This window comes from Electrophorus electricus, chromosome 7, assembly GCF_041902795.1.
Source record: "Electrophorus electricus isolate QZ-2024a chromosome 7, ASM4190279v1, whole genome shotgun sequence".
NCBI classification, from domain to species: domain Eukaryota; kingdom Metazoa; phylum Chordata; class Actinopteri; order Gymnotiformes; family Gymnotidae; genus Electrophorus; species Electrophorus electricus.
In genome coordinates, this window is record NC_137503.1 from 8,659,148 (window position 1) to 8,797,442 (window position 138,295).

Consider the following 138,295-nt stretch of genomic DNA (forward strand, 5'->3'; position numbering starts at 1 on the left):
ACTGTACCGCTAACACAACCCATAAACAATTTGCTTCAGAATAGTATGCGACGTAACGTGATTGCTGAGAAGGTTTACAAGCCTTTGTGAAAGCAACCTGCTAGGCCTTTTAATATACTTTGATGTTAACACTTACCGAAGCTATATTCGCTTTGATATTTCACCTAGGCCTACAACGATACTTCAGTTTGTGACTCTGCACAACCCGGGAGGGATGAGTGTCATCGAGAAAACGTGGAGATTTGCCAGACGTCAGAAGGGATTTTTGGGTAGATTTTTTAAATAGTACATTCAAGTATCACTTCATAGCCTGTAACGTGTGACAAGATATGTACTGTGAATAAATAAGTGAACCGATCTCGTTTTTAGCTCCTTTGGTGGGATTGCTGATGCTCTTAGGGCAATTGCAAACGCAGAGTCGTGGAGTCTCCAAGGCGTTTTCTTACAGACTCCACCATACGTTTCTGAAGAGGCCCAGAAGACTGTGCCCGATGAATTAGATTCTCCTTCTCAAGATTGTGCACAAGACCAGGACAAACGGTAGGGCCTTTGAAAAAGACCTTAGGCAGGGGGAGCTGTATTTCAAATGGTAAACACAAAGCAATTTTTCCTGGTTGAAGGAATATATGTTAACTGTAGACTTAAGATAATGATTCTTGTGACCTTTGATTTTATATGTTAAGACCTTGCGGGTTTACTTTACTACTCTTTGTGGGAACCATTTTCATTCAGAAACATATGGTTGATGAATAGTAGTGAAATTTGCTTTAATGCAAATTAATATATCCGGTGGTCAAGCATGTTTGTTCCTTTGCTCATGCTTACAGAGCAAGAGTTGGTGAAAATTTCTCAGCATGAGTAATAGAACTTCCAACTGACCCTTTTCGGTGATTTTTGGAAGCTACACCAAATTTGAACTTAACTTTTGCTTGCTTTAAGTTTTTTTCCTTCAAGTGGCTTTTCTGCTTAATAATTGTGAATTACTTATGTATGCAATTGGAAGGAGCAAAAGGCCTATGGCAATTTCATCTTTTATCAGTAAAGTGGTTAAAACCATAGCTTTAAATGACTGTGTTAATTTTACACTGAGGGCACTGAAACGCTATGCTCTTTTTTTTTTTAAGATACAAAGATCATACACAAGAAGAAACATTTGAAGTGAAGCTTAAATCAAAATATATTAATAGTTGTAAGTTAAAGTGTAATATTAATAAATTTTTAACACATTTTTCGTTGTTTGTTGAATTACACAGCCAATATTTCTCTTATTTCTCCTATGTAGCGGTGCCTCTGTATCAGGAGTACTGGCTGAAATGTGTGAAAGAAGACTTACACAAGGTGAAACAAAAAAAGCAGGCAGACTGTGTGGTGGCACATCGGCTTGCTGGCACACGCTCTCCCTCTGCATCCAGGTCAGCTTCTGTGCCAAGCCCTCCAGGGCTACATGTGACACCATATGCCCTGTGGCAGGAGCTGCCAGAAGTTAAGCGGCAGAGCTTGGTGAACATACTTGCAGCCAAAGACATTCGGCTGCAGGAGGTGGGATTTGAATAGTCAGTTGACAGATATTTCCATCAAACCTCATATCAAGGGTATGCTTCCTAATGATTCCTTGTACTCTTGCATAGGCCATGTTTGAACTTATTGTATCAGAAGCCTCATATCAGAAGAGTTTGCGTGTAGCAGTTGGTCTCTTTCAGTGCTGTTCAGAGCTGAAGCGTTCAATATCTCCTGTCCAGAATCATGTTCTGTTTTCGAATCTAAAGGACGTCTGCCAAGTCAGTGAGCGGTAAGGACCACGTACATTAAATTATGAAAACCACTAAGGCAGTTACTAATTTTAGCTCTGTCTTTTTGTCCTGTTAGATTTCTTCTAGATCTGGAGACCCGACTTGGGCAGAATGTGGTGATGTCCAAGGTCGGGGATGTTGTGCTGAGTCACCAATCAGCATTTCGTCAAGTCTTTGTGCCTTATGTCACCAACATGATGTACCAGGAGGCCCTTATTGTAAAACTTTTGTTAGTTTTGTTCATTCTCATATAAATTTCATGAATCCCATTTCATCTAAACCTTTGTCAACTATCATCACTTTGAAATTTGCAATTGCTGTTTAGACGGGAAAACAGGAAATTTGCAATGACTGTGAAGAAGTTGGAGAAAGATCCACTTTGCCAGAGACAGACACTCAAGTCTTTCTTGGTGCTTCCCTTTCAAAGGATCACAAGATTAAGGCTTATTTTAGAGGTGGGCTTTTACAAATATAATAATTGGACAGATTTTATAACCACTTACAAAATCTGCACAAAATAGGATGGGTACCTTTTTGTACCCACAACTTGCTTGAATGGATGTTCTTTATCACCACTTCAGAACATTCTTAAGAGAACTGATGACACAACAGATGTCACTAACCTACAGGAAGCAATTGAAGCTGTGCGAGAGGTAAGCCTGGGGTCCTTTTGGTAACATTTTTGATTTGCGCCCACATAGCTCTGTACCATTAAAAAAAAAAAAAAAATACTGCAAATTGTTAAATACTTTCATCAAAGTTCATCCTTATTCTAACCTCACTGGCAAAAAAAAACAAGTAGATTGGAGCATTGAGAAATGGTAATGCACATGACACAGGTGTTGTGTGGTGTGTTTTTTATTTTTTTATTTTTTTTAGGTTGTTTGGATCACACATTAACACTAACTTGGAAATGTATACCAGAATTGTAGTTACATGAGGCAAAAAAAAAAAATTACTTTTATTCTATGCAATATAGATAGTAGTAGAATGTGACCGCAACGTCCAACGAATGAAACAGACAGAAGAACTGGTTTGCTTGGAGAAGCTAGTGGACTTTGGCAATGTCAAGGTCTGAATACTCATTCTATTTTTTCCCTAAAGATTTTTATTTATTTATTTATTCTTTTACACAGTGGTTAATGTTTTCTTTTTTGTTTACATTAAGTCAATACCGTTAATCATAAGTGGGCGACATCTAATTCGAGCGGGACCCTTGAAAAAGTTGACAGTCAAGAGTCATTCCACTTCAGGCTCCGTGGTCTCTCACACAGAGATCCACCTGCACCTCTTCAATGACCTCTTGCTCTTGTCCATCAAGAGGCATGAGTATTTTGTACATAAAATATTCAAATAGCTTTTGATGCTAGATATCCTTTGCTTTATTGAATATTTAGAAATTCTGAGCATTTCTTTAAAGATAGAACCTCATCTAAAACTTTGTATGCATCTTCTACGTGTACATTATATCAGTGGACATAGGTTCAGGGTGCAAGACCATGCAGTGTTTCCAGCTCATGTTCGTGTAGAGGAGTTAAAGACTACAATGTTGGGTCTGCCTCCAGATGTCTTCCTCCTTCATCTCACTCAAAACCACTCACAAGCTGCAACTGCTTTTGTACTTGCTGCACAAACACGGTAAGTAGTGTTTTTGTTTTGCTTTTTTGTATCCTGATTTTTGCTTGTAACTCCCACAGCAAATGTCTTGGCTGCAACTTATTTTGGTCTACATATTTTAGTGGGGTTGCACATTAGTCATTTTCAGTTGCTAAATGTTCAAAGTCTAAGACTAACTTTAGTTTGATTTAACTCTAAATGTTTGTCTTCAGGTTGGAAAGAGAGACCTGGATCCAGCTTTTATCTAAACAGAAAGGCACAGGTAATGCAACTACCATGTCTTACTGAAGGGCACTGCTTCAGAGATCAAAATGGAAGTACATGAATATTTTATTGAGTATCATACATAACTTGTGTATCTCCTCCTTCCAGGTGTGTGACTAAGCATGTTCAAATAGTCTTGCTCCAGAGAGAATCTTTCATATCATGTAATCCTTAAATGCATTATTGAAATCTAAATAAAGACTTAAAAAAAAAAAAGTTAGTTTAACTGCAATAAAAAGTCATCAGCACATTTACAATCCTCCATTAGCTGTTACTCCCAATGTGTGTTCACTGGTCTGTTTCCTTCAGTCCCCATGGTGTGAAGCTCAATTCATTTTCAGAAGTGTCATCCTCCTGCAGGAAAAAAAGATAAATATATATATATATATATATATATATATATATATATATATATATATATATATATATATATATATATATATATTTTTTTTTTTTTTTTTGACACACACACACACACACACACACACACCACCGAGTGGAAATTTGTTGCAATTAGAATAAGAAAGCTGTATTTCCTTAGATAAATTTATAATCTTTGTGCAATGATGTGACTCCAATATGCACTAATTTTTTCAGGGTTACTTAAGACATCCAAACCATGGCTTTATGAGCAATAATAATAAAATGTAATGCACTAATGGTTCATCAACATGCTGAGTACAAAATTTGGGCATGGACAGTGATATTTAATCTGTGTGAGTAATGTAGATTTAGTTCTTGCTTACCTGTAAAACCCGATAATTTAATTGGAACTATGTAACTGGCTGAGGAGACATAAGGTCAAAGTCTGACAGGTTTCTTGCTACCCAAACTCCTGCTGCAAACAGACCTAGATTCACGAGGAGATTCCTATAACAAGACGAAATTGGCTTTAAAAAGGCGTTTATCTAAAGACGGTGTTATGGTTGCATCTCGGGTTCATACCGTTTACTTTGACATTCCACAAATGCTACATAAATATTCCTATACAGGGCTGTGTGAGACCGTTGAAGAGTTAGCTAGCGTTAACCGACTGCTTGGTATACTTATCCAACCTACAAGTGATAATCGGTTAAGGTTAGCTAACTCGTTATCCGTGACTAGATAGCTAGCCAGCATCAAATATAACAAATAATGTTTTGGTTTAAAATGATCGGCTAGAGGTTAGACGACGTGTAACGCGTCCATTATCTAGCCATCATTTACCACAGAACACTTCCGAGTATTTTGGTATTTATATAGCCATTTAGCCACCCACCGGATATATTAATTTGCAATAAATAGCCTAATACAAATAAACTAGCTAGCTGTTAGCCTTAGCTATGATAACTTTGGCTAACAAAGCTATTAAATTAGCTAATGCTAGCTAGCCTTAAAGTGGACTGGTTTCATTATTCAGATGTTGGCCACAGTAATTAGTTAGTTTATCCATCTACCTATACGCATAAATAAAACACAAACCCATTGAAACAGAAGTTAAACTGTTATCCATAACTATCCATTAGCTAGCTAACTAGCGTTAGCTAACCTAATTATCCTAGCTAAGTGACGTTAACTGACCTTCTGAAATCATTTCTATCCGTTGCAAATCGATAAACGGTGCTAATCCACCCAACAACGCCAGGTGTACCTTCATTTTTCTTTCCAGCACCGGTCATATTTTTCACTAATATGTACAATTACAATAGCATGAACGGCAAATGAGAGGGACAGCTATGCAGCTAAACCTTAGGCGATATAGCAAGCCACGCGCGTATAAAAACCCATTTGGAACTGCGCACGTTGCTGTTTCATCGTTCACGTCAACGACAGGAACGCCGTTCGATTTGTCCCCACGCGGCATCCTGACTTTAACCCTTCCTTTTCTGACAAGCCAAAAATGTCTGTCACTAGATATCGCCGATTCCTCAAGTTATGTGAGGAATGGCCAAAAGACGAATCAAAAAAAGGTCGAGATTTGGGCACATTCTTAAGACAAAGAATAGCCAGTGCATTCCGAGAGGGCGAAAACACACAGGTAACATTAGCTAGCTATCATTTCTTTAAAAATTAATAGCGAACACTGGCGTTAGTTATGTGTTAGCTAGCTAGCGTTAACTAACGCTATCTTGTTAGTAATCATGAAATGCATGCTTTTAAACTGGTCTCCATCGCGTCTTTTAAAAAACTGTTGTTGGTTAATATGATGTATCTTTTGTTTTGCCTGAACTTTCTTCAAACGTCCAGTTAACCTCATCATAGCTACCTATTGCTTTGTTTGTCCTTGGATGTATTGTTCACCATGTGACCGTAGAGCTTGCCTTGTAAAACTACCGAAGAGTAGCTACCTGTGATAGCAGAGGTCAGTTAGTTAGTCCCTATAGTTAGTTGGCTATAGGTTGTGAAACGTTTTGATACTTTTAGTAGTCAACAATTTGGCTTGAAGGTTTCTGTAATCCAAAATTTTCATAACAATTTAACGATGAACATTTTGAATATCATTAGTTAAGTCATGCATTTTGAAGTTGGAGTTGAGTCACGACTAAGTCTTTTATCCCTTGACACATACGTATTGCCTCGCACAGTGTGGTGTGCATATTTTTGTAAAAAAAAAAAAAAAAAAAAAAAGTTAGACATGCAGAGCATAGGACTATCGTATGTACGTTTACTATTCAGCAGAAGGTACTGCTCGAGTCTAACTGCAGGTTTCGTGAAACAATGGCATTATGTAAGTCTTAACCGGTAGCCTAAATGAGATATTTGCTGTAAGATCTGTAGTGTTCTGATTTTTATAAGAAATATGCAGTAATTGAGGAAAATCCCAATTAAGGTGTTGGCTTTGCATTACACAAGTCAGCATGCCTTTTGGCAAGATTATTTTAAAAAGTTGTTTGACTTAAGTATATTTTTATTTTTGTAGATTTCAGATCCAGAAAAATGTGATCAGATTTATGAAAGTCTGGCCCGCATCAACAGCAACGTTTACAAAGAAAAGGTGTGTGAATTGAGAACATCAGAACTGTGATTTTAATGAACCTTTCAGATGTGGTAGTTTCTTGTTAAAAATAATATTTTAAATAATATTGCAGCACACTTATTAAATTGAATGTAACTTTTTATTTATTTATTTTTTAAAGTTTCCACGAGCAAAAGACACAAGTTTTACAGGTGTGACGGTGGAAGAATGTAGGATGTTATTGGCAACAGGTGAGACTTTTGCAGCTGTTGAAATAACTTGTCAAAGTTTTATTACCGCGTTAAACCATGTATTATTTTTAAAAATAATATATTTGTGCATCATTATTTAAAAATCATTTCAGAAGTCTTGACGAAACAAGTTCATTGAATTTAATTAGTGATGTAAAACCTGTGGAGTTTTGGTTAAATTAAAATTGAGGATTTAAAACATGTATTCTGCTCCCCATCATCTCACTTTGATGGTTAAATGTACTAAGAGAGATGTGCACTTCATTGTTTTTGTTTTTTTTACCATATTATTTTAATGGATTGACAATATATTGCAGAAATCAATCATTGACTTTCTTAGCCCATTTGTATCTTTTGACAGAAATGGGCAGGATCCCTCACTCTCATCTGTGTGCAATGTGTTAGAAGATTGTCTCTGCACGACAAGTGTAGTTCTGTTCTATAAGCTTGTTGAAGTGCTTTACTGAATCCATATGTAGGCCAAAGTATGTACCAGTCAAGACACCAGGTTTATCTGGTTTGCTTCTTTGTCAGAGTACAGCTAATTTGTGAAATCACCTTGATGTGTGCATACTTGGAACAAAAACCTATAAATACTTAATATAGCCATTCTTTCATTCTGTTCTTGCATACCTTTTAAGGACACCCCCTGAATAATCATGTACACTATGCACAGAGGTCAAAAACACTACTTTTATCAGGGTGTGATTGTGCATATTTGAGATTTTTATTTAAAAGAAAAACATCAGACATGCATAGCCTAAGGAGTCTCATAAGTTCTCTGTTCATTGATGACCAGTGTCAAATTACTATATCATATGAGCTACAACAGTGATTTTGTAGGTTTTCTACCCCAAAATACTAGGCAAAAATGACACCACGTCTCTTAGGATGTATGAGAGCAACGATGCTGGAATGCACTTTGAGGCCAAAAATGTGTATTTAAAAAAAGTAATGCTGACCTAGCTCATAAAGATCAATCTCTTTGATAAGACACATTTTTAAAAAAAATCTTTTTTTTTTTTCTTTTTTTTTTGTGATTGCCCATGTAATAGACCCCAGGTTCATGTCATTAAATTATTCACTTGTAGGAAGTATGCAACAGATGAATGAAGCAAAAAGGGGAATGTGGAAGACTCTGATGGGGCGATTCTCCTCGAAACCAGGAGAAGGATTGCCTGAGAAGCCTGAAAAGTAGTCATCTTCCTCTATGGATACTTCTCTAGTTCATTTTCAATTCTCAATTTTCATTTATCTTATTATGATTTGTATATAGTGTTTTGTAATTTACTGCGAGATCTACGTGCATAATATCCCCTGTACTCTTATACAATATTTAATGCAATTCTATGTTCGTCTTGGAAGCCATTAAACCTACGCTGTATCGAAAGCATGTCTCAATTTTACTGATTAAGCAATTTATCTGAAAATGTATAGGAAAATTAACCATGATTAATATTAGTTTGTTTCAATCAGAATGTCCTGTCTTATACTCATTAGCCAATGTGTATAATAAGGAGAAACTGCACTACACATTACAGATGTTGCATGTCCAGTAATTAATAGTTTGTCTGACCTGAAAAATACAGCATGATGGTGTTTGTGTTTCTTATATACCAATGTGCAGAGTGATATGTTGCAGTCAAGGCATAATAGGTGAGAATGTAGAAGAAATCTGCCTTTTTTTTTTCTTTTTATTGTAAATACCCACATAAAATATTGTGTTGATATAATGAGCAATAATGCTTGTGAAATCTGAGGACAAAATTGCTACTTTTTACTTAAATATTTATTAGTAGACAATCTAATGCTGTATGAAAAACATGACAAATTACAGGTACACAAGGTTAAAGGTAGATTCCTTGTAAAGGCCATGTGAGTTATGTGCTGACTGTGTGCATGTGTGTGGGAGTGTGCAGATTGTCCTCTAGTCTTTTTTGGTCTCAGGGTTGTCCCTCCAGATGCAGTAGTTGAGGGTGGTAGCCAAGCAAAGCCAGCCCAGATATGGAACCATGAAGAGGGTAGCGGTGCGGCTCACTGGGTACCAAGACACCATAGTGGCTGCCACTGTACCAGTGAGCATGACAACCTCTATGAGTGCCTGCAGAGAGAATAGTTGAGAATCGTTAAGCAGATAAATAATTCATTTTTTGTCATCTTGAAAATTAGTGTTGCAATTTTTGCAATGCCATATAAGATTCCCCAAATAAAGTATGTAAAATGATTAACTCATAACAGTATAAATACTATGCTACCTTGATATTACTATTATATGACTGACCACATGTCAGTTGCATGAAGGCTCATCTTCATATAGCCAAGAAAAGCATAAGCTCACCAGCTTGATCTTGTGTGCCCCAAAAAAGATGGGGGTCCAGGCCCAGTTCAGTGCCAACTGCAAGCCATAGAGACCCAGTGGGACCACAGAATCTTTTGTGAAGCCTCCCAGTTCTTTCCACACCAAGTATGACCCATACCTAAAACAATGTTTTTAACAAGGGCATTATGGAAGAAGGACTGGAATACTGCAACAAGGTCATAAAATGACTTTGTCTAACTTCAGAAAACATTTTGCTAAATGTGTCATACAAAACGTATATTTTAGATTGGTAGTATTTATATTGCACTTTTCTCTTAAGTTCTTCCCTCACAAGATACATATCAGCCCTCCTGATAAAAGTTTAGACAATCTCTCCTTTAGACTATGACATTAATTTATGATACTTAAGATGTGATGTGGGTGTTTCAAAGCTATGGTTTATCATTAATTTAATATTAATGTCAAAGTAAGCAGCTATTTAAATAGATGCTTGTGTCAGTATTTACTGTTAAATCAATGTTACTGTGATGGACACCCCCTAATTTTACACAGAGCAGAAATCCCAAAGTATTGAAATTACTATAGAAGGGGAGACAAAATTTTGTTTTCCTTAATCAAATACAACCATGATGGATACTTAAACACAGCATAACATACAAAGAAGAAACTAGATAGATATACAGAGAAAAAAGAGTAGCAATGACTGGAACTGGACAATTACGCAAAGAAAATAGAAATTCTCCAAATATAAATAACATTATTTTATGTAGTGAGAATGATACAATGTATCAAAATAGGAGCTGCTAATTGGATAAATAATAAAGTAAATGTGTTGCATAAGACATTGGTTGTGTTTGATCTGCTTCATTTAACTGTCAAGTTGCATGGAAATGATACCGCATGCAACTCTCAAAAAGTTGCATTAAGGTTTCACCATGTAAAGTCAGCGTAACTAAATTCTCCAATGAGGTAATTACCATTACAGGAATTAACACTGTTCCATCCTATTTTTAAGTAAAATAAACTATTAAATTGTAAAACATGGAAGGCTGTAACCTGAGAATATATACATTATCATCTTAATCATATACTAACCCCATGCCAGTGTAGAGAGCTGTCCATACCACTGGAAAAGCAGCATTTGGTGGCCTCCATGATGGCTTGTTAAGTGTAGTATACCAGCTCTTCACCTGTCTTCTTGTGATGTAGCCTCCATAAAATCCACCAACATGTGGTAGGGCTGTCAGTCCCAACATTGGAATCCACATGTCTGCAACACAGAGACCCACAAATGTTTGTTTCTCTCAGAAATGCATTATTCTGTATGGGTGAGCCTGTGTTTTTGTTTGTTTTTTCTTTTTTTTTTAAATATCACAAATAAATACAAATGCATGAAGTTGTTTGTCAGATACTCGATCTTGCTTCTGGAGATCCGACACACTATATAATCTACTTTCTTAATACTCGATCAAGTTACTTGAGATCTTAAATAGAGAGTTTCTTTAATTTGACTAATTAAACAGCACAGTGACTCCCTTCCAAACTGAGAAGTGTGAATTATCTGCCCATGCATGCTTTATTGTGCAATACAATTTTATATTTTTATTTAATGTAAGTTCCTTCATCATCAGTAAACAAATCCTATCACCCGTACTTTAAAACTGATTGTAATTGACTAAAAATGTCCCCCCTCTATTACACAATGTAAGACCTATACTATTTTAGCATCCTTTTAATATAATACATTGCTAATTACTACAACTCTGTATAATAATACTATGATAAATACGAAAAATAAATTGAAAAAAAAGTGTTCTCAGTAACTCGTCCCCATCACCCTAATACTCAACAAAACCTATCCCTATTAGTTTACATGTTCCTAATACTGCTTGTGTGTTGGCAAAGTTGTCACATGTATGTCAATGACATTTTATACAAGGCCTTGCAAAAGTATTCACCTCCTTGGTCTTATTCCCGTTTGTTCATCACAATTTGGAATTAAAATGGATTTTAATTAGATATCATGTAATGAACATAAAATAGTCCAAATTATTGTAGTGGAATGAAAAAAACAAAAACAAAACAAAACAAAAAAACCTTATTTAAAATTATTGTAAAAGTTGTGAGTGCATATGTATTCACCCCCCAACCCCCTTGCTTTGAAACCCCTACATAAGATCTGGTCCAAACAATTCACTTCAGACGTCACCTAATTAGTTGATTAAGGTGAAACTTTGCACACAGGTTGACATGATCTGTCCTATGACTTTATTATAAATACATCTGTTCTGTAACACCACTAAGCAAGCAACATGAAGGCCAGGGAACAGGTCAGAGACAAAGTTGCGGAGAAGTACAGAGAAGCACTGGATTCTAAAAACACATAAGTCCAACGAAGGGTATTGCTACGCAGTATTTACTTTGGGAGTGTGAATACGTTCTGCACAGATGAGATTTTGTCTTGGGGAACTGATAATTCAATGGGAATAAGTTATACAATTGGTCATGATTCTTTTTAAGAGCGAATTGCCTTTGATCAACTCTCCTAGCCCAGCCCAATTGTTTATTTACCGCTTAAAATATGCGCAACGGTTTGTGATTAGCCTGAAGTCAAAAGTCACGTGGAGGGGCAAGCCCACACAGTAAATGTAGCAACGCAATACACTTCTGTAGATCAAACACTTATTTTCACGGGGTCAAACAAATACTTCGAGAAATGTTGCTAGCTGCAATTTCTTAGTTTAGTTCATCTCAAATTGGTCTAACCCGAGATGAGCCATAATCGTCTGACCCAAAGTTACATAACATTTGCGTTTGTTGTTACTCTACAGCTAGGTTTATCAAGAAAAATAGCCCGAAGAAACAGTCCAGTGAGTTAAATTCCTCAATGCTTTCGTGCTTGTATTTAACGTCTTACCTTCAATGACGATTCTGAACGTAGTGCAACGCGCAGCTAAAGTTTCGTGTGATCGTACCACTACAATGACGTCCTTTGATGTTAGATAACACTTCTGTAGGCGTGTTGGATTTTAAGAAATAAAACGCAGTCGACGTTGGAGTTTCATAACGAAGTGAACGACGGTGGATCTCGTGTGTTTCTTCGGACGCTTTAACTGTTAGGAATGCTCTTTACTACCCGTAATGTAGCAGATGCGTTTAAGTAGCCTACAGTTTATCCTCATACAACTGCTGATCGAAAAAGTATTGGTTAAATCCAAGTCATACTCTGTGAAAAGCATAGAGAAGCATAACCACAGTCGCAAGCCACTCAAACCAAAAGGCCGGGAGGTGGAGTCAGACATGACCGAACCCCTCCAACCTCGAGTTTAATTTATTTCAGATCTTTGCGTATCGTTTGATATCAAATTTGCGGTGGCCGCTTGTTCTCAACCTTCATTAACTATCTTCCTACTCTCACATTCAAAAGTAATTGTTTAGCATTATTTCCTGGCCATAGTTGTAAAAATGCAAACTAAAATGTCAAAATCATAGTTTAACGCCGCAGCAATTACTTAATTGTAATAAACAAAACGCGAAACAATTTCAAAATGCGTGCAAGGTAGATCTTTCCTACATCTAAACATAGTGTGGGTACCTTTTCATATGAGCAAATCGGTGCTGAACTGCGTAAAATCTGATGAAATAGGCCAACCTATCTTCGTTAGATAATGCTGCCTCCTTTTGTGTTTTAGACAAAAGTTCAGGTTCAGAAAGTAAAGGTCATCTCTCAGGCTTTTCCTTGCTTCTTACTAGATTGAATAGCAAACTGAAATACACAAATTCAATATACTCTACTATATCTATACTGTAATAGTTTAAGCCTGATTTTAATTAATAATCAAAAAGTTGAGGGCATGAACTACGTGTGCGGTCACATTAGGCCTATTTAGGAATACAACCACGTGTCAGTCCTCTGTTTAAGATGCTTAACTAGCAACATGCAAATGGTGGGTCATATGTTGTTGCAGACAAGGACATGGTTGTACATCAAAGCTCCTACAATCCATACTTGACAGTTGTGTATGTAATCTAAATGTATAAATATGTAGAATTTGATTTCATATGCAGTCAAGGCCTCAACACACTACAAACTGAGCTACTTGCTTGATCAACCAAAAATTTCCCGTTACAGCACAAAAGATTACCTTAATTATACATTTTTTGTTTATTTTAAAATTGCTTGGTTGAAAATAATCTAATGCTCACTTGCATTTTTACGTACTTCATACCTGTAGTGTTACTGGTTCATGTTGACTGATAATTTCAGGATGATCTCAGTCTGACATTTTAGGTACAAATGAGCTCATATACACATGAATTCTGTGGTCTATACTGCACTGAAAGGATGTTGCATCATTCCAGTTCTTTATCCTGCCTAAACATTTGCTCTATATTCAGAATTTTGATTTCATTAGAATGTATTTTGCATACATTTGGAATCTTTCTTGTGATTATTAATAGGAATGGGTGAGGTGTATTTAATCTATCAAATGTCAAGTTTTGAGAAATAAAAAATTAACTGTAGTTTTTCAGTTACTTGCATGCCATAGTTGCATCAAATTTGCAATTCTCAGAACACCAATTTTCTGAAACTGACACTTGTCTGTGGAGTTGATATGCACAGAGCAGTGAAAGAACACTAAAGCTGTTGCTGAAAACATTCACACATGGACCACCAAAACAGAAACTGCATAAAAATCCACAAAATTGAATTTCCTTAATATGTACTTAACTATTTCCAATAAAACAACTGTCATTAATAATTGCAGAGTCATTGCTAAAAATCACTGTCACTAAAATCTTAAAATTAATTTTCTTGAGCTATATATCCAAGTTGACTACTCTCCCACCGTTTAATATCAAACTACTTTCAAACTACTTCTAACATATCTGGCATACACTGATTACCCATTTCACCTGAAAGACCTACCATGCATCCATACTCTGTCAGTGTTTCTTGGTACACTTATATGTACAGTGGCAAAATGTGCCCCATGTGGTGTTATACAAATTTTCTCAGCTACTTCTACCCTGTACTTCACTAGTTGGTTATAGGACAACCAGACCACTGCTTACTGGATATTAAATGTCTGACAGTTCATTTTCAGTATCTCAGTGACACTGGTTTTTATAGCATTGCTGCAAGTTTTATATGAGACAAGGTCGCCTGCTGGGATTAGAGTTGTCTGGCTACGCAAACATAAAGCTGTCAGATGTCCTATGGTGAGAACCTGACCATTAATGAAGACTTAAGGTATGGCTAACACAAATTGTGCATAATCTGCAACTATGCATCTACAAGGTATTTCTAATAAATAAATGTTTAATAAATGTATAATAACACAGCCTGAAACACTGTCTTAATTTTAATACACCTTTACAAAAAATGAAATGTCATAGGCAGTGTGAATTTTGAATAATATTTGTATTATTATTGTAATAATAATAATTGATTAGGTTGATTGCATACTCTAAATTTTCCTATATGAATGTCACACACACACACTTATATGTATGTGTGTGCATGTGTGTATGTCCAGTGATGGTTGGTGCTCTGTCCTAGTCTTAACCTCGTCCCCTTCCCCTGCACCCAGGGGGCTGTGTGGTTTCTGATGGAAATAAATAAATTAATAAATAAATTAGAAAAGAAAGAAAGAGAAAAAAAAACCTTTGCCATATCTCTTTGAATTAGATTTTTTTCTCTGAAAGCCCACTGATTTCTATTAATTTTGCAGCAGCTTGTTCCCATTGTCATAGAAAGCTTCTTTTCCGATGTCTGTATGTATATCTGTAATCTTAATTGCCACATTTAATAAAGTTGCAGATTTTTTCTTTGTGATCCTGAATTCATTAAAACATTTAGAGGTTTGTTTCAAATAATGTAGGAAAAGTTCCTGTTATCTCAGTTAACCTTCCTGCTCTTGGATTAGACTATTCTTGTATGAACAACATTCTAGTTTATTTTGCAAATAATTCTAGTGATTAACCAAACACTTTAGGACCATCTAGTTCATTTTTATAAAAGTTAATGAGAGGTGATTTTGTCTGTGAATCTCTGAACAAATCTTCCTGAAATCATGATTCCAAATATTTATTTTTTCTGTGATGCCTTTGTTCATGATATCTACATATTCCAAACCAAAATGGATAAGGAACAAATCAGTCTGCATCACTCTAGAACTATCACATTATTTGGAAACTTATTTTCATTGTGATTTTGTTAGGTCCAGTATAGCTACTATGTTGATCCACTCTGTCAACGTTTATTCAGTAAAAAAAACACCTGTTTGGGGACATGCAGTGTTAGAAAAGTGTTTTATTTATTTATTTATTTGATTGGTCTATTTAGAGACACAGTAAGGTGGTTGCACACATCGAGAGCTGTTGCCAACACGTCATCGTCTGATGCTAAAACACATTCACACCTCATCTGGTCCTCCAGCGTTTTCTACCTTCTTGTCGCTCCACCAGCCCTCGTTGTCTGCCTGAACTCTCACCCTGGTGGTCGGGAAATGTCAAAGAGAGGCCCGTGCCGCAGCAAGGGGGCGTTAAGGGAAAAAAAATGCCTTTATTGTTTTCTTTCTATCCAGTTTAAAAATATGTATCACTGAAAGCATTATCCTAACCAGCGAAAACGAACAACGCCTGTCAGCTTTCTTCCTGCAACATCCGCTGTGGACTTCAGTTTGCATCCTTGATCGGTCTCGTTTCGTTTTGCAATCTTTGCCAAACATGTGAGTAGCAACCGCAGCTGAATTGTTCTGCAGCAACGCTAGCCTAAACATGCATTCATGCTCGCGGGACAGCGCGAACTCTATTGCATCTTTGCTTCCATTCATACCCTGTTAGTTTGTAGCCTGTCATTGCACTGGGTTTCTAACACGATTGTTAGTAACATCCAGCTGTAGTACGTTCGTGTAGTTACTACAACCTTTCCAGCAAGCCGCTTGTTTCGAGCTTTCTCTTTGAACGCCGCAAGTTATTTCATGATTGCTTGCACAATAGCGTTTTTGTAAATATTGTATTTAATCTCGTTTGTAGGGGTTGCTACATGATAGAACAAATATGGCTTCAAAATCTAACTGTTTTGACCAATTCCTGCTGTACAAAACGTTCGTGTTTGCCTTCATTAGATTTAAAAAACGACTTTGTCTTTGCTGCCACATAACCTGTACCAGACCCGGTAGTGAAGGTGCGAGACTACTAATTAATAACCCGTTTACTGCGTAACCTTGAGCTCCGGGGTCCGATTTTCCAGTTGCCAGTGGATCTGATCTCAATAGAAACAGGATAACCCGCTGCAGGTGTTAGTGAGCGCCTTCAGCTATACAAGGAACCAGTGGTAGATGAGTGTAGCATACATATGGCTTTTTCAAGCCATCGAGAATTCAGAAGTCAACATCGTTACTATGTTTGATGTTAACAAATTTTATGGTCGCATCGGACACTCAACCCCTCGTACACCCACCCCCACTCCCCGGATATTTCGCCCAAATTTCATCCAAACGCTGTGCAAGTGTGACTAAATCACACCAATGGAACTGGCGTGATTGCAGTCGATTGAAGCACATTCAGAGAGAACTGTATGCATGTTTTCTGGTCTGATCAGTGATCTTAGTCTAGGAGATATGTTTATAGGTTTTGAATATTTTCTTTAGATGATAAGAGGTAAAAGTACAATTGCAGGAATCAAAACAGTTAAAGACGTCACGTCCCTGGGTTATTATGAATCAGTACTTTAGCATGTTCATCGAACATGTTGAGCATTTTTTAAACGATTGTACGTATGTATTGTGCGTACAGTTGTGTGTGATTCTAAGCCTAACTTGTCTTGCCTGTTTATATGCTAAAGATTAGAGCTTTTTCAGTTGTAGTGGAAAGTGCAAAGAAGAACAATAAAATAGTCCCAGAATAGTTTAATCATAAGATTAAACTACATGCATTCTGTTCGTTATCAGGTTTTGTAGTAAGGTAGGAAAAATATTGTAGTGTTGGAGAATATTGCACTGCAGTGTTCTTGTTCTATGCCACCTGGATGCCAGTATGGGATTTTTGTTGTTGTTGTTGTTGTTGTTGTTGCTGTAAAACACTGTGAACTGCAAATATTTGAAGATAAAAACTTTTCTTTAATAATGGATACAATAATTAGAAATATGGCAATGGCATATAAATTCCCTAATATGCTTTAGTGTTACTGAACTTCTTAATCTCTGAATTAATATAATATATTTTTTTTTATACTTTAAAGCATTAAGATTTTGTGGTACATTCTAATGTCTCCCACTCTTGCCAGAATGTCCAAACCTAGTACAACAATTCATGAGGTTGCTGTGCCTTACTACAATACCTTTGCATTGATTATTCATTGTATTTTTTCCTTTTCACACCTTACTGTTCTTGTCATCTTTCTGCTGTTAAAGTTTAAAGCTGGAGATGCTTTGCCAGCTGTGTATGCTCCTTTTTCAACACTTACCCAAAACCCTTGGAACACATCTTTTTATTACCCCTGTAGATATCTTTTTTTTTTTTTTTTGCCTCAGAGGTAGATGTGCTGATTGTGGCATTAGAGTTTAAAACTATACAGGTCCTTTATTTCTTTATATCTTGCTTCTTAAGCAAAGATCTGCTATTTGTCTTTAATATATCATGTTGATTGTGTGAATATGTTGATCGTGGCCATAGACGCCTAAAGTTTGTGTGATGTATAGGTCTACACTACTTTTTTCTGTTTGTTTTCATATAATGGGGTCATATATGCAGGATGGGTGTAACCATGCCGGCACACAAATATTCTTATGTTAAGTTGCAAACACTACAGAATTTAAGGGGCATTGACCTAAATTTTAAAAATAGGTGCAGCTTGCTTATTTAAAGAAAACAGTGCATCAATATGTGCAGAGATCAGTATGAATGTTGTTTTGAGTGTATGATGGAAAGTGAAACCTACATATTTATGAATGGATCCAAAATATATATTTTTAGAACAGAAGAGACTTTTTGATGTCATTTACTTTTCTTATTTATCCTGCAAATACTTTTAATGGAAAATGTAATGGTAACTGTTAGAATTAGTTTTTAGGTTTTGTTGTGTTCTGGATTAAATACTAGTGGAAGAATCATTGTGACATCTTTAACCATTAGAAATAAGTGCAATGTTTCAACTCTCTTTTGTTTCCAATGAATAATATTGTATATAATGATTATGCATAGAGAGGGTCAATAATGTTCAATGTGTTTGTTTGTTTGTTTTTCACATTATAATTCTACCAGCATGTTGTATCAGTCACAGTTGACAAGCATATCATAAACAATGGTCTCCTCCTTACTACTCTTTCAAAGAGAAGGTCTCTTAACAGAATGCCTGAAGATCCATGTTTTCTCAATTATATGTGCTAAGCCCTCTCAGAAAAACTTTATTCTCAGTTTGTGCATTGCAGCAGTGATGAAGTTTCAGCTACAAGGAACTCATAGTCCTGGACTACCAATAGATTGTGATTCATAGATGTCCCAACAGCAGGATGTTGCTCTATGAGCTAAGCAATAGGTTATATTTATGCTTCACTAGCAGGGGCTTTAGCCTTTGAACCACTTGAGAGACAGAAATGTCATGTAAAGTAATTACACTTCACATCCAGTGGGAGCCTGAGGAGGCACTGCAGATTGACTTCAATTTCTGTATCTTAATCACAGCATATAATATTATGGATAACTCCTCTGGAAATAGGCCAGTGTGCTCACAGGAAATTCTTTTCTTTGCTTGTCAGGACATGTGAAACATTTCTGCACTGGGAGTTACTGCTCTTACCAGCACAAAATTCTCCTGCCATGATACCCAGCAAAGGATTCTGGGATTGACGTTAGCATCACTCCCACTGATGGCCTGGAACAGGTACATTTTTATACTCTGTTTATATATATATATATATATATATATATATATATATATATATATATATATATATATATATATATATATATATATATATATATATATATATAACTGTTCTCCCTGGATGTTCTTGTATAAGTTATTTGAACATTGTCTCATTGAACATTATCATCCTTTTTATGTTACAGGTTTCAGCTAACCTGTTGAAGCTATGGGGAGCTGTTGGAGCTGTCTGTACAGAGACTCCATCCAAGACACCCACCCCACCAAATTTAAGGTATACACTAAGAAACACAACATTTTTCTATATACAACCGAGGTACATCCAGAAAACACATCAAAATCTAAAATATAAATCAATTTAAAATAATTATCCTAAAAATAAATAAAGTTAAAATAATGACTCTTAAAAATAATGCTTATCTTACCATAGAGTTGGTAGTGTGTCAGTCTGTAAACAACCTTTTTGTTATCTGCAGGTAACAAACGTGGATGATGAAGGGAATGAGCTGGGATCGGGAACAATGGAGCTCACCCAAACAGAGCTCATTCTGCACACGCGCAAACGCGATGCCATCCGGTGGCCATACCTCTGCCTGCGCCGCTATGGATACGACTCCAACCTTTTCTCCTTCGAGAGTGGGCGGCGCTGCCAGACAGGGCAGGGTGAGTGCACTACTACCTAGATACCATCTTCCTGGGTCAACAACTCTCACTCACATACTGGATTGATATTTGAGTTTGTGGTCATCAGAGAATAAGCTTTGTGTTCAATAGGTGAATCACCTCTGATAATTCAAATGGTCTTGTGCTTTATTACTGTGCTTTATTACAGTAAGTATGTTTATTTTACCTTCTTTGACTAAATAGAATCCTGGGGAAGTGATGTATAACATATTTGAAAGCAGATTACATTTAGACATTTATTTTGTTTGATTGAATTGATTGTATTATTGATTATCCACTGGGCAGTTGCTTTTGATCTACAAAACCCTTCATGGTGGATTCATTTTTAATCATTTTTTATAGCTGATGACAATTGATTTATCTTCACATCAAAAGGCAGTAGTAAGTCTTAGTCTTCAACTATGAGAGGGAGAAAAGACTACTACATGATGGATAGTAGAATACTGCCTCCTAGTGGCAAAACTAGTTATAAACAATAACAAAATTAATGTTTTAAAAAATTGGTATTTAGAGGTGTAGAACACACTAAAAAGATATCCCTTTGTCTCTCCCTAGAAAATTAGTATTAGATGTTCAGGTGTTTAATTTGAACATGCATTTGGTTGCATGTGCTCACTTTTATTTCTTATGATCAGGTTGTGGATATACAATGAAAGCTTGAGTAAGTGTTATGTTCTATGCCCTTGCAGGTATCTTTGCATTTAAATGCTCTCGTGCAGAGGAGATCTTTAACCTCTTGCAAGAGCTGATGCAGTGCAATAGTATTAACGTGGTGGAGGAGCCCATGATCATGACCCGGCCCAGCCACACACCGGAGATGGACCTGCCTCGAACCCCGCAAACACCCAACAGTGAGAGACACACACACACTCGTAGAATATATGACAAATGGATATAAACAGTGACTGTAGAAATGAATATGTAAATAAACTGGTAGTGGTCCAGTATCTCCACACTACATTTTTGCTATATGGATTGCCATGTGAATTTAATGATTTGTTATACAGGTCTGATATAAATGATATAACGGCACTCTGTTTATCACTAAAGCTTTTAGGAATCCCTTAGAATAAACCAGGAGAAATGTAGATAGAACCAAGATAAGTGTATATTACCTACCTGTGAAAGGATGAAGTAACTTTGCTTTGTGTCTGTATTGTGTAGCTCCTGGGTTTCCAATGCAGGCTTTTCCTAATGGATACCCTGGGTACCCCATGAGTGCAGACTCATCACAGCCTTCCCTCTCTGAAGACCACAGGCATAGCCTCATGGGGATGGATGACCAGGCAGGCAAACGCTCACTCTCCAGTGTTTGCACACATGCACACAGCTTAAAAGCAATGTGGGGAAATGAAGGCTGATTAATTTGAGAATTAGGATTTCAATCAAGAATCACATTTAAGGACATTTAGCCAAAAGTAGGGTTCACCTTGTTCAGACAAGCCTATTTGGGCAAACTGTACCTTAATATTACACTCTCCATGTAATGTGCTATGAACTATGTAAGCATACACAGCTCTTGAATGCATGTGCACACTAACTTCATGCGCATTTCACCTGTGTCTGCAGACACATACCTATGTGAACACAGTGAGCATGGAGAGTGACATGTCCAACCGCCATTGTGTACACTCCTTGCCTGAAGTGCGACCCCCCACCTTTCCCGAGGCCTCCACCACTTCGGCCATCCGTGGAGGTCAGGTCCCTGGACACTGCTGCCCCATGGATGACCCTCACAAAGACCCTCAGGTCTTCCTCCAGCCTGGAGCTCAGGAGGTGAAGTTTATGCTAGGTCCCACCCCAGCGCAGCGCCACCTGCTGGAACGAGACCGAGACCGCCACATGCCACGGCCGCTTCGTGCTCCCGATGGCAGCTCTGAGACTGAGGGTGAGGACGCTCCTCCTGTTCACATGTGCAACACTCACTCCTACCACCATTACCACCATCACCTGCACCGACACCCCAGCATGGAGCCCTGTCCGGGCAGCCAGCTTACATATGAGAACATTAACGGGCTCCGGGGTGGCCGCAGACAGAGGCTGAGCCCCAGCAGCGTGTCACAGTCACAGTCTGTAGCCTCGAGCAGCAGCAGCAGCACGACTGGTGAGAGCCACCCGCACTCACACCCACACTCGCTGCCGCTGGCACATACTCATGCCATGCCACTGCCACCCCAGACTTATGGATGTGAGCGGGGGCTTGGCACCAGCGGGCATCGCCGCTCTGCGTTGCTCAACTACGAGAACCTCCCTTCACTGCCACCTGTCTGGGAGTACCGTGCCCTTCAGCGTGAGGAAGAGGAGGAGCAGGATGAAGATGAGGAAGATGATGAGTATGAGGAAGAAGAAGAGGAGGACTTTGATGAGTATGAATATTCTGAGGGGCCTGGAACCCCAAATGGATATCACCAGGAAGGCGGTGGAACTGGTGGGATTCATCGTGATGCTCTACAGAACTATGTCAACACGGAGCAGGTGGGAAAACTCATACAAAGACATGTATCTATTCCTGCCATAGATCTAGCCACTAGACCCCTACAGTCCTCTGTTGTCTGCATACATGCATATCTGCATGTCTGCACACACACACACACACATCCCTTTAACCATGTCTTGTTTCCCTCATACAGATACAGCCTCCAACACATATTCGTCATGCTTGTCCTCCCCACCCTCATCCTCCTGAGAGGGGGGGCCGAGTTTTCAGCTTTGATTTCCGCCGGCAGCGGGCAGGACGTGGCGTGATTGGAAGTGCCGCCTATGAGCAGCATGGCCGTCATCCACCCCCTCCCCCCTCTCGACAGCTCAACTACATCCAGGTGGAACTGGAGGCTGGGGCTTCCAGTTGCCCAGGACATGGAGGAGGGGGTGGAGCTCAAGTGCCCCAGAGACCACCCCCTCTTAAGCGCGGCATGGCTACTACTGCGGCAACCCCTGTGTCCCGTCGTGGAGAGTGCTATGCTGTGATCGACTTACAGAAGACAGCAGCCATGTCCAACCTACAGAAAGCTCTGCCTCGCGATGATGGCACCTCCCGAAAAACTCGCCACAACAGTACTGACCTGCCTCTGTGAGAGGTGACTAGAGGAACAAGCGGAGAGAAAAGAGTCTAATTATGGGTAAGAGCAGAAAGGTGTGAGGATGGCGCTCTGGTGGAATTATTAACCTTCTCAGCATTATGTTAGATTCTCTGTCCCCACACTCATATTTTTAACAGTCTTTACACTCAAACCAAGTATTGTTGATATAGTCAGGTGAAAGTAAGTATATTTGGCTAAATTTATATGAGTGAATGCAATTTTTAAAGAAGGTCCATAATTGTTTTTGGTACCAGAGATGACCTGGTTATATTTTGGTATGTGTTTTGGTACAAATTGTTATGAAACCACCCCCTAATAACCAGAGGCTTACAACTGTTGCAATGTTAAAGATTTACACGATAAAATAAGGTATTTTAAAGTAACAACCTCATAAAACCTCACCTAGCTGTAGTCCCAAGCTGCTCTGTAATGGGCTAGCTGTATTTTTTCAACTAGAGAAAATCAATACAAGCTCTAGTCAGAGTGCTATGTGTCTAAAAGCTTGTTCATACACAGTAATTTTGCTCATGACCTATCTAAAGATCACATTGTATATTTTGATCTTTATCTTTATAACAAGTTTTTTGTTTTTTTTTTGCCTAGAGGACAAAATCCTATAAATTTGATTATGGAAGTCTATACTTTCATTTCATTTAGAAAAGGTCTTTCAATAAGTTGTCTCTTAGAGTAAGATAGAGGCAAGAAAAGTTTAAATAAGACTGGAAGACTGACTGTTCCCACTCCCCCAAGGAATCAATTATCTGTCAGTGATTTATGTTGAAGTATTAATGAAGTGCAAATTCATTAAGAGTGTGTATTTATGTAAATCTATGTTTTTGAAAAATTGTGTGAACATCATAGACATAGACATGCAGAGAGAAAGACATTCATTATTTTTTTATATCTGAAGAAAAATATCATTCCATAAGCCTTAAGTAGGCAGATTATATTTATTTAATTTATGATTATTTATGTATTTATTGATTTGTTCAATTTTGGTATTTAAAACATTATATTTGAGGTATTGCAGGCAAATAGGGAAACCACAGAATCCAGCTTGCAATTTTTAGTCTCTTAAGAATTGCAATTAAATGCTAAATAATTATATTACAGTGACATATTGTGCCAAACAGCTGAGTATACTGAATCATTGCCATTGGTGAATGTGGGATTTGAGGGCTAACTAAAACAACAACTGAAAATAAAATGCAGCTGTACTCTACAACTATATAAAGATTATTATAAGCTATCCAGGGATATAACCTTGATGATTTCAACTTTCAACATGTTTACCTATTCCTCAAGAAATCCCATTTATACATCCCAACGAGGGATGGTTCAGGACTTTTGATTTTACTGCATATTTATTGATTGACTTAGAAGTTCCAAAATCAGTCACAGAATTCCAGTCAACAGCCATGTTTTCTGTTCCACCTATACTAAGAGATAATCTGTATGTGTTAACCTGAAGATATATTTGCATTATATTGTGATAAAGACTAATATGGATGCTGGTTAGAATTCTGTAACTGACAGTTACTCAAGTTTTTAAAAAGGGGGGGGGGGGGGGTATCTCCAAAGTGAAAAATGTTGTTAATGGAAGGTTTTCTGCACAGAGAGTGCAGAATATTAGTCCATAACTAGAGTTAATCTAGTGTATTAGAGTTAAGAATAGGGTGTTTAGAAAAAGACTCAAAATCTTTGCTTGTCTTAAGCAAGTCATTGGTTTCCTTTTTTATAACCTATTATGGACTTTCCACAATTCTTTCAAAATTTCAAACTCATATAACTCATAATCTTTATTATTTTGACATTTTAAGTTTATGATTGCAGATACAGTCCCAATAGTGCATACTCACCTACAGAATTGCTGAGGTTTGGAAAATAGGTGGAAAGTAATAATATTTTGCTAGTAAGGTGAGCAGGGAAGAAGGACTGGGTTTTCACACTGGAAGGGGCAGCCATACTGGACTGAATGAAAGGCCATACTTTTGATTTGACTTGTAAAAAAGTACTGTTATTAAATCATTTCTGTAGGACCATCATAAGAAAAAAGGTTTGGGTCTTCATGTTCTTTTGGGTTTTGTTAGGCATTTGAGAGCCTATGTTTTCACTGTCACAAGGAATGTCAATTTTTAAAGAAGACAAGAATGTTTTGAAAGGTCAAGGTTATAAAGAAATGTAAGTTGAATAGAGGTCTACATTTATTAATTACATATACCTGATATACATGCCCACTACTTAGTTATTAGATAACTGTTTCTATTTAGTAGGATCTAGCATCTCACTGCAGTAAAGCTGTAAGAGGGTTAAACCAAACAAAATTAACCTGTAACACATACACTCATACAAGTACATTACAGTTTTTGTAATGAACTCTTAAGAATGCGATGATAAACTATTTGGACACTTTTCAACACTTTTGAGAGAATCAATCTAGTTTTAACATCTATATTTTTGGTAATATGAAAAACATTTTGCAATAACAGCTATTGGAGTCATATCAACGTTTGTCTAAGTTGAAAGATGATCTGTGGTAAGAATCACAGACTTGATCACCTTTCAAAGAGGTCTTGATCAGCACAGGTTGCTGTCTTTCTCAGGCCTTGTCTTGATACATGTGTGTTGTGGATACTTAAATCAGGCTGGGGTAGGGAAATCGTACTTGTGTTAACTGTGAGAAGTGGGATCATAGATAACCTAATTGTGCCATAGGTGATTTTTGCCAAACAATCATTGAACAGAAATGTATTGTTATTGGATTGCAGGAAAGCTAAGGTACAGTAGAACATATCTTAGAATCCTGTTTTCATTATTTGTGTGAGGCCTCTTTGTATCGTGAAACTTTTTTTTTTCAGGGTTTTCCATGGTTATCATGACTTTTATTCCATTATCAGGGTAAATCTGAAGTAGCTCTTCGCTGTGAATCTCATGTCTTGGGTTATACTTTGGACCAAGACTAGTTGCACTGAAAATACAAATAGGACAGCAATGTTCCTACACTATTGTTAATCCCACTGTAAACGTATAAATTTCAAAATTTACAAAGAGATATTCAAGACTCACTTAGCATTTACAAGTAATTAGTGGCTTATCTGCAATCTTTGTTTAGACTTTACTGAATTTCATAGTTTTCATCAAAACAACTATGTACCTCTCTTTTGATGCAATGTCATACTTGGTATCTGCATTCATGAAATGCATCCATTAAGGGAAAGTTCTGTTTTCATCCCAACCTGAGATGAAGTTTCAACCGAAGAGGGTCTCAAAGGAAACCTAACTGAACACTGAATGAGTTGTTGGCAGTTGGGTTTCATATATTGTCTTAAGGCTTAGACAGCGCTCATTGACTGTGATCTACTGTACATTAATGTGACTGTGTGCCAAACGTGTCTGAGTAAGAAAGAATGAGAGCAGTTCATGCATGGACTCTTTTCTAGAGCCTGCTGTTCTGGATTCTCTATGAACAGTCTTACTCTCTGTATGATTGTAACACAGAGACAGGCGTGTAAACTGCCTACATCAGGCCATTTACACTTGATGTTTCTATCTCTCGCTGATGAAAAAATGTGTTACTGTTTTGTCTTGGAATTTCAAATTTTTTCCAGTTGGTTTCTTTGTATACAGTATTTACATTTTCTTGTAAGTATGTATCTTTGTGTGTGTACATAACATATATATGGGTATGCAGTGGCAGTCAGCTTCTCCTGTGTTCGTTGATGCAACACAATACTTTTGCCACAGCAGTCAAATTGTAGGATAAACAGTCCGTGCATTGAAATTCATTTCATTAGATGGACAATGCATTGTCATCTCTACAAAGAGATGAGAACTCCAGTAGTGTATTGTAGTTGCAGTTCTAACCCTTCCCTCCTCCTTACAATGCAAAAGCAGGCATGCCCCACACTGAATGTTATTTTCAGTCATATAAACCTTTGAAGAGAAAGGCTTGTACAATAACATTGAATGTGATTAAATGTAATGTCAATATTAAAAATTGAACTGTCAAGAAATATTTGTACTCACATGTAATTTTAAATGTCACACTGGGAATGTGCTAAAATGTAACATATCTTGGATCAGAAGACTGGAACATAGAGCCTAGTGTATGCAGCCTCTGTGTCCTGTTTCATTTGAGAGTTATTCCTTTGGCGCTAATATTCTGATATCATCTATATTAAGCCCTGGGCATACTTGAAAATTGTGTGATGCCATTAATGGACAAGATGCAATTATACATGCTTGTATTTTAGAGCTTGTGCACTCTATGAAAGTAAGGCCTAGTTGTAATTGTAATGTCTTATTAGTTCTCTCTTTTTTAATCTTTTGATCTGTGGCAGGATGCCTTGACTGGTCAGGAAATACTGTACAAATTTTTGAGGTTCTGTAACATTTTAAGGGTCTATGGTGTGACTATCTTGGCTATGATATCTGTTATTACTAATTTTCATAAGATGCAAGAGTGGGGGGGGGGAAGAATGGTGGAGAGGTTTTTTGGTATGGGGTAGACTTCAGGTAAAAAGACAAAACATTTTAATCTTCAACAGTCTGTAGTTATAGGAAATCCCTGTTACAGTAAATTGAATATAATTTTGATTCTTCACTGCAATATTAGCAAAATCCAGCAAAATATTAAATTCCTCAATCATGCATCCTCCATTGCTGCAGTTCACTTCAGAATCTGGAGTGCTCCACCAGAAGAATACTTACTGTTATATTTGTTTGTCCTCTGTAATGATAGTAGTGCATTCGTAAACCTATGTTTTGTTTTGAAGGCATATGGTTTGTTTTGTAGGCAAATGTTTCTTAAACCACCAAGAGGATTTTGCCTTTCTGCAACACTAGAACTCAGATATCGTTTTAAGGATCTTTGGCATTGAATAGGTGATGACAGAATCGCTGTATAAACTTTAACATAGTTTTTAAAAACTATGAATGCTTGGATATATTTCATATTGTGACGGCGGCGGGTTGATGGAAGCAAGAGGCGGGTCAGCGGAAAGGTAATCTTTATTCTCCATCGGAAATGCATGATGGGAACACCGGGATCTCAAATACAAAGAGTAGAGGAGCTAGTGCTCCTCTAGATGAACATTTATGCATGGTTTGTCTTGACGTAATAGGACCGCTAATGTGCAGCTCTGTCTCCTCAGATCTGAGGGTAGAAATAAAGCAGGGAGTGAATGGGAAATAGGTGAAAGCAATTAGTAATCAGGGGATTGTGAACGGGGCAGGTGCAATGAGTAGTCCCTAGCAGGGGTGGGTGTGTCTCTCTTGCTAACTGGCTGACCAACCGTGACAGAGCCCCCCCCCCCGAAGACCCCGCCAACCTCTTGGTGCATGGCTGGCCTCACCACCGTGGCGCCGGCTTCAGAGGATGCAGTCTGTGGAAGGAGGCAATGAGGTCGGGGTCCAAGATCTGGGAAGCCGGTATCCAGCACTGTTCCTCTGGCCCATGCCCCTCCCAGTCCACAAGGTAGTGCATCCTTGCACCTCGCCACCTACAGTCTAGTAGTGCCCTCACCTTGTACGCTAAACCCCCCCTCCACCCGCACAGAGGGAGGCAGGGCACCCGAAGGATTGGACTTCTCTGAAAGAGGACCTGCTACCACCAGCTTTAGTGCCAACACATGGAAAGCCCGAGAAGCTCGGCTGTTCCCGGGGCGGCCCACATGGTAGGTGACCTCATTAATGTGTCGCATGACAGGGTACAGGGCCTCGTAAGTCGCAGCCAGCTTCCTGCGGGATCCCGCACGGCCATCTGCCGTCGGCCATCTGCCCACACTTTCTGTCCAGGTTCATAGAGGGGCGTGTCCCCATGCCTCCTATCCGCCTTCCTCTTATAGGCGGCAATGGCCTTACGCAGGTTGTGATGCACCCCTTCCCACACCCACTCACTGCACCGACACCGCGCTTCCACCGCCGGTTGATCTGACGTGGGCGGATTCCACGGATAGAGTGGGGGCTGGAAACCTAGGACACACAAAAAGCGTTAGACCCATCGCTTCATGACGTAGAGAATTCTGGGCATACTCAGCCCAGGGGAGGTAATTACTCCAAGTCTCGGGTTGGTCTTGACAAAAAGACCTCAGTAATTTACCCAGTTCCTGGTTCTCCCTTTCTACCTGCCCACTGGCCTGAGGGTGGTAGCCGGATGTCAGGCTGACTGATGTTCAGTTTCCCCAGCAGTTCCTTCCACACCTTTGACGTGAACTGTGGTCCCCTGTTTGATACAATGTCTTCCGGCAGTCCAAACACTCTGAAGACCTGGTGAAAAAGCAGCTCTGCCAGTTCCCAGGCAGTGGGTAGGTCTTTCAGTGGCAAGAATCTCACCATTTTTGAGAACCTGTCCACAATCACCAAGACTACGGTGTTGCCTTCTGAAACAGGTAGGCCAGTTACAAAGTCTATAGCAAGGTAGGACAAGGGCTGAGGAGGAGTGGGTAGTGGCAGTAGCTTACCTGCAGGTGGTGTGCAAGGTGTCTTTCTGCGGGCACATACCGCGCAGGATGCCACATACCTGACGATCTCCTGGTTCATGGCAGGCCACCAGTAGCGAGCGCTTAGGAGCTGTGTGGTACAAGTAGCGCCTGGGTGACCTGTCACCACGGAGGTGTGTGCCCAAGCAACCAGGGCTCATCATTGACGGAGAGGCACAAAGAGACGGTCAGGTGGGTAGTGCAGGTGTGGATTTGCCACAGCTATCTTCCAGTCTAGGTCCCATCTGACTGTGGCCAAAAAGCAGGTGTGGAACAGAACCGGCTCTAGACTGGTGGATTGGGCTTCTGCGTGGTGCTGATGCGAGAGGGCATCCGCGCTCTCGTTTTTCGCACCTGGTCGGTAGGTCACGCAGAATGCAAACCTTGTAAAGAAGAGCGACCACCGGGCTTGCCGTGAATTGAGCCTTTTGGCGGTCTGAAGGTATTCCAGGTTTTTATGGTCTGTAACGACCAAAAAGGGGTGCCTCGATCCCTTCAGCCAGTGCCTCCACTCCTCAAATGGCAGTTTCATAGTGAGGAGTTCACGTTCTCCCACGCCATAGTTCCTTCACGCAGCGCTTAGCTTCTTGGAGAAGTATGCAATGGGCTTCAATTGCCTTGTCATTCCCTTGTGTTGGGAAAGCACTGCACCCACATTTGACGCATCTATCTCCACCACAAAAGGCTCCCTCGGGTCAGGTTGTTGCAAAACTGGAGGGATGGAGAAAGCAGCTTTCAGCTCCCATGAAGGATCTTTCTGCCTCTGGGTTCCATTTGATCCTCTTGGAGAGGCCACACCACAGGTCCGTGAGTGGTTTAGCTATCGTGCTAAAGGAGTCAGTGAACTGGCGGTAGAAGTTAGCGAACCCTAGGAAATGTAACTCCCTACGATTCTGGGGAGAACCAGCCCGTCACTGCCTCCACCTTGCCTGGTTGCATGCGTATGCTGCCCTCGCAGATGACATAGCCTAGGAAGCTCACCTCTCTGTGGTGGAACTCACACTTTTCCAGTTTGCAGTAGATGTGGTTTTGTAGAAGGCTGCCAAGGACAGCCCTTACGTCATGCACATGTTGGTCCCAGGAGGGGGAGTAGATCAGGATGTCATTGATATAAGCGACAACAGATCTACCCAAGAACTCCCAGGCCTACATCAATGAAGTCCTACGGAAGACAGAAGGGGCTGTGGCTAGACCATAGGGTAGGACCAAATACTCGTAGTGTCCTGAGGACGTGCTGAAGGCGGTTTTCCACTCATTGCCTTCTCTAATCCGAATGAGGTTGTATGCACTACAAAGATCCAGCTTAGTGAACCATTGGGCTCCCCTCAGCTGTTCGAGGGGACTAGGGGAAGGGGGTAAGGGTACTGTACCAGTAGCCTGTTAAACCCTCTATAGTCCACACAGGGTCACAACCCGCCATCCTTCTTCACGAAGAAGACACTCGCGGAGGCTGGCTAGGTGGAGGGACGAATGTACCCTTGTTGCAGTGCCTCTTTGTACTGTGCCATTATCTGATCGTCCTCTTGGGAGAGGGGGTAAACCCTACATCGGGGTGGAACGGCGTCACTTTTGAAGGTGATAGTACAGTCCCATTCCTGATGTGGGGGAAGTTGCGTGGCTTTCGTGGGGCTAAACAACACCTCCAAATCTCTATACTATGGGGGTGCCCCATGTGAACCACGTGGCCATGTGCCCACCATGGGTGGTAAAAAAGCGCCTTAAGCTCCTGAACGAAGCCGGCATAATCACTCATAAGCGGGGAGGCATTAGCCACGAGAGCGGCTCCCCATTGAGCCTGGAGACTACAAATGCCACTTTGGCGTGGTCGGGCAGGGGGGGCTGATACAAAAAGAAAAGGTTGCATTGCACGAGAAAGCCTTCACACTGGGTCTCCTCCATACGGCTCAGGGGTACTTCGTCTTTTACCAACATGCTGCCCGAGACTCAGAACAAGGGAGCGTACCTCCCCTATCTCCTGCTGTTGCTGCTCCATAACCACCTTCTGCGCAGCAAGCAGGTGGACTCACTTGGGGTTACTCACCTCGCTTCCCTTGGGCTGCACATTCTGTGACGGTGGCGGGTAGAGAGGCCACCAAGAGGCGGTCAGCGGAAAGGTAATCTTTATTCTCCATGACACATATAAGGTTGTTAATTCTATCATCCTAAACTGCAGGTCATTTGTAATAATTTTCTCCAAACCAGACAAAGCTTAATTCCATATGTAAACAGAAACAAATGACTGACCATAGATAAACAGCAAACAAGATATAATGTACATTTGCATTTTCAACACTAGGTAGATGCTCTTAACTAGAATGACATATTTATCAGTAGGGCAGTATGTATGATCTCTGGAAATGTAATAATGTAATACTAAGCCTGTTTTAGTATGATTTGTTATGATTTGAATGCTACATTTACCTCACCAGGGGGTAGCTAGTCAGCACAAAATCTCTAAGTGTGTGGGGCTGCTTTGTTGTCTCCAGTTGCTTTGTGGCTGTAGAATTAGGACTGTGGTTGTGGTAGCAGCAGCACTGTGGACTGGCTGGAGGTTTCACTGGAAAAGGGTGTGTAAACAAAAGCTTGTAGCAGTTGATTACACCACAATAGTGCAACATGGAATGTCACACCCCAGTAAACTACGTGTGGTAAAACACATTGGATATTTGCTCCAGAACTTCACATGGGCATGTCCAATGGCAGCTAAACTTGAGGGACAGCACTCTCTTGTGGGACAAGCAATAGAGCTACATCTGATCTCCAAGGCCAAAGGCTTGACCACAAAAGTGTAAGTCAGAGGATTGTGTTTGACCACTCATAATTGGCCCATGAACCATGCCCCACACTGAAGCATTTCATGGATGACTCTACTGGGTACTTTTGCATCAGAGAAAGTTGATCCCTTTTGGGTAGTGCAGAAGGTATAGCAATATACATGGGGCTTGTCTGGCCAGCAGAATCATCATCAAAGACAATGGAGCACGGTACTGCCTCTGAAGCTACCGCTAAGATGTGAACACTATAGTAGTATGGCCAGAGGACTCAAGGTACCAGGACATCCGAGGAAGAAACTGCAACAGGTATTTACAACTGTCAGTCTAGATTCAGGCCCTAGGTGTGACATAGATGTTTGACTCTTACACGTGCCTCCATTTACTCCTGAGTCATTAAAATGAACTAGAGGTAGCCACACTATACATGGTAGTAAAGATCAATACTAAATCCACCCAGATTTTTCTCCTCTGCCTCTTCAGCTCCCCTGAATCAACTTTGCCTAGACTGGCATCCCTGTGGCCATGGGGTTGACCATTTCTAATCTGCCCTGTCATAAGTTCCTGAGACAGCACAGGCAGTAAGAAAAGCCATTGGCTTTCTGGCAGTGCTAGATTTATCAGGAATTCCCAGGGATACTTGAGGAGACTGAATCCCTTTGTTAAGTAACAAGGGGACACACGGGGAGAACATAGAAACTCCACCCAGTTTCCATGTTATATATTTGTAAAATCTAATCAGCGAATCACATGGTAGCAACTAAATGCTTTTAGGGATGTAGACGGTCTGCTGATGCATCAGCAGAAAGAGAAAAGGAAGAAAGGTGATAAAAGGTGATTTTGATACAAGTGATTTTGAACATGGTATGGTTGTTGGTGTTAGACAGGATGGTCTGAGTATTTCTGAAACTACTGGGATTACTACTGATTTTCATGCACAACCATTTCTGGGGTTTACAGACAATGGCAAAATGCCTTGTTAATGCCAGAGGTCAGAGAATCGCCAGACTGATTCAAGCTGATAGAAAGGCAACAGTAACTCAAATAACTATTTTGCTACAACTGAGCTATGCAGAAGAGTATCTCTGAATGCACAACACATCAAACAGAGCAGATGGGCTATGACAGCAGAAGACCACACCGGGTGCCACCCCTGTCAGCTAAGGACAGGCAACTGAGGCCAGAGTTTGCACAGACCCATGAAAATTACACAATAGAAGATTGGAAGATAGCAACAGTGTGATGCCATCATGCCAATATGGATCAAAATCTCTGAGGAATGTTTCCAGCACCTTGTTGAATCTGAAGTTCTGAAGGTAAAAGGGGGTTTAACCCAGAACTAGCAAAGTGGCTGGTGACTGTTTGTGTGTGTGTTTATATATATATATATATATATATATATATATATATATATATATATATATATATATATATATATATATATATATATATATATATATAAAATACACACACACACACACACACACACACACACACACATATATATATATATATAAAATACACACACACACACACACACACACACACACACATATATATATATATATATATATATATACAGAGCTCTGGAAAAAAACAAGAGACCATTCCAATTTTTTCTTAAATCAGCATCTCCACATGTACAAGCAGCCATTCCTTTCAAGTGTTTGCTGAATTCCTTCACAGACACACCTCATTCTCCTTAATGAGATGCTGAATAGGTGAAGAAAATTCTATTCTAACAAGCAACAGTATAAAAGCCACTGCTGCGGTCATCACTATTCTCTTGTTATAGAACCAGCAGGATGGGAAAAGCAATGCTGGGACTACCCAAAAAGTAAGTCTAGTCAAAATACAGCTAGAGGTCATGCCAAAAGAGTTGTAAAGAAAGGTTCAATTGTAGCTTTACAAGCTGAGGAATACAATGAGCGTCAGGTTGCTTCTATCTTGAAAATTTCAACAACTACAGTTCATAAGAACCATGTCAAGCTGCAAAGACATGGGACAACAACAGCTATAGACTAGCAGAGGTCAAAAACGCCTCTCTACCAACCGTGATGATCGCCACCTCATTCGAATGTCACTTAACAACCGTAAGATGACGTCAAGTGACCTAAAAAAAGAATGGCATACAGCAGCTGGGGTGAAACGCATAGCAAGGACAGTTCCAAACAGGCTTCTGAAGGGAGGGCTGAAGTTGTGCAAAGCTAGAAAAAAAGCCTTTCATCAATGAGAAGCAACAAAAAGCCAGAATGAAGTTTGTAAAAGACCATAAGGATTGGACCATAGAGGACTGTAGAAAGGTCATATTCCCTGATGAGTGAAATTTTCAGCTTTGTCCAACACCTGGTCATGTAATTGTTAGACAGAGACCTGGAGAGGCTTACAAGCCAGTGTCTCGCACCCACTGTGAAATTTGTTGGAGGATCGGTGATGATCTGGGGGTGTTTCAGCAAGGCTGGAATCGGGCAGATTTGTTTTTGTGAAGGACACATGAATCAAGCCACTTACAAAACTGTGCTGGAATAAAACTTGCTTCTTTCTGCTCTGACAATGTTCGCCAACTCTGATGACTGTTTTTTTCAACAGGACAATGCTCCATGTCACACAGCCAGGTCAATCAAAGTGTGGATGAGGGACCACCCGATCAAGACCTTATCATGGCCAGCCCAATCTCCAGACCTGAACCCCATTGCAAACCTCTGGAATATGATCAAGAGGAAGATGGATGGTCACAAGCCATCAAACAAAGCCAAGTTCATGGAATCTCTGTGCTAAAGATACCCTACAGCAATGTGAAAGACATGCCAAAACACATGAAAGCTGTAATTAAAAATCAGGGTTATTCCACCAAATATTGATTTCTTGACTCATCCTAAGTTGAAATATTAGTACTGTGTTGTTTATAAATGAAAATTAGCTTGTTTTCTTTGCATTATTTGTGGTCTGAAATTTCTGTAACTGTTTTGTTATTTTGACCATTAGTCATTTTCATTTAAAAAACATGCTCTAAAATACAATATTTTTATCTGGAATTTGGAAGAAATGTTGCCAGTAGTTTATATAATAAAATAAAACTGCTCAGCCTGGTCAAACACATACCCATCGATTGTTAAACTAGAGAAACTGATAGTTTTGTAGTCATCTCTTATTTTTTTTCTGGAGCTGTAAATATATATATATATATATATATATATATATATATATATATATATATATATATATATATATATATATATGTAAGAAGATTTCAGATGATTAATATGCAGTGTACTGTAGCTGGAAGGTTGAGTCAAGGAATTTATATGCACTAAGGCAAGTCACAAAATAATTCTGTTAGGGTCTAAGGACATGGTGATGAAAATAGCTGCACTAGTCACAAATGAAGGGGGAAAGTGGAATCTGCGAGAGGCAGTGCAATTAGGTAAGAGCTGTGGAGCATAGGGATGTGACAGGGCAGGTGCAAAGGGGAAAAGCTTGGGACAGTTTTACATTTACATTTACTTGGGACAGTTGATTTATGGAAAGTGTTAAGTAAAGCCACATCTCCAGAGAGAAGGCAAACAGTTACTAGTTTTATTTCAGAGCAGGAAGAAGAAACACAGCAAGAACAACAGCCTTGCAAGGACAACAGAGACAATAGATTAGTTGGTAAAATTTAGAAAAGCAGTAAATCACCTGGTGAGCTGTGGGCAATGGACTTAGTTCCATTAAATATTTTCTTGGAGTGACTTACAATAGCCTTCTGTAAGAGATGCTTACGGATTAACAATATAGATTTTAATTAGCTGAGTTGTAACCAGTAGACGTCAAAAGATGTTCAGAACCAATTAGGCAGTCCAATAGTTCAGGCAAACAAAACCAAAGGGCAAAACCAGGAACAGATTCCAATAATACCAAGCAAAAAAAAAAAAAGTGACAGGTGAATATAAGGTGAATATAATTTGTATTCTGGAGAGGATGATCTTCTGATGTGTTGCTGGGTCTCTTGTGAATTCTGGGAGGTTGAGTTATTGTCTATAGTCCTCCACCTGACAGAGAACTGCGTTACACCTTCCAATTGTAATACCCTGGACAAAGGTAAGTGATGATTCTAGTTGTAAATTACATATGAAGTCTAGGACACTGAAGCATGTTTTGTTGCCATGTAAGACTAGTCTGTCACAGGGACTCTACACATGGAGGCATAATCAGGTGCTTAGTTCCTTAACATTCTTATTTGATAATAAGTACATAGAGGTTAACTGTTCTCCCATTAGTGTCAAAAGTAGTGCAATTTGTGCATGAGGGGCAGTGTAGTGGAGTGCAAGCACAAGTTACAAATATCAGTAAATGGGCTGAAGTGTGAGATTGGAAATTGCTAGCGGGTGTAGGAGGAAAACTACAACTCCCACAGTATTGAATTAACTATTCTGAGGCCAGATATGGTTGTGTATTCAGAAAGTAAACTGATAGTTTAATTTATAGAGGTAACAATTCCATGTGAGGATGTAGCCGATGAAGATTTTGAAAGGAAGAAGCAGAAATATGTGGATTTGCTGGCTGAGGTGAGAGAATTGGTGGCAGACATATATGGCTGGCAGGTAAGTAGAGATAAGTGCTAAGAGATATATGTCTGCCATATCTTTGCTTGTGGAATTTGGTTTTAGACATCTTATGCCATGGTCAGTAGTGAAGGAGTTGTCAGAAGTAGCTGAAAAGGCAAATCAGTGGCAGTGGATGAGGAGAACATAGGCTAGTTGGAGAAATTCCGTATAAAGATGGCAATTTCCATATTTCCGTTATGCAGACCACTGGGCAGGACAGTGGATTGTCATATCATGTCATTTCCTGTCTAAAATGAGTTTGCATGTGGGGCTGGGTACAGCCTAAGGTGAGTTCAGTATGAATGAGGGAATCACTGGCTGCACAGGAATAGGTTGATGGTTTAAAAGCATGCCTTGGATGGGGCATAAATCTAGAATGAAAAACTTTCTGTTGAGCCTTCCAGACATGTCATGGGCTTAATTCAGCAAAACACTGAGGTAGAGAGGTGCCTACCTGATAACCCCTGTGAAAACTTGTATATTGATGGAGTGGTGAGCATGGCCTTATATGGTAATGTTTTAGTGCAAGATAGTTGATGCCTTATCCTGGGTATAATTACAGTAAGGAGGTTGGGTAGGGGAGCAGAAAAGGCCTGGACAAGCATGATGTGCTGTTAGTCTGGTGTCACACTCTTTTGCTCCCCTTAACATGCCACCCTGGGCTTAAGGGAGGTGTTAATCTGATGATCTCTGTGAATAGCTGGTGAGGTAGTGGATTCTTAGAGGATATTAAGTGAGCCGACTGGCCCATATTTGAAACCCTAATGGTTTGTTGCAGGATATTGGACATCTCACCCTGAGTATAATTGCATGCAACTGATATCACAGTAAACTGTCACTGCTATGTGTAGTTGGTTATCCATTACTATTTTGTCAGTCTGGATCTGGAAGTCCCACAGGATCTTCTCAATCACTCTCAATCACTCTCCACAACCTTCGGGGTATATCCCACTTTGACCTTGGGACTTCCAGCCTGTACTCGGCACAGACATTTCTATATACTGTGCCAGCTACTTGGTTATGGCATTCCATTTATGCCCTGCCTACTAGCATCCTGCTATGTGCTGGATTGTATCAGGGGCATCTTTGCACAGCCTGCATCTGGTGTCCTACCTGGTGTGGTAGATCCCAGCCTCTATTGATATTGTATTCAGAGCTTGTTCCTGTGCTGCCATGATTAGTGCATCTGTACTGTCTTTCATTTCGGCCTTCTCCAGCCATTGGTAGGATTTTTCCATATCAGCCACTTCCACTATCTTCCAGTGTTTCATTCCATGCAGGGGTTTTTCCTCCCATTATGGTTCCTGCTCCTCCTCATTTCCATTCTCCTTGAGTTTCTGCTGTCTGAAGTATTCAATAAACACTTTGTCACTTTGGGACTTTTTCGTGGTGTACTGCTCAGTCTTGGTTGTTTCATCCTGGAGAGTGGCTGTGATGCTTACTTTTCATCAGCACCCCCCTCCTTCTGATTAGTGTACAGTTTCAGTGTGCTGGATTTGGGATGAAATCCAAATGCATTGTAAGGAGTTTCCTTGTCTTGATGTCAGTAGCTTCTATCTCCGCCTTAGGATAGCTTAAAATGCCAGCAGGGTATCTGTTGACTGGCAGAGCATAGTTGTTGATAGGTTGGATCTTGTTTCTTCCATTCAGCTGACTTCTCAGGACTTGCCTCACTCTTTGTAGGTATTTGACTGTAGCTGCTTTCCTTTTGGCTTCTTCATAACTCCCATTTTTCTGTGGGATTCCAAGTTATTTATAGCTGCCTTCAACATCTGCTATATTACCTTCTGGTAGTATGATCCCCTCAGTTCTAGCTACCTTCCCTCTCCTTGAAACCATCCAACCACACTTATCCAGTCCAAATGACATTCCAAAGTCGTTGGTGTATATCCTTGTGAGATGATATAGTGAGTCAATGTCTCACTCATTTCTGGCATACAGCTTGATGTCATCCATGCAGAGGGGGTAGCTAGTCTTGGCGATGATCTCACTGAGGGGGTTCAGGCCTATGCAGAACAGCAGCAGGGACACGACATCTATTGCACTTGATGGTGACTTGTGCTGTTGGCTTGAAGTTGGCCTCTGGGGATGTCTTTCCCAGCCCCACTGAGTTCATGAAGGCTCTTGGAGTCTTGTTGATGTTATACAGCCTCAAGCATTCCAGGATCCATGTGTGGGGCTTTGAATCATAGGTTTCTTGTAGTCAATCCGGGTGGTGCACAGGTTTGTCTGTCTGGTCTTACACTCTCGAGTGACTGTTTCATCCACCAGTAGCTGGTGCTTGGCTCCTCTGGTATCCTTGCCAATGCCTTTCTGCCTTCTCATCTTAGCCACAATGATTTCCTGATAGGAGCTTCCATGTTGTGCAGAGGCAGATTATCGGCTGGTAGGTGAATAGAACTGCCCCTTTCTCAGGGTCCTTCAGGCTCAGGACTATCCAGCCATCAGTTAACCTTTTAGAGTCGGTTATATCCATTAGCAGCTGGTTCATTTATTCTGTGTGGTGCTCATGGAGTACAGTTAGTATCTTCAGCCAGTAGACATGGACCGTGTCAGTGACTCTTCAGGTGGGCATCCAGAGCTGTTAATCTTGCTTGGCAGTCTCCAAGGCCTTAGGTATGGACAGCTTCTTGTACTTCTCAGGTACCTTTATCACGCCTTCATGCATTTCTGATAGATAGCTAACTTCTCTGTGTTGCCCTTATCTTTCCATCCAACCTCCTCCACAAAAGAGGCATATCTACACAGGATAACTGTTAGTGGGTGCAATAATGTAAGATTTGTCATTATGATACATGTACGTTAGTACAAATACACAGGATGCAAAGCCTTTTTCCAATCTGTGGACCATTGGTCAGATACTTTCAACATAATCACTGGCACTGGCAGTGAAGCAATGCTTCATTTTATACTCTTGCTATTTAAACTTTTTCATCTGAACAACAGACGCAGCACCTGATTGAGAAGCAGGACACTAGCCAGCTATGCAAAATATATTCAGATACAAAAGCTGATGGTCATTGGCCCTGATTACATCCCAATGTTTAATTGAGATGGTTTATATAAATAACCAGATAAATATTTGGCTTGAATCCAGAATAAGTGCTCTTAATATACAAGTTTCTCTGTAAGTTAATTTTGATAAGCTCTTTTGATGGGGTTAGTTTAACTTTTGCAAGCTCGCTAAAAATCAATCATGAAAGGTGGTAAAATGTCTTAATGTTCATTTCTTTCAATATTTTTACTTTTTAAAATTTGGTAATATCACATAGAAATTAAGAATAAGACTCCACACATCTAATTACCTTCAAATCATTGAATAGACCGGTCTTGCTCCCCACTACTACTCCTGGTGCATTATGATGTGCCACATCTGCTTAGATCAAAAGGTGCAACCTCTTTACCAGTACCAAGAATAAGAATACATACCGCAGGGAGCACGGGAATCATCTTCCTGTAAATGTTTGAGACTCAAGACACAGTCTCAATATTTAAGACTAGGCTGAAAACCTATTTGTATAGTCAGCCATTTTATTAAAGTCTTGTCTAAAGGTGCATTTTTGGGAGTTGACAGGCATTGGGAATTATGGTAAACTGGGATGTTGTGATGCTGTCTCTTCCTCTTTTTTTGGTCACCCAAGTTAGTGACATGGCTAGATCTGCCAGAGTTCAACTTTGGACACGTGTAAAGCTGCTTTGTGATAACGGCTGTTATAAAAAAAATAAATAAATAAAATAAAAATAAATAATTTAAAAAATATATTTAAAGGCAAGCTATTGTGAAAGCAGTGATGTCATTTACCTCAAACTGAACTTGGCAAAATAAAAGCTGACCAGCCACACATTACAAACCATGAGGTTTTTATTATTAAAAAAAACAAAACAAAAAAAAAACAAAAAAAAAAACAACTGTACAAAATGGCACTGAATCCAATTCGGATGTTTCAGTTAGGCAGAGCCACTCTGAGGATTTTTATGTCATCAACAGGGCGATCTTGACTGTTGGTCTCCACCATTCCAATTCGATTAAGAACACTCATGCCCTGGCAAACTCGGCCAAATATACTGTGTTTGCCATCCAGCCACTGAGTTGGAGCTAGGGTCAAAAAGAACTGACTCCCGTTTGTGTCTGGACCTGCGTTAGCCATTGCAAGAATTCCAGCACCTAGACAGAAATATCAAAAAGAAAACAGTGATCAGCTTTTTACTGGTTATAGGCGAGCTGTCAGGTTTTCCCCCTTCAGTGGAGTACAGAACTGATCAGTGTCTTTAATACATCACATCTTTAGAGGAACAGTAGCCTTAAGAGTTTCTCTCAAATACCCACATGTGATGTTGCAACATTTTATGTTACACTCCACATATCCTGTGAAATTATATATATAGCTGCTAATCACTTAAGTCTTGAGAGACATGAGCTATAGTGTATGCCACCTGTGAATTTCAGCTCTGGGTGAAGTTCATCTTCAAACTGTTTTCCATATATAGATGCACCACCACGGCCTTATGGGGCAGAAATTTAAAAAAAAAAATTATGTTAATCCTTCCACAGTGAGGGAAAAATCCCATAGAATAATGTAGTTTCAGAAACAATGCTATTTAACTTGGAGTATTATATGTGCGCAGTGTAAAGTAGTTTGGTGCTGTTTTGGTCCCAAAGACTTTCGTTGTGTTCTGTCTTTAATAAGATACAACTCCGTACAATTTCATTGGGCTTACCAGTTCCTGTTGGGTCACCCCCCTGAACCATGAAGTCTTTGATGATGCGATGGAACTTAGTGGTGTTATAATAGCCTCTTCTGCCAAGTTCAGCGAAGTTCTTGCAGGTTTTAGGCGCGTGTTTCCAGTATAATTCCAATACGATTGTTCCCATACTAAAATAATCGAATATAATTTTTCACACCCATTAGCTAGCTAAACGTTTTCGTTAATTCGTACGGATGGAATGTTACACCTTACCAACAAGAGTTCTCACTAAATCTTGCGCTGTACCAATTTTGCAAGACAGCCGCGTTCATTAACATTATGAGTAGTTTGTAGACCATGCACATCACATCAATATTAGAGCAAATGCATGTTGCTGCAAAGATATTACTTAAAATGTAAAAGGTTTGTCAGACATGGCTAACACTTTCATGAAATTAGTTGCATAACGTAGCCAGTCAGATAGTTTACTAATTTATCTAAGTAATCAATGAATTTGAATTTGAACCTACGACTCATTCATTCAGAAATAATTTATGTATAGCCAACATGTTTGGACTTACGTAGTCTCAACCGAAACCGTCGGAGGCTGCCATGAATCTGGTGGTATTCCTGCCATTGCTGGTTTTAAACAACAAGACTGATTTAATTATTGATTAAATTAGCTATCTGGCTATATATGTTCTAAAACACGCTGAGCTTGTATTAAAAAGGTCGTGATAAGGAAGTTATTCGTGTGTTGTTGTAACGAGAAGACTAATATCTTTATGTACTACCATCTAGTGGAGTGGAGGAGCATGAGCGTTCTTAACTGAGGGTTCACATAAAGGTATGGTAATACTTAAATGTATTATTCTCTTTGCAGCAGTATATGAATCACTTCCTCATCACGAACCGAATATATGTTCATCGTATTTTAGAGGATCCATAGCTTGTCAGATAGCTAACTCACTCAGTTTTAATTTGTTTAAACTACCAACGTCAGGAATACCACCAGAAGAAAAGCAAAGAAATCTAGAAAGTTTCCCTTTTCAACATTCTTTCTACTGTTATTTAATTTCCCCCAGGAATTAGCTTGAGGCAAAACTGTCTTTAGATCTAAAGTAAAAACATAACTAGACGACAGGCTGGAGGGGAGTGCAGCTGCGTCATTACCTACGAAGCAGATTAAAGGGGGAAAGTAGTCAATAGATTTGAATGACAACGTATGAAAAACATAACTGCATAACAGATTTAGTTTTGGGGTCTCTAATCATTGGTTTCCCCCAATCATAAGTTGTGATTTGGCTTGTACATTTTCATTTGTTTAAAAAAAAAAAAAATCTCCCAGGTGATTAGTGTAGAAAGGTCTTGCTAGTCTAGTCTGTTTTCAAACAGGTACATAACTGGATGTCTTAACTGAGTTTTTGAAAAGTGGCCCTTTGAATGTTAGAAGTAGATGGAACATGTTAGAAGTAGATTGAAGGACTGATGTATTTAAATTATATGATTTATTTTGCCATTTATTTTGCTAAAATATCATTTTGACTGTGATGTCAAATTAACGTTAAGGAATTAAAACAAAATTACAATTGAAAGACAAAATTAGGCTGTTGTTTTAGGAAATGGTACAAGACCAATAAAGGCCTACCTTAAGACTATAAAGGGTTAAGTAATTGGACATTTTCTTTTTTTTTTATTCACCCTTATTATTGACAAATATAATTTGATATTTACTTACCATAGGGCTCATTAGTCTCCCTTCGACATAATCTCAGAAACTTTAGAAACCTCTGACCAGTCAAAGCTATTGTCAAAAGTTCTGGCAACTATGCAAATACGTTTGTTGCTAAAACTTTAAGAATATGGAAGGTCCATTTTATCTAATGGTCCAATACAGATGACATCACCCTAATTCATGTCAGTTTAAATCATGAGAGGGGCTGGACAGAGGAGAATGAGAAAATGTAGCTGCTGAGATAATAATAAATTTGCTTAAATTAAATCATGGGCCTCATTGATCAGCTAATAATACATTCAGATAACTGTTAGACAGGCAGTTTGGTAAAAACATAAGGAAATAATTACTTTTAGTTAAGGGATTATAATGGGTTATTGGGGATTATATAAAGGATGTCTATCTTGGGTTTTAAACTGTATAAAAGTGTATTTGTTGAATGCTTGATTAACAATTTATTTTTAAATACACTTTGATCTAATAACTCGAGACTATTGAACTATGTTTCAAAGTAATACACACAGAATATTGTCAAACAAATACATATATCAGAAAAACACGTTTTGATAATAATAGTTTATTATTAATTTTATTACAATGACGTGTGATTACATATAAGCTTACTTTTAAATACATTATTGCACAAAAGCAAACCATTATGTGGCCAATCACTCTATTAAATCATCTGTAGATATGGATGGTATTCTGATGTGTGTGAAAATGTCCTGCATTGACTGAGGGTACCAAGGAGGTCAGAATGACGATTGTCTTCCTAGATTGGCAGCATTACCAGGCAGTATTAGAGAGAGTAGCAACGTCTAAACATGCCTGGTAAGACGCAAATCAGAGGATTTTGTAGAGGTGTACAGGCAGAGTAAAAGGCACCGAGAGGAATCGTACTTTGTGGCAACACTGCACAAGGACAGAGAGAGACAGAGAATGAAAGTCGAATTAAATGTGGAAAATGAATTATTAGGGCAGCAAGTGTGCAGTGTGATGAGCAATATAAGAGGATTATGGGAGGTTTATAGAAATCAATAGAACAGTAAACATGCTGCTGTTGGTGGGGGTTGGGACAAAGTAAAGAAAGGTTTGGTTACACTAGACTTTAAGAGCAGGCCCTTGGCAAACATTACCTTGAACATGCATGGTTGTTAAATGCTGTTTTGTGTAACACCCAACCCATGAAGGTTGGACATACAGTGTGCAGAAGTATCTGGGTATACATGACAAATGTTCAAATGTTCTATATTATGAATGTACAGTTAGAAGCTATGTATTCTATGAGGCCTGCAGTACCAAATCTGGCCTGTTGGCCCTATGACATCCTAATTTAAGATAGAATTCTCAAATAATGCTCCTAATAATAACTTCTCACCCTCTATAATCCTGATTTATCAAAGGTAATATTAATCATTTTCAGTGACAGCAATAACTTCCTCTCATTTTATCATCCAGAATAAAAAAAGTGGACATTTTCCCCTCACACAGATCTCAGGTGTCATGAGCACAATAAACCATGCAGGTAGGGCTGGTTGGACCAATCACAGGTTGACAGAGCACACTATTCGGGGTTTTGTGTGTTTGTGTGTGTGTGTGTGTGTGTGTGTGTGTGTCTGGGGGGAACTCTGACACCAGGCAGTCATGCTATAAGTAACAGGTAACAGATCCAATACAATAGGGTTGGGTGGAAAATACTATGGGTGAATTTGAATCACATGACAATAGCAGGGTGTAGAGGGTAGGTGAGGTAGTCTATAGTCAATCCAAACTCAGCACCTTTTAATGTATCATTTTTGTCCCTCTTATGTCATTTTTGACTGCTTCAGGAGGCAATAATATTTCTGATGTATTGTTACTTTTCAGCTGGAGAATGATAGAATGCAGCTATATGTATACTGAATTATTGAAATCTTCATATCATGACTTGTCTTGTCTCGTCGCTTCCAGTGCTCCCAGTGTGCATCATTACCAGACAGTGTTAGAACACCAGTGATCAGCCCAGCACTGCCGGGTAAGATGTGCCCTGAGAGCAGAAAAGTAATATCACCTCATAATTCCACCTCATTTGTTACCACTTATCATCTTACAGTGAGTTACTTAAGTCTTAAGAGGATGCTTTAGTCTTCAGAGAATGTTATGACTTAGGGATTATAATTGTGCTCCTTTAGTGCTGTATATGTCTTTGGGTATATGTGTATATATTTAGTGATGTCCTGTAGAGGACCATCTGCATCATTACCAGGCAGTATTAGAGAATAGTTTGACATCCAAAACTGCCTCGTAAGATGGAGATGACCATCCTTATAATCATCAGTCTGTTGGTCTCTCCCACATAACTCAGACAAGTTATGATGTCTGCGATGCATTTTTCAAAACGCAAATCACCAGGCTGTGCACATAATGTGTAAATGAAAGGGTCCCAGTCCTTTGAATGTTTGTTAATTATCTGTCCCTTTTCAGACTGGTCACCTTATTTTATAGTTTTCATAAATTCCTGTACAGATGATATATTACATTATATATAAATATAAATAAATAAATATGATAAATAATTACACCTTCAAACACATTTAAAACCTTAACCAAAATCACATCCCCTTACCTGCACTTTATTTAATATAACATGTTGCATTTGGAAAGTCACACCTACCAGCTCATGGCACAAAATTACCTAGACTAATTAACACTCTGAGTCCTGTTTCTCTGGTAACCATTACCTTAGAGTGATTACCAGGAAGGTCTAAGCCCAGGAGAACTAAACAAGTTGACTGCATCTTCATCAAAACAAAACTGTGTCTAGAGCATGTGACACACCATTTGAACCAGGCTATTGCAGTGCTAATGAAAGTGCTTAGTCATGCTTATCAAAATGGCACCCTTGTCACATACACCTGAGCCTGCACCTGACTGACCTGTTACCTGTATTACATACATTTACATGCATCAGATAACTTACTCTCTACTGAAACCAAACCTGTACAAAGGAATCTTAACATAAATCTGCCCATATTGCTCTTGCCAAACATATCTCTTAGCATAATTTTCTCAGAAATAAGAAATTCTTTCTTTCTCTGTCTCTCTTGCTTTCCCAATCACTATCTCTGCCTAATCTGCATCGGTGAGATGGTGACTTTACTTAGTCCCTCACTAAAATTAACAATAAAATATAATAGAGCGCTCTTATGTAGTGGTGTAGAAGCTGTTTAAAATAATATCTTTAAAAAAAAAATCTTTAAAAAGACTAAAGTCTGCTATAGTTGGAATAAACTGCAATAAATGTAAAAAGACCATTAACTATAAAATTATTAGTGGCTTGAAATGTTAGTACATTAGAGCCTAAATGCATTAAAATGCTGTTTATACGCTATGCATCTTCTCTGTTTAGTATCCAAACATATAAGTAGTAATTTTCTTTCTGTTTGTTTTGAACTGACCCAACAGGTTTGTCAGGTCATGGAAGCTATAGTTAACCTGTTAAACATATATATATATATTTCATGTATTAATGTTCTAATCTATATGTTATTAAATCTTCCTATCTACCTCTATTATACTAATTTGCAGTATGGTGCAGTAAAAGTTTTTTTGGATATTTTATTTTAAAAGTTCAGTTTCATAAAAACTCATGTAACCAATCCTAAAAGTGACAATATTACAAATAAAGAATAAAAAAGAGAAAATGATTATAATTAAGTTACCCTATTGATTCTCGCTGTGGTCATTCGGTACGCGGTGGTGAACAAGAGATGCCATTGTGCCGCTGTGTTTTGTTGCTTTAGCCGAAGAAGTTCACTTCCTGCTCCTTCCATTTGTTGAAGGACCAACGCTTCCTTCCACGTTGGCTGAAAGTTCACAAACCTGTTTCAGTAGAGCTGCTGATGTTATGGAGACATAAAAACAGCAGAACAATAGAAGTGGAATCTCAAGCACTACAAGAAACACAATCTCCTTAAGCTCCTGAAGCGAAGAAACTGCTCCTACAAAAGATCTGGGTTTTCAGGTACACCTTGGAGCCCTGCCCAGGTATCATTTTCATGTTGCGGCCAATCCTTGTGCTCCATGCACACACAGGTGTGTCTCATGCACTACGATTGGTTAGGGGACTAGAGAAGTCCACCAGAATGTATGAGGTAAGGATTTAAGAAACCACACCCCTTACACACTCACTCTAGTGCAACATAATTCAGAACACGTGTAGAATCTCAAGTCCTGTATTTCAGGATATACCCATTTAGAGCAAATGAAAAAAGAGCATCTCTGTGTCCACTGTATATCAAGAAAAGTCAAGTTTTCTGTAGTAAGGACTTCCAGAGCGACAAATAAATGTGTATAACATGAATAGCTACAACTGAAGATTGGTAAAAAGAAGAATAATGCTTTATTTACATTACTTTGTCCCTCTAGCCCACTTTTAGTTTTTGGTTTTCTAAATGAATCTTACTCCTCTGACAGTTTAAAAGTATTGCAAAAACATGAATATTAAAAGTACATGTTGTTTCACACTACATGCTATTTTACTTTGGAACAATGCTTCCTTTAGATTTAAGGAAACAAACAATAACATAAATGAACATGTATAGGTTTTAGTATAGCTTAATAAGACAGGGAATTGAACAGAACATTCATTCGTAACTTTTACACTGGTTGTTTTTGTTGTAATATGTACAGTACATTTGACTGTTGGGTTCTGATTGCTTCATACATTGATCTTTATATAAAGTATCATATGCTTATATTATCTAACGTGACAAGCTTGTTCATACAGGTGATAACAAAATATTAATAATGATCACTGGACCCAGGAGAGGTTTGAGAATGTATTTGTATATTATGTAATGTATTTGTATATTATTATAATGTGATGATAATATTCAGAATACTATAATTTATAAGTTTATGGTAGAGTAAAGAATGGTATAATGTTGTTTTTTAAAGACATATTACACACAATGTGCCCTTATAACTCCTGCATTCACACAATATGTTACTTTGCCCAAGTTAAATATGTTTGAGAGGTATTTTCTTGAATTTATTTATTTTTTGTAAACTGGGCAGAAGGCCCGAGTTTCCACTTGTAAGGATTGTACCTTGGGACACTGTTCAGGATTGTAACCCAGGTGACAGTTCACCGCCATGTCTTCCTCTGCCCATGCAGTCTGCTAATGAGCTCCCCGATGTCAGTTTATGTGAAGGTTGGGTGATGGTGGGGTGGAACACTGGGATCAGCTGGCTAGCAAAGCAGCCCGCAGGGAATGCATGCAATACTGGCTCACAACAAAACAAGCTCGACAGCTTCTGCCACCACCATCACACCCACTCATGCAGATAAAGAGAAAGAGAGAGAGAGTGTCTGTGTCCAGGGGGAGACTTCACCTCAGAGACTACCAAGGAGTCCAAAAGAGTTGTCAGGGTTCTCTTGAACACAAACACTCCTTAGTTTATTTCATCAGTTTTTCCTCTGGGTAGGAGTATGGAAAAATGTGTGCGATCAGTGGTAAAAATACAATAAATGTGCAATTTATTGATATAAAACATCACATGAAAATTAAACAAAAATAACTGTGGACTGTGGATACAGTAAGGTTCTGTGGCATGAGAACATTTAACTAATTGTATTACTTTTCATGGGTGTGAATTTAGAAATGTGAATAGTAGTAATAGAAACTATTTGATTTTTAAACAAAATAAACACTTTTTGTTTTTTTAGTGGCCTGGCCATACATGCCTCTGACATCAGGATGTTTTCTGTTTTCTTACTTTTGGTAAAATATGTCAACCCCCCCCCAAAAAAAAAAAAAAAACAAAGAAAATGCATCAACCTCATTTTTTCATATGTTTTCATTAACTGTATACCAACTGTATATGCTCTGTAACTCTATAATCTATAACTCCATAACTATAACTCCGAATTTAACCAAGTAAAGATATAAGAATCAAAATTTAAAAAATGTTTTAACATGTTGCTGCAAAACTCCTTATTTAATAGCGATACACCTTATATAAAATTTCCATTCGTTGCTATTTTAGTCCTATAAGATACTTTTTAGATTACCTTTCTTTTTTTATTCAGAGAAAAGAAGTCATTTTAATGCATGCCAAAAGAATACATGCACGAGAAGCAATGAAGCTGCAGGTGGCGATAAGTGGCGGTATGATAGGTGGTGGTGCGCATTCCCGAAGAATTTCAGCTGGATATCTCCTTCAAATCCACCTGGAAATCTCCTTGTAGTCCTTCACCGCTAGCTACTTTTGCTTCTCCAAGGTAAATATTGCATTATTTTTAGCATTGTATAGCCTGCTATGTAAAGTCAATGTCCAAAGATGAAGTTTCCTTCGTGGTGTTTTCTTAATACAACTTAAGAGCCCGGTTGCTAGGATGTTAAGATAGCTAGCAAATAATTTTCCTTGTATACTTGCTAGCTATCCCTAGCATAGCTAGCTGATGGTGTTTAGATAGCTAGCTAGTCTAGCTATTTTAGCTAGCTTTCAAGGTTATGCTGGAGTGATTTTGTGATGTAGCTAGTTAACCTAGCAAACTAGATACATCAACATTTAATATATTTAATCATAGACGTCTTAGCATTGTGGTCTTACATAGCCCTAGAAATGATTCCGTTATGTAAGCCCGATGAAGTATTAAAAATTACTATTCGAAGCGGAGTGTCCTGAGCTTTATGGCTCGCCTTTGTCTTTTATCGGTCACTTATTGTTTTAAGCTTAGATAATAACTGCAAGGGAGAAATTCGATCGCCTGCCTCTAGAATTAAACGCTAGCTAGATGTTTAAGCATAGAACGGGGTAGACGACGATGACAAGTCTGTTAACGTTTAACTAATTAATCATTAGTTAATTAGCGTTGGCTAGTTATGGGTCAGACATGCGGTATTGCATAGTAAAACAGACATGATCCAAAAATCATTAAAAGCCCTTTCCAGAGAGAGGCTGTCTGCGATGATCGATGAATGACAGCAATTAATCTAATTTAGTGGCTAGCTCTAAGCAACTGATAGACACTACTAATTTAACGTATCAAATATGTCATAAAAGCAAATTCACAACAAATATGTGTAGTTAGGATAAGCTTTAAGTGGAATAATTATCTGAAGAGTTAAGGGATTTAAACATGACTCGTAGAATAGGCGCTAAATTCTCCAAGATGCAGATGAGTACTACTTGGAGCGTGGGGGGGGAGTACAAATAAGGTTTCAAGAGAAGCAGGATAAAAATAGTGATTTTTAGTTTTTAAAACTATGGATACTATTAATTTTGAAAACTGATCAGTTTCTGTGCTTTATACTCCTTGTTTGCTCTTTTTCAGCAACATGTCAATCTTAAAGATTCAGGCACGTGAGATTTTTGACTCGAGAGGGAACCCTACTGTAGAAGTGGACCTTTACACAGACAAAGGTGATTCTCCATTTCTGTGCTTTATTTTTTTAGGGCTTCTTGCATGTTCCCAAACTAAAATTGATTGGATGTTAAGGGCATATTTTGGTCTTTACAGGGCTGTTTCGAGCTGCTGTTCCTAGTGGAGCATCCACTGGCATCTATGAAGCTTTGGAGCTGAGAGACAATGATAAGTCCAAGTACCTGGGCAAAGGTGTGCAAGTTTATGATCATATTTTCTTTAACGAATTAATATGGAAATTCTGTGACATGTAGAGCAGTAATGAACAATAAAATGAAATTAAAATTAAATGCAGTTTTTCCATGATGCAGTATAATGCAGCATCAATGTCACTTATAACTCAAATTTAAATATTGTATTAGATGGGTTTTAGCCATTAGACATTTAATTGCTTAATAAGCAAAATGCCTTGAGTTTAGATGGATGAGTAAGACAAAAGTCAAATATAAAGTCTTCTCACCTTTCCTGCAAGGCTTTTATTGTTCATGGAATCTCAGGGTGAAAGTATATTTATACTCTGAGTTTTTTCACAAAGAAATCTTTTTCACCAAATAATACAATTACAAATTCTATCATTACAAAAGCAAAACACTTACTTTTATATCGCATCCCCCAGTCTTTTGGAACATTTTTTTAGGGATTACACATTGTATACGTTCTGTCTTTGTTCTGTTCTTCAGTGCAGCCTTTTCTTTTTGTCTATTAGATTTGACTTAGAGACCCATTAGATGTACTGTTTGTTTTGTGGGCCCCATCTGTTTATTACCAGGTAATTTTAACACTAGGTCATTGATATTCAGCATGAGGAATGAAAAAAATGGTTCAATTTAAGGGTGATCAAATTACAGTTACACTTCAACAGTAAGTCATGCATGCCTGGTGATCTGAAATGCTGGTTGAGCATGTAACCTTTATACCATCATACAAAAATTGATATGAATGATTGCTGGTACAATACTGGTATTTGGGGTGTTTCATTCAGTTAATCACCATAAATGGAGTAGGGTGGAATGATGTCTATTCTAACCATTTTCCAGATATGACTAACTTGGACATTAAAAAACCTGACTGATTTTTGCCATTGTGTGTGATCACTACACTTGGTGCATGCAAGAGAAGATTGTTGATGCTGGGATGTGCTTCTGGCTCAATGCAGTTTACACCTGCATATGTTATTGTTGTTACTTTTGCTGCATCTGCTTCCCTATGTCTGAAAGCACAGATTAAATCATTTTTCTGATTGTATTTTTTTAATGCTTTATATAATACTATGGGTTTTGTGTGTTGCAGGTGTCTCAAAGGCTGTTGAGCATGTCAACCAAACTATTGCACCTGCGCTCATTGCACAGGTGTCAGATCTTTTTGAATCATGTGACAGGAAATATGCCCTTATTTATTATTGGGGTCATGTGCTGGAATGGATATCAATTTTCTTTTTTTCTTTTTTTTTTTTTCTCTCTGCCCTTTCCTTCTCTCCTAGGGAATCCCTGTAGTTGAGCAAGAGAAGATTGATCAGTTCATGCTTGAATTGGATGGAACTGATAACAAGTGTAAGCCATGCATAAGGTTACAAAACATACACTGGATGTGTTGCGTAGCTTGTCTATCTAGTAACAATAAGTTGAGTGTTTTACCCAATTTTGGGAACTTGGACAAAATACAGTTTTTTCTACTCACTTTGCTCTACTTCAAATGACTAAACCATAAAAACAAAATTGTCAACAGGTAGTGCTGCTTCAACAATGTTAAACTTGTTTTAGAAAGTGAGCTACTGTTCATAAGGTTTTAGGAATGTAGGACTTAAGAGTAACTCTTATTTCTGCACACTGCCCCTTCAAATTTTAGCTAAATTTGGTGCTAATGCCATCCTGGGCGTGTCCCTGGCTGTGTGCAAGGCTGGTGCTGCAGAGAAAGGTGTCCCTCTGTATCGCCATATTGCTGACCTTGCAGGAAAGCCAGAGGTCATCCTACCAGTGCCGGTGAGGAGGAATGAGATATGACTGCTTAGTCTAACTGACAACATAAACTAATTTTAAAAAGGCAGGCAAGTGTAAGACATAGTTTGAGAGGGGGCATGATGCCCCCAATAATTCCTTCTCACACTACTTATATAATGTTAAGTTGGGTGGTGTAAGCAGTGTACCCCACCAAAGTTGAACTTGAACTTAAATTTGGATTCATATTGGCTAATTTGTGAGTACTACTGAATATGGATATTGAGAAATGCTTTGTTATAGTCCTTTAATATTGAATTGCCTGCTCTGTTCCTCAAGGCCTTTAATGTGATAAATGGTGGCTCCCATGCGGGCAATAAACTGGCCATGCAGGAGTTCATGATCCTGCCAGTGGGAGCCAACAGCTTTAAGGAGGCCATGCGAATTGGTGCGGAGGTCTACCACAATCTAAAAAACGTCATTAAGGAGAAGTACGGCAAGGACGCTACCAATGTTGGCGATGAGGGTGGATTTGCCCCAAACATCCTGGAGAATAAGGAAGGTGGTTATTCAAACACTGTTATTATAGGAGCACTGTGATACTGAAGTAACACTGTTGAAAACTAACTGTGGTATTTGTGTGCCAAAGCCCTAGAGCTACTGAAGAATGCCATCAGCAAAGCAGGCTACACAGATGAGGTTGTGATTGGCATGGATGTTGCAGCCTCAGAGTTCTATCGTGATGGAAAGTATGATCTTGACTTCAAGTCACCTGATGACCCCAGCCGTTACATCAACTCTGATGAGCTTGCAGAACTTTACAAGAGCTTTGTTCAGGAATACCCAGGTAGCCACGGTTCTCATTTCCTTAAGCGCTGAGCTTGGAGTTGCTGATTTTACTTCTCAGGTTAAGGTTTTTAAGATGTGAATCAGTCTAAATCAGTGCCTTATTGTTAGTCCAATGTGTTTTTAAACTTTTTTTCCCTTCTCCCACCCCCTGCAAGTGGTCTCCATTGAAGATCCATTTGACCAAGATGACTGGGGGGCTTGGACCAGTTTTACTGACAGTACAGACATCCAGGTTGTAGGTGATGACTTGACTGTGACCAACCCCAAACGCATTTCAAAAGCAGTGGATGAGAAGGCCTGTAACTGCCTGCTGCTCAAAGTGAACCAGATTGGCAGTGTGACTGAGTCCTTGAAAGCGTGAGTTCCTGATCTCTAAATGGTTGTAGTGTAGTTCTGAATAATCTTCGATAATCAAGCATGTATGAGTACAAGATGGGTGGTATACTGTTAGCTTCCTGTATATGCCCATGTAGCTGCACCATGGCCCAGTCCAGTGGCTGGGGTGTTATGGTGAGTCATCGTTCAGGAGAGACAGAGGACACCTTCATTGCTGACCTGGTGGTTGGTCTGTGTACAGGACAGGTACAAAGTATTATAACTTGTATTTATTCCCACCTAGAATTTAAATGTAGGTACAGCAAACCTTTTGTAAGGTTTACAATATACTTACAGTCTGATCACAAGATCAATTGGCATAACTCATCTCAACAAATGTAGCTTTTTGAATCACCAATACAAATAAATGATTATTTGCAGTAATCATAGTTTGCTTGTTTGACCTCTCCTCCTTATTCAGATTAAAACGGGAGCACCCTGTCGTTCTGAACGCCTGGCCAAATACAACCAGATCCTCAGGTATCATTCCTTATCATTTTTACATGAGCCGCATATGAACGTTAGATATAGCCTGTTGAAATTTCTAGCTATCATATTGGGTAAAAATTGCTTAACAATCAGATAATAAAGTGATTAGGATGATTTCTAACTCTCCATGCACCTACATGGTTCATAGAACCTTCTGGTCAAATCTGAGGACCTCTGATCTTATTTAGCATTACCTCTAAGTAAACCTACAGTACCCCACTTAAGTCTCCATGTAGGACACAACCTAGAGGATGTCGTGCCTTTAAGGCCCCAAACACAGATTTACTCAATGCTTATATAGTCCCTTGTGCTTAATAAGGTGTGTTTTCTGCATTTTTGTGGTCTTTCTTGCTGTCTTTCATGGTGGATAGATTAGATGCAATGATATTAATTGAAAGATTACAGGTGTAGTGAAAGAAATGGGTATCTTTTGGCTTGGTGCCTAAAGCTGCCCCCTAAGGTAGCATCTGACCTCTGTACTTTATATAATTGACACAGTTGTTTACTGGCCAACTTTTTTTTGTTGTTGTTGTTGCACAGAATTGAAGAGGAGCTGGGTGATGAGGCTCGATTTGCAGGGAGGAGCTTCAGAAACCCACTGAACTGAGGCTGAACCACTGAGTGCACTGCAGACAATTTTAGCACTTGTATGCTTGCACTTTGCAGTAAACTAGAAAGTACCTATAGAAATCTGTACTGTGTGTTTGACAGTGTTATAAAGCTACTTGAATAAGAAGTTAATAGTAATATTCGTCATTGTGGTCAGAAGGTTAGTTTTGTGAAATAATTATTTACTGATAAGTGTAATTATGTAGATCTAATATGTTTGTGTAATGGAGAAACCTGTGGAGATAAATAAAAGATTACCTCTGAAACATAAAAGAATCATGTAGTAATTAAGTGAAAGCAGTTGAATATATTTTACTTTTAATTTGGATAATGAATAAGTAAGAATTGTTAAGAAATAGGTGTAATGGAAATTGGGCTATTCTGGCAGCCTGTTTGTTTATGATGGCTAGATTAGATGCAATCATTAATTGAAAGATTCCAGGTGTAGTGATACAAATCGGTATCTCTTGGCTTGGTGTCTAAAGCTGCCCCCATAAAATAAATTGCCGTGTAAAACCTATGCATTATGTATATGCAAATATACATAAAATGTGTATATATACGCGTACGAACTTTATTTCTTTCCAAGGCATACTACGACCATTACAATTAATAAACGGCTTAAATTAAGGTTTAGGAGTAAATATACAGTAACGGTTTTACTTGGCTGTAAGTGACGAAGTTATCTGCCTAGATTTAAGAACGTTATCCACATGCCTTACATAACGGAAGTTGAATAAAGGTGGCGTAGATGCTTTTATTCAACAGGGGGGGAGGGGAATAGCTACACATTTATTCAGTTGCTTTCCTAAGTGCGGTTGTATACGTTTTATACGTGTGTGCACGGTAATATCGTTAACGTTGATACTGTTCTGAGCTTCCCCGATTATAAGGTTGGGAAGCTAATTTACTATTTAAATTTTACAGTTTACATGCTACGCCCCCATCGACAGTTGAATCGGATTGTCTACATTGCAGGCAGTCTTGATTTTCTCGTTCGTTTCTTAACGGACAGACCGGACACAGAGATGATTCCATTACCGATGGTCGCGACGGCACATGCTCAGTTATGCTTATGGAAGGGGATCTCGGTAGGCTGTGCGTGAAGACTGAGGTCATCGCCTGAGCTAGGAAAAAATACTGAGCGTAGCCTCCATTTTGAGTAGTATGAAATAGGGGAATAGCATAGTTTGGAGCCGACGCAGAACCAAACAATCTGTAAACACAACCGAAGGAGCCTCTGCCATGGATGACTTATTCAGTCCGCGAAGGTTTGTTAGATTTCTTTCCCTTACCAATGCCTTGTTTTAATCTGCCCTTGCATTTTGTCAGACACCGCGAGTACTTTTGTATTCTCCTGCAAATATAGCTAAACGGTTATGAACTTGACAGCTTGCTTCGCTCGGCTACACACCAAAGCGAAGCAAGGCTAGCTAGCAATCTTGACAAGAAGGAAATGGGACAGATGCTGATTATCTACTATGGCGGATGGTCATTTAATTTCGTGCTGCGTTTTATAGCCAATATTGTACTTACAAGTTCTCCTTACCTACTTATTAGTATATTTATTCTCGAGGAAGGAATTTTCTGTGCACTGGTTATTTTTCTGTGGCGTTAGCGAAAACCGATCGAATGGCATAATATAATCTTGCATTTCTTTTAAAGATTTCAAATGTAAAATGCTTGTTTACCCGGCCATAAGTTATGTAATTTATGACTCTTGTTTGAAAAAATTACCCATTTCTAATGTGTACGTGTTTAAGACCTGTTTATATAACCTTTGGAGGGAACGTCGCCGACGGGCGTAGATTGGCTATTTAAGATAAATGGGTGGGATTGAGATTGATAATCCTGATTGCTGATAGGCAAATGACATGTTGCAATTAACGTTAAAAATGAGGCGATTTAAAAGGGTACAAACATCAAAACACTACCCGTCATGACGCAGCTCAAACTTTTCCAAGTGTATCTGAATGGATTAAATGGGGTGAACTTGTGGATAGATGGTTTTGATATGCAACTTCACCAAGAGCGTTTTTTTTACATATACCTCATTTTAGGATCACGCGTATTGTATAGTAATTATTAAATGATCTTTATTTTTTTAAATTCTATTTTTAAAAATCATTTTAAATGGGATTGTCATTCCCTGTTGTCTTTTTATGATTTGTGATGCTGTTATGGTTTGTTGGTGCTTCAGTTTGACTTGACATTTTTGGTAATTTCTATCTTTTAACATATTTAATTTACATTGCTTTAAAAAGTGATTAATATATTACTGGCATTTGATATGTTATCTTCGTTTTGGATACCTCATGCTTTAAGGGAATCAAAATGAATGCAAATCTCCATGCTGCATGTTTTCAAGACTAATACCACTTCTGTGTTTCAGGCAGCTGAACAGCACGCAAGGAGAGATTCGAGTGGGTCCAAGTCATCAGGTAGGTGAAAAACACACCTAGTAGATCCTATTGAAATAAATAGTAAAAATAAGCACAACTAGTAATAGATGCTTATTTTTGATACTAGAATTAATGAATGTGCATATGCATATTTTTAATATCTGTGATTCTCATGTGCATATATAACTGTGCAGGCATGTTTGTTAGTGTGATTGTCAAAGTGCATAAATGTGCTATTAGCTTCATTTGAACATGTGCAGGCCAAACTCCCTGAGCTGCAGCCCCTGCCTGCTCCCAGTACGCACTCAGTCACAGATAAAGAGGAGCTAGTCTGGACACCAGGAGTCAATGACTGTGATCTTCTCATGTACCTGCGGGCTGCCAGGTGAGTGGTCCTTGGCCATATGACACATGTAGCTTCTTCAAAATCTGAATTAAGTCAGCTGTGGGGGAAGGGAATTTGGAGGGTTATTGCTTTCTGGCAAGTGTTTATAAATTGTCTTATCTCTGAGTATTTTGTTTATTTATTTACTTCCTGTATTTAGGAGCATGGCAGCATTTGCAGGGATGTGTGATGGAGGTTCAACAGAGGATGGCTGTCTTGCAGCCTCCCGTGATGATACTACACTGAATGCTTTGAACACGGTTAGTTGTTCGAACATTTGAACTCAGTTATGTTTGAAAAGCCTATGTACATGTTCTCAATTTTATAGGCTGATAACAGTATAATACAGATCTGAGTAACTGTGTTGAATAACCAAATATTGCACTGTTGTACTCTGTGACATTACATTATATTGGTGTTGGAAAAATTCACTAAAATAAAATTCACTGGAGGTGGTAGTGAATTGTTAAAAGCAACGCCTTGCAGTTAATTGGCTGACTTCATAGAGATTTGTACTATACAACAGTAAATATTTAATGTAAAGGTGTCTCTTGAAGTCTGTTTTAAAGCTGAAGGATTTATTTATGAGGAAGGTTTTTTTTTGTTTGTTTGTTTTTTTAAGCTCCATGAAAGCCAGTATGATGCAGCCAAAGCTCTGCAGTGCCTGGTGAAGAAGCCAGTCCCTAAACTAATAGAGAAATGCTGGTCAGAAGATGAAGTGGTGAGAAGTGATACTTTAACATTATTATGATATATGATATAAGAGATACTGTAGTGGAAGCTCTTTCAGCAAAAATAACTGTTTAGGTGTATATTACAGCACTCTATCAATGTTTCATTTTGAGTTATAATCTATGTCAAGATTTATGTAGTTTATTTTGTAACTTTGTAAAAGTTTACTTTCTTTCTGTGCTTGATTACAGAAGCGGTTCATCAAAGGTCTCAGACAGTATGGCAAAAACTTTTTCAGGATACGCAAAGAGCTGCTGCCTAGTAAGAAAACGGTAGGAGAAGCTTTAATGCTTGCACACTAAAACGCTCACGCTTTACAGGGCTTGGGCTTATTTGAACTTGTGCCGTCACATTCAGGGTGAGTTGATAACATTCTACTACTACTGGAAGAAAACTCCTGAAGCAGTGGGGTCACGACCTCATCGGCAGCACCGCCGGCAGCCTGCGTCTCGCAAGGTCAAGACTCGCAACACTGCGGCTGCTGCCAATACTACCTCTCGCACTTCCTCCAGTGAGTTCTGCACAGCAAGTCACATACGTGCCCTGCGGATGAGCAATATTATAAGCATAGAGTGCTCTGATACCTGTGATCTCTCTTTTTCTCTCCCTCACTCACTCTGTAGTGGAGCTCAGTTCAGCCAGCGAGGACGATCTGGACAGTGAGGACAGTGAGCAGGGGAGCAAAGGTCAAGCTTGCAGCCACTGTTTAACCACCAGTAAGTACATCTCACTCATCACCCCCTCCAGCCCATGCTTAGCCTGCAACCTACTGAAGACTCACATTTTGAAAGCTAATGGTGTGGATCATGATTACCTTTGTTCCTTTCTTTTGATTTTATTAGGAATGATTTTTGCAGCTGTACTGCAAAACTGTTGTTTTTTCTTTCTGGATGTAATTGTTTATGAGCACTTTGCCAATTAAATGTTTTTCTTCAGTACTGATGTGCTACATCATTTGAAAACATGTTGAAATTTACATTGTGTGAAATGTTCATTTTTTATTTGTCACTGACGCATACAAACTAATGTATTGGTTTTTTTTAATGAAAATATGCTTTGTGCCACTTTATGTAGTACCCTAAATGTATGAATATGAATAACTTTTTCTCATATAAAGAGTCTTTGAGTACTAAGTAATGGTCTTCTCTAAACAATAGCACAGCTTTTCATGGTATATATTCTATTAAGGGTGACATTACAAGATTTTCTTGTAGTTTTGTGATCCAGCAACATTTTAAACAGAAGCTTTCAAAGCATATAATACTGCCCTAAACACTTAAACACTGCCCTAAAATGAAAATTTGGAAATAAGCAATAAGGGGTGAGTTTGATTCTAAAAAGTTGCTTTGCAAACACTTGTCAAAACGTTAAAAACAGTCACTACATTCACAGGTTTTATACTCCATTTATACACTTTTGTGTGAGATTTCTGCTTCTAATAGGCTGTATTGTCACTGCCAGGCTCTAAGGACTGGCATCATGGAGGGCGTGACAACATCCTACTGTGCTCCAGCTGCCACGCCCACCTCAGCAAGCACAGGCGCCTGCCGCCTGCACCTAAGCCAACCGACCCACCCTATCTGTTCAAACCTGTCCGAGAGGAGGAAGAAGGGCTCGGTGCACGGCATGGCATGAAGACGCGTCGGAGCAGAGCACCAGTGTGTTTGGCTTGACAGGTTATATGCTCTCTCGGCCTTTGAAAGCCTCCTGCAATTTAAATAATTCCATATTTTATTCTTCTAGATGTCATCTCTTAGAAGTGGGCGGAACAGGCTGACAGGAAGTCCTGATAGGGGTCTCTCCCCCTCCAATGATGATGTCCGAGCTAGTGGACACACCCCCAGAACTAGCTCCACTGCTATGGCAACTAGGGCATCCAGTTCTGATACCAAACCCGGAGTGGCAGGGAAGGCCAGCAAGGTTATTGTTTTTGTTTTCTTTTTTTTTGTTGTGCATCCGTGAGTGGTAGGCTCTACTTTTTGATGATTTATTTCATGTTTTAACTGTGATTAACCTCTAATTTTGGAATGATTTTCCCTCCTGGTTTCAGAAGATGAAAGTGGAGGCATCCTTAGTAAAGGGAGTGAAGAGACAGAGAGACACTTGTGCCCCAGATACAGATGAACCAGAAAGAAAAACCATGAAAAGGCCCAAGAATCAGGTAAGATGAACAAATCCATGCACACTTAACACAGCACAATTCAGATAACTAAACGAGCAGCAGATGGCTTTAGTCCTGATGTTCTGTGATGGTTTTACACTCATATGTGAACCCTTTTTAGTTTATTACACCATCTATATCTGCTAAAATTATGAATAAATAATTTGATAGACAAAAAGATTTAGGACACCTACTTGTCTTGTTCAGGAGGGTCCAGACTCCCAGTCGGAAGGAGAAGGTGAAGGGGAGAGCTCAGACAGCCGCAGTGCTAATGATGATGGCAGCAGTGACACTAAAGACATAGACCAGGACAACCGCAGCTCCTCCCCCAGCCTCGCCAGCCCCCTGCAGGCCAACGAGAGTGATTCAGACTCCCCCATCCCTGTGCCTCCGCCCGGGCCCCAAGCCCAAACGCAGCAGGCAGCAACTCCAGCTGCTACTCTTGCCCCCTCTCAAACACCATCACCATTAAACACTATGCCATCTCAGCCATCTCCATCAAGCGCATCTTCCCCTGGTGTTTCCACTATCACTATGGCCACCACCACCTCGAGGGTTGTCGTACCCGTGGATGCTCCCCCGGACGATCCATTGATAATAGCTCAGAGGAGGGGTCAAAGGGGCCTGGAGGGTCCTCCGGCGACCCAGGCTCATTCTGGACCCTCATCTTTCCAGGGACCAGGCCCAGGACAGGGGCAATCCTTTCCAATGCCTCCTCAGTATCACCACCACCCCAGCCATCCTCCTGCAGCCCATCATCACACTCACAGCTTTGCTCCTAAGCCTCTGCACCTTCAGAGAGAGAGCCTCCTTCCTCCGGTACCTCCAGCATCAGCATCTCAGATCAAGCCACCACCAACCACACCAATCCCCTCTTCTTACAAGCAGCCCTCCCACATCCCCGCTGCTCCTCCCTTCCTACAGATTCACCCCAACCTGCCTCCACCTCCGGCCCTGAAGCCTCTGGCCTCCCTGCCCGCTCAGCATCCACCTTGCTCTCAGCCTCCACCGCTCCACATCATGCCCCAATCTCATCCTCCTCAGCCCCCGCTGCTTACTCAGTCGCAGGGCCATCAAGGCAAATGTCACCTCGCTGGTCTGCCTCCGGCTGCTGCCTGCCCCCACCCTTCGCTCTCACAAATGCGCCCCACAGCAGAGCCTGCTGCAGCGTTGTCTCTGGCCTCATCCTCAGCACCCGGCCCAGCCCCCCAGACCTCCACCTCCTCTGCAGCCAGCGGCCCCGGTGCACCGGCGCACGTGGCCATTAAAGAGGAGCCAGTGGATGAGGACGAAGACTGTGATAGCCCCCCTCCTCCCCGCAGGAGTCCCTCCCCAGAACCCACAGTGGTCAACATACCCAGTCACGCGAGCCAGTCAGCAAGGTAAACGTAAACTGTTTTTTTGCGGAGATGTAATGGCGCTATTGTTTACTGTGGTTTGTTCACTGACGTCTGTTTTGTGTGAACAACAGGTTCATCAAACACCTGAACAGAGGGTACAACTCGTGCTCTCGCACTGACCTCCACTTCACCCCACTTGCCTCCTCCAAACTAGCCAAGAAAAGGGAGGAGGCTGCGGAGCGCTCCCGGCGAGAAGCAGAGCAGAGCGCTCGGCAGGGCCGGGAGAGAGAGAGGGAGAGAGAGAGGGAGAGGGAGCGGGAAAGGGAGAGAGAAAGGGAGCGGGAGAGAGAGAGAGATTCAGACAAAGCTTCTGTAAGCACTTGTGCAATCTGATTTATTATTATATATAGCCCTGTTCAAAAAACTTTAAACATTGTTAAATATGTGATTTATTTATTTATTTATTTATTTTTGTGGACAGGTGACATGGAATGATGTGTGGATTATAAAAATTAAATGTTTCTCTTCTCTCCCAGCGGGCCTCCAGCTCCTCCCATGATGGTCGTCTAGGTGACCACCCCCTCACTGCCCACGCACAACAGGCTCGGCCCTCATTTGAGCCGCCTCCTCCAACCACGGTGGCTGCTGTCCCGCCGTACCTCGGACCAGACACTCCTGCCCTGCGCACGCTCAGCGAGTACGCCCGGCCACATGTCATGTCGCCTAGCAACCGCAACCACCCTTTCTTCATGCCCCTTGGCCCAGGCGACCACCTCCTGGCCTATCACATGCAGGGTCTCTATGCAGCTGATCCTGCCCTCCGTGAGCGAGAGCTTCGCGAGCTCCGAGAGAGGGAGATCCGGGAGAGGATGAAACCAGGCTTTGAGGTCAAGCCGCCGGAGCTGGAGACCCCACTCCATCCATCAGCCAACCCCATGGAGCATTTTGCCCGTCACGGGGCACTACCCCTCCCTCATGTTGCTGGGCCACACCCCTTTGCTCCCTTCCACCCCGCCATGGAGCGTAACGTGGCGGCACCACCTCGGCCTGAGCTGACGTATGCCGAGCGGCTGACAGCAGAGCGGCTGCATGCGGAGAGGATGGCCGCCACCGTTGTCGCCGGGGACCCTGTTGCTAGGCTTCAGATGCTCAACGTGACGCCTCACCATCACCAGCACTCACACATTCACTCCCACCTTCATTTGCATCAGCAGGACCCACTCAACCAGGGTAAATCTGATTACAGTCGTTGTCATAATCACAAACATGAGATATAAAGCATCAGCTACAAATAAGAAGGTAAAGAACAAGGTATGTTTTGAGAAGAGTAGTAGGGGTAGCCAAAACTGCTGACTGATCCAGATCCGTGTGATGTCTCCCAGTACCAGGCTCAGGCCCTCATCCTCTGGTGGACCCACTGGCAGCAGGGCCACCCCTGGCCCGATTCCCCTATCCACCAGGTGCTATTCCCAATCCTCTGCTGGGTGAACTGCCCCATGAACATGAAATGCTCCGGCACCCTCTCTTTGGTGAGTCACCTGGACCACAGCACCTTTGTGTATGGCTGATTATTATATTAAAGAATAACAATACAAACACTGATTTCCACCCCTTTGGCGTGGTGATTTTTAGGAGCAGCATTCCCTAGAGATTTGCCCGGCCCACTGGGCCCCATGTCAGCCGCGCATCAGCTGCAGGCCATGCAGGCGCAGTCTGCCGAGCTGCAGAGGTTGGCACTGGAGCAGCAGTGGCTGCACGGACACGCCCACCTGCACAGCGCCCCTCTCCCAAGCCAGGAGGATTACTACAGGTGAGCCACGACGACGCCATGCCCACCTTTTTGGAGATGTTGGCATAATGTTCAGAAATGGTTAGCTACAATTTTAGAGCCCACAGCAATAGGTGCGTTAAGTGAAATGGAACTGCTCTGATGTTTCATAGGGTTTGTTCTCATACTCATTTTGTGCTGTTATCTGCTCAACAGCCGTCTGAAGAAAGAGGGAGACAAGCCGTCTTGAAATGACTGACATACACTGTGGACTATGGAATAAATTCTGTATTCAGGGTATTAACTCTGTTTTTTTTTTTTTTTTTGTTTGTTTGTTTTTTTCCTTTTTCTTTAGATAACCCTGTATTGGGATCATTTCCCCCCCTCTTTTCTGCACTTAAGAGTTTTCCCTGTTGTATTGTATAAAATAACTAGCCTTTTCCAAGCACACTGACATTGTTTTCCTTGCATGAATATTACTTGGCAGTTTGTACTGTTAAAAAGGAAATCTAATGAAACTTTGTTACAGTGCTAAAGCACTAGACTTATTTAGTATTTGCAAGGTGCTGTCCTGTATCCTTATATACACAATATAGCAAAATGTTTCAGAATTTATTGAATCCTACTCTCTATAAGATTGTAAATAGTATATGTATCAAATAATATATTACATTATTTGTAAATTAAAATGTTCCAATGGTAGATTTGGACTTAAGTAACCTATGTGCAGAAAGTGCATGCTTTACATACAGTATCTTACCCTTTCTTTAACATCCTCTTTTCAGGCATATCTTAGAGGGGACACTCTTATTAGTGTATAACACTGTAGTAGTAATTCCTTATTGGCCTGTATGTCAACTATATTCCACTGTCTTACCCTTTTAACGTTTGTTTATATAACATAGAGAAAAGAGAAAGAAAGAGAAAGAATAGTTTTTGGACTGTTTATTGCAATACAAGTGAAACTGTATTAATAGCAAATAACTAATTCCTTGACATCATGTCATATATCTCTGGATATGGTGTTATGTCTAAGTAACAATATAAAGGTAGCTGTGACAATAAAAAGCAGTGTCTTTCTTCTTGTGTGCTTGAATAACTATAAGTTAGAACTATTAACAATATTATTCAAAACCTACTGATGTCAAAATTTTGCTTGCACATCTGCCAACCAATCCAGCATTTTCTACAATAAAACAATATTGAATGTATCTCCTTATGAAGCACGTACATATGTTTGCATCAAAAATCAAACCTTATTTGATTGTATGTTTACTGCACTTTTAAAAATCAAACTACATTTTTTCTAATTTTATTGATGAATAAAAATAAAAAGTAAATTTGATTAGTATAGATGCTTTCAAGCACTCTCCCTTAGCTGCAAATAAATTGGTTAATAAATATTACTAATATGATGTCACAGTTACATGCATTTCCCTAATACTGCATTCAGTCCTATATACATTTACGTTTATGGGATTTAGCTGACGCTTTTATCCAAAGCGACTTACAATTATGACTGAGTCCAACTTGAGCTTTTCAGGATTAAAGGCCTTGCTCAGGGACCCCAAAAGTGGCAACTTGGCAGTGATGGGGCTTGAACCCCACCCCACTGTAACTGCTGTTTGAATGCTGTTTAAAAGTTTTCCCTCTATAAAATACAAATTCAGTCTTTAGAAGTAAAAGTTATAGGAAAATAATAATAGTTATTGTCTTGATTCATGGTCAGTAGTAAACAGGTTAACACTATATTTTTGAAAGATTATTCGGACAGTTATTAAAAAGTAAAATCCATTCTGTATGACCATAGCAATACCAGCTTGTCCAAGTAAACCATAAGAATTCAAAGGTTTTAATACATTACTCTGTTAAATAAATCTTCCTCAGTTTTGTTAAAAAACCAAAAATAAAAACATTGTATTTGCTATGAAAAGCAGCTTTAATTCGTTTTTAAAAATGTATGCTTCACATTTAAACTGGTCTAGCGAGGTACATTACTTGCTGTTCCATAGTTCCATGTGCTCAGTTTTTTTAAACCATGAAGGTACTGACAAACATTTTTGACAAATATCCACATTCTTTGCAATATTACACTATTATTATTATTATTATTATTATTAAAAACATAAATTGTTCTATTGTTGCAGTTTTCAGTAACAATCTATTGGTATTTTTTCATTCATAACCATATACACAAGCTACCAATGTTTAGCACATCTTCAGTTCTAACTATCTCTGACATAAATCCTACTAGTGCCCTCTGTAAACCTAATATCTAGGCAATACCTGGACTATAGTAGAATAAATGTTACTCTAATAACAATACAGTAAATAGGAGGAAATAATGGATTTCCCCTAAGGTTTGGATGCTGTCTATTTTAAATGACATAGCTGCTGACAAACTATGTTAAGTAAAGTGTTTTGGATCACATAAATCTGTATGGGTGTATGTTGTAATATATATTTATCAAAAGAAAAATGTTTGTTGCCATGAATTTATGCAGAATTAACCCTTCTTTTTACATTGGCCCACTTCAGAGAATTTCTTGGAAAGATCCAAGAGTCTATGGATCATGGATCATGATTAGTTGTGTCTGTTTTCACATACTGCCGCAAATACTGGATAGCAGATATTGCACTCACATTTGCCAGCGGAGCTATATACAAATTAAGTAGAAAAATGTTAATTGTATGTGATTATCTTACCTAAATAAATTCCTAAATATACTGAAATAAGGTTGCATCAGTAAATCTGTATGGCCATAAATTATTCTCCTTGAATTATCTTCTTGACCTATAGAAAAGAGGATTCTGTAAGAGAAATATTAGAACATTAGCCTCTATTTTTTACATTACTTTGTAATGTAAAAAACATATATAATATACAGGAAGTGGTTTTATATATATATATATATATATATATATATATATATATATATATATATATATATATATATATATATATATGTGTATATATATATATATATATATATATATATATATATATATATATATATATATATATATATATATATGTATATAAAATCTTTTACATGGACAAAAGTATTGGTACACACCTCTTGAATTTAGGTTTCATTCAGTCCCATTGCAACTGATTTATGAAATCAAACACCTAGCTATGCAGTCTGCCTTTACAAACATTTGTGAAAGAATGGGTCAAATTATATTGTAATAGGATGCCACCATTGCAGCAAGTAAGTTCATGAAATTTCTTCCCCCCTAGACACTCCACAGTCCACAGTGAGTGGTATCATTGAAAAGTAGAAGCATTTAGGAACCACAGAAATTCAGCCATGAATTGGCAGACCACAAAAAGTTACAAAGCGGGGTCAATGAGTGCTGATGTGCATAGTATGTGAACATTGCCAACGCCCTGTTGACTCAATAACCTTCAGACTTCCAAACCTCCTATGGCATTAACATCAGCAAAAAACTGCATCGGGAGCTTCGTGGCATGGGTTTCCATGGCCAAGCAGCTGCATGCAAGCCTTACATCACTAAGCACAATGACAAGTATCAAATAGAGTGGTGTTCTGTGGAGTGGCAAATCATACTTTTCTATCTAGCAGTCTGATGGACGAGTATGGATTTGGTGAAAACCAGGAGAATGTCACTTGCCTGACTGCATTGTGCCAAATGTAATATTTGGTGAAAGAGGGATAATGCTGCGTAGTTGTTTCTCAGAAGTTGGCCTAGCCCAATCCCAATGAAGGGAAATGATTCAGTATACCAAGACATGAACAATTGTATGCCTTCAACTTTGTGGGAAAAGTTTGGGGAAGGCCCTTTTCTGTTTCAATATGACTGTAACGAAGTGCACAATGCAAGGTCCATTAAGACATGGTTGAGTGTGGAAGAACTAGACTGGCCCACACAGAGCCCTGACCTCAACCCCACCAAACACCTTTGGGATGAACTAGAATGGCAATTTCAAGCCAGGCTCTCTCATCCAACATTAGTGTCTGGTCTCAAAAATGCTCTTCTGGATGAATGGGCAAATATTCCCACAAACACGCTCCAAAATCTTGTAGAAATCCTTCCCAGAAGAGTGGAAGCTGTTATAGCTTCAAAGGGGGGACCCATCTCCATATTAATGCCTATGGATTTAGAATGGGATGTTGTAAAAGCTCATGTTGGTGTAATGTGCCCAGTGCTTTTGTCCATTTTATATATATATATATATATATATATATATATATATATATATATACATACACACACACACACACACACACACACACACACACACACACACACACACTGGTGGGTATTATAAATAAACCTATAAAAGGTTTAAACTTACTTGAAATTGATACACCATGTTGAATATTTTCCTGCTGATCTACAAACTCTACAAGTGCTTTGGCCTCCAGGGGAAGCAGAGGTGACATTGACTGGACTTTTGAGACATATGATGTTTCCTTTTTTGCTTCTTGTGGGAAAATCCAAGAGCATATTTTTTGGCACCAGCTACTTCCCTTCCCCATAAATCTGATTCTTCTCAAGGAAAGAATGCTTCTCCAGTTTGTCCTCTGGTTTGTGAAAAAGTTAAAGTTTGGCAAGTAACTTGTGGACTTTTCTGGCTGGCTGCTGTAGCGAGCCATGACCTGTATTTGGGAATTCTCATTTTCAGCATCTGACTTGCTCAGTTCCTCCACCTCAGGTAATACCAGATCTCTCATCAAGAAAAGTGGGGATGAGAAAATGGGAATTGTTTTATCTTGTACTGAAGGAAAGAAAAGATTTGCAACCTCAAAGTCTGAAAAGAAATCATCATAAGTCTTTGGCACAGAAAGGTATTGTGAGTAAGGAAATGAGATGACAGCTGTGCCCATCTGGGCTCCTTGTCTCAAGTCCTTCTGCAATGTCTTTAGCAAAAATGTCAGATAAAGTTAACAGGTAATGATCATCTAGAGAATTGACAACTGACAAAACAAGGGAAGATGTTTTCCTGAAGGTTTCCCATTCAAAAGGATTTCCACTGCTGTCCTGATCAGATGCAAGACATGAGCTTTGTGCCTCTGCATCTGGACACAGGTAAAGAGGGATTCCATCCTGAGGTCATAGCATTATAAAATGTTCTGTATCACTTTTATTGTTTATTACCGTTAACTCATTTACTTGTTCTAGTAAGAGCTCTTGTATATTGATGGGCTCTTGGACATTCTGAGACTCCGGGCTACGGTTTGCACTTTGTAAAAATTCATTATCAAAATCAGAGAAAGTTTTTTGTGAAAGGAATTTCACAGCTTGAGTGGTCTGGTTTAGAGTCATCTAAATGTGTGAAACAGTCTGAATCTGCAGTGTCACCTGTTAAGCTACTCTCTTATAAAATCCTGTCTTTGGAATTCACCAGACATCTGTCTTGGACATCACGCCTCAGGATGAACATTTTCTTTCATTTGTCATTAGCTACTCTAAGATGTAAGATGTCATTTATTGCGAACTTTTCCATTTCATCCCAAAAGGATGAAAGGGCATATATTGGACGAGATGGATTTATAGCTACCTCCAGGCTTTCATTAGTTGATGCCGAATTCTCTGAGAGAGAGGAGTGCTTCTCTTCTTTTTGAAAATGTGTTAAATACTCATTGTCTTATCTGGTGGGACAGTTATTGAAGCGAGGGTGAATCCTGAACCACTTTCTCCTGTGTCATCATAAACATGGCATAATATGTTGGTCACTGGTTGATCATGAGTGGCGATTTCAGTGTTACTTTCGTGTTAGTTAACTATGTATTAGTCATATGCAAGTTGTGTCATGGAACCATTTAGAATATCAATTTGTAATTGTAAATTATGTGCAAGAATTAGTGGGGTTGGAGAATTTAAAGAAATAGAACAGTTATTTTCTGGCATATCTGTAGGAACATCTGCACAATTTAAGTTTTCAAATTTAGCAGCAGATGGGTTTACAGTTAAAGTAAAGTTAATGCTTGTAATGGAGGCCTTTTCGCAATCTTCCACTTCATGCTCTTTTATGGGGATAAAACTATTTTTTGGATATTGGCTGATCCTGAAATGATCTCTTCATTTCCGTTACCAGGTAATCTATTGAAATATAAATTATCTGCTTTTTTTCTTTATTTGATATAGTACACGGCCTTTTTGCTACTCTTTTTTTTTTCAGTTAACTTCCTAGAACATTTTTCTCTTCCTTTTGTTTTGGCCTGGAGTTCCATGGTATATTCTAGGGTGAGCTGGACTGTCATTTACTGTGACAAACCACCGTTCTTTCTCCTTTTTTGGTGTTTCTGAACTCCCCATCACCATTGTGACTTCTGAGCTACAAACTTTACCAGTGTGCTGGATACTTGGAGCAGATGTCATGGTGACTAGCTCCCCTGTGGCTTGACCTAAATTACCCTTGCTGCGATACTGATCGTGGTCTTTAACACTCTCTGTGTCTGAAGTCCTGTGTTGCTGGTCAGAGGGAACTATGTCACTACCACTCACGCTGCAATCTGTGTTCAAGCATGTGCATGTGGTTGCGTTAGCAGTCAAACTGATCTGTGAAGTCTGTTCAGCATGCTTGCCTCTATCTGTCTCACAGCTAAAGCATTCAGAATCCACGGACAGGTCTCTCATGTTGCAGTCCTCAGCTTTGTCCTGTATTTGTGCGGTTGCACCTTGTTCCTCACTGGGCTTGTCAGGATTTGTCTGAAGAAGAAGAACAGGCTCTTGTGCAGAGCATTTATCGTCATCAGTGTCACTGAGGCCCGAGTCATCCAGGCCTGCAAGCCCAGCCTGCTGGATAGAGCATTCTTCACTCTCCTCACAGAAACAGTTCCATTCTTGCTCTGCTATAAAAACACTGTGCTCCAAGTCATCCATGACTGCTATATTTACATAGTGTCATCCAGGACCTGAAAAGAGCAAACTGTTACATTTTTTTTCACCAAATATGTATTTTTGTAGTCAGAGCATATATTGTCAGTAAGATACTTTAGAATGCGGGCCATGTAAACCAAACAAGAAAACTGATATTGCTGTTAACATTAGAGTTAAGTGAGCACCCTTAAAAGTCATTAAATTTTTAATTCAGGGCCTATGCAACAATTCGCAGCAATTCACTACAGTATTTATAGAACCAACTGATATAAAACCATCTGAACATTAGAAGTATTAGGGGTAGGATGGATAAAGGTCTACTTTTAGAATATTGTTAAATATACGATAAACAATTCAAATCTTTTATGATAAACAAAACACAACAGAGCTTTGCCTCTTAACAGCAGCCAACTATAGCAGTGAGCTGAAAGAATTGAGCTCATAAATACCTCATATTCTGTATTTAAAACAGTAACTGCTGGGGCTTTCCTCTGTATTTTGGACCAGTCCTGCACAGACTGTAAGATGATTCCAGAGCAAGTTGTACCCAGGGAATATATGTCTAGTGGGTGTTTATATATTAGTCTGGTGGGTGATCAGTGTGTGACACCAAGCAGAGACACCACCCAAACAAATAACAAATCCGCAGACTACCTCAGCAGCCCCACTGCTGCAGGAAAACAAGTAATGTGTTTGAATACTTTTATGACAAATCAATTTAATATATATTCTTGCAGGTGATAAATGTTGGTTTGTTTGCTTTGTTTTATTAACTGAGTTATTTTTGATAGAACTAGCGCACTTGTTGTGATTAATTATTTCTCAGACTACTGGAATAGACTACTGTGCAACAGCTATAGAAGATTTTTGTGCACCTTGCCTACTGAGGTCTGTTTTTGTCAGTAAAAAAAAACAAATACTGAAAATGAAAAGCAAACCAAGCCATAAAGAATTAAATCTATCATAATGCTTTATTTTATAATTAATTCATTTCCTGCTTGCATTAGTGATAAAATGAAGTATAGTCTGCTTTGAAAATTGTTAGAACACAACCTTCACCTGTTTTCCTCACCTGGGAAATTTGGCTATCGGCAACACCTTGAGGAAGGTTTCATTTCATGCCCACTTCAGATCCCTAGCAGGGGCCACACAGCCCACCTTAACTGCTCTCTTCCAATCATTGCATGCCCTGAGTCTTTTGTGTTCCAGTGCAAAACTTTTAAGCTATACTGTAAGCTCCATAGGTGGAGCTTGAGGGAAAGCCAAAAGGGTCATATGTGGAAGCTTACATATTTAGATGCCAGCAACATGGTAATGGCCTGTGCTATTGCTATAGTGATTACACATGTTAGAACAAAGACCAGAAGTGGGTCATTTATGAAAGCAGAACAGGTGTGGTGTTTATAGTATGAATCAGTACAATTTTAAAGTGAAAATAATGTCTTTAGCAGACCTTGTGCAATGTGTTAATCAAAATTGACTTGTGTTGATAAGGTATCCCTGTTACTTCAGACCTAAATGTCTTATTTCTTGCATTTAGTTAAAATGTATAGTTTCTCACGAACTAACATTGTTAGAACACCACCACATGCAAAGATCATGTCACTTACAACATTTTCTTACTACAAACCAAAGCAAACAAACATAAAAACCCCAACACCTCTACATGCAGTATAAAGTTCCACAACACTTGAGAGGTGAGTCTTTTATTTTCCCTTGTGTTTCCCTTGTGTCTTACCTTAATGTATAAATTATACTTCCTGAATTCTTGAGCATTGACTCAGGGTTGGTATGGCGCTATCCCCAGCGTTCCTGTTGTGTGTGTGAGTGTGGTGCTTATGTCCTGCTCTGTTATAAATAGAGCCATGTGTCACATGAAGAGCTGCATATGTTCTGCTGCTCCATGACAAGCATTCTGTTACACACCCTAAAATAGGACTCATCAGGAGAACTGATCCATGACTGCTTATTATCTATTAACTACCAATATTCAATATTCAAATTTCTAACTTGCCTTATTGGCAGATTACTATCTAGTTACTTCAATGTGGTTCCCACTGTTTCTTTTACCTCCATCACCTGCAGAGATCTAGATCTTCAGACCCATAACTAGCATAACCAACATAATTCTGTGACATAGCCCGAGTCTTAACCAAGCAAGCTCTAGTCATTGACTTAGTCATTTCATTGACATAAATGTTTACCAACATAGTCATGTAGTTTATAAGATGAATTCATGGCTTAAGGAGCATTACATGAGAAAATTCTTGGATCTGATAAAGCTGCATGATCAATCAGTAATCCAGCATTTGCTTGGTTTTAATATATCACTATTTTTTTCACGCAAATTTAGCAAATCCCAAGTATTTGGAAAGCATCACACACAAGATACTTCTTATCAACACACAATTACAAAAATATATTAATTACACTGTGATTGCACTCTGTTAGCAGAGTAAAGAGAAAATATACCAAAATATTAATTTCTAATGTTAAATTAAACTATTTAAATAAGGCAATGACACTTTTTTATAACACTTTTATAGGTACCTATGAGTGGTATATCTAACATTACTTTAAACTTTATCAGGTCACTAAGAAATAAAAGTGTAGAAAAAGGTTTTCCCCGTAATAGCATAATTATATTTAGTGTACCTATATTATTCCTGTCCAAACATTTGTTTGGATGTATACAAAATTTTAACATTACAACAATTTCTAATTATGGAAATGTTTTAGAATATAAAATAGAGAGAAAGACTGAAATTTTGTCATAAGTGATCTTGAAAGTTTTTATAATGTTATAATTCAAACACCTCACAGCAGTGTCTCTTTATGTCCTGTTTCTGTTAAGGACATTTTTTCTTCAGATCATTCACACCAAAGCTGGGAATAGCAGTCTGGTCAAGTCCAATGCAATCTTGCACATAGCAATTCTTATTTAATGTTAAAGTCCTGCAATAATTTCCTGCAACTATGCCACTGTGTGAATACCTCTGAATGAATGATCAATTATGTCACAAGACCAAACCCAAACATTAAGTGTAAAGTTCACCAGATGAATTAAGTTCTCTGCACAACTTAACACCTCCGGTTGAAGCTGTAGGGTAGGTACTCAGAAGCCATGCTTGCTACCTTAAAATGTATTGTATGGGCCAAAGAATGATGGAAAATATTATGAGTAGCACCAGAGTAAAAATCAGCAGTTGCTTCCAGTTGCCATGAAAGCCAAGGAAGTGCAGCAGTCTCCTTCCACAGCTTTCCCTTTCTCGGTGTCTGTTTTCATTCTCTTGGTTTTCTCCACCAATATAAATGCAGACTGAGTCAGGTGTCATTGGATTTGAATAGCAGAGTCTCTTTCCGTCAAGCCATAGATGTTCTTCTTGCTGCTGGTAACTAGGGAGTTGGTCTAGGATATCTTTGCTAGTGGTCAGAGCTGGTGGTCCACTCTCAGGTACAGAAGTTGGCTGTCGGCAAAGAGGACAGGTGATCTGAGTTCCTTCCTGCTCTGGTGAAATGGTGATGAAGCGGGTCAGGCACTCCAAACAGAAAGTATGAGTACATTCCAGAACCTTAGGTGTCTTGAAGGCATTATCATATGAGGTGAAACAGATGGAACATTCAGGAGCAGCATCCCAGACACGGTCATCCTTGTCACTGGGGAGTGCTGTCCCATGTTGGTGCACCATTGCTTGGGAAGGTGTAGTTGCTTTTACCTGCATCCTACTATCTTCTGCTATACAAGGAACCTAAATTGTTGATTTTATGTTGATCAGTGGAGTTATTTAAAGGCAACATGGAATAGATTAACTATAAAACTTTCAGTTTCAGATTAACTCTAGAATTTCTTAGCTAGCAGTAGACTTCCATTCATGCTAAGGTAAGATAAGCCAGTCTTCAGACTGTATGCAGAAGAAATCTAATACAGGTTAAATTACATTACCCACAAAGAGTAAGTAGAAAAGCAAATTAAATTGACAAAATAGCAGTCACTTTAAACATTTAATATTTGTTTTATCCTATTCTTGACTGTTTTTGTTGAACCCCTTTACAAAAAAATGTAAGACTATTTTCAGTAATGTAAAGCATACCTGGTTCTTCTTAAAACTGTCAAAAATAATACTTTAGCCTTTATTTACAGAGGAACAGTTCACTTCAAGACCACATGATAATGAATGTTTTTACTAATATTAATATTATTTTTTATTATACTTTAAGAGCCAAGAAACTTGCATAAACAGTTCTTGCTGCATTGCTCACCATTGTCATCGAATGAATCTCCACGGAATAAATCAGGGCACAAAAATTCTTCAAAGAATGAACAATTATATTTCCTGAAAATGTCTTGCTCTGCCTCACTCTCCAAAATCATCAACTGATCTTAATCCCTTAGTCCATTGTATTCATATGCCTCAGATAATCTATGTACATCTGGAATGAATTACTCTATTGATCTGATATTCTTCTTTCCTTACTGTTAAAAGCACACATACTACCATCCCTCTCTCCCTCCCTCATTCACTAATGTCAGACCCAGCATGCAAGTTGGGCCAAACAGGTCAGCAATGATAAATGGAAGAAGGAAGTACTTTTTAAAAAATGATAGCATTCACTGTATACACACCCAAACATACACACACACACACACACACACACACACACACACACACACACACACACACACAGACATATTTTCAAATACTGCATTAAAAGAATGACAAAGCACTTTTATGTTTTTTCCATGAGTAAGATTTTCCAGGATTTTTAACGAAATGCATGACTAAGTGAAAATATGACTTTATGATACACTGCTTGTTCCATGCTCCTCACTGTGTATCCCTAAATGTAAAGAATGTGCTGAAATTTGATATTGTCAATACATTTTTATTAAACACAGAGGTTTATTCCAGTCTGTGGATGCTTTGACATATGAGACTTGCAAGTACAACATCCTCAAGGATCTGTTGTGTACTCCACTGATAGGACTTTAAAGGTTTTCCTATCACCTTATAAGATTGATAACTGTCTGTGTATCCATAATATAAATGTAATTTGAGGAGAACAAAGGCTGCTTTTCTGATAAACAGATCTTTTCTCTAGAGTGGGAGAGGTCAAATACAAGGAAAGTTGTGAGGGACATTAAAGTTTGTTTGCATGTGCTCCCACAATCACACGGATTGTATAGAAATGTGTATTAGAAAAGCCAAAACAGACAGTGAAAGTATTTGTACTGGAATGAAGCTATAAATAATATCTGCTTTTTTCTTTTTTATACATGCAATACATGCAATGCTATCAACCTAAAAAATATTACAAAAACCTATTGAAGAAACAAACATATTAATAAAAATATTATTTTAATTGTTTATTATATATATATATAATTTATTTATTTTACTATAATATAGATCGTTTATAGCACAACTTCTTATTACATAGGTGATTTTTAAGATATAGCCAATGTTTTTAAGAATTTGTGCTTCTAATAATTTTCTTTAACCCATATGGTTACATTTTTCTTCTTTACTTTGGGTTTTGAAGGAACCTTAGTATGTAAGACATACCTTAATAGAGCACTACTTTGGATCTTTATGTTCACAGATGATGGCAAGTACATTTTTCCAATAAGTTGCTATGGTATTATTTAAAAACCTTGCACCCTACCGCTACTTTTAATGCACAGAAACTAATAAACACATATTGATTGCTTACTTGCATAATAGCAGCCAAATATTTGACTAATGGTAAGTAAGTTCTATATAAGTAATGTTTTGCATTTCCTATCGCTTCCTTACAGAGAAGTCCTTTTTCCATCAACATACTCCCCAGAAGATTTGTTGTCTGTAAACATATTGTTTTAGGGTGGAGGAAAAAAATCTGTGTTTTGACAATGAACAACAGATTTCCAGAATAATAGATTTCATCACATTGCCTGGAATTCATCTAAGCACTACACAGCCCGCAGATTTTTACTTGTTTCCTCCAGATTTAGATGTCTGCCTGAGAATGACCACTGGATGTAAATGGGGAATAAGCTACATCTACACATGTATAGAACTGTGGGTGGATTCATACATGCCTGAGAATATTTATTTATTGGTGAGGAAAGTAATGTAGTTTTCATTTAAGATCATTCATGATGTATATTTACTTTATCATCCCAAACTGCTTGAGTGTTGTTCATACATCATTTTCAGTAATTACCTTTTACTTTAGGTAGAGCTGCACAATAAATATTGTCATTGCATTATTTCAATAATGACATTACTATGTGAAATCTATGTGAAGTTTCAGACTCAACCCACTTGTCTTGCAAATGGTTCCTATTTGTGACAAAGCATTAGTATGTTTAATTAATTATCAAAATAATGGTGAAAAGACATAGGAAACAGGACGTTTGAGAGAAGAGGGCCAAGTTTAGGTGTATTTTATGGACTTTTCTAGTTCCTTTACAGGAAGTTTGAGCTGATTATGAGATCAAAGTCCCTCAGTTGCCTTTCTTGCATCGTTTACTAAAGGCATATACACATACCGTAATGATTACAATTTTACTTAATTTTTTTTTTAATCTCTGAAAAAAAGCACTTTAGATGTACTTACATTTTATTATACATTAGTCATAAAACCGAGGGAAAATAGCACATCCAAACTGCTTATCCTGAACTTACAGGATGCACACTAAATTAATTAAACTCTATTGTAACAATGTAAATGCTGAAATCTGGTCATACACAGAACATTTGGTAAATCATACATGACTTATCATGTGACATAAGTTTATAGTTCTATCTTAGGATAAGAAAGTGAGTAAGGCAAGCAAAATCTCAAAACACACCACATTGCGCAGTACAGAATAAACACATTGCCAGTAGGTTAAGGCTCCTGTATCCAAGGACCAGCACTGACTGAGTACTAAGGAAGGCTACGTCTCCCTAGCTGTAACTAAAACAACAGTGCTTTTTGGAACTGAATATGAGGCAAAATGATCAAGCCTTAAAATGAAAAGAAAAAAAAAAAATCAAAAATAAATTAAATAACTTGAACCTGATTAACCTGAATAGAATACTGATTTATTGAATGTAAATGAAAGCTTTATTATTACAAACATCAGACTCCATGAGGTTTATTTTTTTAATTATAATTACAATTTAATATAGTTACCAACAAACAAACAATACAACATCATAAATCTATAATCCATCAATATATAAAAGCAATTTGTACATGTTTTCAAGTTGCTGCACAACAGCTAATAAAAATGGCAATGGGACCTCTAAGCTTTACAGTCAGTGGCTATATCCTCAGCAGTTACATTTTACACAAACTCACATTTTGTCCTTTGCTTTAGATTTAAATATATTTGTTAATGTTCAACCTACATCCAGAAAAATCAATCATTCCAATATATAACTTCATAAAATCAAATACAATGTATACCAAAAATTAAAGCCAATGCTCAAATTTAAGAAAACCACAAATAGAAAAAAGGATAAAAGTAAAAATATAGACATAAACTGGAATGCTGTGGCACAGTGTATGAATAGTCAAAATACTACCTTCTAACATCTACAAAATGTAATAATTCAAATAGACATTTCTAGCCCTTGTGTACAGACACCACAGTGTACATTACAATTCTTTTTTGGCACTTTAATGGTATCAACTGTGCAAATACAATCATCTACACAACAAATGAGCAGATCACATTCATGCCCCTGCTCGTTCCTCCACTGTGTTTCTATGGCAATAAACATGGCAAATGCAAAATAAATTGGTCAGGTCTGGTTTTAAGAGGGTAGGGAAAGATCATTTAAATAAGAGTGCAATCAGAAGTACATACTGAGGCAAACATTCTGTTGTCACAAGCTTGTTATTTGGCTGAAATCTACTGCTCTAATCGGATGTCTGGTAAGCCATTTGGAGAACCTTATACTGAGCATTAGGTTACAAGTTGGCACTTTTCCCCCAAATAAGAAAAATAGATGCATATAGCCATTATCTGCAAGAGTGCTGGTAGAATCATTTATGCAATGTACATTTTTAAAAGAATTTGAGGTTTAAGAGTTTTTTAATGTATTTTCTGACTTGCATACAGTATAACTACTATGACTACCTATTTAGTAATACAGTATTATTTATGTGGCATTCTTGTATGACCAACATTCTTGTATTACTAACCTACAAAATTAGACCCACAAAATGACTGGTGTGTTTTGTTTAACGGTAGGCCTAAATGTACTCTCTATCTACAGGCCACTAATTCTAAAGGAGTGAGTTTTTTTTAAATTTAAATCATAAAGGCTGCTGACTGCTAAAGAAGCCAGGAGGAGATGAAAAAAAAAAAACTATCACGTGCAAATACCACTGTCTGCCACTGCACACATGGTCAAACATATCATGTGAAAATATTTGTAATAAATATAAGTTAAAAGGTTTATGAAAATACCTCAATCAGTGTTAAACCTCCAAAATAAAGCACAAAAATACTCATAGTGCATCAAGAACAGTTTTAAGAAAAGTGAACAGCAGAAGAATTTTCCTATTCAGAAAAAGGAAAATATGTCTACAAAGATACTGTGTCTTCACTATATGTATAGCCTGTTTAAATTACAAAACAAAACAACAAAAATAAACAATAACAAAAACCCATAAATCTTTGAGAGAAGTAAACAATACCTTTCCCTTTACGTTCAGAAATTAGAGCCTACTGGATGGTTACATTATACACCTTTGTTGCTGACCCAGTTGCCATGGTAGCACTGCTGCCTGCTGATGTTGCCGAGGGCCTCTCTCTCCTGACATACCTTGGTTTGCGCACTGCAGATTAGATTGATTGAACAAAACTAAACAAGCCTTCAACAAAACACCTCTTTACAAAAACACCACTTAACTATTTTAATTTTTAAAAGAAACCAATTCAGTATAGTCTGGAAATAAGGACCCAGCTATTGACAAAAGAACATAGGTTCATTAAACAGATAAACAAAAGGTCTTCTCACCTGATGTGTCTGCAGGTATCATGACAGCCTTTAAATGAAATAATTATGGCTCTATTAAATGATAACTTTAATATACATCAAATATCTGATGGTAGTATGGGCAAAAATAATTTAAAAGGTGTACATATAATTTTTTTGTAAAATTCTAATATGTTCTTACCGTCTCACTGGGCTGAAATATGAAAGCTAATAAAAAGAAAAGACAATCTTCATTCAGGAATTTAAATTTGTTAAAATAAACTTTAACCACACTGGTTTAGAAGAATACAGGCCCAACTAAAAGATTTACATCAGTGTCTTTACTGTCTTATTTTACAATTAGCTGTGGGCTTCACAATCACATTTAGTTAATTTACATTTCATTACCTTTGTTACGCCTATAGAAGACACCGGGCAGACGGTTGGAGCGTTTGAGGTAGAAGAAGGAGGCAACAGAGAGAATGAGGAATAAACTGATCAGCAGAGTTCCCAGAAGGACAGAGGCGGCTACACCTGGACCGCCTATGGTTGCACAAGAAACAATCACATTCACAAAACAAGTTAATGACTGCATAGGAAAAGTTTCAACTTCACAAATCCATGTGTATTTCAGGGGACATCATTCACCCATGTTGCATAAGAAGAATGCTCGGTAAAATGCTCGGCAAGTGATGATTTAGTAACAACAAAAAATATATAAAATACTTATTCTCACCGTCCACTTTATTAGGTACCATTTGCTATTACTGATTTGGACCCCCTTTTGCCTCCAGAACTGCCTTATTTCTTTGTGGCATAGATTCAACAAGGTGCTGTAAATCTTCCACAGAGATTTTTGTGCATTTTGACATGATGGCATCATGCAGATGCTGCAGATCTGTCAGCTGCACATCCATAATGCAAACATCCTACTACACCGTATCCCAAAGGTGCACTATTGGATTGAGTTCTGGTGACTATAGGGGCCATTTAAGTACAGTGGACTCATTGTCATGTTCAAGAAACCAATTTGAGATGATCTGAGGTTTGTGACATGACGTGTTATCCTACTGGAAGTAGCCATCAGAAGATGAGTGTACAGTGGTCATAAAGGGATGACACTGTCAGCAACAATATTCAGGTAAGCTTTGGCATTTAAACAATGCTCAATTTGTTATTAAGGGGCCCGAAGTGTGCCAAGAAAACATCTCCCACACCATTACACCACCACCAGCCTGAACTGTTGATACAAGGCAGGATAGACCCATGTTTTCATGTTGTTCCATGTTTCATGCCAAATTATGACCCTAGCATCTGAATGTCACATCAGAAATCGAAACTCATCAGATCATGCAATATTTTTCCAATCTTCTATTGTCCAATTTTGGTGAGTTTGTGCAAACTATAGCCTTAGTTGCCTGTTCTTAGCTGACAGGAGTGGCACCCGGTGTGGTCTTCTGCTGCTGTAGCCCATCTCCTTCATGGTTCAGTGTGTTGTGCGTTCAGAGATGCTCTTCTGCATACCTCAGTTGTAATGAGTGGTTACTGGGGATACTTTCCCCTTTCTATCCGCTTGAACCAGTCTGGACATTCTCATCTGACCTCTGGCATCAACAAGGCATGTTTGCCTAGAGAATTGTCTCAGAGAACATTTATTTTTCTGACCATTCTCTGTAAACCCTCTGTAAACTCTGTAAATAGTTGTGTGTGAAAATCCCAGTATATCAGCAGTTTCTGACATACTCAGACCACCCCATCTAGTGCAAACAACCAAGCCACATTCAAAGTCACTTAAATCACCTTCCTTTCCCATTCTGATGTTGAATTCAGTAAGGTCATCCTGACCATGTCTACATGCCTAAATGCATTTGGTTGCTGCCATGTGATTGGCTGATTAGATAACAAGCAGTTGAAAAAGTGTACCTTATAAAGTGGCCAGGGAGTGTATACATCTAGATCCACATACTCCCACCTGGATTTAATGCAGCTGCTACAACTGGCTACCTGGAGAGCTGTTTACATGAGAAATAAATTTAACAGATGATAACTTAGGAGTGCTGGGATCTTACCAATCCTAATTATAGTGAACACTGTTGTGTGATCCTTGGTCCCTGCTGTGAAATGAAAAGGGTGAAAATAGAGGGGGGGAGGGGGGGGGAGTTGGTGGAGAAAAAGAAATGCAAAAATTAAAAGTATCCATTAGCCAGGTTTTATCATTTAGAAAGACAGTCATTAGATATTTAAAATAAAAAATGCCTTCCAGGACAGTACAATATAACAATGTCCATTTTATTGCTATTTAAATAACAAAAGCTTTGTTATTGGCCATGTTATGACATCTTATAAGCTGTACCTTTTCCACAACAACCAAGCTAACCTACCTGGCTTCAGCGTATATAGCTTTGCTAAACCAAATGCATAATTTATGTACATACATAAGCACACCAGGCAGGTAGTAGTAGCTCAGTGGTTAAGGTATTTGACTAGTAAATAGGAGGTTGCCAGTTCAAGCCCCACCATTGGGCCAGTGAGTTGCTCAAATTGCACTCATTCATAATTGTAAGTCACATTGGATAAAAGTGTCAGCTAAATGCCATAAATCTAATACTCTTTTCATAGTTAATCATTCAGTATGACTGTGTGGGAAATGTGAAACAGCAGAAGAGGAGTTTCATAGCCCAGCTTATTTGGTTACCTGGCTTTCTCACATGCAACACTTACTATAGTTGCAGAGTGTTATGTTTTCCATCTCAGAAGTTAATGCGACACATGGCACACACAAAACTGTGTTGTTCTCCAAAACACGGAGGCACCCTAATGGAGAAGAGACATTAAGTGAATACTCTGTTTACCTGCCATTCACATATCATTTTAGCTTATATTAATAATATATTTTAAATGTTAAAAGCATCTTAGTATCATTTTAATTATTTTATTTTAACAGCAGACTCTGAGACCCCAGGGTACACTGATTTTTCAAGCCTGGCCAGAAGCATTTTCATTTCCTTAACAGGTTTTGGACTGTGTTTACCAGACATCACTGTAAGAATGGTGAACTGTGATCAGTTCAAAACAATAATAAATACAAAATCAGCACTCTAAAACTATTTAGTATTAGAGCATAAAAAAGGTTTTGTGTCTTTTTAAAAACTAGTTTTAGTGTTCAAAGCTTAACAAGTAAATTTGGACAGTTACATGTATTGTGTTCACTGATGTTCAGGATTTTGGTTTTAAACAGACTGGCTATATAGTTGGCACTGGTTCCAAAATGCAGAATAAAATGGATACTATACCAGAATCGCAGCGTGTGCTGTTTGCACAGGTTTCATTCATTTTCTGTGTTCTCCCACAGCAATTATCTGTGTTTTCTAGCACAGCCTAAGACACACACACACACACACACACACACACACACACACACATTGTTTTAATGTGTATAACATATAAACCTGTTACTTAATAGTGATGATAAAAACATCATAAAAGGTCAACTTGATATCTAAAGGCAAATAATCATATAAGACTTATGTGCATACATTTTTGCTTTGAGCCTTTTGAAATGTTTTGTTTTTTGCTATATTAAATGTGGGGTATTCAATGTATAAGAATAAAACAGTAAACACAATAGTAAAATCCTGCAACTTTATAGTGATAACATTTTTTCCGTAAAGAAAAGTGGTAATAAGATAGGTACCTGGGTTACATTAATTTCTAACACAAAAAGTGCCACCGCGATGATGAAGTAGACTCTGATCATGGTGAGGCTAGTCCTGGGAATCATATCGAACTGAGTCAGGATTGCTCCAACATAAAAATAATATATAGTAGCATTTATTCACAGAACCAAATTATAAAAGTGGATCCCATCACTCCTGAACCCTAGCAAGAGGGCACATCTATCAGTAATGTTACACTAATGCAAACGATTATAAACCTTACCTTCAAAATAAAAAACGCCCCCTAAATAAGAACTACAATTCAATGTATTTTTCAACTGGCAAACTGACCATTTGATAAAACCAGTAACCGTTGGGCAGCAAACGTTAGTAAACTTTAGCATTAAAAGCTATTTTGCTAGCTAGCTGAACGCTAGGCAGGTCACTTACACTAGCCAACGCTAGTTAGATGGCTAATGTTAGCTTACTAGCTATTTTGAATCTCTAATACACTTTAAATATCTAACAAAAATAAATAACTGCGGAATAAATCCGTTGCATTTGAGGACTCTCACTACGCAGACACTCAAGACCTAAAACAAACACTTACCTTCTCAACATCTCAATCAAGTTTCTTAATATGACAGCTTGTAAAATTCGTGTCCACAGTGCACTTCCTGTTTTCTAAATTGATTGCCAAAATAAAAGTGCTTTGATATTATCATGTAACTTGTTTTTCCTTGCCAAGTGTTAGTTTGAAAAAAAGCAATGCTTTTTAAATTTCACACGAATTTCTGATTTTGAAATAAATGTTTAAGGAAATACAAGAACTAACCCAGTTCATCAAATGTATAGCCAAACATGAGTAGGTTCAGAGTTACTTCTCTTCGTGAAGCACATGGTGATTAGCTGATGATGATGTAAATCAGTGATGTTGGAGCAACAAAAGTAATATTCAGCACTGTAGCCATTCCTGGAACTGCCTATCCTAGAGATTTGTATTTGTCTAACTGAAGGGTACCCTGGAGTCTTTCTCCCTACTCTACCTGCCACGAAAGGTATTTTAAAAATAGTGTGTTCTGGAGTCAAAGTTGTCCCTCATTTTTTTCTCTCTGCTGTAGCTGCCCTGATGGGTAACAAAAAAAATCTGAATCTCTACCTCGTGGTCGAAGCTGGTATAGCATGATAGCTGTTAGCCAGCCATAAGCTCCCCTGTGATTTTTTTTGCTTTTCCCCTTACCCATCCAGAACTCTTCGCGGCAAAACAAAATCCTCAGTAGAGTTAATCGGCCACCAGGTGGCGATTCAGTTCAATGGACTCAACCAGCAGAAACAATGAAAAACGAAAGCTGGCCATCGTTAAAGGCGAATAAATTTGTTTAGTCGCTCATTTTTAAAATTAAAGTTAATTATAACAGGTGATGCTGTTGAAGTAGTTAGCGTATCAAATGTAGATAGATTAAAAAACGTTGCTCACGACGGGCATTAACGGTAGGAGATCATGTAGCTAGCTATAAATACCCAACTAAAGCCACGCTCAGTAGTTCAAGAGTCATGAGCACCAGCGGTGTTGGCAGTGGGACTTGAGCTGGCGTCCTTCTGATTACTGGTCGAGTACCTTAACCACTGAGACTCTAGGGCATAGTTGTTTCTCTATATTCCACGAGTTTGGCTACTTCAAACATTTATGTTCAGCAAGACAGATAGATTTTACCAGAGGGAAAATCACCAGAATTTACGAAAATTTACCAGAGGCCCGACTGTATTTGATATCTTCAGCTTGGAATATCCCAGTTAATACTGATGTGTTGGTTGAGGATTATCTTTAAATGCAATGGGTTGGGTGATTTGATTGGATTCTAACTATCATATTGTTAGATTCTTGCCAGTATTTTCATATAGCTAATAGACAAGGTGGTACTCCCAGGATAGTTCCTCGTTTAGAGAGGCACGGGCAAAGACACATTAACACAGGTCAAAATTTGATAATTTTATAATGTATATTTATTGAAGTAAATAGTAGAATAGGTGAATAATAGGCCTACATATCATGTATTTATGACTTACTAAACATTTTTCAGTTTTCTTTACATCATTTAATTTCTTTACGTCTGTGAAGAGGCGACACCCCCCACCCATTCGCAGTCAATTATTGATGGCAAACTAGTAAATGATCAAACCCGCAAAGGTTTAAGCATCCAAAGTCGAATTTCGACTATAGTCCGAAAGTAAATTCCCAAATAATTTCTGATATATAACTAGGCAAAAAAAAAAAAATGTAAAAAACAAACAAACTTTTTAATGGGTGTAACAGATGCTGAGTCGTTTAAAACACGTCTAGCTAATTTGTACTGTCACGTGTAGCTAATAGTGTCGCGCCTATTTGTGTTAACCGTCGAAGACCGTCACTGCAGAGAACGCCAAATATTTTTGTTTTAGATATATTTGTAAGTCTCATAGCTTTGTGTAGTCAAATATTGGCTCATCAGCCCTAAGGTTTGTTGACTATCACTAAACAGCTAGGTTAGCTAGTAACCAAAATGAACTAATTAGCTAGTTAGCTGTTCGCTAAATGGACGATAACGCCAGATAGCAAGCAAGTTAATAACTGTGCTAACGGCTAATTAACTTGCTAACACTAGCTAAGCTATGTTAGCTAACGTTAACTAAATGGGACTGTATAATAGGTTAGCTAGTTATTAATTTTCTGATTCGCTTAATTTTCTTGGTATCTATGCGATGTTGACGCCAGCTATCTTGTTAGCTAACGTCTCTTTTTAAACACAGAAATAATTGCAAATGAAGCCTAACGTTTGGAACATAAGGGATGTTTTGAATATCCCACCAACCTGTATGTAAGTCTTCAACTGAGTTTTACATCTTAATCTGGCATTTATCATAATTTGAATTTTGACTTTACACAAAGTAAAGTATGTCTAAACCATTTGAAGGAATGTACTGCACATTAATGATTAGCTGTTGGTTAGGTTTACACGTGGATGTCATTCTGTAATAATGGCCTCCTTTTATGCAAGCCAATATGCACGTCAACAGACTGTCTCATTTCATTAGGGGGACCAAAACTGGTTCCACCAGTGACTACTCCAGCCTGACTGATTCTCAGTTTTTGTTTGGATCTCAGTTTTGGCCCGATAATTCTCAAAGCTTTCCCCAGGACATAAGTGGGCCATCCAAAAGTTCTCGACAGGGCTCACAGGAGGTATGATTTAACGTATTTTAGTATGTAAGTTTCTGTAACTTAATAAGTTAGTAGTTGCCCTTCCTACCTTTAAAACCCATTTCCTTATCTGCGTTTGATTGTAACTGCATAGGATGTATGGGAGCTGTCTTCTTTCTGTGTAAAATTTATGCTCAATTGTGTTCTTTCTAGCTAAATGTAAAAAAAAAACCAAAAAAACCCAATAGTTTGTTTCTGTCTTTTTTTGTACTGTTGAACTGAGAATGCAAGTTACACTTGCACACAATCAAAACAGGGTAAAACTAATGGTTTTCAGGTCTTAAATGTTTTCAGATTCTTCATGTATTTTTAATCACTTTATTAAAGTAATTCTGAAAAATAGCATTAGCAAAATGACTGACTAAACATAAGATGTAAATATTAAGCATTTTGTGGAGATTTTCCTTTTCAAATGCTTTGCAGCAGTTTGGTTTTATGATGGCTTAATCCTGACAGATAAATGAAATGAAGGTATCAACCAGTTACAACTCCAAGCCTTTGCTATTTGGAGATGGAAACGCAACACACAGCACTGGTGGGAAAGCCAAGGGCATACTAGACAAGTTTGAAGAGGAGAAGCGAAAGGCCAAAGAGAGGTGAGGTTATTACCCTATGCATGATATGAAAGGTGATTAAAGGCCCACTTCATTGAATTCTGTAATTAGAAAATTACTAACAAGTAAAATCCACCATGATGATGCATACAGTTTCTTTTTTCAGTGAAATTCTCATTCAGGGCATCAGACAGTTGCAGGAAAATCTGGAAAATGTAAGTGATAGACATGTTGTGGGTGTCCTTTTTATGAAATTCCTTTTTACGCATGTTTCAGTAATCTGGTTTTTGTTTCAGATCAAAAGGACGTTTTTAAACTGCTTTGATGGAAACTGTGATATTACCCGAAAAGCTGTAGCTGAAGGAGTGGATAGTTTTAAAAAAACAAGTAAATATTGTCACTTAGTATTTTGTCTTTACATTTGTCTAGCGCGTTCATTCATGTAGGTCATGCTGTTAGTAACATTTAGAAAATCAATGTTTTGGGGTTTTTTTGTCCAGTAGAGAGTACTAATGCTCAGAAATAAACAATGGTAGAAAGTTGATTTTTCTGTTTAGTCAATGTTATTTTCCTCCTTGTACATGTTTTAATTGCAATTATAATTTTGTTGACTACAGTTTGGAATGATTTAGACATAATAAAGGAGAGCATATCAAGTCAAACTGAAATGCTGATGAATCTGCAGACCAAGACCCATACAGAGATGAAGGACATTGAGAATAAGGTGAGAGGTAGAGAGATATAAGCCTGAGCTATACTGATCGTTTCTTTGGATGCCTTAAAAAAGTACATTTCCTGCACCCAAGGGATTCACAATGTCAAGTTACTCAATCAAAAATTGCAATCATAAATGCATTCCAATTGATCACATAACTGCTGCATAAAATTCAAGTACTCTAATGAGTTACATGATCTTTTATTGTTTATTAAAGAAATACTTCCATCATGACATTTTGATGAAGATGACATTCCTACTCACATTCCACTATAGGCATAATTGATATGAGAAGGTTTCCACATGTATTTCTCCAATGCCAGCCACCACATATTTTTGAACTAGTGACCATGCAGTGGCAGCTCAGCGCAGCGTATTGATAGAAAGTGCTGTCCAGTTTTGTTTACATCTATTGTTGGGGGGGGGGGAGAGCAACTCTGTCAGTAGTCACTGAGATCCCAGCCAGTTATTTTGTTATAGATTACTTGAGCATCAGTTACTGATTGAGGACAACTCTGCACTCATAGAAAAAATACTTAAACCAAAGACCTGGTCTTATATCAGCATGAAAAATAGCTTGCTAAATAATAATGTACTTTATGCTGGACATGACCATAAAGTTATTAGACTATTTGCCAAAATGTCAGTGATTGTCTTTTTTATTATTTAGGTAACATGAGGTTTCAGAGGAAGACTAACCCTGAAACAACTTCTTCCTATTCCTGCTTGCCACTACTGTTTTGATATTATTTTTGTCATATGGAGTTATATGACAAACCCAAGTAAAAAAAAAAAAAAAAACCCATCAGAAAATATGTCCATTTTTATATTTCACATTGTTAGCATACTCTGAGGGAGGTTTCTTTGATTTCTCTTGATTCAGGCTACAATGGCTATAACAGGTTTGCGCACAATCGTACTTGGTCTCCAGCGGGATATGGAATTGCTGCGAGTAGAACAGAGTAAGGAGCAGAATGTGCTTGGAGAGATACTGTCTCTGCTCAGCACTAAAATGACTGCACACTTCAGTGGACCTCATACTAGCCATGTCAGAATGATTGAAAACGCTGTCCAGACATCACCTGATCTTTTGGAGAGGTTTGGTGTCATTTCGGAGGAGAAGTGTTATTTTAAAAGTATGAGGGTGTGCAGTGGGGACATTACTCACCCAGAAGAAAGGGTAGACAAAATTGCGGAGCCTGTTGAAGCAAAATGTCTAGATAAGCTCAGCACAGGAGAATCTTTGCCGATCTTAAGCCATCAGCCTATTGAGAATCCACGGCCATTTAATCACACCGCAGTGGAGATGTCTGAGCCCAGTACCTGGCAGAAGACTTGCTGCACCCACTCAGTTATGACCAGTGCTGCAAGCCCTACTGCTGTCAGTGCTGTTATTCAAGCTCCTATAAGAGGTAACATGGTTGGAACCTCTGTGCATTTTGAACCATTAAAATCTTTGGGTAATATGGATGAGAACGCCTCAGCAAACTGGACTGAAATATCCAGGCAGAAAAAAGTTTCAAAGAGAGGACAGAGAATCCAGCCTTTTAGGAGGAAGAAGAGAGCTCTGATTCTGCCACAAAGGAGGTCTACTAACAGGATGGCGTTGGTTAATGTATTTGAGGAGAACCAGCATGATGATGAGCAAGAAAACATGGTCCCTTTCCCAACAGTCAATGTCTACTGGAAAACAAGCAAGAAGACTGTTTCAGAGAACCATCTACAACCTCAGCAGGAATGTCCAATTAGGACTGAATCTGAACAGCACCTGAATCCTTGGTTATGGTCCCAAAGCAGCAACAGCTCTCAGATGATGATGATGGAATGCCAGAAAGCTGAATTGAAGAGAGCAAAGTCTGAACACAACACTGATGCCATAAATGATCAGAGAGGCATCTGGCAGCTCTTTGACTTCATCAGTGACTCTGACTAAGGTAATGCTGCTTTATGAGTTGTGTTGTTTTTTTAAACAAACCGCAAACATCCTATTTCCAGGACTTGTTTAGAATGTTATTACTTGTCTTTCTTTAAGACTTTGAGAGCATTGATTCCAGTTGTTGTGGTTCTACAACCTTTTATCCTAGTAGACACTACTTCCTTGCACAACAGCAATGTTTACATTAGTCTTGTTTTAAATAAATGTATGTCAGTTTTAAATTCACAAAACAGGTTTTTATATTTTGTTTCCTGTAGTACTGTTTTCATGTAAGGTAATGTTTTTCAGGTCTTTGATATATTCTATTTAACCCCAATATAAGAGCTCAGGCCAAAGGGAAAAAAAGCCTTTGTTTGCTTTTCTGTTTGTTTTTCTCATAATACATTACTAACATAGCAACTATAGTGTTAGAAAAATTAAAGACTCAAATGTACAGCACAGTTTTTTTAAGTGCGTAAACAGTTTGTAATGCTTTGAGTAAAGTATGCATATTGTATCATTTTTAGAGTACATTTCTTGTGTTCTTTATGCACAAATAAATGCTGGGGGGGGGTTCCCTCATTTTTTACATTCACCTGTCATAAAGCAGTTTTAACATAATATACCTTAACAAAAATAATTGAGATTGTCAGCTGTTTAATATGACAAGGAATTACATTTTCAGACAGAATTAGGCCAAAATGTAAGAGTTACTCAACACAAGTGTACTAACATTGTTTATATAAAATAAATGCAGTTTCAGTGGCACTTAAGTATTTAAGAAAACAACAAAAATATCTATTTACATCTTAGATCTCTACTAATCTTCTCAAAGGTCAAATCTATGACGGCAGGTTTGTTTTTTAATAGACGTAAATAGATTTGTTATTCATCAACTAAGTCAGCAGGAGGGCGCATGAGTCCTCGGGGGTTAAGGTTTGACACTAGACATACGTCATAACTGTCATGCATTACAGCCTGCTTTACCACAACAGTCCACTCATTTTCCCATGGATCCAACTGCAGGATGTCCTTGGTGATAATGTCATGCCGATCTAAGGACAATTTCATGGTTAAGGTCACACTATGATGAGTACATATCCACATTTACAATGACATTTGAATTGATTCATTTTTAACTGATTTTTGAGCACAACCTTTATGGAAATGAACAGAGCAGTAGTAGATGCATAGGATCAGATATGTGTTTTCAAATATCAGGATCAGTTTTAGATCATGCCTCTTTCAATGAAGGGCGTTAGTGTACTGTAGATTTACCTGCTCCTTTGTAGTAGCCACAAACATACAGCTTTCCATCCACCACACCAGCATTTGGTGCATTGCTTCTCAGTGAGAGAAGAGGCCATGGTAAAGGAGGGCCATCTCTCCAGAAATCTCCATCAAGGCTATAGATCTCTACTGCATCAAGACAGCGGCGTGACTGCCCGTGATCTACGCCCTCACATCCAATACCACCTGCAGGCTCAGAGCGAAAACTTCATGTTGACACTACATAGGATTGTAAGCCTAATGCACTTGCTATATAAGATGGAATCTGGTACCCTTTCATTTTAGACCCATGAAGTGAACAGGTGAAACAAAACAATAAACCTCACCTGAAAGGTGAAAAGTTTTTGTTTCAAGCAAACATGGCATATGCTTGTCACTGTTTAAATGTAATCTAATACCTCCACTTTTCTATCACATTAGAAAAAGCATAGTTTATCTAAAGGATAAAATGTTTATCTGTACTAGAAAAGCCCATGTTACTTTAATGCACTGGTGTCCTGCTGCTATTAAGAATTAGTTTCTAAGACAATAAAACAGGATACTATTTTAACTGCTTATGCTGCCTTTATGTTCTTTCCCCAGGTAATGCCATCTAAATGCAATGTGTTTAACACTGTCATATTGCCTCTCACCTAGAACATAGATTTCCCCATTGAGTGCAACTGCACAGCAGCGATATTTAGAGTATTTCATTGGACAGAGCTCATTCCATTTGTTGGTCTCTGGGTCATACTCAAGCAGGCGGTTACTCATACGGTCAGGCTCCTCATCTGCACGGTATGTCTGTCATTCGTGAGACAAGTCCCAACAGGTGCAGTTGGGGAGAGCAAGAAAGGGAGAGAGACACAGTATGTTTACACACATTACTATGCTTGTTTCTCAATATGATTTCGTTCATTCTGCCCATTATGGAAGTTACGATCGTAAAATAATGCAGTGTTTCTAATTCTATTCCCAGAGTAACATTGCAATGCACATTGTTTCTACTATAGCACCTGTTTTAAAACAAATTAAGGGCACTTTAACCAGTTGTTCATCTGGATATAATGTGTTGGATGAGGGAAATCAAGGTGTTGTACTGCAGGACCAGGTATACCCTGGAAAACTGGTTAATGTTAGATAATTTTGAGACAAATGTTCAATTAAATTTAATTTGTCTGCTACCTGTGGGGTCCGTCCTCCAAGCACATAAAGGCGCCTTTTCATCCGGACTACGCTGTGATACGCCAAGGGCATAGGTAGAGGTGCAGCACTGTGCCAAGGACCGCCTTGCAATGACCAGCGGTCAACACTATTTGTGATGAGGTACTGGTTCTTTAGCTTCATTTGACCTCCAATGAGGTACAAGTTATCATTCAGGGAGCTCAGTGCATATGAATCACGATATTCTGCTGAACCCAGGTGCTTCCAGCTACCCTGAGCATCCTGGTTATACCTAAAAAAAATTTTTAAAGGAATGATTTTGATAAAACTAATGGCATTATGAGAGCTTCATAGTGACATTTGAGCATTATTTGAACTTACTTGAAAATCTCAACATTCCTGTCTTTATGTCTTGCCATTCTTCGTGCTCCTAACTCTCCTGCCACAATAATATCATTCCCTTCAGTGACAACCCCAGCACAGACATATCCAAGAGCATCACCATAGCGAGGGGACGTGATGAAAAATGTGCGACCAGTGATAGGAGCATAGCAGAAGCAATGGTCCGAATAGCTACCGTAGCGTGACCGTATACCTCCAGTGTCATTGCCGATGCATAGGAGTAAGTCAGTGGTCTCCATGCCATAGCGTAGTTTCAGTCGACGGGGTGGAGCATGTGGATGTGCTCCTGTCGCTTCCAACACATCCTCCATCATCTGCAAGCATTCTGCATCAGACAGCAGTGGTGTGTTCCGTCGCATGGTCTCCTTCAGGTAACCTGCACTAACCAAAGGAAGTCGTACCTTTTTCAAGAGTTCAGGGAGATGATTGACACGGTGTTCTTCTTCCAGGCCTGCACCAACCGAGCTATGTTTTACCCATCGTAGCACCACATCAAGAATGGTCTCCTCCCGTGTCACATTAAGGTCATCTGAGGCCAGCAGTGCCCCTAGCTGGTGGGCCTCCAGTTCCAGCACCTCCTCACTTAGACACACCTCAGTGAAGTGTTGCCGGAGGTAGCGCTGGGCCTGGTCAGCCAGATCCTCAGCCCCCAAGTCCCGAGCGTAGTAATAAATGCCCAAGCAGTTTGAGGCATCCATGTTGGCTGTCATGTAGATTTGACAGCGCCCAAAAACGTCATCCATCTGCAGTAGGAAGGCAGCAACAGAGATGCCCTGCACATTGTCTGGGGACAGTGGGAGTTTGGAACTGTACATGTAGTCCAGCAGGAGGGCTAAGCTCTGAGCTGGCATGTCCCTCAGTACAATCTGACGGTGGGTGCTCTCACGCAGGCCGCAGGTGAACATAACACGGAAGTAGGGGCTGAATGCAGCAAGAACAGCACGGTGGCATGGGAAACTGACACCTTCAGCAACAAGCACAACATCTGTGAGTTGCTCATCTTCTCGCATGCGATTGAGCTGCTCCAGCAGCGCCAAACCATGTTTAGCTCTCAGATCCATTCTATTTTGAGGATTCTCTCCTTTAAAAATAACTTAAACAAAGGTTTCCATTAGCCCAAGGACATTTTTGTGGTAATAATTTAGAAAAGGCAGGTAAGGTTTATCTAGTGAACAAACAGAAAAAAAGGTTATTTGAATGGGTACAATAATCCAACTATGTTAGGGCATGTTCTTTAAATGTCAAAGCACAGAGTCTGATCCATAACGTAATCTTAATTCATACATTATATATTGTATTTGTAATGCACACATGATCAAATCTGCAAAAGCCTGGAAAAAAAGAGACCAATGCTCAGTCAATAACAAATAAGCCTCTTAGTTAAATATGGATCACAGTCAATGTTTGTTTGTTTTTTCAGTTGCATTATTGACTACTAAGAGAGAAATACCAGTTCTTCAGGATTACATTAGCACATGCACCCATAAATCGTACCAGATCTCTGGCCTCCTGTGGTCTTTGCTCTCAGAATACAAGCCGTCCATTACACATACGTTACGCACACAAACATAAACACACACAAACACAGTGTGCACATACACATTGTGCCTCTGACCATATGAGGAGGAGGAGAGAGGGTGACTGAAATCTGTTTGCTCAACCTTCTGCGCACCTCTGTGCTAAGCAACAAAGCTAATAATAGACCATGATGTGTCAAATAGCCAGTGGGGGAAAACAGTGACTGAGAGGCATTTTCTGAGCCTTTGAAAGCATTTGCTACAGCTTGCAGACTGTCTAGAAACAATGTGGTTATACTTTTCATGTATTCTAAGAAGGTATACAGACTTGGATTTATTTATATTTTGTTTTATTTTGTCACATATAAATGTGTTGACATGCCTACTGGTACACTATGCATTTGGAGTCAGATTTCACTCCATCATGCATGACTTCAGGCTCTGTACTTGAACATTAAGAACTTCCATGTTCCATGTAAAATCCATACCTTTAAATAAATGCACAAATGTCACTACTCCTCATTCATGTGCTTCAAATGTAATTTTTTTTTAGATTTTCTCTTTTCCCTATATTTTAATGTGGGATTGTGACCTGGCCTCTGATTTGAGGACTTGAGTTTTTCTTGACTAGAAAATTGAAATGCACAATTAAGTCCTATAAGTATACTATTAAATGTAGAGTACAAAGGGTAATCAGCAACGATCTGTAGCAACTGATTTTCTTACTGTGGAGGCTAACCTTTAAACAGTCAGCCCAATTATTAATGAAAATATTAACCATGAAAAACTTTTCACTTGGAAAAGGTTGATGTAACAACTTGACACTTAAACAACCAGTCCTTCACAAATGAACCAATCATAATCTAAATTTTGAAGGGTAAAGTCATAAGAATTTTAAGAATATCCTATAAAGTGATTTAAAACTGACAAATTATTAGGATACAGCAGCTGTAAAAGATAAGGTTGGCTATGAGGGTTTTGGCAATATTAAAATAGCAAAATACTTTGAGCAGAAGCTTAAAATATATTAAAAGAATGCAATTAATGCTTCATTAAACTCACTGTTGCAGACTAAGTCCTCTAGCGAACACAATAGATATTGATACTTATTAAGAAAGAATAATGAAAAACTAATGGTAAAATAATGTTTCCTGTTTCCTGTGATGAGATTATTAATTCTTACATGACTTACCCAACATCTGGAACAGAAAATGTTTGCAGTGCAGTTGTCCTAGAATGAACAAACCAGTGGAAACTAATGAGAAAAAGCTGAGTCGGCATACATATGTAATTAATAATACTTTTTTAAAGAATACATTTAATTTTATATCATTACAGGATATTTAATTGTGTAAACATTTAATATTTTATTATCACTTTATTATAGTTTATAATTATAGTTTATATTATAGTTTTTATTTCTCAATTAATCATTAGACAAAAGGACATCCTCTTTTATGACAAACCACTCCCATCCCATCTTAAGTATCTCTGAGTGTTCCATGAGTACAAATCACAATGGTAGAGATCAGGGCTGTTAGATAATTAAATACATAGTAACTGTATTGTACAGCTACAGAAAAAAAACACTAGAAAATAAAGAGTTGGAGTACCACAGTTACAGATAAGAGGAAGATAAAGGTATAGAACACAAACAAACTTGGATCAGAACCATATTTGTGGTGCAAATATGGTTACTGGGAAGACATGTACAATGTACTGTGTGGAGAGGGAGATCCTGGATGAACAACGACTGGAGGAGCTGTCTCGAAGGCTCGACTCTTCACAAACTCACACCCTTTTCTCACATCGCCTGAAAAACTCACTCAGGTGAGATTTAATGCAGAAAGAGACAGAGAGACTACACTTAAAAACATGTTAGCGTTACGTAGTGGTTAAATCAAAGGTGATATGACCTCCATGTCAAATACCAGTAAAGTGAAGTTTTTCTTGTTCTTTCCTTTTTGTTTCTTTTTGCTGTCTCTTACTTCTTCTCACAGGTGTTCTATTCCCAAACTGAAACGTACAGTGGTAGGCTTTCTGCCTGTGCTTTACTGGTTACCACATTATTCTGTTTGGGACTATGGCATGCCTGACCTCATCTCTGGAATCAGTGTGGGCATTATGCACCTGCCACAAGGTATAGATGCAATTCACCTCAGTTTGATGCTCATGGGTCAGAACATGTTTTTTCTTGAATTGCTTAGGACAGAGTTTTGGGCCACATTGGTGTGTGTGTGTATGTGTTTTACAGGAATGGCCTATGCATTGCTGGCTTCTCTGCCTCCAGTGTTTGGACTTTATTCTTCCTTTTATCCTGCACTTGTTTATTTTTTCTTTGGTTCCTCCAGACATATTTCTATAGGTGAGGAGTCTGATTGCATGTTAATACTACAGTTTTGACTACATTTATCTTAAATGTGCTATGGTAGGAGTGAAATTACTGTGCACGCTGTTTAAAATAAACTACTAAAAGGGCATTAAGATTTGTTGGCTGCAATTCTTTCATTCTAAATCTCGTTCCTGAGCTTGCATGGGTCTGGCAGCGCCTCCTTTCTAAACATATATTTGTTTGCAGGTACATTTACAATTCTCAGTATTATGGTGGGGAGTGTTACAGAGAGGCTTGCCCCTGATGAGAATTTTCTCATCGTTAATAAAACTAGTGGAATAGAGGAGGTTGACATCACTGCTAGAGATCTGTACAGAGTCCAGGTTGCTGCTGCAACTACAGTACTCGGGGGATCAATTCAGGTCTGTACACACATAGGAGGCTGTGGATTTGGAAAAATACAAATAATACACATTGATACTCATCAGCTGACACTCATTTACACATATAAATATACCTATCGCCATATGTTTTATCATCTCAGAAAATATAAATGAACTGAATGTGTTTTCTGTCTGTCAGGTGATTCTGGGTTTGATGCAGTTTGGGTTTGTGGGCACATATCTCTCTGAGCCATTAGTGCGAGCTTACACCTCAGCAGCAGCTGCACACGCAGTACTGGCACAATTAAAGACCATCTTCGGAGTGTCTCCTGCCCGCTTCAGTGGACCACTGTCAATGGTGTATGTGAGTGCCACTATCACCCACTTTATGGCCAAACAGAACAAAACATCAAAATAAAGTTTGATGTTTTGTTTTGTTTACTTTTTTGATACATCTTGATTACTTTGATACATCTTGCATTGTTCTGTGTGCATGCAGACACTAGTGGATGTGTGTGGGCTACTTCCAAATACTCATCTCCCCACTCTGGTGGTCAGTGTACTGTCCATCGTAATCCTAATCACTGCAAAAGAATTAAACAACAGGTGCAGAAAGAAGCTGCAAGTACCTATACCAGTGGAGCTCATTGTTGTATGTTTCCAACTTTTCATTTCATATTTTCTCTTATATTCATCTCTCTCTCTCTGTAGAAATAATGCAGTTTATTGTGATTTACACTGCACTGCTTCATTAACATTGCACTCACATCTCATGCCGATCAAGTGTGTGTATGTATGTGTTTACTAGATTGTGGTGGGAACATTAATTTCATTCTATGCTCATCTAAATGAGACATATGAGATTTCAGTAGTAGGGAAGATCCCTAGTGGGTGAGTTATTTTTTTATGAATTTTATAACTGTTATTTATAAAGATAAATCATGAATAATATAATCAATAAATGAAGATGTATATTATATCGCAAGTTGTGAGTGTACTGTGTGGTTATCATGCTTTTTGTTTGGCTTAATCAGGATTCAGCCCCCCACTATGCCAAATGCCAGTATATTTCCTGAGGTTGTTGTGGATGCCTTTGCCTTGGCCATTGTTGGCTATGCCATCTCTGTGTCTTTGGGAAAAACCTTTGCTCTCAAACATGGCTACAAAATAGACAGCAGTCAGGTATGTGACAAACTACCACTGTGCTGGTACATGGGGCATTTAAGTCACATTTAATAAAATGAAGGCTTATGTAACCATGAACTGTAAGGTTATTGATTTCTACAAAAGATCTCTTTTGTAGGAGTTGGTGGCTCTAGGTCTCAGTAATGCAGTTGGAGGTTTTTTCCAGTGTTACTCTGTCTGTGCCTCCATGTCTCGCAGTCTCATACAGGAGACCACTGGAGGCAGGACACAGGTAAGACACACAGAGAAGACTTTTACATATAGACATCTTATAAGCACAGGCCTATATTGCACTTCATTGTGTCTGCTATAGATGGCAGGGATTGCATCATCTGTGATAGTGCTCGTGACTATGATGAAGTTAGGCTCACTGTTTCAGGAGCTGCCTAAGGTATGTCTAAATGGTTTGAGCGCTGGATGCACATTTGTATTTGAAAATATAGCATGTGAACTTTGATATGAATAGATCTCTTTCTCTCCCTCTCTCTCTAAGGCAGTCCTTGCTGCCATTGTATTTGTGAATCTAAAGGGCATGTTCAAGCAGTATACTGACATTGTCACACTGTGGAGAAGAAACAAGATTGATCTGGTAGAATACCCTCATATGCACACCCCCAATTGATATTCTATTAACAACTGTTCTTTTTTCTCTCTGGTCAGTAATGATCAGTTATTGTTTATGTATTTAATAGGCACTATATAAATTGAACTTAGTAGTAGTAGTAGAAGAATATTAATGTATTGCATATTGTTGTAAATGTTGTGTATTTACTGGATGTAGGTGGTTTGGTTGGTGACGTGGGTGTCCACTCTCCTTCTTAATCTGGATATGGGTCTGGCAGCCTCCATTAGCTTTGCCATGCTGACTGTTATCTTTAGAACGCAGAGGTTAGACACACCCAACTGTCCTTTCCATGTTATCTATTATCCTTATCTTGAAATCTCAAGACTTCTGCTCAAAGATTGTTTCACTCAAGTGACCCTGCTCACAATGTCATGCTTTATCTGTGTTTTATAAGCATTGCATTAGTTAAATAATTATCTTACAGTCCTCGATACTCTGTGCTTGGACATCTACCTGGTACAGAGCTTTATTTGGACTTGGAGTCACACAGAGAGGTGAAGCATATTACACTGTGTGACACCATCTAACACGCATGCCTGGGCATGTCTTTTCAATTATTAAAATGTAAATCCACATATTTCTATACAGATATAAATAATACAAATATAGAGTATTTTATGTATGATTTACTTCATGCTTGGACTGTGAATAAGGAATGTGTGTATTAAACAATGTTAAAAATCAAACTGAACAATAAAGGTTTCTTATTAACCAATGTTATTAGACCATTTAACCAATCTGTTTTAGATTAACACAGGCTAAAACATATTAGTGTATGTAATTCATTTTTAAAATGTTGAGTACTATTATGTATGAAAAGGTTTATGTTTGTGACAGGTTAGGGAAGTACCAGGCATCACCATATTCCGTTCTTCAGCTACCATATACTTTGCTAATGCAGAACTCTACCTAGAAGCACTGAAAGAAAAGGTACACATTTATTTCTGATGTTGAGGTGGATATGCGTGAACCTGTTCCATATTGTTCATCCTGGGACTCGCTTGGGGCTGTGGATGCTACTTTTCACTTTTGTGTTTGTGCATTATGACTGTGATTGCAGAGTGGCTTGGATATCACTAAGATGATCACTTATAAGCGTAGACAGGAGGCCAAACAGAGAAAAAGAGACAGGAGAGCAGCAAGAAGAGCAAAGAGACAAGCCAAAAGACAAGTGAACATGCTTTTTTCAATTAAAAAGACTAATGGTAACATAATTCTTAAGGATGCTCACAAGTCTCTGCACAGATCCATTCATTTTCTCTGTGTACATGTGTGTAGAAACAAGCTCTCAGAGCAGCCTCTCAGCGATCTAGAGGGGGTGTGTTCTCAGTTGAAGAAGAGGCAGGGCAGCTGGGAGAAAGAGGCAGAGACTTCATCCAAGATGAAGAGTCAGGCTGGAAAAACCGCGAGAACAGTACAGTGTTTATTATGCCTGAGACGCCAAACAATAGCTGGGTGTACCTGAAGGGCACAGACCCCGAAACCACGACACTGGGATCAATGTCAGATTTGCAGGATGGGGACATCACTACACTGGGATGCAGTAGTGAGGATACCCTCAGCAGGGATCTTGAAAGAATTTCATTGGGTTCACTGGGTAAGTGGACCTGGGACATCCACTCTATCATCCTGGACCTTTCTACAGCCAACTTCATTGATACAGTGGCCCTCAAGACTTTAAGAAATGTAAGTGACAAAGTTGGAATAAAAATCTTAATACACATGTAGTGTGCATATTTAGCAGTGAAATTAACTGTAATTCAAAATGCTCTTGGATTATACAGATATTTCATGATTTTGGAGAGATTGATGTAGATATCTACATAGCAGGCTGTCAAGGTAAGCAAGACTGGTAGATATGTGTCCATTTTGGTGTTGTATGTTTATTCTGTATATAAGGTAACTGGTAAAAAATGTTTGCAGCAGCCTTTCTGTCCAGCTGGTTCATACAAGTGTGTATAGATATTTCATATCTAATGTGCTCTTATTGGACCCACCAATGGATGTGTTCATTCTGTGTTGCTTTCACTCCAGCACCTGTGGTGGAACAGCTGGAACAAGGTGGCTTTTTTTCAGACATCACCAAAGAACGGCTCTTCACTACAGTGCATGATGCAGTGCTTTACTGCATCAACCTTCGCGGTGATGGAACTCTGCCAAACTATGACATAAAAGTGGTGGGTTTTACAGTATTCACATGCCCACACAATTACATGGAATAGTTTAGTTAAGATTAAATGGTAGAGTCCTTCAGGTTCTAATAACCTATTACTGAGTAAGGCAAGTACCCATCTTATATAACGTTATATACAAAAATACAAGTTCCAAACTTGCAATGAAAATATTATATACAAACATGTAGGCTTCTACTTTGTGTGGAACCCTATTAGTGACAGCTTGAAGTGTACAGGTCTTGTGTGGAAATCTTTTAAGCAGGAAAAAAGATTATAGCAAAGATTCTCCATCTGTTTATCAAGGAGCCTTTCCTGAAGCCTCTGTTGAGGCTCATAAAAGCATGAAAGACACTTGATATTTTTAATGCATTTCTAAGTGTCACTTAATAATATATAATATCAAGTACATTTAATGTGTGAAATTTTCCATTACAGCATATGAGCAACACCAGACTATGAGGATTGTACTATCTACATCTCCTGAAGTCTACTCCTGTCTCACAACCACCCACCCACCCACGTAGAGTACATCCAGACCTCAGTTGTCATATATGACTTGAATGACAGTAATATCTTAGACATCATGGTTCATTCCTGACAGCAGCATGAGTTTAGTGGTTCAAAAAATTACATTGTTCCATTTTGTGATTAAACAATGAAACATTGAAATATAAACAGCTGATTACAGAATTTTTTGAATTATGGATTTATGATTCATTGATTAAATTAGTAATTAATATCATAGTAGTGTCAATTAAAATATACTAATTCAAATTATTACAGGGCACAAAAATGAATTCATAAGAATTTCCTAATGAGTGACAATTATGCATTACATTTTCAATTTGTTTGTAAAAAAGAATTTACACAATTATAACTTTGTGGGTTTTTTATGAATTTATTTGTGTATTCTGAGAACATTGCACACATTCTGAAAACAATGTTACAATAAATAATATAAATAAAAGAAATCAAAACAGCAATTGAACATCTTTGGATACAGGTGTAAAATGCTACAGTATTGACCAAACAAATAGAAGTAAATAATCTCAACCCCTAGAGTATCTGTTTGTGCAAGAATCATTTAAGCATGTTCGTTCCTCTCTGAGGTAATGCATGTATGACCAGATGTATAATATTCTTGGTATGTTTAAATGGATTCATTTAAGTTTGAAAGGGTTAATAACTAAAAAACTAAACCAGACTATAATGAGCTGATGTTGATGACATCCGTGGTAATGTATATGTACTTAATACCAATTATCAAAACTCAAGTTAACATTCTTTTACACTCTTTAGGAGGTATTGCATAAATATGTAAACAAAGGTTATAAAATATGGCTGCATTCCCATAAATAAATAAAGGTGACATCTCCCATACGGTACTTGGGTTCACTCCCCCATCTGGGAAAGTGCACCACACTATACCAATAAGTCCTTGGGCAAGACTAATAACACTACATGCTTACCTCTGTAATATGACTGATGTTGTCAGCTGCTCTGGATAAGAGTGTTTGACAAATGTAAATGTAACAGAGCAACCAAAAAACATCCATAATTGCATAAATCTCTAGGCTCTTGTTCCTGAATCAAATCAACTATCTACTAGTTCAGGTATGTATGGAACTAGTAGGTAATGCTTTTATTTAGCTTTCAGTAGCACGTACTACTGAATCTTTGCCAAAGATACAGTTGAATTTAAAGCAGACTAAATTAAAAGGAAGTCCACTCAGAAATGATTTCTCCTCAGACCTCTGTTCTGGTGTAAAAGAACCTCTTTTTCGTTTCCCTTTCTAAAAATGTAATAAAGCTTAAAGGACAGCCAACTGCGGAAGCATGCTGCTCTGTAGGGATGACTATGCGCGCCATAAGAGAGACCATGGAAAAAAGCTTTAGTACAGACAACCAATCAATGAGCCTGGTGTTATGAGCCTGATGAGCTTGAGAAATCGCTCATCTTTACCTTGTCACTCATGAATTACAAAATTAATTCCTACTACCCAGTAACTGTAACAGACAGATATGCTAAGTAACAGGCTAAGAGGACCCTAACTTAGAAAGCTTAGCTTAAACAATGAAGACAAAAGTTCAGGTAGGTCAACCAAGGCATGGTATGTCCCTTACAATGTGTGTTTGCACTTGTGTGTGTGTTAACCCGTGTTTCTATGAGCATATAAGCACGCATGCATGTTTGCAGGTCTTGGTCTGTGGGCACTCATGCATGTTATCTGTGTGCATTTACAGGTTTTGTGTGACTGTGTATCTACGCATGCATAAGTGCATATATGTATAAGTATGTTTACAGTTCTTGGTGGTTGCCTGTGTGTTCATCTGCGTTCATGTCTGGCTGCCGCTCCTGGGATTCCTGCTGTTGCAATACAAGCTGCTGGTAGCGAGCCTGCCGTTGGTAGTCTGGGTCTACATTGATCCAGTTGTTGGCTATCCATTTTGTCCCTCGAGTGACTATACAGCCTCCGTGTAGAGAGTATTCATCCTGTTCACCTACCCAGCCTACAGGGGGCACCAGAGTTCAATACAGTTCTCATGCATAATACAAACCTCTCAGTGCATAGACCAATAAGGGAAATAATTTAAATAATTAATAAATAAATAAATAAATTAATTATTTAAAATAATGAAAATGGTGGTTCAATTTATGTTGAATTTGTGTTTATTTCAAAATATATTCTAATACACTCTCATGCCCTAGCTCGTCTGTAGGTCATCTTTTGGCTGTTGTTGGCTGGATATTTCAGGTGGGAAACCACTCTTAGCACAGCTGTGTCAATGACACATGCAAATCCTCAGCAACAATACTGTGCTTGTTGTACCAGCTGGTCAGACACCGAACCAGTGTAAACGAGGCAGAAGGTGGCTGACATTCTTTAAAAATGCACATATAAGACAGGTGAACCTAATAAAGTCACTAGTAAGGTTAGGTACAATGTAGATGTTTCTAAACTGGCTAGTGTAATAAAGTGTTAATATTGCCCTGCATCTGCAGTGTTTTGAAGAATCTCACTATAAAACAGTAAGGCATTATTACACTAGATGTTTTTGTAAATTGATGTCTTAAATCAATCAGTGGAGGCTAAAATAGTAAAGGCTGTAAAACACAGAATCTTTCTCAGTACCTTTGCCATCAGAGAGGTAATTGTACCAGAGCACTGCTGTCCCTTTGGTGGGCTTTACTCTCAGGTTGCCTTTATCACAGTGCTTCCTTGTGTCCAACAGATCCACATTGTTTTGTATAAGTGACTGGAAAACATACAAGCAAACAGTTTGGTTTGGCTTGGTTTTTAGACCAATGATTGATTCAACAGCAACATACACAATCCCAGAGGAAATGCCCAAAAATGAAAATTTTATTCAGTAAGACTTACCACTTCTTCAAAGGTTCTGTTGTCCGCAACAGGAAAGGTGGTTTCCCCACCTTCTTCCACACTGTTCAGGTAGAACAGTACAGTAATGTACCTGCAGATACAACATGAAGCACTTAAAAATAATCTAGAACGTAAACAGTTTTAGGACCTATGATTTTGTAGCATAACTGGAAATTCTTTAATGCTTTAATGCTGACAGCCAAATTGACACCACTAGCTCACCTACAGGAAGTCTGAAATGGTGAGGAAGTGTTGGCAGCAACCCGAGTATGAGTGCAGACTGTATCAGAATACACTGGTCCGCTGTCATGGTGGGCATGGTAATGACCGCCTTGCTCATAATGCACCACCTGAAGGGGCTCGCTCAGTTCCACAAGAGAGGGCGGGAGCCTTGTCAAACGTGTGACTCTATGCAATCCGACAGAGGAATGTAATTTCAGTGAAAAGAGAGGTGAGTGGGGGCTGATGATCTCCCAAGTGGACAGCCAGCTACCTATTGCGGAGCTCTCGCAGGACCTGGTGTGCTCCCTGGCCCTGGTAGAGCCATGTGTGCTTGCTGTTCCTCACCAGGTGACTCTTCTTTACCCCATGCTGGAGTAGGTAACGCTGGAACGAATCACTGTTCAGTTGACCAAACTCCTCCATACTCAAAACACCTGAAAAAATATACATACAAACCAGCACATAGCACACTTTACATTAAACATTATACACACGCACATATCTGATATGTGAAGAATAATTTTTTTTTGGTTTTGTTAGTTTTATATGTGTGATTTAAAGTATCCAAAATTTGTTTTCACCATTATTATCCTGGTCAACTTTAAGGCCATCATAGATCTCTCTCAAGTTCTCAGGGGTTAACCAAATTCCATCTCTCACTCGAGAATGTGTCAAAATCTGCACCATGGAGGAAGGAACAGCATGGAGATTACTTACCATGTCAACAATAATTGAAAAGTATGCATTAATACACAAACATATATATAAACTCAGGACAGGCACAGTGGTATTTACACACACACACACACACACACACACACACACACACACACACACACACACACACACACACACACCTCTTGTGGCTGCAGCTGGCCATCCTGATTGAGGTCAAGCAAATGAAAGATCTCTTCAGGGCTGAGGTTGAGCTGCTGGCTTAGCTCCTCCTGCCCCTCAGGCACCATGACCTGACTCTCTGTCAAGCCCTTTAGCTGAGCCAGGCGGACCACTACAGCACACTCCTCCTCTGAGAGGAAATCAGGGATTTCTGCAGCAGCACACCCAGGAATGCATACACACACAACAACAGCAATAGGACATTCGGATCAAGGACACGTTTGTGCTTGTGTCCAACAGGCACATCAAAATGCACATCAAAATCCAAGAGACAGACATAAACAAGAATTTACCAAAGAGCAGGGGTTTTAGACTAAGTGTCCTCATCTCATGCATTTTTCCTGGTGCCAGAGACACTTTTTGGACATGGCCAACCTGATAAATAAAAATCGTTTCATCAGTACTGATCTGAATTATAACTTTTAATAGTGCAAAATTCCAATTTTAAGCAATAAGGCAAAAATAAATCTAACCCGAATTCCCTCGATCCGTGGAAGGTATACATTTCGTGTAAACCTGGTGTCAGAAGGAGGTTCTGTATTCAGCTGTTCTGCTATTTTGTGATTGTTAGTCCTACTAGTGAAATCAAGGTCGGATCCGACCGCATTAGAAGCGTTATTGTAATGCACGTAGAGAAGAAGCGCAATAACGTTGAGGATGTACACATGGAAGAAAACCATGACAACCATAAAGTACGACCGAGAACAGACACTGCTTTTCTGCACGGGGATTCGTTCTCGGGCTAACGGTGGGGGAGCTGGTAATGGTTCGGTGCCATCCTTTGTATTTCCCTGAAATTTAGTCATTTTGGCCAATTATCAACAAAGAAACATTTTTGTTGAGACAAACCCATATACTCACAACGGATTTTCCACCCAGCAAGAATGCACTTCCTAGTACACCATGGGTGGTGACAGTTCTCTCGCAGCTAAAAGTTAACGCATGGAAACATATTTACTTAGTCTGCTACGTCACACAGTCAACATTGCCAACGGGCTTAGGTAAGACAGTAAAAATGCAAATTAACAACAGATTTAGTTACCTAGACTGTCAAAATAGCTAAGTGTAAATAATATAAATATTTTTGCTACTATTGAATTAATGAACAAGTAGCGAGCTAAATTTTCTGACTGGCTAGATACCGTTATCTTACCGATGAAAAACGCTTACTCAGTTTTTACGGATATCAACATTCACTTAGATATCGTAGCCTAGCTAGCGTTAGCTACATTTTTCATTTCGTTGCGACGTCATTTCAGTAATTTGTACTTCGTAGATGCATATATCCAGCCAGTCTTCGTGCATGGTAATGTAATTGAAATATATCCCTCTGAACTTCTCATAAGGTAGCAATTTCTGAAATGTGCAAAACTGTTTACCCACTGTATCACAATATCCTAAACCTTACACTGCTGCAGATACCACTTTCCTGACCATAAGACGCCATTGCCCTGACAACTGCGGCATCGCAAACAGAACTATGCGCCAAGAGGCAAGAGCACCCCCTGGTGGTGGCGAAGCTGTCTGGGCTAACGCTCGTCAAGACTGGCGTCTCTAACTCAGGGATTTCCGACTGCAGTACTGGGTGGTTCACTTTGGTAATATACCTGCTCACAAATAACTGATTAATCTCATCAGGTAATTAGCAGGGAACTCACCAAATTCTGCTGGCCTTTCACGATTGAAGTCAGGCACACTATATTTACGATCTAAAGGAGGAATGGGAATTGTTTTTTCATCCTACCTACTACTAAAGGCAGCTCCACTGTAATCATAGGATCAGGCATCTGCTAGCACATTTGATAGGTGACATATGAATAAGTTTAATTAAATTGTTTAATTAAATGTTTAAATTGTGGTTTGGTTATTTTTCAGAAATATTCAACAGTGATAAAATTTTGGACTTGTGATGTGACATTAAGGTTGTATAATCTGGAGAGGCACAAAATGTTTGGCTACCTTCAATCCGAGACTAGTTACAGGTTCTGAGGACAACTAGATCTCAGAATATCACAGAAGATCACAGCTATTGTTGTAGAGTTCCGAGTTCAGTTTTTTCTACTTGCCAATGTCAAGATTTCTTAAGCAGAACATGAATTCTGATACACATTTGATACACATTGGAAGTTGTGCCTAATAATATAATTTCACTTAGGTGCATAGTTAATATTCATAGTTTTGACCAGATACAATTAGGGGAACAAAGACAGATTTTTAGATCATAAGCTTTTTTATTGGTCATAGTTATATTCCACGATAATATTTTAATGAGAATACTGCATAGAACTCATATTGTATGAGCTGCTACTCTCTTCCATCTTCTTACTCAGCTTCTTTACCCTGCAAACAAAGCAAAACAAAGTAATTTATTTATTTTATCCATTTTATTATTCATTTGATTTATTTAAGCATGAAAAGTACGTACTTTTCCAAATTCACGGCTCTTGGCTCTGAGCTTGTTGACCTGTGACTCAGCAATGTCAGCTCTCTCCTGAGCCTCCTCCAGCTCATGCTGTACCTTCCTGTACCTGGACAGGTGAGTGTTGGCCTGCTCCTCCTACAAATGGAATAGTGCATGGTAATGTGTTAACCCATTCTAAATTTCAAAATACTCAGTGGCTTGTTTTAAATAGGTTAGAAGCTACTATACCAATACTTATCATTTTTGTTATTTATTGGGCCAAACATATTCAATGGGACAAAGGTGAATTTGAAATGCATAAATTCTGATAAGAAGCTAGCATGTCCCATCTCAAAAATGATATGGATGACTCACAGATTCCTCAGATTGTCTCTTATAGGACTTCACTTTCATCTGCAGTTTGTCCACCAGATCCTGCAGCCTGGTCACATTCTTTTTATCCTCTTCAGTCTGTAAGGTATGATGAAGACTAGTAGGTACATTTCCAGTCTTGAAAAGGCTTTTTTTAAGCCTCCTCTTCATGGTTTATGTACTGCATTAAAAAATTATATAGTTGTACTGTTTTAGTCTATTTTAGTGAACTTGTACTCTGACCATTGCAACTTCAAATCTGCTCATTAGTGTCTATGAGCATTTTATGTTTTGACTCTGACTGTACAGGTGAAAAAACCCAGAGAAGCCTCCTCTTCAGTCATTCAGCATTTCACCAAAGGAGGAGTTAATAATGGTCTTTATTGTGCAAAAGAGATTGTACAATTATGTAGTACCTGGTAAGTGAGTTCCTTTACTCTCCTCTCATATTTGCGAACACCTTTAATTGATTCAGCTGCACGTCTCTGTTCAGCTTCAACTTCACTTTCCAGCTCACGCACCTAAAATAACAATTTTAAATATTAGTCTTAATATAGTTAATTCAGTCATATTTAAATTATGTTTATATTTACATCATTGACACATACTCTGGCCTCCAGTTTCTGGAGTTGTTTCTTTCCACCCTTCATCGCCAGACTCTCAGCCTCATCCAGGCGATGCTGCAGATCCTTGACTGTAACCTCCAAGTTCTTCTTCATCCTCTCCAGATGAGCACTGGTGTCCTGCTCCTTCTTTAGTTCTTCTGCCATCATGGCAGCCTGTCAGTATTGTTTTTATAATATAGCTTAATAGGTTATTCAGCAGTGGTACATCGTGATTGTTTAGATAAGTTAAATGAAAACTTTTAGCTGTTAGAGACATTGGTCTATTTTAATGAATACCTATGACTGGAGTCCAGTGCGTTCTGTATAAAAGTACAGTATTTCACTTACATCAGTAATAGCTTTTTTGGCCTTTTCCTCAGCATTCCGTGCTTCCTGAATGGTATCATCCATCTCTCCTTGAATCTGCACAAGATCAGCCTCTAGCTTCTTCTTGGTGTTGATGAGGCTTGTATTCTAAATAAAATTAGAAAAGATTGTGAAATGTTTACCATGCATCAGGTTAAATCTCCAAATTGGTAATGAAATCATTTTACTTACTTAAGAATTGCTTTTGCTTACTTGAGAATGAAGCAGAGTTACACGCTCACTAGCATCTACCAGCTCCTGCTCAGCCACTTTGCGTCCTCTCTCAGTTTGCTCCAGAGCAACTCTTAGCTCCTCAATTTCAGCCAGCATCAAAGTGTTCCTGCGCTCCACCATGGCTACCTGTTCTCTCATGTCCTCTTGTCCCCGTATAGCCTCATCAAGGTGCAATTGAGCATCCTAGTAAAAGCAAAGTTCATTTAGGTCTTTGTTGTTTTGAATATCTTCTTTTGCTTGTTTGTTTTTGGCCTTTGTAGGTGTTTTTCTTTCACTTTGTGAACAAACCTTAAACTGTCCTTGGACATTTCTCAGCTGTTTCTGGGCCTCAGCAGCTTGGCGGTTTGCATGGCTTAGTTGAACCTCCATTTCATTGAGGTCACCCTCCATCTTCTTCTTGATTCTAAGGGCATCATTTCTGCTTCGAATCTCAGCATCCAGAGTGCTCTGCATGGAGTCAATCACCCTCTGGCTGTTTCGCTTGATCTGCTCGATCTCCTCATCCTTTTCAGCAAGCCTCCTGTCAATCTCACTCTTAACTTGGGTAAGTTCAAGCTGGATACGAACAATCTTGGATTCTTCATGCTCCAGTGTGGCCTGAGAGTTTAAGTTGAAAAATTTCAAGAGCAATATTCACAGATCAATCTAGTGTTAAAATTCTGTAAGACCATTTTAAACATTTCTATTTAACACACCTCAGCTTCCTCAAGAGCTGTCTGTACTTCTGACTTCTCAGCCTCCACTGTCTTTTTTCCCTTCTCCAGCTCATGGATAGTTTTTCCAGTTTCACCAAGCTGCTCACTTAAATCTGAGATCTCCTCTGTATGGATAGTCATAATTTAACATGCTGAATAAAAGCTCGGTGACAGAGCGAGATAATCTTAAAGAGGCCAGCAGTTTACATCTCATTTCCATGTTTCACAAGAAGGTATATTTGAAGACTTACGCTGCAGGATTTTGTTCTCCCTCTTCAGTGTCTCTAGCTGATCTAGAGCTTCTTCGTAGGAGTTCTTCATTTTGAAAAGCTCTGTGCTCAGGGTACGAGCCTCTTTCTGGGCTCCCTCCAGCTCTGCTTGACTCTCCTCAAATTTCTGTTTCCATTCTGCCAAGACCTTTAAGTAATTATAATCAACAGTTGAATTTGCATGTTTGTGGTATCTGATTTATGTCATTTATGTTGAACATGAACTACAACGGCAAGCACACTGATTATACAACCTAGTGTCTTTCCACCACAGTTTCATTATAGCTACAAACTCAATATTATAAGGTTTATATAGGTATTGAAAAAAGGGCAGGAAAGAGATTCTGGGCATTTTATGCCAAAGCATTCAGTATGAAAGATCAATGTTCTTTGCTTCTTGCCTAGAATGGCAGCAAGTGCATATGTATGTAGGAAAGGTATAAATTAAGCTATGTTACCTTGTCAAAGTTCCTCTGCTTCTTGTCAAGATTTGCAGCAAGTGCATTAGCTCTTTCCACATCGATCATGAGGTCCTCCACTTCACCCTGCAATCTTTGCTTAGTCTTCTCCAGGGAGGCACACTTGGCGTTCACTGCTTCAATGGACTCCTCAGCATCCTGCAGACGCTGGGCAAGCTTTTTCCTTAGAAAAGCAAGAGAGCATTACTATGTTATTCTATTTTTATGTTTGATGTACAGCTATATTAAGTGCATGATTTACTTGGCATCTTCAAGTTCCTCGGTGCGCTGGATTGCGTCGGTCTCGTATTTGGTTCTCCACTGAGCCACCTCACTGTTTGCCTTCGACATTCCACGCTGCAGCTCAGCTTTGGCTTCTTGTTCTTCTTCAAACTGTTCTCTAAGGAGATCACAGTCATGACGGGATGACTGCACAGCATGGGCCAACGCATTCTTTGCCTTTGAATCAAAAGCAAAAATCTGTTAGGAAATTTCCTTGGAAAGTGACTTGATTAACAGTATAATTTCTAAACCATAACTTACCTTGACCTCTTCTTCAATTTGCCTTTTGAGCTCCTCAATCTGCTGAGTGTAAGCTTGCTTGCCTCGAGTCAGCTGAGAAACAAGAGCTTCTTTCTCTTCCAGTTGGCGTCCAATTTCACCTATTACAAAACTGGAATTGAATATGCCTTCTATTGACACGACACCATTCAGTAAGATGTCATTTATGTGTTTACACTTATGCTTTATGTTTTTATACTTATTGACTTATGCTTTTCAATTAAAAATTGTTTCGCTTCACCATCATTTACCATTTTCAGTCTGAAGTCGTGCCTTTTGGGTAGAAATGTCATTCAGCTGACGAAGTTGTTCCTCAGACTTTGTCTTTAACTCACTCATCTGATCCTCTAGTGTACGACACATCTTTTCAAGATTAGCCTGTCCAAAGCCACAGATGCCACATTTTTAATGTTTTGCACTCACTGTGCTATCACAGTACCATGTATTTTTGTTTGTTATTAACTATTCACCTTTGATTTGGATACAGTCTCCATGCTGCTACTCAGATCATCAATCTCCATTTTCAGTTCACTTTTCTCCTTCTCCAACTTCTGCTTCACCCGCTGTAGGTTGTCAATCTGCTCTCCTAGCTCTGCCACACTGTCTGCCTGCTTCTTGCGGAGAGCTGAGGCTGTAGCTTCATGCTGCAAGGTGGACTCCTCCAGATCACGGCGCAGCTTTTGGAACTCCGCTTCACGTTTCTTGTTCATCTCAATTTGGGCTGCAGTGGCACCTCCAGCTTCCTCAAGTCTTTCACTAATCTCTTCAAGTTCTCTGGACAGATCAGCCCTCTGCTTTTCCACTTTGGCACGAGCAGCACGCTCAGCCTCAATCTCCTCCTCAAGCTCCTCAATGCGAGCCTATAATGGATATGTGATGCTGTTATGTACTACTCACTAATGTAAATGTTAGTGATTAGTACATTTATAATGGTAAGTGACAAAGTACTTAGTATAACCTGGAGTTCTTTAATCTTCTTCTGAAGCTGTGCGCCAAGAGCCTGCTCATCCTCAATTCTACCAAGAAGTTGGTTTGTCTCAAATTCCTTCCTGTTATGAAAAACAATATTTAGCTCAAAGATTACAATTTTGAATGAGAACCTTTAGTGAACAAGTTGAACTCTCACTTCTTTAGCTTTTCATCTGACTGTTGCTTGTCATTCTCCAGATCCATTATTGATTCCTGGGCCAGTTTAAGATCCCCCTCAAGCTTTCTCTTTGCTCTTTCAAGATCCATGCGAAGTTTCCTCTCTTGTTCAAGAGATCCTTCAAGCTATTGTAAACAAAGTATTGCAAACGGAGAAGAATATCATAAGCCTTAACCAGCAGTTTTTATTTCATACAGCATATGAGGTATCAAACACTTTTCTGGTAAACTTACATCATCTACTTGCTGCTCAAGCTTAACTTTGGCTTTAGTCAGAGTGTTGACTTTGTCTTCCTCTGCTTGCAGATCATCAAGCGTCTGCTGATGTGCTTCTTGAAGAGCTTTCTTTTCCTTGGTTAACTTGACAATAATTTCATCTTGAGAAGTCATCTCTTCAGTTAGGTTTTTGACCTGAGAAAAAAACACTTGTGTAAACATTTGTTTAAACAAAGTTTATCAAATGGTCAAGGCCTTATCTATAAAATATAAACCTTATTTTCAGTGGCATGTTTCTCCTTCTCCACTTTAGCTAATGTTAGCTCCAAATCATCAATGTCTTTCTTCAGCTCAGAACACTCATCCTCCAGTTTTCTTTTCTTGGCAGTCAACTCAGCATTGACTTCCTCCTCATCCTCCAGTCTCTCGGTTATCTCTTTGAGTTTAGCCTCAAGTTGGATCTTGCTTTTAATGAGCCCCTCACATCTCTCTTCAGCATCTGAGAGGTTTTCAACTTCCTAGAAATTAAATATGAGGAAATATTTGTCATAATGCTCTCAGTTATTTTCCTAACAAGCAAGCTACTAGTCTTCAGTTGGGAGACTTACTGCAGCTACTTGTAACTGCAAGTCATTCTTTTCTTGCAATAGTGTGACCATTTTTTCTTCGAGTTCCTTTTTCTTGGCCAGAGCCTTTGCCAGATCCTCCTTCATCTTCTCAAAGTTCTCCTTCATGGCCGCCATTTCTTTCTCAGTCTCTGCACTCTTCAGAAGAGGCTTGATTTTGAAGTACAGCTTCATCCACGGCCAGTGTTTCACGTTCATGAATGAGCGGATGTTGTACTGGATGGTGAAGATGGACTCTCTGTTATAAAATTAGAGTGTGCAGAAAAAAAATCAGTCAGGTTCTGTTGCATTATATTACTGAATTCAGTTTCATGCCCTATGTTCAGACGCCCCAAACCTTCTCTCCATCATCTTGACAAACTCTCTTCTCATGAGGAAACCTCGGCACAGTGCCTGAGTCATGGTAACAAGGATGGTAAGCTTTTCATCTCGCATCTCCTCTAGAAGACCCAAAAGTCCAGCTTTGAAGAACACCTGTAAACAAGGTTTGATTGATATGAGAATATTGTAATATTTTCTACCTTTGTTACCACCTCTTACCTTGGTATGCCCAAATTTGTATTGGGTATGGTCCACATCTATGGAACCTAGAAGCTTCTCTGATGCCTTCTTGTTGTCAATAAACTGTCCCTCAGGGATAACACTGGCATTTAATACTTTGTATCTAAAAAACAATAAATTTTACTTTACTATGACATCAAGTTGACACACATATATGTACGTACAATTTGTTTGATCTATGAGGAAGTAGATCATAGTTTGCTGATAATTTACTGTGATTCTCTTGGTCTGATACACAAATGGCATTTAGAAATCACATATATGGTTCCCCAAAAATACCTCTGCTTAAAGTCACCATAGAGGATTCTGCTGGGAAACCCCTTTCTGCAGATTCTGATTCCCTCCAGTACACCATTACAACGCAGCTGGTGGATAACCAGATAGTTCTCCATCAACCCTAAGGTTGAGATAAATGTGTTGGTGGAAGTGCTTATCATTAAAAATGTTAGAGCTCTCCTAAGAACTTGTTTATTTCTTGTCAAAGTACTAATTCTTTCATCCATATGTACACTGAAGGAAATTACATTTTGAGAAATTACCTGGGGTTTTTGATTCATTTGGAATGAGGCAGCGCACAAAGTGAGGATGAGTGCTTCTCAAGTTGGTCATAAGCTTGCCCAAGTTCTCCTGTTGCATTGGATAATAACCAGATCAACAACATTCTCTTTCAAAGACTTTCTATGATCTTAGAATATCATTGTCTCATAAGCATGAACAGAAATATATAATGATAGTTTTACCCGGAACAGAGCAGACACAGTCTGGAAGGAGCCACCCTTCTTCTTCCCACCTTTTTTGGCACCCCCTTCAGATGCTGATTCAGCATGAAATCAAGTATGTATATGTGAATCAATCAATGGCATCAAACCTTTAACATAATCCCCCTCTCAGAGTGCCAGAAACATTATACAGTTAACATTCAGAATTGGGTGGCTGGTGTACTGATAAGAGATTTAATATATTGTAAATTGGCTTTCTGGGATAAAAAAAACAAAAAACAATCAAACAGTAAAATCCTTTTAATACTGAAATGTTGTATATGCTGCAATTTATCTTCCTGCCATCTTCCCCAAGTAGTACAATAAAGTATCTCAAAAATAGACTTCGACAAACCTTCAGAAGATGCATGTGTAGCAAACAGATTAGACAACAGTTTAAGTGAAGACTTCTGGTACAGCTGGACAGCAGAATCATTCAAGGGGTCCTTGTTCTTCTCCAGCCAGCCAGTAATGTTATAGTCCACAGTGCCAGCATAGTGTACCAGGGAGAAGTGGGCCTCTGCCTTGCCTTTAGCAGGCTTTGGCTTTTGGAAGGTTGCACTTTTACCCAGGTGCTGGTCATAAAGTTTGTTTTTGAAGGTCATATCTGTGGCCTTGGGGAACATGCACTCCTCTTCAAGGATGGAGAAGATGCCCATTGGCTGTGGGTAAAAAATCCTTTATTTTGTATGGGGAGTGATAAATGAATGCCTTATTAACCACTCAAAACAGATAATGTTAACTAGATAAGCATCACCTACCTTCTCAATAAGCTCAATGCAAGCAGCCAAGTCCATACCAAAGTCAATGAACTCCCACTCAATTCCTTCTTTCTTGTATTCCTCTTGCTCCAGCACAAACATGTGGTGGTTGAAAAACTGTTGCAGTTTCTCATTAGTGAAGTTGATGCAAAGCTGTTCCAAGCTGTTGAACTATGGCATAAAAACAGATTTTGATGAGCTACTTACCACCATGGGAATTATGAGTAATTTTTATCTTTAACTTGCCATCTAGTTTACTTACATCAAAGATTTCAAACCCAGCAATATCCAGCACCCCAATAAAGAACTGCCTGGGCTGCTTTGTATCCAACATTTCATTGATACGGACAACCATCCACAAGAACATTTTTTCGTAGACTGCTTTACTCAGAGCCATGGTTGCATTGTTCACCTTTTTAAGAAAGCAAAACAACAGTCTTTTCAATTTCTGTTTAGTTTATAATTTGTTATTATTTTTCAGGAGTTCTTATTACCTGTGGAACAGTTTGCCCTTTGGTCACATATTCATTCCCAACCTTGACTCTGGGATAGCACAAAGCTTTCAGCATGTCAGCTGAGTTCAGGCCCATGAGATAAGCGATTTTATCAGCCACTGAGGAAATAGGTCAAAATTCAAATGTTTAAACAAAGTGGTGGCTGAGTAACTTCAAGACTAAATCATTGTTTAAATAAAAGGGCTGATATAAACAAAATTCCTTTTAATCAGTTAATGATACTGAATATTATGACTTATATGGTCATGTCAGAATGTCCTTGAAATTAATTCTATAGCATGTTATCGACACAGTCAGTCCCAAATCTATATTAATGAAAAACATTAATGACAGGCATAAAAGGAGCCATCCTACTCTGAGTCAGTTGAAGCTGAACTGAAGTCACACTCACCCTCAGTGCCATCAGGCTCAGCTTGCTCTTCCCTCGGCTTCTGCTTGAATTTCATATTCCCATGATGCATCACAGCTCCTGTCAGCTTGTAAATGCTTATCTTCTCTTCAGAGGTGAAGCCCAAGATGTCAATGGCTGTCTGAGGTAACAAAGAAAACATTCTTTTTAACATTCAGCTATTTCATGCAATTCTAAACACAGATTTGACCATATGTAATGACTAATGTTTTACAATGTTCATATAGCACAAACTGAGTCTGAATAATTAAAACTACAAAAAGGTTCTTACATCCGTGGCAATGAACTCTTCCACATCATTGATGCTCTTAACAGTGATCTCCCCATGGCTGATCATTGGGTAGTCATATGGGTTAGTTGTGATCAGGAGAGCCTCTGAAGAATAAAAATCAGCGTTCTAATCCTTGTACTGTTACATTTTTATTTTCCTTCAATTCTTTTGACTGAATGTGATGGATAGTATTGGTATGTACTGCAGTCTGCAACTGCTGTAATGAGTAAAATATATTTTATTTAGACAGTACAATCTGACAGAATTGTAATCATTTACAGTTAATTGAAATTTATCCAAGGGGCAGGTGAACAACATGATCAGGACCAAAAGTGCTTAAATTAGAATTTTTCTGGGTTTTGCTTTGTAACCAAGGAATTTCCATTTTTAACACTTGTGTACATGTATTACCCAGCAGTTCAGGTTTGTGGCCAGTTGCCAGCTGATAGAAAATGTGGTAACTTCTCTCAGCTGACAGCTGGAAGGTTACTCTTGACTTTTCCAGCAGATCTGTAAAAGTAATCACATAACATGTATAACATTAAAAGGTATTTTAATTTATTTTAATTAAATTAAATAAAATTTGTCTTTTTTTCCAACTCACAAGTTTCAATATCAGCTGAGGCCAGTTTTCCAGTGGACCCAAAGTGGATTCTGATAAATTTACCCTAAACATGATATTGGAAAATCAGTCTAATAGATAATATTTTGTAAAGTTTTTATTGTCTCAGTAGATAAATACTTCAGGACAGAAACGTACAAAGCGAGAGGAGTTGTCATTTCTCACAGTCTTGGCATTACCATATGCCTCCAGTAGAGGGTTGGCTGCAATTATTTGATCCTCCAGCGACCCCTACAGGTTTCAACATAATAATAATAATAATAATAATAATAATAATAATAATAATAATAAAAATAACTGTCTGCATGCTATTTGTGGTTTGTCTCACTAACCTGCATTTTTCCATGAACAGGCTCTGACTTCTTTTGTCCAGACACTGCGATTATCGCAAAATATTGGATGACACGTTTGGTGTTCACAGTCTTTCCTGCACCAGATTCTCCACTGAAGTTAAAAACAGAGTTCAGAATTTACCTGCTTAAAACAATACTGCACTGTGTTTCAGTCAAAAATTCAGAGACCAGCAGTCAATTTTTCAATGGTTGAAAGTGTGCACATGCTGTGGAAATCACTGGCATTTTTCTTGACTGATTGGCTTACATGCAATTTCTATAACTGTTAACAACACAAAAATGTCAGTCAAAAGTCATATCTTTATATCATATCTTTGTGGCCATCTGACAAAAAAAAATAGTAATAAATATCTAAAAACAGTCACACAAACAAATATAATAAAACAAAATTGAAAATATGCAAAATCCTGTTGCTACTACAATCTACAGTGAAACATGAGAAAACAATATCAAATTTTAACTGGACCTAGTCCCTTAAGACTTACGTGATTAGGATTGACTGGTTCTCACGATCTGAGGGGGGGAAATAAAAAATAAATAAATAAATAAATTATATATATATATATATATATATATATATATATATATATGTGTGTGTGTGTGTGTGTGTGTGTGTGTGTATATATAGTTTTAAATAATGAGTTTATAGAAATACACTAAAAACATAACATAACCTTCATACCAGTAAGCATGAATTGGTAGGCATTATCAGAGATGGAAAAGATGTGGGGCGGGGCCTCCACTCTTTTTTTGCCTCTGTAGGCTATCACAACCATAGGATCGTACACTGGGAGCCATTTATAGGGGTTCACAGTAACACAGAACAACCCAGAATAAGTCTGCAAGACAGAAAGAGATAACAGGATGTAACCTATCCTTTATTTTACCTTTGTAGTAATTAGTGCTACTTAATAGTAATGTTCTGTTCAGATGATAATGTCACATAATGTGACCACAAGATTCAATTTAGGGCATCAGACAACATTCTATACTCACATAGATCATCCATGCTGCATAACGCTCTTTGAGGTTGTACAGCACAGCAGGCTCATTGAGGTGGGTCATCATGGCCATGTCCTCAATCTTATCAAACTTTGGAGGATTCATGGGATGTATGTCATCCTCCTTCACTGTCAAGACCTGTAAGGCATAAAATAGTTCTTAGTGTATGTGGAGATTTAAATAAATCATGTACAGGATGTACCAAAATAGAACTTTATCAAACATCAAGACATGGAGATAAGATCAACTGTGTCAGCTAAACACTGGGTTAAATATAATCTTTTCTACTCACTTTGCCACACAGAGTTTTGACAGTGGCTTTTCCTCCCTCTTTGCTCTGGAGGACACCTTTGAGGTACATCTCAGTTGGCTCAGCCACATAGAAAGCAGTTTTGGCATCAAACGGAAGGTTTTGTGACTCAATCCTCTCTCGTTCTGGCTTCCGCAGATAGACGGCCGCTTGGCCAAAACACTCCATCTCCGGATCCATATTTACAGTGACACCTTACTGGACAATAACACAATATTACTTTTATTATATATGTTATTTATTTTATTTACCTGGACATCTCACTGAAGGAGGTTGGGTATGGAAAATTCAACATGAATATAAAGGAAAGAGAGAATTCAGTGCACCTTATCAATAGTGTCAGTAAAAGTAAATATATACTTGTAGAGAAACCTTCAAGCCATTCCAGGGCTTGTGAACTGTAGCTAAATATCAGTCCTAGGAGACTGCTGAAGGAGGATATATAGTGTCTAAAGCATTAATCTGTCTTAATCTGAGAAATATTGTCTTTTAAAAATATAAAAACATTCTTACACTCATGCTTGACATTAGACAGGTTTAAATGATAATAAGACATTTCTTAGCACCTTGGAACATGATTTCTGTAACCTTACACAGGAAAAGTTATTCAATATTGCTAAAACTGTTCTACTTCTAAATAAAACATGTCTCAATGATAAAATTTTATTTACCCTTGGCTAATGCCTCTCAAGAACCCTGATGCTGATGTTTCGAAGGACTGTTAAAGAAAACAAGGTTTGTGTGTCATGTTTGTCATCAATCATCATTTTATGAACTAAGATGTTCAACATGATTTTACTATTATTATTATTATTATTAAATAGGCACACAGTCTCAATCCAGAATGTCTGAATAGAGAAAGCACAGAAAATATAAAAGAGCTTCAACCATTGAGAGCCCTTCAGTCACTCACCTTGGCTGGGTGTCTGTAGAACTGAGTCTCAAGCTGTCTCTTATATAGGGTTTTAAGTGTGTGGTCAGCATGTCTGAGGCACTCCATTTGGTCATGAATTTTTACCTCATTTGCCCACTAATGTTTGTCTTCCTAAGCAGCATCTTATGACCATACCAGTATTTTATTTTTATCCTATGACAAATCCAGACCATCTTCTGAGGTCTGAGCTGTTGTTTTAATACACACTACCTGGGCTGTATTGAGAACAATCTAGCCCTTCCAATTATAAAGAGTTCTTTCTCTAATTGAATCAATCAGAAAACAGCAGTGTTCAATATACTTAAAAGTAACAAATACTTTATTTCATCCTTTTTGACCATAAGTAAAGCATGATAAAAAAGGTCACTGAATGGCCCAGGTAATCCTCCTGTTGAATGTCCTCTGGCACTATAAAGCTTCAGAAAGAAGGCACCAGATGTCACTAGTATAGAGTTACAAGAGCCATGCAAGTTTAACATGTTATAAAGAAATAAAATTGGTATGGCTTCATTCCACAACCTTTAAGAAATCAATGAAGCTGCCAAGGGATTACCCAGTGGCACAGTAAAAAACAGCTGAGAGTCTTCAGGCCTCTCCTGGGTCTAAAACTGCTACAAATGCTGAGATGCCAACAGGCCTGCTTAAGTCATGTGTGCTTCTAGCCACAGCTCTCCCCACTCAGTGATAAAAGACAGAGTGGGTGGCAAAATGCATATTCCTTTTTTGTCCAAGTTGCTGTTTTTAGTGTCAGTGAGATTTTGCATATAAGTAAGATTGTCAGAGATGCTCATTATTAATATGTATTAGTTTTGTAAAGTTAATATGTATTAGTTCTATAGACATTTATTTTTATATTATTCGAGGATAATGTACTGGAACAGCTGTGAGTTAACAGACAGAACAAATCCCTTTATTAAACATAAACATTGCTGCTGTAGGATGTCCGAAGATTAGAATGTGTTCGGCTTCAAGTGTGACAAGCTACCCATGGTATGATGATTTAAAAGCAACCTTTGTCTGTCTTTAGGTCAGTCCTTCCACAGGAAATGTGATCCAATACTGGCAATGATGGGAAAAGCCTAAGAAATTCTAAAGCAGTTACTCTTGCGATATAATAGGCTTGTGCAAAGAATAAAAATTTGATATTTGATAGCTCACCCATAACAGCATATTCTTATTTGGACAAAATACAAATATAGCCCTCTGTGCATCTTGGTCTGCCAAATGTCAGCATGCTTGAGAGGCTTATTGTGTTAATGGAGCTTTGAAGTCTCTCTGCATTACATTTCAAAAACAAACTCAATGACTGTCAAGCGCCTGCAAGTGTATGGCCATGAAGACTACTGCAGGTATTGGGGTGCTGTAACTATAGCTGCAGGCTTTTTTCAGCAGAGCCAGTAATAGTGCATTAATTTTCAGGTTCAAATTGTTTTTGACTTTTTGTGTTCCTAACTGAGAAAAGCACATTTCACATATTATGGAGTTGTGAACTGAGTGTGGATCTTTGGTAACCACTCAAAATACATTTTTCATTTTACAGAAGTTGGGTTTTATGTCTTTTGCAGCATACTGTAGTTCAGTTATTGTATTTTCACATAAATAAGGCTATAACTAAGTCTCCGTTCGAGCTATATTACCATAATATTAAAAGAAGCTGCTGAACACCTAAGAGCACACTCCAGATAGAACACCACCCCCACCCAAACAATATCATAGGTGAAGCTTGTGAGTAGATTACAAGATTGAAATTAATGCATTTTGATCACATCATGCATGGAAACTCAGTGATCCTAAGCATGGTTAGTGGAACCAGAAGAAGGGGCAGACAAAGAATACAGTGGCTAGATCCCATTAAAGCTCATATTAATATAAATGTTAAACAATTGAAAGAAATTGCTAGAGTCTTTGATAAAGATGCATAGAGATCACTGGTATATAAAGTTACTGAGAGATGGACATGACTGAATTGATAAATTGATGAATTTTTGAGGCAAGGCAAGTTTATTTGTATAGCAGTTTCCATTCACATGCTATTCAAAGTGCTTACCACAAAACATAAAAACAATGGTGGCAATAAAGTATTTAAGTAAACAATAGATCTTATTACATCCAAAGATCTATCACCTCAGGAGGGTTTTTTGCAAAAAAAAAAAAAAAAAAAAAAAGTTACATAGACAAATAAAACCATTTAATTAAATAGTAAAAATAATAATTGTAAAACATCTGATTTTTAAATAGAAAACAATGAAAAGATTTAAGAGTTCATAAAATAATTTAAAAATGAAACGATGATAAATAGTTTAAAATACTGAAACTGCAATAAGGTGCTGCAAAAATATAGGGTTATGCTGAATTATAAGCATGTGATAATAGAAATGTTTTTTTTTTTATTTGAATTTAAATAGAACTACATTTTGGGCTCATCTAAGTTTAATGGGGTTGGTTGCAGTTATGTGTAGCAAAAGAAAATGCTGCATCATCACCTTTGGTTAGAATTCTGGCCTCTAGAATCTGGCCTGTACCCATGGAGATAAGAGACCTACAGAGTTCATACTCTTTGAGCATATCAGAAATATATTCTTGGCCTAATCCATTTAGTGATCTGTAGACTAGTAAGAGTGCTGTCAAATCAATTCTATAACTGAGCCAGTGTAGAGACTTTAGCACTGGACTAATGTGCTATGTTCTCTTTGTCCTGGTAAGAAATACTGCAGAAGCATTCTGAATAACTTGTAGCTGTTGAGTGTTATTTTTCTGTAAGTTAGGAGACCATTACAGTAGTCAACACTGCTGGAAGTAAAAGCATGTATTTCTATGGATCTTGTGACAGCCTTGATTCTAGCTATATTATTAAGATGATGGAAAGCTGCTTTAGTGATTAATTTGATATGGCTAGTAAAGGTAAGATCTGAGTCCAAGAACTCCAAGATTTGAACTTTAGTTTTTAGATACCAATTGCATGTGCACCAATTATGAGACACTCCTCTATTTTGCAAAATATCATAACCTCTGTTTTGTCTTTATTGTCTCATCCAGTATGTATATGCTCCAAATATAGATAGTGTTTTTATTATGGGCTTTAATCATCCACTGAGAGAGCCAAGGATATTTGTTTATCATCTACATAACTGTTATAGGAAACTTTGTTGTGCCTCTTTAGGGATATAGACAAATATTTCTGTAACACTGTTGTTGTGAAAATGTCTATTGTAAAAAACACAATACAAATAAAATTGAATTTGACTAAACTGAATTGAGCTATTAGCAGTTTAAGTGGTGTTCATCATATCACAGTGCTTAAAACAATTGTTTTACATGGAACGCTTTTTAAACTGTTTTAAAGTCTGAAGAAAGAAGATATACATTCAAATGAGACATTACCAGGCATGTCTATTCTTCCCTTGGGTTCCCTTGAACTTTTGCTTGAGCTATCTAAAGCTCGTAGCTGAGTTTAATTAATGTGTTTGTGTGACTTAAGAGATGTGATTGGTTAACACCTGCTGATGTCTTTTGACACTGGGACTGGCCCCATAGTTGAGTTGAAGAGAGATGTGTATTAATGGTTATGTTTCTCCTCTTGTGTGCTGTGAGGCACTGAGACTTAATGACATCTGAATTAGAAAGTATGGACTAATCTGTGGGATGGGGCTTGGGATGAGGTTCAGAGGGCTAAAAGGCACAAAATAAGGATCTGTAATGACAGATGGGGCTGAGTCTTTACAAACTCATATTACATTCATCATATGTATAAGTGTTAGATGAAAAATTATTTGTAGGCCAATACTGGCCTGTGGTTGACAGTTTAGGGGGCGTGTGCACTCGTTTCCAGAATCTATTCCTTCTAGAGGTACCTAGACTCAAACTAAGCATGTTCTCTGTTTTTTATTGCACACAATCTGACAAATAAAAACAAATAATTAAATAGAATTAAATTAAAAGAACTGATTTTCTAAAATGGCAAAGTACATACATTTTACTGAATGCATTCATCATTACCACTATTATACAGTTGTTTCCATAATATTTACACTATATTGCCAAAAATATTCACTCATCTGCCTTCGCATGCATATGAACTTGAGTGACATCCCAATCTTAATCCATAGGGTTTAAGATGATGTCGGCCCACCCTTTACAGCTATAACAGCTTAAACTCTTCTGGGAAGGCTTTCCACAAGGTTTAGGAATGTGTTTATGGGAATTTTTGACCATTCTTCCAGAAGCACATTTGTGAGGTCAGACACTGATGTTGGACGAGAAGGCCTGTCTTGCAGTCTCTGCTCTAATTCATCCCAAAGGTGTTCTATCGGGTTGAGGTCTGGACTCTGTGCAGGCCAGTCAAGTTCTTCCACACCAAATTCATTCATCTATGCCTTTATGGACCTGATGCTTTGCATTGTGCTTGGTGATGTAAGGCTTGGATGCAGCTGCTCGGCCATAGAAACCCATTCCATGAAGCTCTCTACCTACTGTTCTCGAGCTAATCTTAAGGCTACATGAAGTTTGGAGGTCTGTAGCGATTGATTCTGCAGAAAGTTGGCGACCTCTGTGCACTTTGCACCTCAGGATGCGCTGACCCCGCTCTGTCATGTTACGTGGCCTACCACTTCATGACTGTGTTGCTGTCATTCCTAATCACTTCCACTTTGTTATAATACCACTCACAGTTGACCGTGGAATATTGAGTAGCGAAGAAATTTCACTCCTGGACTTATTGCACAGGTGGCATCCTATCACGGTACCACGCTGGAATTCACTGAGCTCCTGAGAGTGACCCATTCTTTCACAAATATTTGTAGAAGCAGTCTGCATGCCTAGGTGTTTGGTTTTATACACCTGTGGACCTGGAAGTGATTGGAACACCTGAATTCAATTATTTGGATGGGTAAATGAGTTTTTGGCAATATAGTGTACTTACATATAAATATTTCAAATTTATAACCAGACACATTTTTCTATATTTTAAGTCAACCATATACACTCACTAGCCATGTCCATTTACTCATTCATGCAATTATAAGATCAGTATTTGGCTGCAGGACAATGTATAAAATCATGCACGTGAGTCAAAGGTTTAGTTAATTTTCAAATCAAACATCAGAACAGGAAAAGATGTCATATTTGTAGCTTTATTCATGGTATCCTGTGTGCAGCACTTCTGAGGTCAGAGTAGAATGGCCAGACCAGTTAGAGCTGAGATGAAGGCTCCTCGGGTAACTCTAATAACTACTCTTTTCAACCATGGTGAGGAGGTTCAGCTACAACAGCAAAAAACACATTAGGTTCTACTCCTATTAAGCATGAACAGTAAATATTAGGTTACAGTGGACGCAGGCTTACCAAAACTGGATAGTTGAAGACTGGAAACATTTGGTGGCTAAAATCAGAATTTATCCATCTTATAATGATTACTTCCAACACAATAATGTGTGTTACAGAGCATAAAACTGAGTCCTCTGACCATGACAATGAGTCCAGTGTACTTCACTAAGCTCCCCAGTCCCCAGATCTAAATTCAGTATAGGACACACATGGGATGTGGTAGAACAGGCAATCTGCAGCATGAATGTGCAGCTGACAAATATGCAGCAATTATACAATCATGTCCATATGGTCACAAGAAATGTTTTCATCACTTTGTGGATTCCTTGCCATAAAGACCTGAAGCTGTTCTGAGAGCAAATAAGGATACTATCTAGTATTAGTGTGATAGCATGTCAGCAATCTCTTGAGTCTCCTCCAGCTCATGCTGCTCCTTCCTGTACTTGTACAGGTGTGTTAACCTGCTTTCCCTGTGAGAGAGTTAACTGTCTGTATATATACTGTAACTGTATAAACATGCTACAATACTGCTGTAGTCATATATGACCCTGCAGTGTAGTCCTCTGCTTCCTCATCTTCTAGGCCTTCACATTCAGCTGCAATTTGATATAAAATAAATTGGCAGGCAGGTTCAGATTTCTTCTGATCATCTTCTGTATAAAGAAACATATTCATTTTGTTAAATGTCATGTTCCAAATGCAAACAATGTTTTTCAGCAGTTTTTGTTACATTGTAAATTATTGTAACATGGAAACAAGGTGTACTAGTCATTGCACCCTGTGTGGCCAAACCCTTAGACAATGCTGCCGTAAATTTTAGATGACGCTGTAGGCCGCTGACTATGACCTGCAGATTCAGTTACCTCCTTGAGTTTGGTATGGAGCTGAAACTTGATTTTGCACATTATGAGAAGTATTCTGTTTATATGCCGAACAAGAATTGTAACTGTAATATCTTTGTGGTGTGTTGCCTGAAGAGCCCTTGATATAACAATAACACAGCATTATTTTTTCAAACATCAAACATCAGGATCAGAATCAGGCTTTACTGGCCAACTATCCTTGCACACTCAAGGTCCAGCAGGGTTTGCAATCACAAACATCCATTTCTAAATTGTTTATGCATACATACAGTCAGACTGGCATGTAAATTTTAAATTAATATTTTACATTTATGGCATTTAACTGATGCTTTTATCCAAAGCAATTTACAATTATGACTGAGTACAGTGTCACTATGGCATTTAGACATCCAGCTGTACACATGCAGACATACATTGATCAGCCACAACATTAAAATCACCTGCCTAATATTGTGTACCTCCCCCTTGTGCTACCAACACAGTTCTGATCTATCAAGTCATGGACTCTATAAAACCTTTGAAGGTGTCTTGTTACATCTGGCACCAAGTCGTTAGCAGCAGATCTTTTAAATCCTGTAAATTGTGAGGTGGGGCCTCCATGGATTATCTTTGCTTTTCCAGCAAATCCCATGGACTTGCTCTAAATGAGGTCTGGAAAATTTTGAGGCCAAGTTACCACCTTCAACTCTTTGTCATGTTACTCAAAACATTTCTGAACAACTTTTACAATGTGGCAGGGCATATTATCTTGCTGAAAGAAGCCATTGGCATTAGGGAGTACTGTTATCATGATGGGGTGTACTTGACCTGCAACAATGTTTAGGTAGGCAGTAGATACCAAAATAACATCCACATGAATGCCAGGTCTCAAGGTTTCCCATCTAAAATTGTCCAGAGCATCACACTGCGTTCATTGCCATGTCTTCTTCTCATAGTGCATCCTGGTACCATCTCTTCCCCAGGTAAATGATGCACATGTGCCCTGGCCTTTCACATTATGTAAAAGAAAATGTGATTCACCAGACTAGACTACTTTCTTCTGTTGCTCCATAGTCCAGTTCTGATGTTCACATATCCATTGTGGGCACTTTCAGCAGTGGACAAGGTCAGTATGGGTACTTTAGCAAGTCTGCAGATACCACACCAATTTTTCAGTGCTGCTTTAAGAGCCCAGGACAATCAGAATTTTTTTTCTCAGAGCATCTATTTTAATTATAGCTATCAAGATATATGCTTAAAAATCTCTTATTGATAGATCTCTCAATATTAACTTAAGCAAAATGATTATACCTCTATGGAAATTATGTAAAAGTATATTTACAACTACTGATGCCCTATTACAGAATTAAGATGTGGAATAAATCAAAGGTATTACAAAAATCAACAATTCCCCAGGAACACATTATCATGTCATAAATGTAATCAACTTAGATAATGTCCAACATGAGCTCAAAAGAGTTACATTCAGTCAGAATAATGTCTTAGTGTCATCCAAGACGGCTGTAGGGCAGAGCGATAAGTATTTGGACGAAAACGCGGAATAGAACGAAATGTATAAAGGGCAAAACCACAAACAGAGTCGCAATCATAGTCCATAATCGAAACACCCAGACGGGTAGATCCGGAATAAATAAAACACAAATACAAAAAACAGGGCAAATAACGATACAGAGAACACGGGAAATAAATGGAAAACAGCAACGGAGCTGATAAACAATAAAGAAACAACGGAAACGACTGGCAAGCAATGAACAGAATACAGACAGAAGCTTAGAACATCAAACAGCAAATTAACTAAGGAAACAGTGTGTAACGTTAAATAGCAAGACTAATGAAAACAAATGACAATGAAAACACCAAAGGGGCTGATCAAACGAAACCAAGAGCGAAACGAAAAACCAAAGGAAGGAGCACGAGACTACCGGACGCTAGCGTATGGGAAGCTTGACAGCTGACTGCAACCAGCTCTATATCTGGGGCAAGCGATTCCTCTTCTCATGGGATCTGGAATTTTCTCAGTGCTGAAATATTCTGAAAACAAAACAAAGCATCCATATGTGTCAAACAAATATCAAACAGACATGAAAAGCCAAACTATCTCTCTCTCTCTCTATATATATATATATATATATATTTGACTTTGTAATGTTACTTAATGAGTGAGCAAATACAGTGCCTTGCAAAGTATTTATTCCCCTTAAAAGATATATTTGTTACAGATTGTTCCAGGCAGTATTTTTATTTAAAACCATTATGCTCTTAAAGAAAAAAAAACAAGAAAAGAAAAAAGTAGTGTATAAATATTCAACCCCTTCCTGACTTGTACTGGGTAGAACTACCTTTTTTGAAATAACAGCTCCAAGTCTTGGGGTAAGTTTCTACCATCTCTGCAAATTGTTTAGGAGTGTTTTCTCCAAGTTGTTCAGGTTGGTTGGATGATGCCTGTGAACCACAATTTTCATATAGTCTCAGATATTCTCAACAGGACTGAAATCTGGACATTTTATTTTTGTTGTTCAACCACTCAGATACCACTTGGTGTTGTGAAGAGGTCTCCTGCTGAAAGGTGACATTTCTCACAAGCTTCCTTTTTTTAGAATGAAGCATGTTGTCTTGTAGTATTCCACTGTTTTCTGTACCATTCATTTTTAATAAGATGTTCAATCATTTTGGGGAAGCATCCCCACAACATGCTGTTGCCACACTTATACTTCATTGTTGGGATTGTCTTTGTGTAGGGTTTAATGGTGTTAGGTTTGCACAAGTGTTTTGAATTTTGGCCAAAAACCTCCATGTTTGTCGTACCTGACCACAAAACCATATCACTTTTTTGTGCTTCTTTTGAGTCACCTTCACAGCTAGTTGTATGCAGAGCTTTTGATATTGTCCCCTTCTTGCTCTTGCTGAGTATCAAGGGATGATACTTATGGCATTTAGCTGACACTTTTATCGAAAGCAATTTACAATTAAGACTGAATATAACTTCAGCAATTGAGGGTTAAGGGCCTTGCTCAGGGGCCCAACAGTGGCAACTTGCTAGCAGTGGGGTTTGAACTGACATCCTTTCAAGTACAAGTACCTTAACCACTGAGCTACCACTGCCCAGCCATATATAAAATAATAGTTGACATATAAAATAATATAATTATGCAATAAAATATTGTTTGTGGACAGAAAATTTCAATGATATTGACTCTTTGAAATTAGCACCCACAAACAAAAAGCAATTGACATTTTTCAGTCCTGACATTACTAAAGCATTGAAGTCCAATTGTGATGATGCGTTATAGTGACCCCTGAATTTTACTTAATGAGCATTCATTTTTAAGTCAAAAAATAGTTTCTTTTCAGTGGGAATGGGAACTGAACTTTGAAACTAAAGTGAAATCAAATAAATGGAGTCATTAATTTTAGAGTTTACCTCCTGTAATTAGATATGTTTTTATGTAACTTTTTGAGTGAGAAAATCAGAGAATGCCATTTCCCAGGAACATGCCCCGGCTTCTTCTGTTCAAACATTTCAATTGTTACTGTAATTGTAAAAGTACTGAATGTGATATAGCGTATACAAAAACAACCCCACATTCTCAACTGAAATAGTGCAACATAGCTTGACAATTGAATTGTCAAAAAACAGCCACATGACTCTGACCATACAGAATCAGAAAGGTGCTGTAAGATATGATTTAAATCTAGAGATTGTTCTGAGCTGAAAGAAGCCACCCCTAATCACCACACTGTTTATAAGCATTTTAGTTGATAATCACATTTTTCATAGAGAGAGGGTAGTGTTGAGGAGACTCTCACTCAGGAGGGTGAAACGTGAGTTCTGGCAGGGAGCTGGCTCTTTGGTGTGGTAATCAGCAAAAATGTGTCACCCGGACAATTATTATACCCAATGACCTGAAACACAAAGATGACCTCTTCACAACAGCCTTGCAAAGGATTCTGAAACTGATGATCCAAAGATCAAATTATATAATGGAGATTATCTAGCTAGCCTTGAATTTTGCTTAGAGAAATAGGATACAACTGTACAGTGCTACAAAAATTGTGGGACTTTTACACTTGATTAAATCAGTTCATCTTATAAAATGAGACAGGTGAAATATTGTAGGTCCCACTATGCACTTATTAGGAGTAGACAGCCACACATTTAGCTGCCCACACAAAAATGAACAAATAACAGAGCTAAATTGTAGAGAAAATGTACATGAAGGTCTTTGGAGTATTGAGCTAATAGAACACTAATGCTAATGTAGTTTACTTGGTCACATTAAAGCCTCCAGACACTGATACCTTATATTCTGCTGAATGCTTTTCAGAGTAAAGTTTAATATCTTTTGTTTGATATGCCTTATACAATGAGTTGTTTACTTTTGTCCAATTAGCTATTCTCTAAAAAAGGTATATTAAATTATAAATGTACATATTCATCTGGATTCAAGAAATTCCAGAGAAACAGTAGTGTGCAAAATTAGTCTGCAACTGATTAGATAATTTCTGAAAGGCTGAGGCAAAACCCTGAAAAGACCTGAGTTCTAGATAATCGAGGATTTGATATCTTTAGACCTGCATGTACGTTTGTGTGGACAGACAGGTAGTACACTGTCTTTTTGGGCTGTTATGTCATTATCGTTGTGTTACTCATCCAAGACAGAAAAATACTTAGAAAGGGCTTAATTATAACAGAATGCAAAAATCATGTGAAGAAAGTTGCAAACTACACAAGAGTAGAAATTACAGATAAAACCAATAAAGGAATTTATCATAACTCTCATTCTATGCCTACACTAAGGTCTGTGTGTTCCATGTGCATCAGGAGTCCATGTACTGTATCAAAATTTAAAAAATTAAAATGGCTTTATGCACATATATTATTTTTTAAAAACAGTGCACATTATTGAAACATGACAACTATTTAATTTTTCCTTTATTAGGAAATATGTCAATAAAAGCCTATCTATGAAAACACACCAATAAAAATAATTGTGGTTGATTCAGAAGCAAGAGTAAAGAATGATGGCTATATGCTTATTCAGAATAAACATACTTATCAATGTTAATGAACATGGAGAAACATTTAGGAAATTCAAAATATTGCAATGCTGTGAGCACAACCATGGATAGAGAAGAATAAGAAGATTAATTGCAGTAATTAGGAAACATTTTGCAGAGTAAAATTACTCTGAAGATTGAAGAAGAGTGCAGAGTAGAATTAACTAGAAGAGGCTTTGAAGCTGAAAAAGTAAAGTCAGAGTTGAACAGTAGAGGGAACAATACAAAGTCTAAGTCTGTTGTCTATGAATTCCATCAGAGCTCTTGTATTACATCACTGCAATACTGTGAATTCAGTCCTGTGGCAGTGGGCACACACCCTCTATCCAGTTGATCCCCATTTGGTGGCGCTCCATGTTGACTGGCTGTTCACACCATATGTCCTCCTGCTTACTCTCTGAAGGTCCCCCTCCCCCTGGCTCAAAGCTGCCACCAATGTGTCTGCTGACCTTGGTGAACTGAGTGTTGGCTATACGCTGAGGGTATATGGACACTTCCTTAAAACTGAGTTGAAAAGAGGAAATTAAGGTACTGTTAGTCCACTCCAGGTTTTAATAAAGATATCACACATTGGGTTGTGTAACATCAACTAAATGTCAGTTCTGATGTTATTAATACAACTTCCTGTATTCTATTGATTTATTAAAAGAAGAGTGAAAAAAATTTTACATTAAAAAAATAAATAAATCACCTGTACTGCCTTTTACCATGAGAATGTAAAAGTGTATTTTGCTTGCTTGTGTGTTAGAGGACAAATGGCACTCACATTTTTGAGAAACTCTTCAGCAACTATTCTTGCCCTTGCATTAACTGAAAGTTTCATTTCACTGATTTCCTTATCAATCTCTTCCATAAAATGGATTACAAAATCAACCAACTTGTGCTTATACATCTGCTCTGTGTGGAAATTAGTAATGAGGAAGCTGATATCATAACCCTAGAGAAAGAAAGGAGAGCAGAAACAAGAGCAGGGTTATACTGATCTTACAACTGTCATTAAAACTAAAACAGCTTGTGGTTTTACTTTGTTATTTATATTAACCTTTATTATTCAGGTAAAAAAAATAATAATCAAAAGGACATTTGTGGTTTCCCATTATTTTGTCAATGCAGCTGTTGTCATTCTAACGGTTTGCTATAACTATCATTGGTCATATCTTTCATTGAATGTTCTGCTTTCTAACTAACAGAACACCAAACTAAGTGAAAAAAAAAGAAAACCATGAATCTGTTTAGCACATCATATTTGTAAATCAACTGTGGTTACAAATTTTGACAATAAGCAAAACACTGATATTTTCAAATACCTTTCACTTTCACTTATTTATCTTTCACTTATTCTGTTATTTAGATTATTATTCATTGTAGTATTCATTGAATAGTTTTATACACATCTACAAAATATACAGTGCACCTCCTGCCATGAACATACTTAAGCTGTTCATCAGTGGTCACCACAACACCGTTGTTGACTAGCTCATCATTCACAGCCTTGCCACTACCACGAGTGTTAATGCTGTCAGTGAGAATGTAACACCATTCAGAAAAGAATCCGGTCAGCAATGTCCTCATGATGAGAAACTACATAACCCTTAATGGGATAGTGCGGAGGGGAAAGTATCTCTTTTTTGCATTCCCTCAAAGAACATTTGCATTCCTTTGCAAATGCAGCACACTTCTTACTAATTATGCCATATGTGTCTGTGAGGGAAGTCAGAAAATCTGTAAGGGAATGCAAAACATTTGTAATGGAATGAAAAATAATGAAGGATGATAAACTACAGTACATTCCCCACCTCCCATCTCTTTAAGGACTTTGTAAGAAACTGACCATGGATCATGGAGGTAAAAGATGGATTAGGAATTCCTCATGCCAAAAAATGGGCATAACATTACACACATTAAATGTAAAACAGGTGTACCTTATAAAATGACCAGTGTAGGTACAAGGTGGCTAGTGAGAGTACTTGGCCTAACATTACTTCAAGCTGTTACTTCCAGTTTTTTGTACCCTCCTTATCATTCAAACATGTCTCACCTCCACAGGTTTTCTTCGCAGAATAAAAAAGTTCTCTGCTCTCATCATCATGAAGCGCATGAACTTATGGCACAAAATCTTCTCAATCTCATCGGCCTAGATGGAATGAGTCAGAACTAAATCAAGATTCACAAGCCAAAATGGCTTACCAAATTTTCAGTGCTGTTATTTCAAGTGTAAATGTGCAACCTGAAGAAACAAATGAGAGTGAATCAGAGGTATGAGAGGTCTGAATATACCTGTTTCACTGCAATGCTGACACGCACTGAGTTGATAGAACCTTCTATGAGGACCTTCTCTTTATCATTCCTACTAATCACAACAGGCTGGAGCAACAGTTCTTTACTGCTCCTGTTGAATCACATCAACAAAGCTGATCGGTAATTGTAATTTATGAGACATTTTACACCACTAAAACTTTTCAAGTGAGAAAGAACAGTGTTACATAAACACCCACAATACAATTTGAGAAGTCACCATTGTGTTTCTTTATACCCTGAATGCATGTCTGGAAAGATGTAGGCCTACATATTTCCCTGCACTACAGACTAAAGGTTATGTGTACATAACGCACTGCACATTGTAAATTACTGAACATTCTGTCATTTAAGACATGCTATTAAAGGTAACATGTTTACACCAAGCTCAAAACATAAAGGTCACAATTAAAAAGAAAAAATGTTAAGATTTTTTAGATTTGTTCAAATCACTTATTACTATGCATTAAATAAACAAGAGACAACACCATAGTGCTCAACATTGACTGAAATAAAATGTTATATTTCAGGTGCAAATATGCACATAAATACACTTACCGGACTTCTACCTCAGGTTTGTTGTGGCGCTCTACCACTTGTGAGGAGAAGTTCTCCAGACAGAGAGCAGCCTGCAGTGTAGCACGTACTGCATTCAGGTATGGACGCAGAGTTGCCGTCTGCAGAGCCATACAGATAAGGTAAGGTGAAAGGTGGAGAAACCAGATATTAATCCCTTGTTTTCACTTAAACAACACTGACCATAATCATATGTACACCTCACTTGTGTGCCCCCACCCCTAACACATGAACTGCAAATCAATACAAAGCTTACTCCTCTTGAACTCTCAAGTCATTTTACACAGGTCTGAACCTGTAAGAGAATTCCTGAAATACTCTACGCTTTCAGTCCTTCTAAACCCAGATACAATACCATTTAATACCAGTATATTCAGTTATTGGGTGCATCAAGTAAAAAGTTATTCAGATATATTGCACATTATTGCAGCAAATCTGCCAAACTTCAGAAAGAATGATTCATCTTAAGCAACCTGATAAAAGAACCCGATAAAAGAAAAAATAAGTTAATAGTTAATGTACTAAGCAACAGGGTATCTGTTACACCACAGCTAGGTTGCCATTGTTGCCCTGAGCAAGGCCCTTAACCCTCAATTATTCAAACTGCATTCAGTCATAGTTGTAAATTGCATTGGATAAAAGCGTCAGCTAAATACCATAAATGTCAATTACAAGTGTGTGCAGTCTATATGTACAGTATTTCCTGTACTGAAGAAACAAAAGAGGAAATCCAAAGCCTCTTGTGAGGACAATATTATAGACCATTAAAACGAGCAAACTAGCTAGCTAGGCGTTAGCTATCCTAGTTAGCTAGCCAACGGACCGCAGAAAAACGGAGCGGTTGGATTCACAGCGTTAGAAAACCAGTTATAGATTAACTACCCACATAGCATCAGTTTGTTGCTAGCGGTTACACATTTATCTGACGATAATAAAGGGTAGCTATAACGTTAACATTAACCGGCTAGTTGATTACAAAATGCTCATGTATATTCTTGCAAAAACCTAACTAGTATTGTATAGTACACCCGTGTGTACACACACAAACACACACAAACACAAACAATGTATAGAGGCAGACAAATGCAATCTAGCCAGCGTATCTAACTGTCAAACTTAATTATTATTGTCAATGTAAACATGAAAGATTAGCTAACGTTAGCTACCTAGGGTGGGGATGTACTAAGAGCTAACTAGGTTAGCGTTAGCTTGCTAATAATATTTCGATTTGATGAAAGCACCCTAGCGCTTCAAAACAATACAAGCTTGGTGATAGCATTTATAACGTATGCAAAATCACACATACAGTTATATTTGCTATACATAAAAATGCTTGGAAGTGCAGCTAATTAACTATCTTACCATTTCTCTGTAGGCAGCGTTGGGCGAAAAGACGGAAATGCTATCTTGCTGATACAGACATCAAGTGACTTCCGTGATCCCCGCCATTTCTTTTGGGTGCTACCACAGCTGATTTACGAGGAACTTGTCCACTTCCTCCCGGTACATCAAAAAGTGACGCAACGCCAGAGGGCGCCAGCGAGATAGGGTGAGCTAAACGGCTAAAACCGAAATATTACAATAGGTTCTCACTACTTGGCGTTATACCAAATATAGCAAAGAAGACTTACATGTTACTTTTCTACAGCAAACGGGTTTTGGGCAGTAGTACGCTGGCATGTATGCTACTCCAGCGTCAGCTCACCAACCAATTAGCACTCAGTAACAGAAATGCTAGCGTCCTTCTGCACCTAACCCGTTTGCTGTAGAAAAAAAGAAGATACAAGTTTTCTTTGCTGGTTTAGTGTAATGCAAACTCATAGTTCCTAAGATTATAGAAAGATCGTGACAAAGTGGCGAGAAACCATTTTAATTTTTCGTTTTTAGCGTTTAGCTCCTTGAACCCACATTCGTTTTAGACTCTCGCGGGCGCCTCTAACGTCTGACAAACCCGGAAGACATTACAGTGGCATTTCTCCTCTCTATAAATTTTCTGGTGATAACCATAACTAACCTTAGTTTAGCGGGCTAGTGTCGTAGAAAGCAGATTAACGAATGAAATTATAACAACACAAACATGCCAAATCAACCAATTTATACATATATTTTAGGTATGTAAATGTTGAAATATAACAGTAAATTAATAAATATTATAAAAAAACATAACCTGTAAATGTATTTTTAAAGAAATAAATAGGCTATAATAACATGCCCCAACTTGCAGTTTTCCAGAAGTGACCTCAAAGTGAAAAGCAGGAAGACGAAAATTAATACAAACAGAAATGTAAATATGTAAAATGTAAATATATTGCAAAAGTAATGTGAAAAGCATTTATTTGCAGTTTATTTCTGCAAATAGCCAATATTTACATTGCCACTCCATTTTTACATGTATTTATTTTATAATGCCACATTTGCAAAGGCTTGTTTTTTAAACTATAAAAATACACAAATAAAACTATCTATAAAAGCACTTTTGTATTTAATAAAAGTGAGGCAAGTATGCACACCAATCTAGTTGCGATTTGGCAGTTATAGCTTTTATTACACCTTTAGAGTATTCTTAAGACAAATGCTGCTGCTTCTGACTTAATGTGCTTGGCATTTCAGTTCTCTGTGGTCAACCCGTAATTGTGCTTAGAAAGTTGTGACTCTGCATGATTTGACGATTATTTAAAAAAATAATAATAATAATAATAATAAAAAAAAAATAATAATAAAATTAAAAAGTTACATTACAAGTTTCTACATCTAGCTTGGCACAAAATCATTTTAAATCGAAGATAAGCCAGGCCAAGTCAACAGGACTGTGGTGCTGGGTGTTTAACACGTTCGGCACATAACTCACATGACGTGTAATTGCTAATAATTGTATGAGTTTAAACCATGACATTTACACCTAGTTTATTATTCAGGCACAAATAACAATAGTTTCCTTAACAGCACTGCTTCTGCGATGTAATATATGACTGAAAATATTGCAGAGAAACAAGCATCCTTCCATTTACACTTTTGTTGTGAAACATGTATGCTTTTATTTGGCTAGAAGCATGTCCAGATAATTTCTATTAACCGGTAACAAAAGTAGCCTAACAAAACAGTATAAAAACAGCAACTGAAACCCATGAATGTAAATGTGGGCGTGTCCCAGAATAGTTGTTTAAATTTGCTATAGCAGTAAAACAAATAGCCTAGATCGAAAAAGGTTAACAAGTTTTGACAAATTAATTATAGGCTATCTGGCAGCCTTTCTCTATTTACAATGCACGTTACATTCTTATTGCAGGAGGGAAACGATTGAGAATCACTATAAAGCATTTAGCCTGAAGCATTTACGAAAAGCAGGTTTTAAGAGTCTTAAATCGTCTTTTTTGTCGGCTTAGACTTCTTAGTCTTGCTTGCCTTCTTCGCAACGCCTGTTGTCTTTTTAGCTTCCTTCTTCGGCTTGGAAGTTTTCTTCGTGGCAGGGGTCTCTGTCTTTGCTTTCTTTGTGCTCTTCGCGGTTTTCTTTTTCTCCACAGCTTTTTTGGCCGTTTTTTTGGCGGGTTTCGCTGTCTTGGTTGGCTTTGCAGAGCTCTTCTTTTTCGTCTTGGTCTCGAATTTCTTCTTATTCAGTTTGAATGAACCGTTGGCACCCAGCCCCTTCACTTGGATGAGCGTATCGTTCAAAAGGAGTGCCCGGATAGAATACCGCAAGTACATCCGACCGTTTTGCTGATCAAACCAGCTCACTTTCTTTGCCTCGTTATATATCTTAAAAAGGGATGATCCGTTTTTCTCCCCCAAGGTTCGGATGGCTTCAATTACCAACTGGCTGTATTTTCCGGGGCCTTTGCTCTTCTTTTTCTTCTTTTTTGCTGGAGAGGCAGTCTTCGCCGCTGGCTTGGCTTTACTGGCGGGAGTCTTTTTCTTTTTGGACGCCGATGCAGCTGGGGCTGGGGCTGGGGCTGGGGCTGTCTCCTCGACCTGAGCAGACATGGTCTATCAGAGTGTTACTGTGATGCTGTGCACTTCACTCCCCTACAAGACGCTGGCACCTACGTGACGTTGTTGTGCTTCGGATTTAACATGAATACGCGGACGTGATTGAGAACAACAACACAGGCGACAGAGGCATTTCTGGAGTTGTGTTTTTTGCGCGTAGTTTGATCTTTGTTATCTCGCAAATTAAACCTCGTTACCGACCTTATATAATCTATTTGGGAAGTGCAACCGATGTTGCCTCCAGTAATGCACAAAAATGTTAACGTGCATACGAAACTCTGTAAAATACAGACAAACAAAATATCATACCCGTCGCACACAATGCGATGTCGGGTGGGGGCACCTACTTGCAGAGCGAAAATATATTACCCTTGACACAGATACACTATATATTACAGATAAGATTACAATTTAAGGTGTAAATAACCTCAAACGGTACTGGGTTTTACAAGTTTACCAAACAACACCGAGATATATTTTGTTTAATTTCCCTAAACTAGCACATAAAACGCCCTCGCGTGGCTATGTGCTGGCAAACGTTCTTTTTCGGTTCTGCGGATTATTCCAGAAAGCGGGTTTAGCAACTAACCCAGACCTGTTGTCTGGGAGTTCGTGGAAACTGAGGGTGTTCCGTTCCAAAAACAGAAAAATCGTAGGCTAGTTGTTACGGCAATATACCATGTGAAGCTGTCCTGCTATGCAGCAGGTTTATTGGACATAATCCAGAGTTAATCGTCAGAACAGCGGCCGAATCTGCAGCGCGAAAA

At 38.5% G+C, this 138,295-nt stretch overlaps 15 protein-coding genes and 2 long non-coding RNA genes across 30 annotated transcripts; 5 read left to right on the plus strand and 12 right to left on the minus strand.

Annotated features, from left to right (window-relative positions):
• Positions 1–3,719: 3,719 nt before the first annotated feature.
• tomm6 (translocase of outer mitochondrial membrane 6 homolog (yeast)) lies at positions 3,720–5,464 on the minus strand. The gene is made up of 3 exons (XM_027007914.3): positions 5,232–5,464; positions 4,418–4,541; positions 3,720–4,025 (listed from the first exon to the last, which is right to left on the minus strand). The coding sequence occupies exons 1-2, from the start codon at positions 5,327–5,329 to the stop codon at positions 4,445–4,447; spliced, it is 195 nt and encodes a 64-aa protein (XP_026863715.1). The 5' UTR covers positions 5,330–5,464; the 3' UTR covers positions 3,720–4,025; positions 4,418–4,444.
• A 47-nt stretch (positions 5,465–5,511) lies between these two features.
• On the plus strand, positions 5,512–8,247 carry uqcc2 (ubiquinol-cytochrome c reductase complex assembly factor 2). Of its 2 annotated transcripts, none has more exons than XM_027007912.3 (4): positions 5,512–5,688; positions 6,571–6,645; positions 6,788–6,857; positions 7,219–7,931. In XM_027007912.3, exons 1-4 carry the CDS (start codon positions 5,551–5,553, stop codon positions 7,260–7,262), a joined length of 327 nt encoding a protein of 108 aa, XP_026863713.2. In that variant the 5' UTR covers positions 5,512–5,550; the 3' UTR covers positions 7,263–7,931. The 2 variants fall into 2 exon arrangements, with proteins under 2 accessions (XP_026863713.2, XP_026863712.2); XM_027007911.3 differs by lacking the exon at positions 7,219–7,931 and adding an exon at positions 7,949–8,247 and having other exon boundaries at positions 5,514–5,688.
• Positions 8,248–8,628: 381 nt separating this feature from the next.
• On the minus strand, positions 8,629–19,609 carry tspo (translocator protein). 2 transcript variants are annotated; one of them, XM_081717571.1, is made up of 4 exons: positions 19,495–19,609; positions 10,273–10,447; positions 9,196–9,334; positions 8,629–8,958 (listed from the first exon to the last, which is right to left on the minus strand). In XM_081717571.1, exons 2-4 carry the CDS (start codon positions 10,443–10,445, stop codon positions 8,785–8,787), a joined length of 486 nt encoding a protein of 161 aa, XP_081573697.1. In that variant the 5' UTR covers positions 10,446–10,447; positions 19,495–19,609; the 3' UTR covers positions 8,629–8,784. The 2 variants fall into 2 exon arrangements, with proteins under 2 accessions (XP_081573697.1, XP_026863711.1); XM_027007910.3 differs by lacking the exon at positions 19,495–19,609 and adding an exon at positions 12,095–12,461.
• frs3 (fibroblast growth factor receptor substrate 3) lies at positions 15,688–26,846 on the plus strand. 2 transcript variants are annotated; one of them, XM_035524348.2, is made up of 8 exons: positions 15,688–15,911; positions 18,942–19,066; positions 19,255–19,343; positions 19,546–19,732; positions 20,443–20,604; positions 20,918–21,039; positions 21,323–22,228; positions 22,384–26,846. In XM_035524348.2, exons 3-8 carry the CDS (start codon positions 19,278–19,280, stop codon positions 22,825–22,827), a joined length of 1,887 nt encoding a protein of 628 aa, XP_035380241.1. In that variant the 5' UTR covers positions 15,688–15,911; positions 18,942–19,066; positions 19,255–19,277; the 3' UTR covers positions 22,828–26,846. The 2 variants fall into 2 exon arrangements, with proteins under 2 accessions (XP_035380241.1, XP_081573696.1); XM_081717570.1 differs by lacking the exons at positions 15,688–15,911; positions 18,942–19,066; positions 19,255–19,343; positions 19,546–19,732 and adding an exon at positions 19,776–19,900.
• Positions 26,847–40,513: 13,667 nt separating this feature from the next.
• ppil1 (peptidylprolyl isomerase (cyclophilin)-like 1) lies at positions 40,514–42,110 on the minus strand. Its single transcript, XM_027007909.3, has 4 exons — positions 41,937–42,110; positions 41,389–41,543; positions 41,104–41,172; positions 40,514–40,834 (listed from the first exon to the last, which is right to left on the minus strand). The coding sequence occupies exons 1-4, from the start codon at positions 41,990–41,992 to the stop codon at positions 40,614–40,616; spliced, it is 501 nt and encodes a 166-aa protein (XP_026863710.1). The 5' UTR covers positions 41,993–42,110; the 3' UTR covers positions 40,514–40,613.
• Positions 42,111–43,651: 1,541 nt separating this feature from the next.
• LOC145658759 (uncharacterized) lies at positions 43,652–47,203 on the minus strand. Its single transcript, XR_014124610.1, has 2 exons — positions 46,792–47,203; positions 43,652–45,116 (listed from the first exon to the last, which is right to left on the minus strand). It is a non-coding gene; the product is annotated as an uncharacterized LOC145658759 (long non-coding RNA).
• Positions 47,204–49,210: 2,007 nt separating this feature from the next.
• On the plus strand, positions 49,211–55,033 carry eno1b (enolase 1b, (alpha)). Of its 2 annotated transcripts, XM_027007903.3 has the most exons (12): positions 49,211–49,355; positions 50,412–50,500; positions 50,598–50,693; positions 51,792–51,850; positions 51,982–52,051; positions 52,347–52,480; positions 52,775–52,997; positions 53,085–53,282; positions 53,440–53,641; positions 53,758–53,866; positions 54,081–54,139; positions 54,689–55,033. In XM_027007903.3, exons 2-12 carry the CDS (start codon positions 50,416–50,418, stop codon positions 54,753–54,755), a joined length of 1,302 nt encoding a protein of 433 aa, XP_026863704.1. In that variant the 5' UTR covers positions 49,211–49,355; positions 50,412–50,415; the 3' UTR covers positions 54,756–55,033. The 2 variants fall into 2 exon arrangements, with proteins under 2 accessions (XP_026863704.1, XP_081574266.1); XM_081718140.1 differs by lacking the exons at positions 49,211–49,355; positions 50,412–50,500; positions 50,598–50,693 and adding an exon at positions 51,252–51,270.
• Positions 55,034–55,540: 507 nt separating this feature from the next.
• rereb (arginine-glutamic acid dipeptide (RE) repeats b) lies at positions 55,541–64,625 on the plus strand. Of its 2 annotated transcripts, XM_027007890.3 has the most exons (17): positions 55,544–56,028; positions 57,150–57,198; positions 57,420–57,544; positions 57,705–57,804; positions 58,167–58,265; positions 58,468–58,548; positions 58,634–58,787; positions 58,900–58,992; positions 59,738–59,934; positions 60,020–60,196; positions 60,327–60,437; positions 60,645–61,819; positions 61,909–62,149; positions 62,314–63,007; positions 63,160–63,306; positions 63,410–63,587; positions 63,762–64,625. In XM_027007890.3, the coding sequence occupies exons 1-17, from the start codon at positions 56,003–56,005 to the stop codon at positions 63,793–63,795; spliced, it is 3,681 nt and encodes a 1,226-aa protein (XP_026863691.2). In that variant the 5' UTR covers positions 55,544–56,002; the 3' UTR covers positions 63,796–64,625. The 2 variants fall into 2 exon arrangements, with proteins under 2 accessions (XP_081573803.1, XP_026863691.2); XM_081717677.1 differs by lacking the exons at positions 63,410–63,587; positions 63,762–64,625 and having other exon boundaries at positions 55,541–56,028; positions 62,314–63,076; positions 63,160–63,296.
• LOC113576028 (uncharacterized) lies at positions 64,476–72,231 on the minus strand. Its single transcript, XR_003410458.3, has 3 exons — positions 72,136–72,231; positions 67,870–70,432; positions 64,476–66,356 (listed from the first exon to the last, which is right to left on the minus strand). It is a non-coding gene; the product is annotated as an uncharacterized LOC113576028 (long non-coding RNA).
• A 433-nt stretch (positions 72,232–72,664) lies between these two features.
• On the minus strand, positions 72,665–74,921 carry LOC113575955 (RING finger protein 223). Its single transcript, XM_081718219.1, has 2 exons — positions 74,658–74,921; positions 72,665–74,146 (listed from the first exon to the last, which is right to left on the minus strand). Exons 1-2 carry the CDS (start codon positions 74,664–74,666, stop codon positions 73,529–73,531), a joined length of 627 nt encoding a protein of 208 aa, XP_081574345.1. The 5' UTR covers positions 74,667–74,921; the 3' UTR covers positions 72,665–73,528.
• Positions 74,922–76,931: 2,010 nt separating this feature from the next.
• Positions 76,932–84,100, minus strand: c7h1orf159 (chromosome 7 C1orf159 homolog). Of its 2 annotated transcripts, none has more exons than XM_081718420.1 (10): positions 83,846–84,100; positions 83,621–83,694; positions 83,049–83,124; positions 82,648–82,732; positions 82,076–82,168; positions 81,424–81,465; positions 79,763–79,897; positions 79,557–79,582; positions 79,397–79,424; positions 76,932–79,214 (listed from the first exon to the last, which is right to left on the minus strand). In XM_081718420.1, the coding sequence occupies exons 1-10, from the start codon at positions 83,852–83,854 to the stop codon at positions 79,102–79,104; spliced, it is 681 nt and encodes a 226-aa protein (XP_081574546.1). In that variant the 5' UTR covers positions 83,855–84,100; the 3' UTR covers positions 76,932–79,101. The 2 variants fall into 2 exon arrangements, with proteins under 2 accessions (XP_081574546.1, XP_035380245.2); XM_035524352.2 differs by having other exon boundaries at positions 81,424–81,468; positions 83,846–84,095.
• A 5,969-nt stretch (positions 84,101–90,069) lies between these two features.
• Positions 90,070–93,905, minus strand: kbtbd12 (kelch repeat and BTB (POZ) domain containing 12). Of its 2 annotated transcripts, XM_035524350.2 has the most exons (7): positions 93,762–93,905; positions 92,461–93,432; positions 92,247–92,304; positions 91,887–92,157; positions 91,355–91,505; positions 90,711–90,908; positions 90,070–90,487 (listed from the first exon to the last, which is right to left on the minus strand). In XM_035524350.2, the coding sequence occupies exons 2-7, from the start codon at positions 93,326–93,328 to the stop codon at positions 90,318–90,320; spliced, it is 1,716 nt and encodes a 571-aa protein (XP_035380243.1). In that variant the 5' UTR covers positions 93,329–93,432; positions 93,762–93,905; the 3' UTR covers positions 90,070–90,317. The 2 variants fall into 2 exon arrangements, with proteins under 2 accessions (XP_035380243.1, XP_035380242.1); XM_035524349.2 differs by having other exon boundaries at positions 92,247–93,432.
• slc26a6l1 (solute carrier family 26 member 6, like 1) lies at positions 93,119–101,222 on the plus strand. 2 transcript variants are annotated; one of them, XM_035524347.2, is made up of 19 exons: positions 93,119–93,254; positions 95,785–95,924; positions 96,039–96,149; positions 96,363–96,538; positions 96,699–96,863; positions 96,999–97,151; positions 97,308–97,390; positions 97,534–97,681; positions 97,803–97,916; positions 97,998–98,075; positions 98,178–98,273; positions 98,466–98,572; positions 98,734–98,803; positions 99,147–99,239; positions 99,370–99,480; positions 99,588–99,995; positions 100,094–100,148; positions 100,344–100,486; positions 100,919–101,222. In XM_035524347.2, the coding sequence occupies exons 2-19, from the start codon at positions 95,873–95,875 to the stop codon at positions 100,940–100,942; spliced, it is 2,187 nt and encodes a 728-aa protein (XP_035380240.1). In that variant the 5' UTR covers positions 93,119–93,254; positions 95,785–95,872; the 3' UTR covers positions 100,943–101,222. The 2 variants fall into 2 exon arrangements, with proteins under 2 accessions (XP_035380240.1, XP_035380239.1); XM_035524346.2 differs by lacking the exon at positions 93,119–93,254 and adding an exon at positions 95,280–95,614.
• A 139-nt stretch (positions 101,223–101,361) lies between these two features.
• Positions 101,362–106,436, minus strand: p4htmb (prolyl 4-hydroxylase, transmembrane b). Of its 2 annotated transcripts, XM_035524351.2 has the most exons (10): positions 106,139–106,432; positions 105,459–105,913; positions 105,279–105,360; positions 104,946–105,136; positions 104,670–104,766; positions 104,360–104,522; positions 104,089–104,274; positions 103,867–103,957; positions 103,618–103,741; positions 101,362–102,994 (listed from the first exon to the last, which is right to left on the minus strand). In XM_035524351.2, exons 2-10 carry the CDS (start codon positions 105,789–105,791, stop codon positions 102,783–102,785), a joined length of 1,479 nt encoding a protein of 492 aa, XP_035380244.1. In that variant the 5' UTR covers positions 105,792–105,913; positions 106,139–106,432; the 3' UTR covers positions 101,362–102,782. The 2 variants fall into 2 exon arrangements, with proteins under 2 accessions (XP_035380244.1, XP_026863702.2); XM_027007901.3 differs by having other exon boundaries at positions 102,924–103,366; positions 105,459–106,436.
• Positions 106,437–107,196: 760 nt separating this feature from the next.
• Positions 107,197–119,249, minus strand: myhb (myosin, heavy chain b). 2 transcript variants are annotated; one of them, XM_035524344.2, is made up of 40 exons: positions 119,168–119,249; positions 118,479–118,694; positions 118,181–118,324; positions 117,867–118,023; positions 117,670–117,697; positions 117,164–117,275; positions 116,970–117,062; positions 116,814–116,877; positions 116,621–116,719; positions 116,210–116,313; positions 115,921–116,059; positions 115,509–115,627; positions 115,277–115,426; positions 115,015–115,185; positions 114,609–114,915; positions 114,236–114,309; positions 114,035–114,122; positions 113,775–113,892; positions 113,475–113,598; positions 113,272–113,408; positions 112,917–113,172; positions 112,584–112,826; positions 112,327–112,503; positions 112,073–112,218; positions 111,905–111,995; positions 111,417–111,806; positions 111,198–111,324; positions 110,929–111,047; positions 110,648–110,844; positions 110,386–110,569; positions 109,910–110,075; positions 109,659–109,783; positions 109,252–109,560; positions 108,943–109,146; positions 108,712–108,837; positions 108,367–108,537; positions 108,175–108,279; positions 107,762–107,857; positions 107,411–107,542; positions 107,197–107,325 (listed from the first exon to the last, which is right to left on the minus strand). In XM_035524344.2, the coding sequence occupies exons 2-40, from the start codon at positions 118,674–118,676 to the stop codon at positions 107,308–107,310; spliced, it is 5,808 nt and encodes a 1,935-aa protein (XP_035380237.1). In that variant the 5' UTR covers positions 118,677–118,694; positions 119,168–119,249; the 3' UTR covers positions 107,197–107,307. The 2 variants fall into 2 exon arrangements, with proteins under 2 accessions (XP_035380237.1, XP_035380238.1); XM_035524345.2 differs by having other exon boundaries at positions 118,479–118,690; positions 119,168–119,223.
• Positions 119,250–124,539: 5,290 nt separating this feature from the next.
• arpc4 (actin related protein 2/3 complex, subunit 4) lies at positions 124,540–135,499 on the minus strand. 4 transcript variants are annotated; one of them, XR_014124537.1, is made up of 7 exons: positions 134,907–135,499; positions 133,527–133,645; positions 132,951–133,062; positions 132,712–132,807; positions 127,955–128,057; positions 124,771–127,646; positions 124,540–124,688 (listed from the first exon to the last, which is right to left on the minus strand). XR_014124537.1 is itself a non-coding variant. In XM_027007906.3 (6 exons), the coding sequence occupies exons 1-6, from the start codon at positions 134,907–134,909 to the stop codon at positions 127,534–127,536; spliced, it is 546 nt and encodes a 181-aa protein (XP_026863707.2). In that variant the 5' UTR covers positions 134,910–135,499; the 3' UTR covers positions 124,540–127,533. The 4 variants fall into 4 exon arrangements, 3 of the variants coding, with proteins under 3 accessions (XP_026863707.2, XP_026863709.1, XP_081573660.1); XM_027007906.3 differs by having other exon boundaries at positions 124,540–127,646; XM_027007908.3 differs by lacking the exons at positions 124,540–124,688; positions 124,771–127,646; positions 127,955–128,057 and adding exons at positions 130,531–131,177; positions 131,440–131,610 and having other exon boundaries at positions 134,907–135,490.
• A 563-nt stretch (positions 135,500–136,062) lies between these two features.
• On the minus strand, positions 136,063–137,596 carry h1-10 (H1.10 linker histone). The gene has a single exon (XM_027007781.3). The coding sequence runs from the start codon at positions 137,520–137,522 to the stop codon at positions 136,902–136,904; it is 621 nt and encodes a 206-aa protein (XP_026863582.1). The 5' UTR covers positions 137,523–137,596; the 3' UTR covers positions 136,063–136,901.
• Positions 137,597–138,295: the final 699 nt, after the last annotated feature.

Coding starts and splice junctions, on each gene's coding strand:
- myhb (XM_035524344.2), bottom strand. CDS start 118,676: ATGGATCCGGAGATGGAGTGTTTTGGCCAAGCGGCCGTCTATCTGCGG. Junction 113,409..113,474: donor ACAAATTTGGGCATACCAAG/GTAAGAGGTGGT, acceptor CCTTGTTTACAG/GTGTTCTTCAAAGCTGGACT. Junction 109,147..109,251: donor ATGTCCAAGGACAGTTTAAG/GTTTGTTCACAA, acceptor TGCTTTTACTAG/GATGCTCAATTGCACCTTGA.
- tspo (XM_081717571.1), bottom strand. CDS start 10,445: ATGTGGATTCCAATGTTGGGACTGACAGCCCTACCACATGTTGGTGGA. Junction 9,335..10,272: donor GCTCTCTACACTGGCATGGG/GTTAGTATATGA, acceptor ACATTGTTTTAG/GTATGGGTCATACTTGGTGT. Junction 8,959..9,195: donor GGGCACACAAGATCAAGCTG/GTGAGCTTATGC, acceptor TTCTCTCTGCAG/GCACTCATAGAGGTTGTCAT.
- p4htmb (XM_035524351.2), bottom strand. CDS start 105,791: ATGACTAAATTTCAGGGAAATACAAAGGATGGCACCGAACCATTACCA. Junction 105,137..105,278: donor TCTAAAACCCCTGCTCTTTG/GTAAATTCTTGT, acceptor GTGCTGCTGCAG/AAATCCCTGATTTCCTCTCA. Junction 104,275..104,359: donor CTGCGAGAGCTCCGCAATAG/GTAGCTGGCTGT, acceptor CGGATTGCATAG/AGTCACACGTTTGACAAGGC.
- slc26a6l1 (XM_035524346.2), top strand. CDS start 95,475: ATGGTTACTGGGAAGACATGTACAATGTACTGTGTGGAGAGGGAGATC. Junction 99,240..99,369: donor TAGAAGCACTGAAAGAAAAG/GTACACATTTAT, acceptor CTGTGATTGCAG/AGTGGCTTGGATATCACTAA. Junction 100,487..100,918: donor CAAACTATGACATAAAAGTG/GTGGGTTTTACA, acceptor TTTCCATTACAG/CATATGAGCAACACCAGACT.
- frs3 (XM_035524348.2), top strand. CDS start 19,278: ATGGGGAGCTGTTGGAGCTGTCTGTACAGAGACTCCATCCAAGACACC. Junction 19,344..19,545: donor CCCACCCCACCAAATTTAAG/GTATACACTAAG, acceptor TGTTATCTGCAG/GTAACAAACGTGGATGATGA. Junction 20,605..20,917: donor AACCCCGCAAACACCCAACA/GTGAGAGACACA, acceptor TGTATTGTGTAG/CTCCTGGGTTTCCAATGCAG.
- c7h1orf159 (XM_035524352.2), bottom strand. Junction 82,733..83,048: donor TAGAAATTAATGTAACCCAG/GTACCTATCTTA, acceptor TGTGTGTCTTAG/GCTGTGCTAGAAAACACAGA. Junction 79,583..79,762: donor CTTCTATAGGCGTAACAAAG/GTAATGAAATGT, acceptor TCTTTTTATTAG/CTTTCATATTTCAGCCCAGT.
- ppil1 (XM_027007909.3), bottom strand. CDS start 41,992: ATGGCAGGAATACCACCAGATTCATGGCAGCCTCCGACGGTTTCGGTT. Junction 41,544..41,936: donor ACGGTTTCGGTTGAGACTAC/GTAAGTCCAAAC, acceptor CGATTATTTTAG/TATGGGAACAATCGTATTGG. Junction 41,173..41,388: donor GGGTGACCCAACAGGAACTG/GTAAGCCCAATG, acceptor CTGCCCCATAAG/GCCGTGGTGGTGCATCTATA.
- rereb (XM_027007890.3), top strand. CDS start 56,003: ATGGATGACTTATTCAGTCCGCGAAG. Junction 58,266..58,467: donor GCTGGTCAGAAGATGAAGTG/GTGAGAAGTGAT, acceptor GCTTGATTACAG/AAGCGGTTCATCAAAGGTCT. Junction 63,588..63,761: donor AGCCAGGAGGATTACTACAG/GTGAGCCACGAC, acceptor TCTGCTCAACAG/CCGTCTGAAGAAAGAGGGAG.
- tomm6 (XM_027007914.3), bottom strand. CDS start 5,329: ATGACCGGTGCTGGAAAGAAAAATGAAGGTACACCTGGCGTTGTTGGG. Junction 4,542..5,231: donor GATAGAAATGATTTCAGAAG/GTCAGTTAACGT, acceptor GTCTTGTTATAG/GAATCTCCTCGTGAATCTAG.
- arpc4 (XM_027007906.3), bottom strand. Junction 132,808..132,950: donor TCAGCATTGCAGTGAAACAG/GTATATTCAGAC, acceptor CATTCCATCTAG/GCCGATGAGATTGAGAAGAT. Junction 127,647..127,954: donor GAGCTGTTATTTCAAAAAAG/GTAGTTCTACCC, acceptor TTTTGTTTTCAG/AATATTTCAGCACTGAGAAA.
- kbtbd12 (XM_035524349.2), bottom strand. CDS start 93,328: ATGGATCTGAGAGCTAAACATGGTTTGGCGCTGCTGGAGCAGCTCAAT. Junction 91,506..91,886: donor TTGGAGGACGGACCCCACAG/GTAGCAGACAAA, acceptor CACGAATGACAG/ACATACCGTGCAGATGAGGA. Junction 90,909..91,354: donor TGGGGAAATCTATGTTCTAG/GTGAGAGGCAAT, acceptor CTGAGCCTGCAG/GTGGTATTGGATGTGAGGGC.
- uqcc2 (XM_027007911.3), top strand. CDS start 5,551: ATGTCTGTCACTAGATATCGCCGATTCCTCAAGTTATGTGAGGAATGG. Junction 6,646..6,787: donor GCAACGTTTACAAAGAAAAG/GTGTGTGAATTG, acceptor TATTTTTTAAAG/TTTCCACGAGCAAAAGACAC. Junction 6,858..7,948: donor TAGGATGTTATTGGCAACAG/GTGAGACTTTTG, acceptor ATTCACTTGTAG/GAAGTATGCAACAGATGAAT.
- h1-10 (XM_027007781.3), bottom strand. CDS start 137,522: ATGTCTGCTCAGGTCGAGGAGACAGCCCCAGCCCCAGCCCCAGCCCCA.
- eno1b (XM_027007903.3), top strand. CDS start 50,416: ATGTCAATCTTAAAGATTCAGGCACGTGAGATTTTTGACTCGAGAGGG. Junction 50,694..51,791: donor GTCCAAGTACCTGGGCAAAG/GTGTGCAAGTTT, acceptor TGTGTGTTGCAG/GTGTCTCAAAGGCTGTTGAG. Junction 51,851..51,981: donor CACCTGCGCTCATTGCACAG/GTGTCAGATCTT, acceptor CTTCTCTCCTAG/GGAATCCCTGTAGTTGAGCA.